Genomic DNA, 135151 nt, shown 5'->3' with positions numbered 1-135151 from the left:
TGGTATAAATGTTGTCTGTAGTGAGGGGAGAGATCTCTCTCTTCTTCCTGGTGCCATATTCCAGCTGCCCTCCTCCACCACACCCTTCCACCATCATGTTCTGCCTCACCTTGGGCCCAGAGCAATGGAGCTGGTTGTCTATGGACCTCTGAAACTGTGAGCCCCCAAATAAACTTTTCCTCTTCTAAAATTATTCTTACCCGATTTTCTGGTCACAGTAGCAACAAAGAGGACTTTTTCAAAAGATGATTAATTTTCAAAATATGTTTTCTGTTATTTCTATGGATTTGGCATGGACATGAAGAAGTGCAGCCTGTGCCTCAGGATCCTTGGGAAACACCCTGAATTCTTGGGAAGATACGAGTTAATCAGCACGCAGCATAACACCTGACAGGCATCGGTGAGAACCATTACTGAATGCTGCTTATACACATGACTCAAAGCTGTTTTTAGCACAGTTTATAGTCTACATGAGCCTATTGCCATCCCTACCTGAAGCAATTCTGGAGTAAAACATGGTCAGTTGTTGTTGTTGTTGTTGTTGTTGTTGAAAGAGGTTTGTATTTCCCAGCCTGGCCCCGAGCTCCAGGGCCACCAGAGCCTCCTGCTTCAGCTACCCAATAGCTGGGACTATGGGCAGATGCCACCACACCCAGCTAAACATGGCCACTTCTGTAACAGGACCAAGCCCCATCTCATCACCTACCATGTCAAGACAAACCGTATTGCTCTCCTTCCACAGCTTGACAGCAAGCAGGGGCTGGGCTGCGAGTCTGAGCTCCCGCCTTCCACCAGTCATGGGCTCCTGTGCTGGCCGCCATGTTGGCTCCATTGCAGTTGCCAAGGCTTAGGAGAGGGGAGCTGCCCACATACTGCTTCTGCAGAGGGTCCTGGAAGCTGGAACTTTCCTGTGGCCCCCTTCAAATCCACACATTTTGTTCTGAAGTGTGCAACGTAAAGTTGGCTCTTCCCTTAAATAAAAATGTTCTGGTTGTTTTACAAAAAGGGAAGAGAAAGATTCAAAATGGTGGAAGGGAAGGAGTGGGGGAGAACAAAAGGAAAGAAGAGAGGGAAGGAGGGAGAGAGGGAGGGAAGGGGCGGCCATTTCTGTCTCCCTTCTCTTTTGAATTCCTCTCCAGACACATTCCTTGGCAGCTCTGCCAGCTGTTAAAAGCATCTGCATTGGCAGCAGCTCCAAAGAGAAGATCAAACCTCTGTTCCTCCCCAGAGAACTCCACTGGCTACAGACTTAAGCAGAGGCTTCACCTGAGAGAGGAGAGACAGCAGCCCACAAGGACACCTCCCATCTCCCTAGGGAGCTCTAAGAAGCAGCTGCGTCCTGTTTCTCGGCCTTGACAACACTTCCTACTCCTTCCGCCTACAGGACTGTTCTGGAGAGAGACATTAGTACAGCAGAGTAACTACCTCCCCTCCCATGCTCCACCTCACACAGCAGAATCCAGATAGATGCATTTGTTAATGCTCTTGGCAGGCGCAAGAAAGCCCTAGGGACAGAAGGGATCAGAGACCCTGCCCTCAAGCAAGATAGTGTAGCTCTCCAAAGCTAAGAATACACAGCCAATTCCTAGGAAGACTGGTAAGTTTGGTGTATTTGTACTCAGAAGTCTAAATTTATACAGTAAATGTAATAAAGAATGGTCAGTCCCACAGCTTATTTCATTTCCATTGTTCCTTCCCTCCCTCCTTCCCTCTCTCCCTCCTTCCCTCCCTCTCTTCCTTCCCTCTCTCCCTCCTTCCCTTCCTCCCTTCCTTCCTTTCCTTCTTCTTTCTTTTGCAGTACTAGGGATCAAACCCAGGTCCTCAAGTACACCAGGCAAGTGCTCTACCACTGAGTTATAACCCTTCCCCAAGTTCCAAATTTTTAGCCAGCAATGGGATACTATTTTGTTTGTGTAGAATTTTGTTTGGGAAACTCAGAATTCATTTTCCCATGAAATAAATGTTATAAATACATAACAAAAACATGGATGTGTTTAAAATTGTTGACCCTGGAATCCACTTCAAGGAATGTGCCCCAGGGGACCAATTCAGTAGGAAAAACAACCAAAGATATCCAATGATGTGTTGTGGTCAAGCCCAAGAACTAAGTATTAATTGTGTCACAAGGAAAATAATTTTTAAATTTTAAGAGAGATGGGCTGGGGATGTGGCTCAAGCGGTAGCGCTCTTGCCTGGCATGCGTGCGGCCTGGGTTCGATCCTCAGCACCACATACAAACAAAGATGTTGTGTGGGCCGAAAACTAAAAAATAAATATTAAAATTCTCTCTCTCTCTCTCTCTCTCTCTCTCTCTCTCTCTCTCTCTCTCTCTCTCTCTCTTTAAAAAAAATTTTAAGACAGATTACTGCATTAAAACACTAGGAGAATATCAAAAATGGTCATTGTTATGATTGAGATCTGGAATGTCCCGCAAAGACTCATGGTGTGTGCAGGCTTAGTCCTCAGTAGCAGTGTCCAGACATGGGGTTTTTAGGAAATGATTGGGCCTCACCCTCATGGGCTCTAACCTTATTAGTGGGTTAATCCCTTAATGGATTAATAATTCAATGGACTACTGGGAGGTGGTGGGAACTGTAGGCAGGTAGGCCATGGTGGGAGGAAGTAGGTCGCTGGGGCAGCCCTGATGGACTATATCTTGTCCCTGCTTGGCATGTGTGAGTGTGTGTGGGTGTCCTTTGGTCTCACTCTCTCTTTTCCCCAGCTGACATGCATTGAGCAGCTTTCCTCCACCACATCCTTCCACCATGCTCTTCTGCCTCACCTCAGACCTGGAGCAATGGAGCCAGCCTCCATGGGTGGACACCTCTGTAACCCTGAGCCAAAGTATATACTTCTTTCTTAAGTTTTTCTTCCTCAGGTATTTGGTACAGTGACAAAAATAAATAAATAAAAATTAAAAAAATTTAAAAAGCTGACTAACACAGTTATGATGCCAATGTATGCCAATAAAGCACAGTATGGAAAGCGTTTGTGATATAATATTGGATGAGGGATTCAGATGATAGATTTGGCAGGTGCTCCACACAACCCCAAGGAAATCCCAAGAGTGTGGGCATGCCAAAGGGCATTGTAGAAAAATGAAATTAATTGTATTAAAAGAGTAGAAATATGAGTAAAAGTGTTTTTTGATGGTGCTGTATTATTTTTAAAATAAAAATGGAAACATAAAACAAGGGAAATGTTAGATCCCTACATTAATGCATACAAGCCCTTTTAGCTCATACGCAGTTGATCTAAGTTCTGATAGTTTTATCCTGAAATTCCAAGGCCTGAAACAAGCTCTGCAGAAGGAGAATTAAAGACAGAGATGGGGCAGGGAAAGAAGAAAGGACGGGGAAGGAGGGAAGGTGTGTGAAGACTAACAAGCACCTCATCTTCCATCTGTGTAAGACATTTTTGTCTAAATCCGGTCTTAACTTTCAGAGCTCCCTGAATCAATTCCTACCCTAAATTACATTTTTTTCTGACATGATATCTACCTGTCTCCAGACTGAACACCGGGGACTCTGCAATTAATATTACCATTAACCATGAGCTACAGGTTTCAATAAATACTCTACCAAATGCAGCTTGGCAAATAGACGAGCAAGAAGCTGGTTTCTTCCCTCCAGAGCTCACTGCCTTTGGCCCTCGGTTTATCAGGACGGAGAGGATCTGGTAGTACTTTATTTCCTACCTAATTGCCTGGCTTCTTCCTAGTTGGTTCCAACCATCCTTTTCCTGAAGTCAGGTACAAGTTGGAGGAGGCAGGTGGATGTTGGGGAAAGATTATGAATATCACAGAAAAATGCGAAGAGAAAAAATGTACTTAACATCCAGCTTTGGACAGATGAGGCAGAATTAGCACCAGGCTGCAGGCTTAGCATGAAGTTTTCAAGCCCCCCTCTCTCTGCTCTGCCATCATTCTTACCACCAAGCCCAGATGACACAGGTTACAGATTACTCCCATCATAAGGGGACAGTGACCCTTTGTTCATGTGGTGTGGTGGAGGCAGGACTATGAGCTGAAGTCCTCTACAGCAGGGGCAGAATAAGCCTGAGGAATTGAATTCTGCCTACTCATCCACATGTTGAAGTGCTGCCCTCTACATGTTCTGAATGCTTCAGAACATGGCCTCATCTGGGGACAGGGTGATTAAGAGATGATTATGTAAAAATGAGACCATTAGGGTGAACCCTCATCCAATACAGCTGGTGTCTGTGTAAGAAAGGGAAATTTAGACACAGCCAGGCCTAAAGAGAACTCGGTGTCAACGGGAAGGGCTGTGACTTGAGGAATTTGTGGTCCTGGTGTAGGTTCTCTGCTGCAGCCCCATCTCTCAGCCACAGCCATTAATTCAGAAAACTGGGGGGAGCCGGGGGAGAGAGGATGAAGAAAAACAGGCAGACACACACAGAAAGAGAAAGCTGGGACCAGGTGGGACACTGTCCTCTGATGGAGGAGCAGTGACCCAGAGCTAGCTCAGCACATTTATTATGTGTGGGAAAGTTTCAGCAAAGCAGGCAGATTGAAGGACACAGCACTGGCGAGACATTAGGATCATTTTGTTTTGCTCAGAATTTCCTATGCCTGAGCTCAAGGTCCTGACTGATACAGCTCTGCACCTTTGCATGGAGCCCCCTTGGGCCGGTGTCACCATATCAGATGGGCCATCTTGACCTGCACCTTTGCACAGGAAGTTCCCAGCACAATGCAGCCATGAGGCAGTCAGAGGGATCATGATTCAAATTGCCACTCTGCACAGTCCTTCCCAACCTCAGAAGGTGCAGCCCTGCCGGCACCTTGAGGGTACACAACCGTCAGTTCTTCTTTCAGGTACAGGGAAGGGAACTGCTGTCCTTCTCCTCCCTTGGGACTCTGGAAGGAAGCCACTGCAACAGCCCTCCCTGAACAAACCTGGATGCCGCCGTGGAAGTCCCCCTGGCCACAGGAGGAGGGCCATGAGCAGGCTATGGTGCATCGCCTCAGCTCGAGTGGGTCTCTGTGTGATGCCTAGTGACCTGGAGGCTGCAGGGAGCTGGCAAACCAGAGGAGGTCACCAGAGCAGGGCTGAGGTGGCTTTGGCAGGCTATAGTGGGTGCCCAGGTCCAGACCAATGGGGAGTCCCAGCTGGGTTTCAGAAGGGATGTGGTACACAGGCTGGCATCCAGGAAGAGAGGCCCACTTCCAAGTTGCACACCTGCAAACTGCAGCTGCAAATACCATCAGTGTGAGCAGGTCCCACACAGACAAGAGAGGTGGACCCCAAAGACCACAGCAAACTCTGCATCCCCCCTCTTCCCCATGGCAGGAGATGCATGCAGAGCAGGTCCAGCCTGCTCCTGAGCCATCTACAGGAGGGAGGGGGCAGGGGTGGGGAGGTGATGGGCTGAGCAACTGAGTCTGAGACCAAGCACTTCTGGTTGAGAGCAGAAAGGCACAACCAAAGTGTCAGATCAGAGCGAACTTTGAACATTCAGTTGACTTTTCTACATCAACAAGTTTTACCATGTGTTTAAATTCTACAGCATCTACCAGACGTACTGCGGGATCCACGGGAGCTCAGGGCCGCAGGGGCAGCAGAAGAGGGAGCATTCACCATGAGGGCCACTATTTCAGTAAATGACTTCAAAACCCCTCAGGGCTCCTCTGTGTTTTCTAGAATTGATTGGACATATCCCCAAATCCCCACAACTGGTGGTGTCACTAGCTTTAGGAAATGCAGCTTCACAGACTGAGGGGTGCTAATGAGTCCCCAGCCCCATGGTCCTCAGAAAACACAGCCATTCTTGGTCTGTCAGCTGCAGCAGCTGCTCATGCAAAGTGACAGAGTTGAGTGAAAAGTCACTGGAGAAATGCTAAAGTGGGCAGAGGAGAGCTGGCAGGGCTGGGGAAGAGTGCTCTGGATGGAGCTGCCCTTTCCACATGGCCTGTGAGGCAGGACTGCTCCATCCTCCTTGGGTTGAGAAAAACACCTCCCATCACCATCAGGGGGGGGGGGAAAGCCACCAGCCAAGGCCCCTAGAGGTGTGGCATTGCAGCTGTGACTTTAAACTGTCACTGTGAACTAGCAGTTCCTTAGATGTGAAATGCATTGACAGATGGCCCGCCATCACTAAGGAGCCCCAGGAATCACAAATTCTCACAAAGACCTTTCCATCAAGGGCTGTCAAAGGACAGAATTCCAACAGCTTCGTTTGAAAATCTTAATTGGCTTTATTTTTCGACTTTAGAACCAGACACCACCTACTCCATGAAGTAGAATAGGTGTTCCTGGAGCCGAGCAGACAGAGGGCTGGACAGGAAATGAAGATCAGCAGTGGACACAGTGAATCCCAGGAGGAGGGTTGACTGCTCCAAAGCCACTTTCCTTGTCATTTGGGGACAGGCAGACAGTACAGAGAAGTAAGCCATTAACATCAGGCCATTTCAGGTTTCTTCTTCCTTGTGTAAGGTTAAGGCAGAGGGACTCTGCCGAAGTGTCAGCTGAAGCTGGACTGTCTGGGCAATGTGACTGCTTTCTCTGATTCCTTCTGGCTTCTTGGGAAGTCCAATAAACAGCTCGGTCCCAGTTGCTGGTGTGGAACGCTGGCATGGGTGACTCCACTTTTATTTTTACTCTCTTCAGTTAAGACCAAACAATGGCTTCCTGTAATGTTCACCTAGCAGGAGCACCAAGACCGTGTCCCTCTCCTCCTTTGGGACTCTGGAAAGAAATCCCATCTCCTATCAAAAGAGAAGCCTTCGACATGATTGCAGGCAGTCTTGGAATGACTCGTAACAGCGTGTTAGAGTGTCTCTCTCAGTGATATAAAAGGACCAAATTGAGGTGAGTGTAGCTTCTCTTTCTAGTTGCTGGAATTTTCCCAAATGTTAGGTCCCGTGGGGGGCACAGGAGTGATACTAAGACAAACACTGAGGAACTGGGCCGCAAACATGTACCCATTCCTGTCACCCATTCACGTGTCCCTTCACAGCATTTATTGAACCCTGATTACGTGTTGGACATCATCTAGCTGTTGAGGACCCAACCATTAAGAAAACAAGTCCTGACCTACTGACTGACTCTCTGCTAGAGGAGACAGACCACAAGTTAACATGTAAGATGAGGCGTGGGTGGTGTGTGTGACTTGGGGGAAGCAAGGAGTTGCAGGTGATCTCTCTCTAAGAGGTGACTTGTAAGGAGAAGCAGCATCGGATTGGGAGGGTGAAGGTAGGATTACTTGTCAACTGGACAGACCTGAGGGGCTCAGACTGAACATCACATCGGGTGTGTCTAGAGGGGTTGGTAGATGGACAGCATTCGAGGTGGTGGCCATGGTAAGGTACATTGGCCTGTCCAGTGTGGGAGGGCTTCCTGCAATCCTCTGAGGGACTAAACAGAAGCGGAAGTGAGTGGAACTCACCCATTCCCTCCCTGCCCGATGGTTTGGGCCAGGATGTCCATGTCTCCTCCCTTCTGTGCTCCTCAGGCCTGTGGACTGAAGTGTGTGTGTGCCCATGTACAGTGAGTGGTCTGGGTCTCCTGGTGGCAGCCAGCAGGCTTTGGGACTCCTGGACCTCCATCATCAAGCGAGAGAGATGCTCATGAGCAATCTCTTCTAGAACATTGGTTCCGTTCCTCTGGAGAACCCCTCCGTGGCGAGGAAGCCACAGACACTATGAGGAGAATATTCCAGCAGAGGGAGCAGCGTACTGTCAGAGAAGCAAAGAGCCAGGCCCAGGAGTCTGGAGCAGAGACAGCAGGTGGGAGCTGGGCACGACCAGGTACCCCCATCACACAGACCACACGCTGCAGCCACGATGGGGTCTTGGACTTTGTCCCAGATGAGAGAAGCCGCCCAAGGGCTCTGGACTGGGGAGCAATAAGACCATTTTAAAAGGTGTGTTGTGAATGCCATGTGGAGAGTAGGCTGTGGGGCAGCAGTGGACACAGTAGGAGGTCATCGCAGTGACAGAAAGACGGGAGGTAGGCAGGACGAGCCGCAGTCAGGTTTCGGATGTATGTGCTGGAAGAGGTAACTGTATCTCCTGATGAATGGAATGTGGGTGAAGAGAAAGAAGGGGGCAAGGACACTCTATGCAGACAGACGGATGTGGGGACCGTGGTGCCTCACAGTGTCACTGAGCCCCGCTCCACACAAGTTCTCCTCCATCATCCACCCCTTCATTCCTTTCCACTTTCCTTCCTGTTCACTTGCTCTTTTCCTGCACATCTCCCTCTCCAGAACTGGAGTGAGCACGGCTGCCCACCTGTCCCCCCACCATGTGGGGGCCTCCTCTGGTCACTTAGAAGATTTTCTCTCTCTGATGAGATCCAAATGTTGTGGTTTGGAAGAACCTCAGTCAACACTGTGCATGGGCGCACACAAACACACACCTCCCCAGAGTGTTCCAGACTTGCTCCCGGGCCCTCTCAGCCTTTAAGGAGGCTCCTCTCCGGTGTCGTGGATACAGTGAGGATAGGGTGGACCAGGAGCCCCAGCACCCCTGCCCCACCCTGTGCCGGACCTTTTGATTTCTTTTCTCACCCCTCCGTTTGCTCCTGTCTCCAGGTCAGCACTAGACAGGAGCAAGAGAGAATCACGTTTCCTTCCATTTCCAAAACAACCCTTGAACTTGGGAATGAAGACAGAAGGATTTTTCCCCCTAAACCAAGGGCATAGCTGAACTGTTTTGTGAAGTGTCACTCCACCTGCTGATCTCAAGGCACTGGATGAGCTTCCTGTCCCTGTCCCAGAGTCTCAGGTCAGCCTGTGGTACTCAGCAAAAGCCAGCCCCTAGCAGGGGGGCCTGTACCAGTGTTATTAACGGTTACCTGACTCTGTCCCTTCACAATGTCTCAGACAGGAAAGTCAGGTTCTCAGGTGTCGGCTATAGCTGGGGGCTGAGTGTGTAATTGGTCATGTGGCTGAAGAGGCCCTGAGTGACTGGGATGGGAACTGACTTATGAGCCTGGGCTTTCCGGCTCTCTGGGCTGGGAGTTTCATACTCTGGGTCTGGAAAATGTCCTCTTGATGCTCTGGTAATGCTGAGCCTCGTTGACAATGACAGCCACTTTCATCACTCTGTGAAGGGCACAATACATGAGAGCTCCATCCACAGAGCCTTGAGCTCACGGAATCCACTCAATTCAGAGACCCTAAGCCAGCAACTGGGATGCATCCTGGCTCTCCCTGGACGTGTCCCGTGATGTCAGGCCCACTAGTGTCAGGGAGCTGTTTGCTGTGGCTCTGCCAGGTCTGAGCCAAAGGGAGTAACCCACACAAACATCTCCCTTTTGGAGTTTGTGGTGAGAGCCACATGACCTGTGGGGAGATTGGAAAGACACCCATCCAAGAGTCTGTCCCCTCCAAGGGAGGAATCTCCACTACAGCTTGCTCCTTCACAGAGGAGAGATTGGCACCTCACTCACTGCTGTGCATGAGGGACCATTCTGTGCCAGACATTGTACCACACCTTGGGGTGCAGCTCTTTGTGCACTGGGAGCTTTCATCTAGCATATTATATTTTAATGATTCTGAATTAGGTTAAAGAGTATCAGTTATCCATAGCTTTCATTAGTTACATATTAATTTATTCTATAAAAATTTATTGACTAGAAGTTAACAGTCTAGTAGGGAGAGAAACCCAGATAAATCATTCTAACAGGACGCCACCAGTTCCCTGAGAGAGCACAGGCCCCTTCCTTGATCCTGCTTAAGGCAACTGGCCAAGGAAATCTTCCAGAGGTATTAAGGCAAAAAACTAAAAGTGCAAGAAGGACCTGGTATTTTCGAAGACCTGGTATTTTCAAGGTATTTTCAAGTCTGTTCAAGGCTAGCCAGGCATGTGACAGCTGATTGACGACAGGGGTCCTTGGACAACACCTGTAATCATTCTTAAGCACTCAGGAGGCATGTCTAATGAGAGGTCTTGCAGTACCCGCTTAATGAGTTGAAACGATTAAAGTGTAATTAGCACATTTATTAGGTTAATACGAGTCAATGCTTCTAATGCCCCTCAAACAAATTTAATCTCTAAGATAAATTCTGCCCTTCCCACAAGCTCCTTCATACTATTAAGGTGCCTTTTTTTTTTTGTATAAACATAAACATCATCTCCCAAATAGTTCTAACAATGGTGGCTAAAAGTAATTCAAGTTTTATTGTAAATTATTCTCTGAGCTTTTCTGGAAATCTCAAGGAAAGGGGAGGAAGAACAGATCTACAGCTGAGATTGAATTCCAATTGATCCCGAATGAGGATGTGTTTCTGGTAAAAACAACAGTTTCCTGGCCACAAGTCCTGCCTGGTGCAGGGCATGGGCGGCCCAGGCTGTACATTCCCCTCATTGTCACTCTCGGGCCTCCATTTATCAGGCGGAGCACAGAATCGATAGTTAGGTGCCTGGCAGGAGTTTTTTGGGTTATCACAATCCTTCACTTGATGGATGCAAAACGTCTATTGAATTGACTGGGAGTTGAAAAGTTGCCTTCTGTTGCAGGTTTGATGAGTTACCATTTTCTGCCAGATAAAGAAGGTTCTACAAAGCAAGAAAAATTACTTTTCTGAGATCTTCTCTTGCTCTATAGAAACAGAAACGTAGCTAAGAGGCTTAAAGTGAAAACAGCAGACAATTCAGGCTTCACCAGGCACTGTGGTGACAGAGAATGCCTGTGTTCTGTGCATGTATTTTTAAATCCACTATTTCTTCTTGTAGAAAAGAGTGTTTAAAAGGCACTCATTGGATCCTATTAAACCAAAACAAAATCTAATAACACATAGGATACTGTCTTAGAATAATGTTAATGAGAACAGACATATTTCCAAAGATTTAACTACCAAGGTTCTGATTTACTTTACAATGAATCCCCATGTTTCTGCATTCTGGGACTTTTTAATTTTTTTCCAGATTAAAAAAAAGAGAAAACAGGGCTGGGGTTGTGGCTCAGCAGTAGAGCACCCGCCTTGCATGTGTGAGACCCTGGATTCGATCCTCAGCACCACATAAAAATAAACAAAATAAAGATATTGTTCCCATGTATAATATATATATATATATATAATAGATATTGTGCTCATGTATAATATATATATATGTGTATATATATATACTTATATATATATATATTATTAAAAAATAGAGAAAACAAAGAACAGTGGCTTTGGCAGTAGTCTCCTCCCTCCATATGTGTAAATACTTCACCAACAGCAAGAAATATAATAATAGCAGTGTTAGAACTGCTAAGCTAAATCACTGCCAAAAGCAATCTCCTAGCTAGGGCCTGATCATAAGGTGACTCCCCCACCCCCTGGTAAACTGTGCACATGGTGTAAATGCAGGGACCTGGGTGTGTCATCCACAAAGGCTGGGTAGATATATACCTCACAGAATCCTCACCCTGCCCTTGTGCCTTCCTTTCACCCCCAGTCCCGTTGGATACCCTGACTCTCATTTCTACACCATGGAATATTGCAGCCTTGGACTTCAGATGAACAGGACCACAGACCTATGTGTTCTTCTGTCTCTGGGCTCAGCAGCTCAGCAAAATATTTCTGATATTTATCCATGCTGTGTGTCCATCCGCAGTTTGTTCTTTTTATTGCTGACCAGTACTCCATAGTCTCAATAGTGCACATTCTGTATGTTCATGTTCTTGTTGATGGACATTGGTTTTATTTTTGTTTTCATTGTGCTAAGAACACATAATGTGAGATCCATATCTATCACACAGTTTTAAGGGTGCAACGCGATATCGTTAATGGTAGGCACAAGTTCTCCAAAACTTAAGCTCACCCTGAAACTTCCTGCCCCTTGAAGAGCCTCTACCTCTACCCTCCCCTCAAACTCTGGCAACAACTGTTCTCCTCTCTGCTTCTATGAGATTGGATTCCATGCCCCAGAGATACTGCAGGTTTGGTTCTAAACCACAGCAAACAGTGGGATAAAGTAAATCACATGAATTATTTTGTTTCCTGGTGCATACAGTAGTCTATCAGGTGTGCAATAACATGATGTCTAACAGTACTTAACTTCATTGAGAAACACCTTATTGCTAAATAATAACGACCAGCTGAGCCTTCAGAGTCCTCTCCTTTCTGCTGCTGGCCAGTCTTCCCTCTGTGCTGATGGCTGCCAAGGGACAAGGAGGTGGCTGCTAAAGAATGGCCATGGCAATTTTTTAAAACAACAGTGAAGGGCACCACATTCATTCTTCCTTTTTCAAAAGATTTCTGTAGCATGCAATGCTGTTGGATAGGGTTTTACTCAGAGTAGAACTTTTTTCACAACTGGAGTCATGCCAGGGACAGTGCCTGTGTCCCAGCTACCTGGGAGACTGAGGCTGAAGGATAGTTTGAACCCAGGAGTTGGGGCTGTAGGGCACCATGCCCATCAAAAATTCACATGAAGCATCAGTGAGACTGTGCCTGGGAACAGCCACTGCTCTCCAGCCTGAGCCACAGTGAGACCCCCATCTCTCCAAAAATGGAGTCAGTCCTCTCAAACCTTGCTGCACCTTTTCAATTAAGTTCACGCAGTGCTCTCAAGTCTTCATTGCCAATTCATCAGCATCTATAGCATCCGCACCTGGAATGGATTCCATCTCAAGAAACCACTTTCTCTGCTCACCTTTAAGAAGCAACTTCCCACTGTTCAGATTTGATCCCGAGACTGCTGCAGTTTGGTGGTGTCTTCCAGTCCCAGTTCTCTTATTATTTCCCCCACACCTGCAGTTGCTTCCCCCGCTCAAATCTTGAACACCTCAAAGTCGTCCATGAGGGTTGCAATCAGCTTCTCTCAAACTCCTGTTCATATTTTTACCTCTTCCCACGAATCATGAATGTGCTTACTGGCATCGAAAATGGTGAATCCTTTCCGGAAGGTTTCCAATTGATTTTGCCCAGACCCACCAGAGGAATCGCTATTTATAGCAGCTGTGGCCTTATGAAGTATATTTCTCAAATGGTTAGACTTGAAAGCTGAAATTACTCCTTGATCCAGGGGCTGCAGAACGGATGTGTTCACAGGCACAAAAACCACATTAACCTCAAGTATTCTCCACCAGAGTTCTCAGGAAATGGGGTGCGCTGTGAATGAGTAGTAATAGCTTGAAAGGAATCTTTTTATCTGAGCAGTACATTTCAACAGTGGGTTTTAAACATTCAGTGAGCTGTGCTGCCAACAGATGTATTGTCACCCAGGTGTGGTTGTTCCTCCATAGTTCACAGGCAGAGTGGAGCAGTGGGATTCTCCAGGGCCTGGGGACTCTCAGGACAGTGAGTGAGCACTGGCTTCCACTTGAAGTTAGTTACCTGCTACATCAGCCCCTAACAGAGGCTCAGCCTGTCTTCTGAGGATGAAGATACAAAAGCAAGGCAATGACTTCTCTCTTGCTATGAAGGTCCAGGTTGGCATCCTGCTCTCATAGTGAGCTTTTCCCCTACACTGAAAACCTGTCCTCGAGTGCAGCACCTTCCTTGGTCACCTCAGCTGCATCTCCCAGGGAACTGGCTGCAGCCTCAACGTCAGCACCTGATGCTCTACCTGCACCTGTATCTTAAGGGCACGGCTTCTTACCTCAAATGAAGGCACCTCTGCTGGCTTCCACCATGTCTTCTGCAGCCTCCTCACCTCTCTGGGTCTTCCTAGACTGACGAGAGACGATTTTGCCCTGGGTAGGCTGGGGGGAAATGTTCTGCCGTGCCTTTCCCACCAAGCTTAACACTCCCACCCTTGGATTTAAAGAGGCATGTGACTCTTCTTCTGTCACTTTCACTCTTAGAAGCTACTGTAGGATTATTAACTGGCCCAACAGCAATATTGTGTCTCAGGGAATAGAGAAGCCAGAGAGGAGAGAGAGAGAGCAGAGAGAGAGAGAGAGAGAGAGAGAGAGAGAGAGAGAGAGAGAGAGAGAGCGCGAGAGAGAAAGAGAGAGAACAGCTGCTTGGCAGAACAGTGGGAACATACAGTTATTGCTGCCTAAAGCACAGTTTGGGCTCTCCAAATCAGTTGTGATAGTATCATCAAAGATCACTGATCACAGATCACACAGGCGACACAGCCACGCAGGGAGAGTCTCAAGTACCGTGAGAATCACCAAGATGCAACACAGAGGCACGAAGAGAGCCATTTGTTGGAAAAGGGTACCAACAGCTCTACTTGATGCATCAAGGTCACAGACTTCAGTGTGTGGAACCACGATTTCTGGGAAGCAAAACAAAGCCAGGTGTGTCTGTGTGCCCTGCTGTGGCTGGCTAACCACTTGGCATAACGTCCCTCTGGCTTGTCCACGTGGCCACACTCGCCAGGATTTCCTTCTTTTGACAAACATTTTTTTCCTCCGGTTTGGTTATTGTGAATATAGTGTGGGGGGATGGATTGGTGCAACCACTGTGGAAAACTATCCAAAAGTTTTTTATATAAGATGCACCTTTTCTGTGTATAAGACGGTGTTCTACTGCTAGGTATTCATCCAGAGGAATACATTCTTATGGAGAAGCTTGTATAAGAAAGTTTTTAGTGGCTTTATTCAAATTTGGGGAAATAGATCAATGAGCCCAGGTAGATTTCAATATCCAGTTCTCAAAGGAACTCTGCAGCTGAGTGTGGTAGCACACACCTGTAATTCCAGCGGCTCAGGAGCCTGAGGCAGGAGGATCAAAAGTTCAAGACCAGCCTGCACAATTTACAAGACCCTCAACAACTTAATGAGATGCTGTCTTCAAATAAAAAACAAAAAAACAGGGGATGTAGCTCAGTGGTAGAGCACCTCTAAGTTAAATTCCTGGTATCCCTGACCCTCAAAAATGGAATCCTCCCAGTGACACATACCTGTAATCCCAGCAACTGGGGAGACTGAGGCAGGAGAATTGAGAGTTCAAACCCAGCCTCAGCAACAGCAAGGTGCTTAGCAACTCAGTGAGACTGTGTTGCTAAATAAAATACAAAATAGGACTGGGGATGTGTCTCAGTGATTGAGTGCTCCTGAGTTCAGTCCCTAGTACCAGTGCCTCCCCCGCCCCCGATAAAGGAATCTTGCTCTTCGCTCTTTGTCATTAACATCCATCTCAGTTAAATCCAACAAGTGTACTGTCATCTGTATGTCTGTGTGTGTTGTCTTTTTCTCCCTTCTTTATCGGCATCTTGATGATTTTGCATCTGTCTGTGGCTTTGGATCAAGTCCTCACATTCCAGAGAAGGACCACCTTATTTTCCAGGAAGCAGATAAAGTGGTAGCTGATCAGGGATTCTACCTACATTGACACTCCCCACACCTGGGGTGTAGCTCTCATAGGAGTCCCAACTGAGATTCTGTAGTGCTAGCCACCATCCTGACACTGTGCACAGGACCTGCTCTGCCCTTGGTCCCTAAATTCACAGAGAAACAAGGATGGGTAACAACAGAAAAGGGTGTTGGAGCAGTGGGAATCGGTGAGTTTGCCCAGGAGCTCTGGGAGATGTTGTCTACTATAGTCTGCCTAGACTTGGGACAAATTGAAAAAGCAAGATGAGTTTGGTGTTTTGGAGAAAGTGAAAGCTGCCAGTGAACTTTATTATCTTTATCAGAAGTAACTAAAATCAATAAAGTTCTTTTAGCATATCCATGACTTGTCAATAAATTTTGTTATGAAGAGGCTGGCTGATCAAGTTGGCACTTCAACTTATGTTGGAGGCTGCAATCAAGTTAACATGGCACCTGGCAGTTTGCCAGGAGGAGTGGTTTGTGAGGCAACGCCACCAAGCCATTAAGATGGTGGAGATTCCTTATTGGCTGATTGCTGTATCTAGATGATGCTAATTGAGTCAAGCTGTGTGTAATCAGTTAGGTATATATACCTCTGCTGTTCCGTAATAAAGTAGTTCCCGCTTCAATCTTTAAGTAGCTTGTCACCTCCCAGTTATTTTGCCCAGCCGGACTGCGGCAAACTTAGTTGAACAAATAAATGCAGAAATACATAAAATCCTTTGAGGGGTGAAGATGGAATCCCTAAATAAACTAGTAAGAAAACAACCTTAAAAACTCAAGAATTCACAAATGTCTGAAGGGAAAAAGAGCAGTCAGGCACCACTGATCTAGGCCTCTCTTGCTCCCAGGGTCTTAACTCCAAGCTCTGAAGACTATCAGCCCTGAACTCCAGTTTCTGTCATTCTGTTATGCAAGATTTCCAAAATTTCAGCTGGTATCCCTACTTATTAACAATAGCTTCCTACCTTGACCTTCTACCTGGAACTTAATTTTCCCCATCCTACCAAGAACTGTCGAACAGTTGGAGGGAAGACGATGACATGATACTGGCTTCCTCCACATGGTGTTCTTCTCTAAGGATCATGGCTCAGTGGGTCCTGTTTGCCTCAGTAATTCTGCCATGCTTTCAATTATTTTTTAAAAATATGACTTTTCTTTAATTTTTTTATTAGTTGCTCAAAATATTACAATGATCTTGACATATCATACATTTGATTCAAATGGGGTACGTAATCTTAATCTTATTTTTCCACGTGTACAGATTGCAGGATCACATTGGTTACACAGCCACGTTTATACATAGGGCCATACTAGTGTCTATTGTATTGTGCTGCCCTTCCTATCTCTTTCTCTGCATTCACGGTGGGCGTCTTGTTGGTGACTCTGGTCAGGTGCTCTTCCTTTGTCCAGTCTGACCATCTCTGCAGCTGAGCTGGGATGTCAGACCATTGACTCGTACTATGATTATGGATGCTGCTGTATTTAAATTTGCCTACCTATTTTCTATGTTTCCTGCCTGTTCTTTGTTCCCTTTACTCTTTTCAGGCCCTCTTTTTGATTAATTGAGGCTTTTTATTATTTAATTCTACCTCTTTGATGGCTTATTAGCTGTACCTCTTTATGGTGTCATTTTGGTGTCTGCTTTTGGGTTTCATCTTCAATGGACACAGTCTTCCCCTGAAAGATGGCACATCCCCTCAGAGACAAGACCAGGATCTTGAAGTACAGCGCTTCAGCTTGTCCCCCTCAGGTTCTGTGCTATCCTTGCCATACATTTTATTTCTATATATTTCATAAAATCCACAATGTCTTATTTTCTCCTTAAATATTCAGTGCTCTTTTAAAGCATGCATTTTCCATGGGGGTTAGTAAAGAATTCTTGAAGGTTAAAAAATGGTTCAGCATTACAGGGGCTCATGGGCCTCCGAAGGGCCACAGAACACAAACAGATGTATGGTGTCTGTGGTATTAAAGTTTTATGTGGGGAGGGTTTGCTTAAGGGGAAAATGCCTAAAAGAGGCTCTTTACCGGGATAAGAATGGAAAACAGATTGAGGATTAAGAAACACTATTTTAAAGAGATTTAAATGAGAAAAAAAACCTGCTTGTATTCAGTAGTGTAGGCCTCATTCCCAACATTCCTCCCTCCTTTGAGGACTCCAGGCCCACCTGGTATGTTTTCTCTGCACAGAGAACTTCTTCTGGCATCTTAGCTGGTCTTCTCCTGGTGAATTCTTTCCGTATTTTCAGTCTGAAAAGTCTCTATGTCATCTTCATTTCTGAAAGACATTTTCACTAGCTGTAGTGGTCTAGGTTGGCAGAATTTTTCTACAATGCCTTCAAAACACTGCTGTCTCCTCTGCATTACTCCTGAAAAGAAATCCGTCCCCATCCTTCCCTGGAAACCATGGTCTCCCACCACCCTCTCTGGTTGCTTTTCTCCTTGCCCATAGTTCAAACAATTTGATTATGAGGTACTTTATGGTAGTATTCTTAACCTTTCTTGTGATTGGGGTTTATTGACATTCTTGAATTTGTGGCTTTATAATTTTCATCTCATTTTAACATTTTTCAGTCCTTCTTTGTTTTTTTTAAATATTTTTTTTAGTTACAATATCTTTATTTACTTATTCATATGTGGTGCTGAGGATCAAACCCAGTGCCTCACATATGCTAGACAAGCGTTCTACCACTGAACCCCAGCTCCAGACCCGATTATGTGAGTTTGTGAAGACAACTTTTTGGAATATGATTCACATATTAAAGGTACAACTTGACAAGATAAAAAAAAAAACCTCTAAAATTGAGACACAATCTCCTTGAATGAGGCATAAGAAATATGGACACTTCAAACTCTACCTTGAAAACCAGAATAGATTTTATCTAGAGGTAAAGGATGGAAGGTGGAATGGAGATTTCAGTTTTCATTTGGTTCATGAAATCTATAAGGCCATAAAACAGGTAATATAAGAAGCTTCCATGATGCAATTTATATGTACATTAGAAGGAACTTCCAGTTGTTACTGTAAATCCTCAATGTATTTTATCAGCAGTATTAATTCAGTGCTGATATATTCTAGATAAAGTTTCACATTGTTAAGCTATTTCTGTTCCCTTGGGAAATGAACTCTTTCCTCTGTAGTTTTGGATTTGACAATATGTTTGAACTTTCATATGCTAACTGACATGTGCCAGGGCAATGATAGATTGGAATCCATCCCAAATCCAGGCATCTTGAGTCAATCTTGCTTATCCTCTCAAAGTCAAATGGTAGGCATCTCCCATGTCCTGTTTTCATTCAACAAGAGTGCCAGATTCCTTTAGCAAACTGATTCCAAAGAGTAGAATTACATTGGGCTCAACTAATTTCAAAATGCTTTTTATTTCTGCATTTGTTGAATACTTTTAACAATTTAAAATGATCAGTTTTGAAGGTAATCTGGAAATTAGAATGGCAACTATGTGAAGAAGACAAATTTATAAATCAAGCATTTGGGAAGTGAAGACTGGAAGCTAGCTTGCATATTAAATTCACAAAAACCTTTATACTTTTTCTGTAAATACTTCTTTTTAAAACTATGGATCAGAGTAGCCACAGTTGGGACACTTTCTGTTATCAGTCAATATTTTTAGGTAGTTAGAACCTGATCCTAAGCCTAAAAGTGGTCTTGATCCTATAAATCTTTTACAACTGCCTTGATACACAGAAAAAAAAAATAGATACTCCCTGAAATCTTTTGTTCACATGGTCACATACTGATGCTTACATGGTCTGGTATCTAATAGGGCCACAGTAATCTTGATAACCCAACTCATTTTTTCTCATCTTTAGAAACCTACTCAGGAACAACCAGATCAAATAGATCTAAAGCTACTGTGTGTGTGAATGAGCACACCCCTTTGCTTCATACCTGAATGCCGTGCATCTATTTGGATTTTATATTGTGTTTGTGTATTTATGCTTTGATTCATAATAACTCTTATTATGGAATTGATTTGCATTGAACACAAACTATAAATAAAAAATAAATAAATGGCTGAAAAAATAAACACTGTAAAAGGCAAGAAAGGACTTCAGAGGGCACAGGGCAGGGGTGAGACATTTCATTGCATGTCTTTTTATGTTGTTTTAGCATTTGAACACTGTGAATGTCTTACAAGTTTTTAAAAGTTTTAAATTAAAAAAAAACTCAGTTTGAAAAAAGAAAAAAGGTACAACTTGATGGTTTTTAATAGCTTCATGGAGTTGAACAACCATCACAACCAGTTTTCATCGCCCCAAAAAGAAGCCAGGCACTCAATGCAGCCATTGCTGGCTATCCTCACACCCTAGGCGACCTCTAACCTGTGTGCTATTTCTACAGGTTTATTTAGTCCAGGTATTTCAAGGACAGTCATGTATCTTCTGTGCCTAGCTTCTCTCCCTAGTACAATATTTTCAAGGCTTGTCTATTGTACATGTATCAGCATTCTATTTTTTTTTTATGGACAAACAATGGCGCTATAAGCGGATATGCCACATTTTCTTTCCCCATTCATCACAGGTCATTTGGATTGTTTCCACTTTGAGCTCCTGTGGATCAGGCTGCAGTGAGCAGAGGTGACCGAGCTGCCTGGTGTGGGCGTCTTTTCCCTTCTCTTGGCTGCAGGCCTGGGAGTGCAGTTGCTGGGCCACAAGGGAGCTCCTTGTCTAACTGGTTTCAACAGCGGCTGCCCCAGGTTCCTTCCCACCAGAAGTGTGTGGGGCTCCTTCTAGTGCTCTTTCTCTACCATATTGGTCCCCTTTCTGGGCTCGTTCTTCTGGTGTCATAGCAAGGTAACCATTGCCTATCCCAGGTCACAAAGACCTACGCCTGTTTTATTCTGACAGTTTTCTAGTTCTCATTTCTACATTTAGGTATTTCATCTATTTTGGCTGAATTTTTAAGTACCTTGTAAGGTAGGGATTCAATGCAATTCAGTTGTCCCAGCACCTGAGTTGAAGAACCTGTTCCTACACCTAATTGAACAGCCGTGGCATCTCTGTAGAAAGTCAACTGACCATAAGTGTGATGGTTTGTTTCTGGCTCTTAATTTTATTCCACTGATCTATACATTCATCTTTATCTGAGAAAGCATTAATTAATTGTAAGACACAAAAGTTATTGTTTTTATGTACCAAGTATCACTTCTCAGCTTTCTTAAATTGAAAACTGTAGAAGATACAAATAGAAAAATGACTGAAAAATAATAAAAATAGGAGAATTAAAAAATCTTCTATCAGCACAAGACCAATCAAGTAGATAAAAATTAATAAATCCAGAGAAAACATAAACAATACAATCAATAAGAGATTCCATAGATGTATAGCAAACTCTGAACCTAGAACAGAGAACACACTTCCATTTCAAGCTCTCATGGAATCCTCAACAAAACTGAGTACAGGTCATAAACAAAAAACCCTTAACTTTTTGGTTCACAGTGGAATAATAAAATGTTGTGAATTTAAAAAACAACAAAAACAAAAGAAGCATATCTCAGAATCTGAGACACCAGTAAAGCAATTATCAGAGAAAAAGTCTTGCATTAAGTATTTAACAGGAAATATTTTATAAAATGAATTAAACTCCAAGTAAAAAAGTTAGAAAAATATCACAAAGGAAAAAACAAAGAAATCAGAAGTACTTGAAACTCTAAACAGAAATTAATGGAAAAACAATAGAACAAACAAATAAAAAACTGAATCTTTTGAAACTCAACAAAGTAAACAAAATACCAGTTACCTTAAGACAAAAAGCAACTGCCGCAGTCTGGCTGGGCACAAATAACCGGGAGGTCACGAGCCACTTGTAGGTTCAAACAGGAACTACTTTATTGCCAGAACCCAACGGGAACTCAACTGGAACTCAACAGAAACTCCGCAAGAACCAACAGGAACTCAACAGGAACTCCGTGAGAACTCAAAAGTAGCGGGCACCCGAGGTAGCAGGAGCCACCTTATTGCCGGACAGCAGAGGTTTATATACACAACTGAATACACAGCTTGTTTCAATTTAGCATCATCCAGTTACAGCAATCAGTCATTATCTTAATAATTATACACAGCTTAACTTAATTATCATCATCTTAATGGCTCGCTGGCGTTACTTCTCAACCACTCCTTCTGGCAAAATGCCAGTCGCCATCTTGACTTGGTTGTGGCTCTCAACAAGCAACAGTATACAATCATATAAATCTATTTCTGACAATAAAAAATAATCAACAAACAGAAAAGTAAGAAAAAAATATAAGCAAACTTTGCCTAACCTTCTACAAGTAATTTGAAAACCTAGATGAAAAGTATCATTTTGAAAGGTACAATTTAAAAAAATTGGTTTCAGTAGATACATAAATTCTTTTTTAAATTTTGATGGACCTTTATTTTATTCACTTATTTATATGTGGTGCTGAGAATTGAATGTATTGAACCCAGTGCCTCACACCTGCTAGGTAAGCGCTCTACCACTGAGCCACAACCCAGCCCAGATATGTGAATTCTTAATAGACTAGTTGCCATAGAAAAATTAAATTGTATAAGAGCTTCCCTCCCTGTCTCTCTATCTATATATATGTAAAAACAACAAAATGGTTATACTGAATGTGTGTGCCCCCACAATATTTACCTTAAAATTCTAATGCCCAACAACATGACAGCATTAGGAAGTAGGGCCATCAGGAGGTGACTAGGTTGTGCCCTTATTAAAGGGACTCCAGGGAGCTCCCTCACCCACTTTTTACCAGCGAGTACACAAAAAGAAGTGGGCAGTGTGCAACCTAGAAGAGGCCCTCACCAGAACCTGACCACACTGGCAGCCTGATTCAGACCCCGAGTCTCCAGACACAGTTAGAAATACATTCAGTTGTTTATAAGTCCCTCTGTCTTTAATACTTTCTTGTATTAATACTTTCTCACATTGAGAATGAATTACATAAACAGATAAAAGAAGAAGTTAAGCATCTTTATCAGGAGATAGAGATTATAAAAAATAAACAATAATTCTAGAAATGAAGGAAACGATAAACCAAATTAAAAACTCAATCGAGAGTATCACCAACAGAGTGGAGCAAGTAGAAGCCAGAACATCAGATAATGAAGACAAAATATATCATCTTGAAAAGAGTCTAGCCAACTCAGAAAGGCTGGTAAAAAATCACGAGAAAAACATCCAAGAGTTATGGGATAACATAAAAAAACCAAACTTACGAGTCATCGGGATAGAAGAAGGTACAGAGATTCAAACCAAGGGAATGAATAACCTGCTGAATGAAATAATTACAGAAAACTTTCCAGAAATAAAAAAGGAAACAGATATACAAATTGAAGATGCATACAGGACACCAAGCACACAAAATCACAGTAGACCAACGCCAAGACACACTGTTATGAAGATATCTAATATACAGAACAAAGAGAAAATATTAAAAGCTACAAGAGAAAGGAGACAGATTACATTCAGGGGTAAACCAATAAGGTTAACAACGGATTTTTCATCACAGACACTGAAAGCAAGAAGGTCATGGAACAATGTATTTCAAACACTGAAAGACAATGGATGCCAACCAAGAATTCTGTATCCAGCAAAATTAAGCTTCAGGTATAAAAATACGAAATAAAAATAACGAAATAAAAATCTTTCATGATAAACAAAAGTTAAAAGAATTTGCAGCCAGAAAACTAGCATTGCAAAACATTTTGAGCAAAACACTACACGAGGAAGAAATGAAAAACAATAACCAAAACCATCAGAGGGAAGTGCCTCGGTAAAGACAGAGGGCAAGGAGAAACATAATCATGGAGAAACAAACTAAATTTTTTAAAGAAAGGATAAATAATCAAACATGGATGGAAGTACAAACCATATATCAATAGTAACTCTGAATGTTAATGGCTTAAACTCCCTAATAAAGCGACATAGGCTGGTATCATGGATTAAGAAAACAAATCCAACAATATGCTGCCTCCAGGAGACACATCTGATTGGAAAAGACATACACAGGCTGAAGGTGAAAGGATGGGGAAAAATATACCACGCACACGGTCCTCGTAAGCAAGCAGGGGTGGCCATCCTCATATCGAATAAAATCGACTTCAAGACTAAGTTAATCAAAAGGGATAAAGAAGGACATTATATACTGTTAAAAGGAACCATTCACCAACAAGACATAACAATTATCAATATTTATGCACCTAATAATGGCGCTGCAACATTCATAAAACAAATTCTCCTCAAGTTCAAGAATCAAATAGACCACAACACAATAATTATGGGTGACTTCAACACACCTCTCTCACCATTGGACAGATCCTCCAAACAAAAGTTGAATAAAGAAACTATAGAACTCAATACCACAATCAATAACCTAGACTTAACTGACATATATAGAATATATCAACCATCATCAAATGGATATACTTTTTTCTCAGCAGCACATGGATCCTTCTCAAAAATAGACCATATATTATGCCATAGGGCAACCCTCAGTAAATATAAAGGGGTGGAGATAATACTATGCATTTTATCTGATCATAATGGAATGAAACTGGAAATCAATGATAAAAGAAGGAAGGAAAAATCCTACATCACATGGAAAATGAACAATATGTTACTGAATGATCAATGGGTTACAGAAGACATAAAGGAGGAAATAAAAAAATTCTTAGAGATAAATGAAAATACAGACACAACATATCAGAATCTATGGGACACAATGAAAGCAGTTTTAAGGGTAAAATTCATCGCCTGGTGGTCATTCCTCAAAAAAAGAAAAAACCAACAAATAAATGAGCTCACACTTCATCTCAAAGCCCTAGAAAAGGAAGAGCAACACAACAGCAAATGTAGCAGAAGGCAAAAAATAATTAAAATCAGAGCAGAAATCAATGAAATTGAAACAAAAGAAACTATTGAAAAAATTAACAAAACTAAAAGATGGTTCTTCGAAAAAATAAATAAGATCGACAGACCTTTAGCCATGCTAACGAAGAGAAGAAGAGAGAGAACTCAAATTACTAACATATGGGATGAAAAAGGTAATATCACAACAGATGCTACAGAAATACAGAAGACAATTAGAAATTATTTTGAAAACCTATATTCCAATAAAATAGAAGACAGTGAAGACATCGATAAATTTCTTAAGTCATATGATTTGCCCAGACTGAGTCAGGAGAATACACACAATTTGAACAGACCAATATCAATGGATGAAATTAAAGAAGCCATCAAAAGACTACCAACCAAGAAAAGCCCAGGACCGGTTGGATATACAGCGGAGTTTTACAAAACCTTTAAAGAAGAATTAATACCAATACTTTTCAAGTTATTTCAGGAAATAGAAAAAGAGGGAGCTCTTCCAAATTCATTCTATGAGGCCAACATCACCCTGATTCCGAAACCAGACAAAGACACCTCAAAGAAAGAAAACTACAGACCAATATCTCTAATGAACCTAGATGCAAAAATCCTCAATAAAATTCTGGCGAATCGAATACAAAAACACATCAAAAAAATTGTGCACCATGATCAAGTAGGATTCATCCCTGGGATGCAAGGATGGTTCAATATACGGAAATCAATAAATGTTATCCACCACATCAATAGACTTAAAGATAAGAACCATATGATCATCTCAATAGACACAGAGAAAGCATTCGACAAAGTACAGCATCCCTTTATGTTCAAAACACTTGAAAAACTAGGGATAACAGGAACATACCTTGACATTGTAAAAGCTATCTATGCTAAGCCTCAGGCTAGCATCATTCTGAATAGACAAAAGTTGAAGGCATTCCCTCTAAAATCTGGAACAAGACAGGGATGCCCTCTATCACCACTTCTATTCAATATAGTTCTCGAAACACTGGCCAGAGCAATTAGACAGACGAAAGAAATTAAAGGCATAAAAATAGGAAAAGAAGAACTTAAATTATCACTATTTGCAGATGACATGATTCTATACTTAGAAGACCCAAAAGGGTCTACAAAGAAACTCCTAGAACTAATAAATGAATTCAGCAAAGTGGCAGGATATAAAATCAACACGCATAAATCAAAGGCATTTCTGTATATCAGCGACAAAACTTCTGAAACGGAAATGAGGAAAAACACTCCATTCACAATATTCTCCAAAAAAATAAAATACTTGGGAATCAACCTAACAAAAGAGGTGAAAGATTTATACAATGAAAACTACAGAACCCTAAAGAGAGAAGTAGAAGAAGATCTTAGAAGATGGAAAAATATACCCTGTTCATGGATAGGCAGAACTAACGTTATCAAAATGGCGATATTACCAAAAGTTCTCTATAGGTTTAATGCAATGCCAATCAAAATCCCAACGGCATTTCTTGTAGAAATAGATAAAGCAATCATGAAATTCATATGGAAAAATAAAAGACCCAAAATAGCAAAAGCAATTCTAAGCAGGAAGTGTGAATCAGGCGGTATAGCGATACCAGATTTCAAACTATATTACAGAGCAATAGTGACAAAAACAGCATGGTACTGGTACCAAAACAGGCGGGTGGACCAATGGTATAGAATAGAGGACACAGAGACTAATCCACAAAGTTACAACTATCTTATATTTGATAAAGGGGCTAAAAGCATGCAATGGAGGAAGGATAGCATCTTCAACAAATGGTGTTGGGAAAACTGGAAATCCATATGCAACAAAATGAAACTGAATCCCTTCCTCTCACCATGCACAAAAGTTGACTCTAAATGGATCAAGGAGCTTGATATCAAATCTGATAGAAGAAAAAGTTGGCTCCGATCTACATATTGTGGGGTCGGGCTCCAAATTCCTTAATAGGACACCCATAGCACAAGAGTTAATAACAAGAATCAACAAATGGGACTTACTTAAACTAAAAAGTTTTTCTCAGCAAGAGAAACAATAAGAGAGGTAAATAGGGAGCCTACATCCCGGGAACAAATTTTTAATCCTCACACTTCAGATAGAGCCCTAATATCCAGAGTATACAAAGAACTCAAAAAATTAGACAATAAGATAACAAATAACCCAATCAACAAATGGGCCAAGGACCTGAACAGACACTTCTCAGAGGAGGATATACAATTAATCAACAAGTACATGAAAAAATGCTCCCCATCTCTAGCAGTCAGAGAAATGCAAATCAAAACCACCCTAAGATACCATCTCACTCCAGTAAGATTGGCAGCCACTATGAAGACAAACAACAACAAGTGCTGGTGAGAATGTGGGGAAAAGGGCACTCTTGTACATTGCTGGTGGGACTGCAAATTGGTGCGGCCAATTTGGAAAGCAGTTTGGAGATTTCTGGGAAAGCTGGGAATGGAACCACCATTTGACCCTGCTATTGCCCTTCTCGGACTATTCCCTGAAGACCTTAAAAGAGCATGCTACAGGGATGCGGCCATATCGATGTTTATAGCAGTACAATTCACAATAGCTAGACTGTGGAACCAACCCAGATGCCCTTCAATAGATGAATGGATAAAAAAAAAGTGGCATCTATACGCAATGGAGTACTATGCAGCAATAAAAAATGACAAAATCATAGAATTTGCAGGGAAATGGATGGCACTAGAGCAGATTATCCTTAGTGAAGCTAGTCAATCCCTAAAAAACAAATACCAAATGTCTTCTTTGATATAATGAGAGCAACTATGAACAGAGCAGGGAGGAAGAGCAGGAAGAAAAGACTAACATTAAACAGAGACATGAGATGGGAGGGAAAGGGAGAGAAAAGGGAAATTGCATGGAAATGAAGGGAGACCCTCATTGCTATACAAAATTACATATAAGAGGTTGTGAAGGGAATGGGAAAATAAACAAGGAGAGTAATGAATTACAGTAGATGGGGTAGAGAGAGAAGATGGGAGGGGAGGGGAGGGGGGATAGTAAGGGATAGGAAAGGTAGCAGAATACAACAATTACTAATTGGGCATTATGTAAAATTGTGGATGTGTAACCGACGTGATTCTGCAATCTGTATTTGGGGTAAAATTGGGAGTTCATAACCCACTTCAATCTAATGTATGAAATATGATATGTCAGGAGCTTTGTAATGTTGTGAACAACCAATAAAAAAAAAAGAAAAAAAAATTCATATGACCCTATTTCAAATAGAGTCCTATTGTGAGGTGCAAAAAAAAAAAATACTTTCTTGTAGCATACCAAACTAAGACACACACACAAAGCCCTCAATGGTTTCTCAAAGAACTTCTACCAAGTCTTCAAATTTCAGAAACTCCCCGTTAGGCTTAAGCTACTGTAAAACAGAAAATTATTCTGTTTCATCAATCAAGTATGATAGTGATACATAATCCCAAAGAAGCCTATGCCAAAAAGGAAAACTATAGAACAGTTTACTTATGCATGTTGAGGAAATGCTCTGAAATAAAACTAGTAAATACAGAAGGGCTTCAGCATCAGGGGAATTCAAGGAAATGCAAATTAAAGCTACAAAGAGGGGCTGGGGATGTGGCTCAAGCGGTAGCGCGCTCGCCTGGCATGCGTGTGGCCTGAGATCGATCCTCAGCACCACAAACAAACAAAGATGTTGTGTCCACCGAAAACTGAAAAATAAATATTGAAATTCTCTCTCTCAAAAAAAAAAAAAAGCTACAATGATGCATCCAAAAACTGCAATTAAAGAAATAAAAAGGAAAAATAGAAGGGAAATCCATAGATTAAAAAAGATGTAAGACACATAGGTCAATTGCAACATATGGACTTTATTTGTATGCTAACTTAACATACAAGAGAGTTCATAAGAGTCAATCAGAAAAATGTAAACACTGGACATTATAGCATTTTAAAATTTGAGATAACAATGATAGTGTGATTGTGTTTTCATTTTTAAAACAATTCCTTTTCTTTTAGTGGTACATACTGAAAAATGTATATATGCACTAATATGTCTGGGAGTTGCTACAGAACAATGTAGAGTCCATGGGAATAAAGATGAAGACAGATTTCACCATGTTCTGACAACTGTTAAAACTAAGTACATTTGTTTGCTCGGGCAGCCAGAGCAAAATACTATAGGCTTAAAGGCTTAACAAGAGAAATTTATTGTCTCACAGTTATGGAGTCAAGTTCTGGCTCATTGTGTTGGCAGTTTGGTTTCTTCTAAGACTGTCCCCCTTGGTTTACAGATGGCCACCATCTCACTGTGTCTCCACATGGTCTTCCTTCTGTGTCTGTGTCCTAATCTCTTTTTTTTAAATATATATATATATTTTTAGTTGTAGATGGACACAATACCTCTATTTTGTTTATTTTTATGAGGTGCTGAGGATCAAACCCAGCACTCCACATGTGCTAGGCAAGTGTTCTACCACTGAGTTACAACTCCAGCCCCCTAATCTCTTTTTATGATACTCATCATATCAGATTAGGGTCCATTCATCTGACCTTGTTTTACTTCAATTACTTCTTTAAAGACAATCTCCAAATATAGCCACATTCTAAGGTACTGGGAGCTAGGACTCAACTTGTGAACGAGGGGGGACACCACACAACCCATCACCCCGGACAGTGAGGACAGTGGGTTTATTATTCTATTCACTCTACTTTTGAGATTTTCCATATAGACAGTATTAACATTTTTTAAATTAGAAAATCAATGGAAGAGAAAAATAAGCCTTAGCTTAGTGTAAACTACTGGAATAGCTCTAGATAGAAACTTAAACACTTACTTTTTATTTTCAATCAATGATATGATAATTCATACCAACTAGCAGACCATCTTTTACCTGACCAAGGCACTTCCATGTTCAATGGCTAAGAAACCAAAGACCACATCTAATGAAACACACAGTCAGACCCTCCCCAGTGTTGGGCGTAGATAGAACTTGACTCTTGCTTAAATACAATATTGCTGGTTGGGTTTAATCCTTCCCAACCCCAACATGGCAGACCTACTTGGCTAGAATAGTGATAAATGTGACTTTGATAACCTATATCATGGCTTGGCTGAAATGTTTGAAGGACACATGGTCTTCATGCTAAGGTCAGCCACACATTTAGGTATCAAAGTTATAACTGTTGGCTTTCAGCTTTTTCAGTTCCCTTATGAACTTTCTTTTTAAGATTCTTCCAAGAGAATAGAATCAGGATAGGCTCATCACCTGCATAAATGCGTAGAGGGACACCCATTGAACCCATCACATCACAGACTGAGAATACCCCATTCATGAAGACAAAATAGGATAAAAGTCTCATCAACTCAACAAAAGAAAAGTGGTTAATCACCACCGTCAGAATTTAGAGGGCAGACTTCCATTTTTGGCAATATGGTAAACTGATTACCTGAAATTTTTTCTATCAAAAGACAAATGGAAATGATGGAAAAAATATAACAAATGTCCTTGTAAGTATATAACCAAGAATGCAAAAAAAAAAAAAAAAACCAAAAACAAGGGGAAGCCTCTAGGGGCAAATCTAGGAATGAAACGGAAGAGCAGAGGTTTCAGCTGCCCTGCTGAAGCTTGAGGGACTTGATAATCAAGGGGCAGTCATTTCCATAATCATGTCAAGGAGGAAGATGAGGCAGGTGTTCTTGTCTGGAGTCAGGCTCTCACAGGCTTACAATCTCAGCAAAGGCTGAACTAAGAATAAAAGCCACCTATTGCCAGAGGTGACAAGAGAGCTTTCTGGTCTCGCCTGGAGTGCCAGTTGTCTTGAATTAACACTACTCTGAGAAGTCTAACCATGTGCCTTTCCTCTCCTGTGTCTGCTGCTGAAATCTGTACTACCTCTGTGGTTCTCAAATCTCCACACTGAAACATTCACATAAAAAGTCACTGCAAGCTGGCAATACTCTGGTATACCTGAGAGAAATATGTACAGGGACACACCTTGAACCCAAGCCTACAAGATTCCACAGATAAAATACCATTGACACCAGCTCATGAGGTACAATCACAGGATACACAAGAAAAGCCAAGAATTGAACCCACTGGGACAAGACCGAACCATCTGAAACCCAAAGATTTCTAATGACTTGCCGAAACCTCACATGGCAGTCAATGCAGGAGCCGCACCAGAGCGCAAGTCCCCTGAGGCACTCGCAAGCTATTTTTTTCTCGCCCAGCAGCCTGCTTTGTTTGCACAAGGGGCTTCTCCTGATAATCTAAGGGGAAAACTGGATCTAACTGTCTTTAAAATCCACATTCTAGCATTGGAAAATGAACCTATTTACCCCCAAATATTCAAGTGGATTCTGCTACTGTGGTTCTTCAAGGCCCCTGCACTCTACCTGCAGTCTCAAGATCCTCTGGCCCTGAGAGAATGTGCCTACACGGGTGCCACCAGACCTCTGGCACCCTCTTGGAAGGTGGTTGGATTCAACAAACCAAAATTTGTAAATGCAATGCTCCTCTGAGAAGTTCATTCTGAGGAAATTCTCAGACACAGGAACAAGGGTCTGGGGTCCAGCTATCCTCATGTTATTACAACCCACCACGGGGAACATGGGAGACGCCCCGTGTTTCATGAGAAGACCTAGTTACATATATCTCAGATTTTGAATAGACTGTCATACTGTGCAGGCATTTAAAAAAACATCTTTGAAGGCTTTTCTATAAAGCTGAGTGAAAACGAGTTAAAAGATGCACAACCACAATGAGATGCCACTTCACATCCACTAGGATGGCTATCACCAAAAAGGCAGAAAATAGGAATCCCTGTGGGGACGGGGGACTCGAACCCTGTGCACTGCTGGGGCGGGGGTGTAAAATGATGCAGCAGTTGTGGGAAAGGGCGTGCATGCTCCTCAAATGCTTGGACAGAAATGCCACACGGCCCAGCCATTCTTCCAGGTGTGCAGCCCAACACTGGGAGAGTGTGGACCCCAGCAAGTCTCTGCCCTCCCATTCCACAGCAGCATGAGAGATGGCAGGGAGCTGCATGTAGGGGTGAGGCGTGTCCACAGGGGAGGATGAGCAAGTTTGGCAGGTGGATATTATAGTTGGTGGTGATAGTTGTAAACGATGTAAAATTCACAACATTGTGAATATCCTTAATATCATAGAACTCTACACTTAAAAATGGTTAAAATGGTTTAAGGTTTGTTGTGTGTATTTTACCACAATAAAATATATATACATAGATATACACATATAGTGCAAAATATCAGTTATCTTTCTCATGGTAGGTTTATAACAAACTGACAGGTCTGTGGTACGTTTACTTCCTGCTAAGTAACAACTTGTCACAAACATGGTTGCTTAAAACAACATGTATGTATGCTCTTAAAGTTCTGGAAAAATGAATCATAGATCAAGGTGTCAGCAGGGCTGCACTCTCTTCAGTGCTCTGGGGAGAATCTGTCCCCATGCTTCTAGAAGTTTCCTGTGCTCCTTGGCTTACAGCACAGCATTTTGCTCCAGATGTGGCAACAAGACCTTCTTCTGCCTCCACTCTCCTCTGAGAACACACTTGTGACTGCACGTTGGCCCCACTGGATGTTCCACATAAGCTCCCTCTTGAAGATTTTCTTTTAGTTAATCACGTCTTTTACCATATAAGATAATGTTCACAGGTTCTGTAGGTCAGAATACCTTTGAGAGTCATTATTTAACCTGCCCATGCATGGGTGGGACAAAAGAAGGAATGAAGGACAATGAAATGAAATATAATAAAACACTGAGTAGCTGTGTGGATTATAGAACTATAGAATTATCCCTCCAAATACTTTTATATATTTTACAACTTTTTGCAATAAGAAAATTTTATAATGGGAAAAGCAACATACTTGAATGGAGATCACTGATGTACATACAGTTTAATGTAGCTGATATGCATTTCCAGGTATGTGATGAGTGCCCCCTAAGCCACAAGCAGTTCTGGTTAATTCCCCTAGGGACCAGTGGGAATTCCCTGGGAAGATGTGAGTTCTACAGCAGGCATGTTGCTTACAGTTGTACAACAAAACCCACAGCCCACTTAAGACTTTGCTCAGGAATGAGCCCAAATTAAAATCTCTATATGGAAGGTTAACATCACAAAAACGCAACACTAGAATCGTGACAGGGTCATGGGCAAAGCCCAACAAGCACCTTGTCTTCGTTGGTGGCACAGACCTGATTCCAGGATTGGTTCACAGGCAGAATTCACAGCTCCCTCTGGAAAATTTCCAGCCTCTTCAAAGTTGATCTCCTGTCCCTAAGCTTTCCTTGTGACACTGGTATTCGTAATCAGATCTATTCACTGACCCAGGGATCCCCTCACCTTCAGGTCAGGCAGTTCCCAATCATCTACGACTCCTCTCCACATACTAATCAAGATTCTGAAACATACAAAGAAGATGGAAAAGATAGTTCCAGCCCTTTTGAATATCCCACAATCTAATCTGAGAGCTAATACATACACCTACACTGTAATGAGAGCCGCAAAACAATAAGTGCCCTCAAAAACTCAACATGGGGACCAAAGAAGGGCCAGAACAACAAACAGAAGGGCCACAAGGACAGCCCGCCGCTGTGGGAGCAGACTGGAGCTGCCTCAGACTACTTGCTGCTGCTATGACATGAATGGCCCTACTGGATAAACTGTAAATGAGAGAACATTGTTTGGCTCGTGGTTCTGGGGACCAGGAAGCCTGAAATCAAGGGCCACATCCGAGGAGGGCCTTTGTGCTGCTTCAAAATGTGGCAGAGCAAGCACACGTGAAACAGAGGGAGGCAATTGACCCCACTTGTCCTTCTAACCAGGAACCTGCTGCCACATCATCAAACCCACTCACTTGGTAACAGCAATCATCCATGGGTGAGGGCAGGGCCACTTCTAAACACTGTCACAGAGGCAATCACAGTCACCATGGGATTTGGGGAGACATGTGGACCACAGCAGGTGGTTAAAGGCCTCTCTTGGGGGGCAGCTGAAGTACAGCACCGTTGCTTAATGTACCAATAAGGTCCTTCTGCAGATTTTATGCATCAAAAACATCCCTTAACGACTGAGAGGAAGGTCATTTTCAAGTGAGTCAGGAGAATTTCTTTTTTACTTATGTTAAAGTGACTTCTTAGAAGTTGCACTTATGCTCAGAGAGCAAATTTTTAGAAAAGGATGAAGGATAAAGAGGAGACTCATGACTTGAAGCAGTGGCAGGAAGGCAAGCTGCATCTACACATCTTTAGAGAGCCGTGTGTTCAATGAGTGGCTTCTCTTGGAAGGCAGATGTTCACCAGGAAATAGTCTTTCAGAAGTGCAGCCTGTTAATCTGCAGGAGATGTCTGGGCACTTGCACTCCCAGAGGTTGTGATGCGCTAAGGGGAAGACACACCACTGCTCTAATTTGTGCTCATGAAACTACAAGGCACCGTACTTATGCTCACCAGTTGGAGATCCAGACTTCACAACATGAGTCTTTGGGGCCATTCTGTACCCAAACTATAACAGGAGGCCAAGAGAGGCCCTCTGCTTTAGAGTCCACAATTGAGGATGAGTTTAGACCCTAGGAACCCAAGGGACTGGAGGGAGTCTAATCATTACAAACTGCAGAGAATGGTACTCTCTGGGAGAGCAGGAAATTTTACTCTCTGGTTGTCTTTATGGACCCAGCCCTAGCACAGGCTCTGACCTGATAAATATCTGATGAACACTTAAATGAGTAGATACAAATGCACACATTCCATATAATAGCAAATATTCCAGTTCCTGGGGATCTCAGCCAAACCAAAGTAGAGGGAATTTGCTCCGCTAGCATTTCCTGTCTCTGATACCATGACCACAGTTCATGTTCACTGGAAAATTAATTTAAAAGGTACACGTAGATGTTTTTTCCTAATGCTGGAAATCTTGGTCCAGCCCTGATAACAAGATACCCATCAAATCTATAAGATAATAGATTTTCTAATTTTTAACTGAAGGTGAAAGAAGATGTGATGCGAGACAAATCACTGGAGAAGTTCCACTTTATTACAAAAGCCTGTGGGCTTATATAAATCTAAGGACAGGTGGCAGGGCTTAGGTAAATGACGGGTCACCTGTTTATTGGTAAGTTCTTCCAGATGTAAGTTCCGGAGCCCACGAAATTAGTTCTTACTAGGACTAAGGTTTCCCTCTGGCAGGAATTTTTGGCGCTGGTGGGAAAGGGAGAGGCAGGAAGAGAAGCTCCTCAGGCGCCATGTTGGGGTTTTTGGGGTGTGGCTGCCGTTATACCTTTTCCCAACAGAAGGAAGTAATAAAAATATGTTCACAATTATCAGAACAACTGGCACCCACACACCTTACCCCCTGGAATAAGCCCATGCATCCTCTGCCTACAGAAGGCACACTTCATCCCTCTAATGTTGGCAGGAAAAAAAAAAAAAAACTTTCCACCCTCTCCCCATATTCAGGGCTGTCATGACTCCACTTCTCTTTCTTTTCTTCTCCCCTCAAAACATGACCATAAATATTTGCTACTCTTATTACCAAACTCTTTACAAATAAAATTCTTGTTTTCCCCATCCAAAAATCTGTTTCCCCACTCTCCAACCCCACATACTTTGAGTAAAAATTTAAAGGTGACAACCAAAACCAAACCTCCCTTCACTTGGTAAAACCCAATAATTACTGTCTTAAATCAGATAGGAGTGCTAATCTGATATAAACCATCCCAAATTAGCACTTTCCTTCCCCCTCAATGCCAACGGCATTAAATGACTCAACCCTGCCATGCACCATCGCTCCAGCTGCCAGAGTCTGTGCTAACATCCTCATCACGACACACACTCCCTCGCTTCGCTTGGAACCCCTCTTCTCTGGTATATTTTCACCCACTCTGACAAGACATCTTCTGTACTTGGGCATCCCTCTCCCTGGGTTAGATAAGGTCAGGCTGGGCTCTTTTGCCACATGGTGGTAAGCAGTTGAAGATACTCTGCAGCCTGGCATAACGGGGAAGAGTTTTAATCTATATGCCACTTCATGGAGAGGGAACATTTGTCAAATTTAAGTGGCCAAACTTCAAATGCAATAATTCACATGGTAAAATGTACTTAATACTGAGGTTGCATTGAATTTTAAGGAGTCTTTGATGATTTGGAAGGTACAACAAGAATATTGCAATACTTGTGTCATTGTGATGAATATTGACCATCAATGAATTGTAGGTTTTAGGTGGACTGAGTTGTTCCCATGCCTTGGCCAGTTCAGATCCCTGAATTGCCTGGAAAAGCTTCAGAGCACTGGTTGGCTTCCTGATCAGCCCTCCAAAATGATTTCACCCACTGAACAAATATTTATGCTCCTACTCTGTTCCTGGCAGGATTGCTAACTTTAGGTTCTGGTACTAACTATTGCATGTGATGCTCCTCCTATGTACTGTAGCAAGTGGAAAGGGACCGCCTCCCTGTTTCTTAGCTTTTGGGTAAAATTTTGTTTTCCCTAATTGATGGTCAATTTTTATCAATGGAAAAGTTCCATAGGGTCTTTCTCTTGGTTAATCTGAGCTGTTGCGTGATAATACAGGGTATAAAGCCTGAGTGGGCTTCTAAATAATATGCAGCTTTTTTTTTTTTTACATTTTTTCCTTATTACAAGAGATCACTTCTGTTAAGCCGAAATGAAATAAATAACATATAATATATATATGCTCCTCCTTCCAGTGTCCAACTCAACAAGAAGAGTGCATGATTGGTAAAAGAGCCACTGACTGCTGTTTTTCCTTTTGACTCCTAAATTTATTCAAGATTTAATTAATCTAAAAGCCTAGTGGAGAGATGAGATCTGCAAACCCCAAACTAGTCCCAGCTCTGCTGGTGACCAAGCCATCACTGAAATTCGCTGCACATACCTCAGCTTTCCCAGAGGTTTTTAAATGGATGTTAGGACTTGCCTAGAGCAACTGAAGGAACACTCATGATGACGGGAGAAAACACTTCATGAAAGATCAGCACTGAAATATGTCTTGGAGCAAATTGCTCTTTTCCTCAATACTGCATTATTTTTAAAATAGCCAAGCATTTTGACATTAAGATGCTTTTCCCTGGAATTCTTCAAATTTTCTTCAACACAATTAAAAAAAAAATGTCAGGCTAAAATATTTTTAACATAACGTTTAGCACTACTTTCATTGAAAACACAGATAAGACAATTTTATGATTGAAGATAGGTGAGTACTGTGATTCTTTCAAATAATCTGAAATGCAATGTTGCTTTTCTTGAGTTGCTCTCTGGGTGAAAGAACAAATGAACTGCAGAAATTCAAAAGTTCCTTGCTCAGCCGCTGCCCATACCTGGCAGGTCACTCCATGGATTTGCATCATGGAAGACATTCTGACAAACATCATTTGCATGTTTGTGTTTTATTTCTTTCATTTCATAGAATATATAATCTCAAATCCAAAATCATTTAACCCAAGATCCTTTCTTCAGCAAAAACTGGTTTGCTTGTTTTTTGAGTGTCTTAACAGGCTAGAGTGTCACCCTTATCCAAGGCTTGGCTTTCTACAGCTTCAGTTACTTTGGCCAACAGTGGTCCAAAACTATTAAATGGAAAATTCTAGAAACAAACAATTCATCAGTTTTGTGCTCTATGTCATTTTAGGTGGCATGATGAAGGCTCACATTGTGCCCACTCTGTCCTCCAGGGACACACATGACCCCTTTGTCCATCATATCCATGCTGTATATGCTACCACCTGTTAGCTGCTTAGTAGCTGTCCTGGTTATCAGATTGTCACTGTATTGCAGTGCTTGTGCTCAACTAGCCCTTATTTTACTTAGTAGTGGCCCCAAAGAGTAAGAGTAGTGATGCTGGCTATACAGATAAATCAAAGAGAAGCTGTAAAGTTCCTTTAGGTGAAAAGGTTAAAGTTCTGAACTTAAGGGAGAGAACAAACCAATAACCAATAAGAACAAATCTTCTGTGAAACTGTCACAGAAGAAAAGGATATTTGTGCTAGCTCTGCTTCTGCACCCAAATGGCAAAAGATACTGTCACAGTGTAAGAGCCTGGCTAAGATGGGAAAGCACTGCATTCATAGATGTATGTACAGGGGAAAAAAACAGTATATTAAGATTTGGTGGGGGTATATCTCCTAAAAAAATCAAAGGGAAATCAGTAGAAGAAAAGGACCAAGAGGTGGGAGGGGGAGGGAGGAAAGCAATGGGAGTGATATTGGCCAAATTACATATATCCCGTCAATATTATAACTGTAATGCACTCAAAAAAAAAAAAAAGATCTTGTACTATGGTGGTGTCAGGCATTCATGGAGTCCTGGAGTGTGTCCCTCAAGGATAAGGAGGCTACTGCATTAACACTTAAAAGTTAAAGTTGAGGAAAATCTTTAAAATTACATGTGAAGATTGGCAAACATAAATAGAATTAGAGAATCTGCCAACCTTCCTTGTGCATCTGAACCAGCACTATTTTAAGACACTATAAACAAAAACATGGATAAGGTTCCAAACCTGACTGCCTCTTCTCCTTTTCACCAAAACCTGATTTCTGGGAGCTATTGGCAGGTGCACAAATGCATCCCTCTCTGATCCAATTACTGTCCATTCTGGCTAAAATACTTTTCTTCAAAAAACATATCTGACATACAAACACACCAGACTTGGGGATCTTGTTTCACTTTGCTTTTATTTTTTACAATATACTTACTGCATGTATTCAATATAGCATATTTCAGATGTACAGAACTGATAGTTATAAAGCGAAACTGTATGTAGCACACACCCAGCCCCTCCCACCCAAGGACTAGAATGTTATTCATTTGACCTTAATCTGCCAGTGTTTCTATCTGAAATGCAATGTTGCTTTCCTTTACTGAGTTGCTCTCTGGGTAAAAGAACAAAGGAACTGCAGAAATTCAAAATTTCCTTGCTCAGCTTCTGCCATACCTGGCAGGTCACTCGATGGATTTGCATCATGGAAGACAGACAGTCCCCATTTATTGATCCTCCTGAGCTAAATTTTGGTTTATCACTATTAACTTTTTTTAACAGTACAGTTTTTGTATGCATGCTCAGACAATATATTCTTTGGTTTTGCTTGTTTTTGAGCTCAATGATAATAGTATCTTACTACAAGTAGTGTCATGGAAATTGTTTTTTCCATTAACATTTTGAGATTCATTCTTATTGCCAGGTATAACTACAGATCATTCACTTTCATTACAGATGGTATCACTTAGAGTAAATATATATAATTTATGAATCTATCCTCTACAGACAGATGTTTCACTTTTTCTAGTTACAAACCATTACACATTACTATGAACATTCTTGCATATTTCTGCATATACATGACTGCAAGATGAAAGCTAGATCACAAGATCTGCAAACATTCATGTCAGCAAGTGTAACTGTTTTCTACAGGAATGGTGACTTGCAAAACGTGTGCGTTTCACACATCTTCTCTAACCCCTCCTATGATCAGGCCCGATTTTTGCAAATCTTAAGGATATACAATGGAATTAAGACTGTGGTCTTAATTTATACTTGCCGAATCAGTAATGCTAGGGACATCTTCCTATTCATTTATAAGCCCCATGAGAAATGCCTTTTTAAGTTTCTTTTATTTTTTCAAAATATAAACTACATAACTAATCTTTTGTCAGTTTTTTATATTGTGAATACGTTCTGGTTTGTTTCTTCACTTTAAATTATTTGCTTAATATAGCCCTTGGTTTGGTTGAATTGATTCAATCATCTTTTAGGGTTAGTGCCTGTTGTTCCTGCTTTATGGAGGTTTTCATGTGAAGTTTAAAACTGCTGCTGTCTGCACTTTGCACATTTGGAATCGGCTGTTGGGCAAGAGGGGAAGCAGCACTAACTCTCCTTCTTTCCCAGATGCACAGCCATACTCTAGCATTGTACTTCTCGAGCTGGCCCTCCTCTCCTTATTCGTTGGCCACACCATTCCTACTGGGCCACCAAGGCCAACACAACATATCCATGGACTGGTTTCTAGGCTCTCATTCCACTGCTCAGAAAGTCACCTCTGCACCACATGACACTCTATGATAAAACTTGATGTACTGTAAAACAAATACCCTAACCCTCTTCATCTTCAGAAGCATCTGGCCCTCTTACCCCTTTGCTATTCTACATAAGTTTAAATATTTGCTTATGTTTAACATAACCTTTGTTTGAATTTCTGTTGGAAACAGTATTAAATCTATAGCTTAATTTGGGAAGCTCTAGTATCTTTATAGTCTTTAATTGTCCCATTCTCTGTGAACAAACAGTTCTTCATTTGTTCTTTTTAAATATTTTTTAGTTATACGTGGACACAGTATCTTTATTTATTTTAATGTGGTGCTAAGGCTCAAACCCAGTGCCTCACAGATGCAAGACAATTGCTCCACCACTGAGCTACAACCCCAGCCCTCATTTGTTCTTTTGATGCTTCTTTAGCCTTTAAATTGTTTGTTTTATTTATTTATTATCTATTTATTGTACCAGGGATTGGACTCAGGAGTACTTAACCACTGAGCCACATCATCCCTAGTCTCTTTTTATTAAGACAGGGTCTTACTAGCTTTGAACTTGTGATCCTCAGCAGCCTCCTGAGCTGCTGGGATTACAGGAGTGCACCACTGTGCCCAACTCTTTATTCTTCAAATGTTAAACCAGGATTCAATCACTGTGTTCCTGAATAAATCTACCACCATCCATCTCAAGTAGGATAAGTGCATCTTTAAGTGCAAAGTTCTAAAAAAAGATTATGGGTAAGCCTGAGACTTGTGGCTTGGGCAGAAGCATCTCTCCCCGTCAGTGAATGTGCTGGGGTTAAAATGAGGCGTCAAAGACAGGGTTTGGGACATAGGGTGAGACCCAAGTATGTCCTCGGGAAGGAGCTGAGCATCACCATGTCCATCAGCAGAGGGAAGTCTAGATGGAGAGAACTGCAGCTATCGACTGGACAGCCTCCCCTCTCAGACAGCACTGCCTGAGAGGCCACTGCTGACCAACTGCTGGGGACATGAGAGTTTCAGTGGGCAGAGAGAGTTACGAAAAGGGTTGATACATTATCATAAATATAGAAGGTTAATCAGAGAAGGAATGTCAAGGGGGAACCAGTGTAGAGAAATTTTTGAAAAACTGGTCAATATTGTCTAAAACCAAAGAAAAGAAAACCTTGTTGCAAAGGCCCCTGGGACTAATAATCACGAGGTCCCTAGTGGCAGGAGTAATGAGAAAGCACAGGGCAGGGGTTTGTGTATGTGTGTGCATTACAGAGAATGTGAGGAGAAGATGGCTGGCAGGGGCGAGGTACCCTATGTCTGCTGACGGCATGCCTGACTGTTCTCCATGAGTTCACTGTATGAAAGGTGGCGGCTAGCAGAATGGGTCAAAGGAGAAATAGTATTTAAGACCTGAGCTCAACCACCAGCCTCCTGCAAACCAGCCTCCTCAGTAACAGCAGAACCAGCAGCAAAATGGGGACAATTCTTTAGAGGGAAAAGTTTACATGGAGCCTTGGTGAATGCGGAGGTGCTAAGCACACAGTTCACGTCAGTCCCAGATGCTGACAATGGAAGAGGTTGTGGATTGAGTTAGCCACACAGGGAAGACCTGAGTCTAGAATGTCACTAAACTCCCTGCCTTTGAAGTCCTGCTTCTCTGGCACCTGAGATAAACCCAGGAGGGTGCCTTCAGGTTGTATTTTATTCTTAATCATCACATAGATACTTGAACTTACAAAATTTTTGTCTTTAGAAACAGATCTTTCATGGGATTAGCCTGACATCACATTCAAGAAAGCCACTCTATCTCAAACCAGCTGAGAGAAGATATGGCAAGTATTTAACAATCAGGACACTTTTAGTAACTATTCAAATAAAATATATTAAGATATTTGAAGGAGGTTTCTTTTTCCTGTAGAAGAATGTCCCAAAGCCTAAATAATATACCTGCTATGGAACAGGAAGTAAGTTCTCCAACTAAGTGGCTCAGGACACCAAGTGCTATTCTCAATCTGAAACAAGTTAAGTGTACCTAAAGAAAGTACACAATCACCTTCACTTTGGGGATAAGCGATACTGGAAATGCATGCTGCTCTCCAATAAACACATACATGCTATGGCTGCTACGCAGAATTATTTCCCAAGTCTTCTTATTTTCTCCCTTTCACCTCCAACAAACCTCAACATACCACTGCTTTAGGGGCATGGCCAGCTGATATGCAGTGAGATAAGTGAGGATGTTTGGCTCACAGTGAGTGAGTCCCAATGGAGCACATAACATAGGAGGCAGATTCTCTTTCCCAGTCAAATGAGGTCTGAACCCCTGATCTAGCAATTCAGTCCAGTCATTACGATGCAAAATTTCCCCATTCTTTTGCCCTCTGTTAACCTCTTGTTCTCTTTTCAGGAGCACCTGCTACATGATGAGTCTGGGGGCTACCTACAGAACTCCACAGAAGCTACCATTTATTAAGAACTTGCTGTGTGCCAGATGCCATGTGAATTGTCCCACATGCATCATGTCCTTTAGTCTGCATCTCATATCAATGAGACAAAAACCACTCTTTATTCTCACTTTACAGATGAGAAAGCATATTGGAAAGTCTAAGTAATTTACTTATATCACACAGCTATTAAGTAGCCAAAGCTGAAATCTGAGTCCATGTATATCTGACTTCGAAGTCCATGAGCTTACCATTTCCCCTAAAATGGCCCAGAACAAGTCAATATGCTATTTCTAAACTGTATGAGTTTCGAGTTAGATCAGTATAGAAAAAGAAGAATTGAATGACATCAGACTGTCCACAGTCCAACTCTGCAAAGGTCACTGCAGCTGAGCTAAGAATCTGCTCAATTCTGAAGACATTTAAAAGACATGAACCACCCTTAACTGCCACTCCTTCTCCACTTCCTTTTATTCCCCCCTCAGGGAAGGGATTAGGAAATTATGGGAGCACACACACAAAAAAAACTTCGAGAGCGTGACTGCACTCAGAACACCAGGGCAAACAGCTCAATATTTCTGACATGCGAGCAGTGAGATGCCTTAGCCAAAAGGAGTTCTGCAGCCATTTAGCTGAGCCTTAGAAAATGAAGTCTTTCCAAGAGAACAGAGATACTCTCTTTCCTGTCAGAGTCTGCTGTTGGGACCATTTAGATTAAACACCCCATTTCTCACAGTGGCACTCTGCCCCAGGGTTACATTTCTCTATTTCTCTATTCCAACCAGGTTGCAGGCTTATTTTCTAGGAGGAGTAAGTTCCCTCCTAGATCCAAGGTAAAATGGAGAAGAAGCAGGCTGACTTGCTTTGAAATGCAAAAGATCTGTTTCCAGCTTGTCCAGTCCCCAGGTACCAGGGACACCATGAGAGTTACGGAACCTCACTGCTACTCATTCAAGGTACCTAAAAACAGCGATGTCTTCCAGAAGTCCCCAGAAGCCCTGTTCCTCCATAGCAGCTCCAGGATAGTTTCCAAAGCTAGAAGCAGGGCTGTGCTGACCAGATGCACTCAGGCCTTTTTGTTGTTTTTAAGGCACTTTGGATTATCTCTCTTTGAGGTGAGCAAGCACACAGAAGGTTAAGAGGAGGAGGGCGGGGAGGAGGAAAAGTTAGTCTGTATCATATCCCAAGATGGGTCCAAGCCATTTCTCTACGTCAGCCACAGTCATGTTCTTCCTCAGAGCATAATCTTCAACCTGTAAAAGATAGAAGCACCCAAGTAAATCCAAGTGCTAAGACTTTCTGAACTAAAGTTTCCTCAGGTTTTGTCAAGAAACATTAAGTACCTTCCATTTCTTATCTTAGTAGCAATCAACTGAGTTAAATGCAGATAGATATTTATCTGTCTACCTAGCTGCCTTCATCTCTGGGCAGAAAACAGTACTTAATAAATACCCACTGTATAGAAGCAGGTGTGTATGCTCCTGGTAGAGGGAGGGCTGGAATAAGGTAATTGGCTAAGATCAAATTCAGACATTAATGGGGAAAATATCATCATTCCCTTCCCTTCCTTTATTCTCATTCACAGGTAAAATAAAATAGATTCTAGAGTTCCATTTAAAACACAACAGGCATCCAAGGAAACCACACACTTACCTGATCCTTGGAAATTTTCCCCACAGCAAAATATTTGGACTGCAGATTGGAGAAGTAGAGGCCTGATACTGCAGAAGCGGGTGCCATTGCCAAAGACTCTGTCAACCTGATGCCTAGAGAGGGCAATACAGAAAACGCTCATTCACTGGGGGCCTCGTGCGGGGCACTCAGCAGACTCGCTGAACACATAAATGAAAGTAAATTTTATACCTTCTAGGTAGACACATGGCCCAGCAAGAAAGCTGTGACCAGAAGGGTCTAGCAAATTCCTACCGGACAGAAAAACAAAGTCAGAACATGCAAGAGACTGGAAAGCGATTCTCTGTATTCTTCCCCTGTTACCAAAGATCAGTGCAGAGGCCGCAACCTGCTGCTAAGCCTGGGGAAGACAGAGCCATCTGACAGCTCCACATAGCTCCAGGGGCCAGCAACAAGAGCAATGACTGATAGCTGGTGCCACTGAGGAATGAGCTAACAATAGCACAAGAAAGAAGCGATACTTTCTCCTGGGGTCTGGGAACCCAAAAGGACCCCCAAGGCTATCTATTCTAAGCTACTCATGTTATGGACATGAAAAGAGAACAACGCAAAGGTCAAGTGCCTTGCCACAGATCCCCAGCTGGCTTGTGGAAAACAGGACCCAAATCCAGATCCCAGGACTGCTTGCATTGTGCAGTTTCTCACTTCAACCTGGATTCTTTTAGCTCTGCCAGCTTGACAGCATGCCTTTCATTATTCCCACTGAAAACTGTGAACTCTGCTTCAGTCTTGTCAACATGTGATCTGTGGTAAGGGCTAGAACCTGCATAAGGATGGGACAATGCACAGCCACGGAACCATGGCAGATTCTGCCCTGGGCCAGGAATGCTGACACTGGGCGCCCTGGTCTCTATCTCAAGAGTACATGTGCAAACTTTCCATTTTAACTATGAGAATCAAAACACAGATAAAACATGAGTAAATTATGAATACAGAAGAGCATAAATGTTCATACCAGCATGATAGGAAAGAGGAGGGAGCTGGAAACTCTGAAAGGCTGGTGTCCAGAGATACCACCAGCAAACAACATGGGCCTGAAGCAGATAATACCACCAATAGGACATCATCTGTGGGTTGCTAAGGAGGGATGAAAGATACTATCACACCAGCAAGAGAGAACTGGGGCAAGAGGGCAATGGGCCGGCAAGGAGTGGGAGAAGATATCTCATTCATGGTAGGTCAAGAGAAAATAATTTAAATTGATCAATCTATAAAGGTGATATAAAAAGACAATATAGTAGTTTGAAAGTAAAATACAATGCATAGCTAAAAGTGAGAAAGGGAGGGATAAGAGTTGATTTCATCGTAACTCTTCTATTTTTAAAAAATCTCTAACCATAGGTGCCATTACCCTGGTAAAAAGCGTAACTGAGTGAGGAAAGACAGGCGCTCACCCTTCCACACACACCTGTGCACTGCTCGATGTCAGCTAGTCTCCACATGGTGAGCTTCTCAGTGTGGTCAGGCTGGCTGGGATAGCCGGGAGCTGGCCGGATCCCCTCATACCGGAGCTTGCGCAGGTCCGGGACGCTCAGCTGCTCACTGCTGCAGTAGGCCCAGAATTCTCTGCGAACCCTCTCATGCAGCTCCTCTGCAAAGGCCTGGGAACCAGAGCAGAGGGTCAGGCAGCAGCAGGAGCGTGTGGCATGCCAGCAGCCTCCCTCCCGGTCAAAGTCACACGGAACAGCCTCCCTCGGCAGGCCCACAACCAGGGTGAAGTTGCAAGAGGGGACAGGCTGCGTTCTTGAGAGTTTATCCTTTCATTAGCCACTCTGCCGCTCTACAGCAACCTGAACCTGGACTCTAGGTGTCATGTTTAATGATCTGAGAATTCCAAGATTTTTAATATTAATGTTCTCTGAAGGTCAGTCTACGGCACCACTCCCAGAAAGAGCAGCAGAGACCACATAGCTGTGTTCCTCCATGGCTCACCACAGGGAAAGGGGGCAGGCTCTCCCCACAGCCTTGGCTGCCCTATTCCATATAGCAAGATGAAGAATCTATAGAAGATACAACATCAGAATGAGGGGTTCTAAAACAAACATGTTTTGTTTTGCAGTGGCGGGGGATATCAAGGATCAAACTCAGAGGCATTCAACCGCAGAGCCCCATCCCCAGCCCTATTTTGTATTTTATTTAGAGACAGGGTCTCACTGAGTTGCTTAGCGCCTCATTGTTGCTGAGGCTGGCTTTGCACATGCAATCCTCCTGCCTCAGCTTCCTCAGCCACTGGGATTACAGGTGTGCGCCACCACACCCAACCTGGTTTTTAATTCTGGGGGTGGTTCTCAGAAAAACATTACACCACAGCAAGCAAAGGAGGCATCAGACATAAGGCAAGAGGTAAAGGTTCTAAGGCAATGGCTAACTACAGCACCACTGAAGGTTTTCCTTTGCCTGAAGGATGATACATGAAAACTACTTAGGGATTTGTGATTTCTAAAACATGGGTAATGTTAAAGCCAACACAGCATATGAATCAAGGAAAAAAAGACTGGTTTTAATAGTGGTATCTTTCTGATACTATTGTGGTTATCTCACCCAGCTGGACTCCACTTCAGTGCCCAGTACACCACCACTGACTTACCTCTGCCAGCCGATCCCCCAGCGCCTTGACCATGATGCTGCTGTAGTCATCGCCCTGGTCCTCATAGGCCTTGCTCAGCTCTTCCACCCCAAAACATGCAACAGCAAACAGGCCCAGGTAGTCCCGGATCCCAGAATGCAGAGGAGCGATGAAGTCCGAGAGGCACTGGTATGAGTCTGTGCTGGCAGAGTCCTTCTCAGCCTTAAAACCCAAGCAGCAGGCACAGAAGCTATTAGCATGAATCTGGCTACCAGGACTGGCACAGAGGAAAGCAACTGGGGATCTTCAAATAATTCAGGCTTCGTGGAACAGGGATGTTACCTATTTTGCTAACTATTAAACCTGTAGCACTTAGAACAGTGCCTGACATAGTGATTATTCAATGAATATTTGTTGAATAAACAAATTGCTGTGGTTCATGTGTGTAATTCCTTAAATGGCAATGTAGGGAGGTGGGGCCTGGTGGGAAGTATCTGAATTCTTACAAATGTACTACTGTGTTTCTTGCAGGAATGGTAAACTATGACTGGAGTTCAACCGTCTTTTCTTTTTGTGTGTGTGTGTGTGTGTGTGTGTGTGTGCCCTCTCCCAATTTCTGCCACTTTATGAAGCAGTACATGACCTTTACCAGAAGTGGCTACATAGCTTGAACTTCCCAGCCTCCAAAATATAAACAGAAATAATTTTTTTCTTAATAAATTATCAGTCTCATGTATTTTGTCTAGAAACGGAAAATGAAATAGGACACAAAATAAGATTTTAAAAACCCACTTATTTGTTCACTCACACACTGCCTGCACTGTGCTAGGAACCAGAACCTTAAACAAGTATACCAAAAAAAGTCCCCCCCCCCCCCCGCAAAGTTTTCTTCCCTGACCCCCCCCCTTTTTGTTTTGTTTTATTGCTAGACTGGACTGGGGATTGAACCCAGGGGCCCTCTACCACTGAGCTACATCCCCAACCTTATTTATGTTAATGCAGGGTCTTACCAAATTGCCGAGGCTAGCCTCAAACTTCCAATCTTCCTACCTCAGCTCCCTGAATAATGGAGATTATGGGCACATGCCACTGCACCCAGTTTGTCCTCAATGTATTTTTAATCCAGATCAACATTAAGTACTGGTGCTATGTTTGCATGGGGACCACTAGATGTATAAGCTCCACAAACATCATAAGATGTGGTTCAACAAACTGTTAGGGTCAACATGATATTGGCCATGTGCTGTCTGCCACAGACAACAGTACAGAAGACAGCTGGGACACCCCAGGACAGTCTGAAACCAAAGAGCTAAATTGGGTTTGCTTGTGACTCTCCTCATAGCCCAGGTGCCTATCCTTGCCCATTTTCCACTCTCACCTGAAGACTGACTCTCCCAGGTATTAAGGTGACAACTAAGATCTTATGAACATTACACAGTCAATAAATAACTGAGGAGACAAACAGGTTGCAATGAATATTAACTAACATTAACCACATGCTTGCTAGATGCCATTCTTTATATGAACTGCTAATTTAACTCTCCAAACAGCCTAGGGAAGTGACACTACTGGCTCCACTTCACAGGTAAGACATCTGAGGCTCAGAGAACTTGGTCAACCAGCCCAGGCTCAGAAGAGGCAGGGCCAGGGGCCGGGTACCAACGCTCCCTTGGTACAAACCACAGATGCTCCTGTATATGTGGTATTGCTTGTGACTATCAATTAATCCATGAGTAGCCACTCAGAAGCTTCACAAGCCATCTGCCAGCCATAAAAACAAATACAGCCTGACACTGGGCAGAAAATCAGCCAGTGCTGCAGGCAAGATGGTGTTAAAACCCCTCAGCAGGGGCTGGGGTTGTGGCTGAGGAAGCCGTGCTTCCTGTCCACCTGCACACGATCCTGCTGGTGCCTAAGAGGCCTTGCCAGGTCTACCCGTGCTGCGCCTTCTCCTGCCATCCTCACAAGTGCTGTGGGCCTGGGCCCATGGAGGATGAGGGGGAGCAGATGCTATCATTTACACAAAGCTCGGACTTAATTCACATTAATGTTGTAGTTTAGTGACTGAACCCAAAAGTAAAAGCAGTGTGTTCACTGTCCCTACGCCCTTCGTACCTGCTGCCTCAACCCATGAAAGGTGGCTATGGGCTCCGCAGCCTGAGGCACCACACCCTCTGCATACAGGTGGATGTCATCCTGGACACTCTGCGCTGGCCAGAACCCAACCACACCCCTGGCCTGGAGCTTCCTTTGACCAATCAGTGCACTCAGCATACTCTGGGCATCATCATACACCTTTCTGGCCTCTTCACCTATTAGGAAAATACAGAAAGAATTCAAGATGCCAACAGTAACCAGTAAGGAATGCTTGTTTTAAAAACCACCACCCCTGAGCCGGTTTCCCCTTCACCCCTCCCCACTCTCCTCAAAGCCTTCTGGTGTTGGCCACCAGCACAGCTGAAAGGAAGCAGCCAAGGCTGATGGTTCCTGTGAACACAGCTCTCAGTCTGCCTCCCCCAGCTCAAGACACTTGCATTTTTCCATTTCACAAAAAGCTGAGAGCCAAAGCTATGGCAGCCCAAAGCAGTCTATCAGAGGGTAAGAAAAGCAGGCCAAATCCCAGGCTCCCTGATATTTCTGTGCATCCATGACTCCCCTGGTTCCACAGTGATCTTAAGGCATGGGAAAGGGTAAGGAGAAAGGAATGGCTCCAAATGCTCCTATGTGGCCTCACTGCTATGCCTGCACAGGGGAGCCAGGCCCCAGAATACCCTCCCTTGGTTTCTGCATCTATAACCATGAGGTCCCAGGCCCATGCTGGGCCAGTCTTACAGCCCCATAACTGCTTTCCTGTGAAGCTAAGGGGCAGCGCAGTGAGAAGCCCCTGCCGACCACCACCCTCCTGGCTACCTGGGAGCTGCTGAGTCTCAGCATCTTAACACATGTGCCCAGGACCTCTCCAACAAACTGGCAAAGGCTGGCTTCTCGGCTCTTCCCAAAACTCACCTCATATTTCTGAGTCCACCCTCCATCTCATTCTGATCTGGCCATTTCCTGACTTTGATTGGCTCTGCACTGTGAGCCCTTGTGTCAAGGGTAGGTTTGGGGGTGAGGCTGGTTGTGAGAACTGGGGCTGAATTTATCAACTCACCCATTCTCTAGTTTATCACCCCCAATCCCTCTCTGCTCCCTCCCTAATGCTCTGGGCACAGTGGGCTCCTGGCAGTTCCCCACACAGGACACCTATCTGAACTTTCTCAGATCTGCCTCCTCTGCCTGGAATGCCCTTTACTTCAGTGCTACCTCACATCCCCAGGCCCAGCCTCAATAAATCCCACTTCTAAAAAGCAGTTCGAATACTGCCTCATCCAGGAAGCCTGGTCTGAGCTCCCCATCTGAGCTCTAGTTCTTCCTGGGTCTGCAGGATCCGCAGGAGGAGTATAGCATTTCCAGTACTCTCAACTGTCCCAGTGAGTCAGATACTGGATGGCAGGATTACACTGTCTCCTTCTGTTTATCTCTAGTGCCCAGCAAGTAAAAGATGTCAATAAACATTTATTGAAAGAATGAATAAATGAAACACCAAATTTAGTCTCTGTAATAGGACTGACCACGCAATTTAAAAACCATCTGAAAGTTAAGCAGGTTAACAAAATGAAAGCAGCTACACTCTGCACAATTCAAATACATGGCTTATCAAATACTCCTGCTTTCAAAGTCATAATATTACATTTTAAGTATCAGGCAGTAACACAGGACCTACTGAACTAACCTACTGTTTTGTCGTTAAATATCTTGGGAAAGCCTCGATTCGGGTACTTGCCACGGAGCTGCCAGACATCAAAGAAAGGCTTCCAGTCAATGTAGTCCACCAGCTTCTGCAGGTCATAGTCTTCAAAGACCCGGGTCCCGATAAACATGGGCTTCACTACAGGAGGGAAGCACAGCGGGCAACTCTGGCGCAGGCTGAGCCCCTTGCGCGGGTGCATAGCCTGAGAGGCCTGTTTCCCTGAGCCGCACTCTGTGGGCTCCCAAGCTCTGCCTCCTGCCTGCCACCCCCGTAGGAGTTGTTGTACAAAGAGGGGAACTTTAAATTACCCTGGGGAAGGAGTCATTCTGCACTGAACCTTAAATAAAACCATTCTTCCCGTGCAGCTAACTGATTACACAACCCTGGAAACACTGCCCTCAGCCCTCCATTCCCACCCCAGGTAAAAGGAGGATTTGGGTCAATTTCCCCTTATATAAATGAAAACAATACAAAATAAAGACCACTAGGGGTGGGGTACAGCCCTCTGGTAGAGGGCTTGTCTATCTAGTATGTGCAAGGCCCTAGGTTTCATTCCCAGGTCCATAAAGTAAATAATAAACAAAGGCCACAGAAAAACAAAGACAGTAAGCTACTTGTATATAAAGTCTGCAACAATGAAACAAGTCGGTATTTCCTGCTAACACATATGCACAAAGTATAAGGACATGCACAGAAATGAAATCCCAAATTCAGCATTGTGGTTATTTCCACAGGGGAAGAAGGGACACAGGGCACTGTGTCCTACTTATACAGGACAATCTCTTCTTATAAACACCCATTATGTCAGTTTGTTTGGTAACAAGTCATATAGTCCCCTTAGGGGTTGCATGACTACTACCCCCATTCTCCTGATTATAGTGGCCTATTTCTAGGGAGGCAGGGAAGAACTTCTGCTGCAGAGTCAGAGGACAGGCTTATTCTCTATCAACCTGGTCACCCAGAGATCAAGAGTTGCCCCAAACACTACCACCCAGGCCCTTGAGAGGAAACCTTCCTTTCTTCCTGCAGCTCCTGAAACGCTATGCTGTCCTTACAACATTTCTGAAGTCCATATCTTAGGGCCCCACATCTTGGACAGCAGGTCAGAGCCTTGTAAAATGGCCACTTGGAGAGTGTCCCTACTGCTGTCAGGAACAGTGGGACCTCTCAGGACTATTTCTATCAAAGCATGTTTTGGATGCTTGACTTGGTCAAGACAGACCTGCCCTAGGGCTATTAGCCCCACTTAGCAGTGAAATAAAAGGCAAAATGTCACAGCAGGGACTATACAGAGATGGATCTGTTTGCTCCAAGGTTCTTACATGTCTCACATAAGCCTCACAGGACTTCCTTTCTACACCCTGGAAACTGTCAGATATGGAAGACAGACACTCAAGGTCACTCACAGAAACAGCCAGGAGCGAGCTGGCACTGAGAACCCCCCTCCTCCCAATCTGGCATTCTTTCCACCAAACTATACTCAGCGGGAATGAAATTAGAATCAAGCACACCTACATTTCCAATTTAATCCTCTCAACTCTGCTGAGCATGTGTAGAACACAGATGTCGTGAGCACTGAAAGCTGATCTGAAATACTACTTGGAACTATGACTTCAACTAACACAACCCCTGCTCACCCTGCCTGGGTTTGCATTTGTAGCTCAAGCCTCTCTGAGCCTGTCAAACACCTCACACATTCTATTCTCTTGGGATCACCTATGTGAGCAAGAAGGTATTTTTGAAAAATAAAAATAAAAAGGAAGAAACCAAATGAAACAGAAAGAAAGGGAAGCATCCAGATAAATACAAGGTGAGTAAGAAATAGGGGCAGAAGCTTTGCTTCACTGTTTCAAGACCTGAGAGTATAAAGGAGTTTTCTATTTCAGACCTTCCCCGCCTGCCCTTGGGCCTGCTCAAGACACACACAGGTCAGGCTGAGGGAGGACCACTCAAGCACAGCTCAGAGAAGGCACAGTCCTGCAGCTCCCTGAACACTTAAGAGACAAATCCAAACTGGAATTCTAGGAACCTTTCAATTATTCCCTGAAACTCAGTTTCTTCTGTCAAAATGGAACCCACACCCATGCTCACTACAGAGCTGTCTGAATTTCACCTAAGGACAGTGTCTAGCAGATGACAGGTTTTCCTTAAATGCTGCCTGTTTACTTTCTTGTCAGTCATCAGGGCCACTTGTTATTATGCACAACTGAGAGTCACTAGCTGCTGGTTTCATTCTATAGCCATAAAATTGCAAATATCTCCTCAGCATATTATCAGTTATCACACCCAGCTATCTCCACACAGACCTGGGTGAGGTTCTGTCAACCAGTCAATATGGAAACCATTTTTTCTTGCTTGATTTAAGGGTAGGTATTTCCTCTCCTGTTGGGGGGAAAAAAAGTTATTTAGGCTGAGACTCTTACTTCTTCCACATCTATTATAAACACATGACCAAGAAAGTCAGTACAAAATCTTTGCATGAAAATAAATGACATTTAGTGAAAATCCTTATCCTGAAAAGGTCCTCCTCTTCCATCCAACATGGCTTCAGACACTGGAACAGGAGCAGGAAAGACTAATAACTTTCTATTAGCTGTGGATAGTTATTAGTTGGGGCTACCCTGCAGCCCCAACAGTCTAGCATGCCAGTGCCTTCAGAACACCTGAGGCTTATCATCAACCACCCAGGGAACCAGAAGGTAAAACCAAGGAATTGTCACTGTGGACAAACCTAAGGGGAAAGAAAAAGCCACTCACAGTGAGCCAGGCTTGCTGGCAACTCAGAAACCAATCTACGTCCTTTCTTCATGTAGTCTGTTAATAGACAACTCCCAAATGCCACTCCCCCAACCAAAATCCCAGAAGCAAATAACCAGGAGGAAATACCCCAAAGATGTCAAAAGAGTAATTATAGATTCCTGAAGCCGACAGAGGGCAGGACAGTTATTGACACAGTCCTGCACAGTCAGGGTGAGTTCATCAGGGAAAGAGGCTCAGGAAGGTCCTGGCTAACGCCTCCATTTTTCTTCACTATTCCCGCAACAGCAGAGCTCTATGGGTAGTGTGCAGCTCCTATTTGCCGGCAGGTATGAGCTCATATTAATTCATTCTCATAACTCTGGCATCTAGCACAGCACCGACCACCTGTGGGGGACCCAGCACATGTTTGCCTCAATAGATTAAGGTTCATTTTAATATACCCCAAAGTGCTTGGGAACTTAAGACAACAGAGTACTCTGATTTGAATTACAAAGTAGGACTTCTCTGAAAGGACCCTAACTAAGCCTTTAACTTCCTTAAAACAGTAAATAAAGTCACAAAACCACAGGATCACCTTATTGCCCAAATAAAATCCTGTTTCTGTCATTTACCTTGAGATTCTCATAATGGTCCTGTCTAATATCTTCATATTCTTCCATGATTTCTTCAAAGAATTCATCTTTTAGATTTTCATCTAATAGTTGAGAACACTGAAATGCAAAATAAAGTCAGTAACCAGAGAAAAGCAAACAATAAAAACTCTGAAGACACCTCCCTAAGAAAGGCTTCCCTAACAATGTTCTCTCACACTTGGACAACTGTGCTCACTCCTGCCCAGGTGTGCAGTACCAGGTGAACTCAGTGAGCTTTGGGTTCAAAATCCTGTACATGTCAAAGAAAGTCCTAATCTTGGACTCCTTCCCTGGAGATAATCTCTAAGCCCTTGGGATATCCTGCCTGATAAGAGTGTCATTGTATACCTGGGCTTTGGGCCTTGCCAGAGTTGATACCAACAATATCATTTATGGTGAGGGTTGTGGTTCAGGCTGTATCTGTTTGACCTTGGAAGGGTTGAAGACTAAGCTCCTAAGACCAGACACGTGGGCATCCCAGGCTTATGTGACAAGTCAGCAAGGTCTGAGTAAGCATCCTCGTTGGCAATGCTCCTTGAAAGCATTCTTCCACATCACTAGTGGAAGAGTTAAGTGCTGTCTGCATGACTCCCTGGGAGACAAACTGAAACTTGAGCCTTTCACCTGCAGCACACCCTCTATGATTTCTGCCTTTGCACATTTTAAGCTATCTCTTTCTATGGCAACCACTGTGATCATGAGTATACAGTGTTTCTGAGACCTCCAAGTCCTTTTGGTGAATCACTGAATTTGAAGGTGATCTCAGGGATCGGAAGACAAATACACCCAGATCACCCACAGTCTTTTAGTATCTGGTCACATCTACTTCCCTTATAGAAGTAGATTCCTTGAGAACCAAGAACATGTCAACCACCTCTGCACCCCTGATGCCTCACTTACACCTCGAGCATACAAGGTATGCCTTTATGATGTGTTTAACAAAAGAATGAGGCTAACCTTCATGCTCAACTGGGAGCTTTTACTAAGATATGAAAGAAAAATGATAATCTAAGAAAATGTGAAATTACTCATTAAATTATAAAAACAAGATAAGCTAAAAATTGTGATTATGACTATCAAGCTGGTAGAAGACTAGCTTTCACCATAGCTCAAAATAACATCACAAAGAAAGAAGAACTGCTAGTGATTATATCAGTAGAAAACCACAGCACTATCCCTCCCTCATTCTCTAGCAGGATTTTCTAACACACAAAAAGACAAGGAAGTTCAGCATCTTCATCTAAAATTAAACAACTTAGACTGGATAATGGCTGATGTGCCTCTTAGTTTTAAAAGTCTATAACTATGGGATTCCCTATTTATCTCTATTAACAATCCCATCACCTTGGGATAGTTAAAAACAAATCACTTCCTTAAGAAATATAATCAGAAAAGATCATTGTGGCAGGCCTAAAAAATAGTTTCCCAAATGAAGTATCTCACTGCCTTACACAAACTCACCCCCCCAGAGTCCTCACTTAGGAAACCCAATGAGGCAAATGAAAACAAGAGAGTGATGCACAGCTCAGCTCCTCAAATACAAGGAACCAATGTCTTAACAGTGCTGCACTCTGCTAGATCATGTACCCTGAAACCCATCTCTGGACTTCCCTAACATGCAGAGCATTTATAATCCCCTGGCACAGGTACTAGTGGGTAGCCAGAACCTACTACTATAGTTTGCTGTGCCCCTTCCTGCCCAGTATCACTTGTTGACTAAAGAAACAAGCTTAGCCAGGCATAGTGGCACACCCCTAAAATAATCTTAGTGACTCAGAAATGTGGGACAAGAGGAACCGAAGTTCAAGGCCAGTCTGGGCAACTTAGTAAGACCCTGTCTCAAACAAAAAAGAGTTAGGGATGTAAGCTCAGTAGTAGAGTACCCTTGGATTCAATCCCTACTTGAAAGAAAAGGAAGGAAGGAAGGAAGGAAGGAAGGGAGGGAGGGAGGGAGGGAGGGAGGGAGGGAGGGAGGGAGGGAGGGAGGGAGGAAGGGAGGAAGGGAGGAAGGAAGGAAGGGAGCAGTGATGGGGGAAGGGGGAAGCACATAAGGGAAGAAAAAAGTTCATGGCCAATGTGCTGCTAATCTAGCAATCCTTCCACCAATACTGAGGTCTATCAGATGTTTCATGCTAACCACTGAGACATATCACAACTTTTATTTACCTCCATTTTTTTTTTACTTTTTATGGTAATACTTGTACAATGAAAGAAAATAAGTTGAAATTTTAAAATATAATTTTAAAAGAACTACTTTACCCTTCTTAAAGAAAGGAAAGAAAGCAAAGGGAATCCTCAGGCCTGATTATAATATTTGCTGCATCTTTAAATCTTTCAAATATACAAGATAGCTACTAAAGCATGGTGCTGTCCAATGTTCATTCCATTTAGAGCAAAAGAACTTGAGCCAAAAACCATCCAAAACAAAACCTATCACTGGCTCCTACAAAGAGTCACTAGCAGTTATTCAAATGACCTACTATACGACATGTGTTGAGTCACCTGGAAGAGTGGTCAATTCGTTGTACAAGAGGAGAGCTAAGCATAGCTGGAAACCCCAGCCCAGGGAGTGCACTGCCATGAATACAAGGCCCGCCCACTCCTTACCTCCCCTGCCTGGCTCCCAGCAAGGCCTTGTTTGAAGGAGTCTGTCCTCCAGACCTAGACTCAAGGACCAACATGCCCCAACACAACCCACCTGTAGGGTAAGCACTGAGCACTCAAGCAGGTCCAACAGTCTTATCCCCAGATGGAAAATATTCAGCACTATTGAAAGCACTTGAAAATAGCCAACAGAGCTTAAAAAGGTGACCACTGGTCATTAAACTAGATTTAATATAAGCTCTGAAGAAACATGATCCGAAATTAAGACACAAACATTGTTTTTAAAATTGAGTTGTAAAACTATAGATTATTTACACATTTTTCTATGTCAATGAAAAACTTTAAAAGGGCAATTTTATGATTTCAGCCTTTTAAATAAAAAGTTGTTGAATATTTAATGGAAACAGGTTTAATTTAGGTCAGAATAAGGAGGATTGCATTCAGTCAGTCCCACACCTATCATCTGATGGGTATGTGGCCTCAAGAATTACTAATCCCTTCCTTCCCATTTTCTCTTCTCTAAAATGGATAATAAAAGTATCTCCTTTCTGAGCCCACTCTGGAGATTAAATAACCTCTGTGAAACAGTTACTTCAACACCTGGTAGTCCACAAACTTTCAATAATAGCAATTATTGTATAATTTCCATGTAAAAAAGTTCACAGATATGAATTTTTTCAGATTCAAAGAAATTTCTTCAGAAGATGGCTCAGGAAACATGGGCACTCTGGTCCGGGTTGCATGATACCACTGGAAGTCCCCCAAAACCACCAGGCCTCCTTGGTGGCATTTCTCCTCTGCCAAGTGTGAAGACTGGCCAACAATGGCAATTGTCAAACCCTGCTCTCTTGATGAGAAAGAGGAGTGGGGTGAAGGTCGGAGGGTTACTTGGCTCTTTTCTGTACCACACTGAGTTTCTAGGTCAAACATCATTTATGGGCAAGAGTTCTACGGCTCAGAATGGACTTGGAAACTAGTTGGCCACATGGTCTCAGATGCCCTCCAACTGTTGTTTCCTATTATTCAGCAAACATAATGAAACAGGTAATAAGATGAGAACTCTTATTCACTGAAGGAGAAAAGCAGGGAAAGACACTTGCACAAGCTATTTATTATATTCGCTAAGAAAGAGAATCTATTATTCTGTGATTTTAATACCTAGGCAATATTTTTCTGTCCTTGCTTAGGTCAACTGACCCATTCTTGAGTGTTGTTCTATCTGGAAAAAAGGTCATCCTTAAAATCCTACATTCTGCGTTTTAACTCTAGCAGTGGTCAAGGCATGTATTCATGTGTGTAAACTGGAAAATTCTGTCTGTTTTTGCAGCTGTCTAGGTCATAGGAGTCTTGGTACCAGCCCTCTCATTGGCTGCTCAGCTGTCTTCGAGAATACAGGACATGCTCACCAGGACCTCCTTCCAAAGCAGCAGATGCTCTAGGGGCACACTGTAAACCCTAGACTGTTTCTTTAGCAGAACTGGGCAAAAATAAAAGGTCCTGGGCACTCCCCTGGCTCTTACTGCTTCCTTTGTCCTCTCTTTGAAACATATGTGAAATGAAAAGGAAGGCCCCACACATACCACCACCACACTCTTGGATGCATCCAGGACGTGGATCACAGGCGCGCTGTATCTTGGAGCTATTTTAACTGCTGTGTGGGTTCTGAAAAGAAGGGTCAGGAAGAAAAGCACATCCATCAGTACTGACAGTTCCTACACAACTCCTGTTCAGAACTATTAGAGATAATGTCTTTCAACAGTGTTTCTAGAGAAAGATTTCAAGGTACTTACTTACATATATTGAATTTCAAATTTTCCTTGTGAAACAAGAATGATTTTTTCCTATCCTAAGATGAGGAGAAATGACATGAATGAATAGGCCCAGGTTACAAAGAAGTCTGTGACCAAATGAAAAAGACCTTGTCCTCAGGTTCTGTCAACAAGGGCCGAGCCCCTGGCCTGGCTCTTTGTCAGCCTGTGTGAACCAAGAAGTAGCAGTCCCAGGCCACTGCATTTTAATGTCATCAAGGTCAAGCTACCTCCCTTCCTTCAAACAAGCCAGGCAACCAGCCAGGGTACCTACAGAACCAGGAACCAGGCAAAGGACACAAGACACACTGCCTAGCTGCTGCCACCTCTGTGTGGCCAGCATCAATACCCCGTGGTCCCAGTCCCACCTCTAGTTGTAGTAAGGAACCCCAGTCTCAAAATTCAACACAAAATAAACAAAGGTCCAAGAAACAAATTTTGTACTAAGATTGGCTCAGCTTCAAATCCCTGCTGTCAAACCTGAAAATGTTGGTACTGGGAAACAACAATTAATCCTTAAAATTACCTAATTAACTAAACTAAATTTGCAAAACAAATTGCCCTCTGATTGCTTGATGTTTAGCACAGGCTGCATATCTGCTGTTTCGTTCTAAAACACACTAAATTCATATGAGAATTAGAAACACACGTAGCCTCCCTAGCCTCCCTACAGAATTTGCAGAGGCTCGGAACCCATCAGATGGTGGCAACCGCACCCTGGATCTTCCTGTTCTTCCCTGGTACCCTGAAGCAGCACACTCACCCAATTCAGGAGGTTTCACATTCTTTTCCTCAACTAAAGTGCATTTTTGTTTGGAATGTTGTCCAGAATATGCTATTATATGAGAAAGAAACAAACTAATAGAAGACAAAGTTTATGCAATTCCATTTTTAAAAAAACATACATATCACAGTCAATCTGCCTCAACCAACCAACCGGATAGCTAAGATTCTGAGTATTGAGAAAACCACAAAGGGGCACACATCAAATGTCCATACAAGGAAAAGGTGGGAATGAAGGGGCAGGAAGAGACTGGATTTTACTTCACAGCCTCTTAATTGATGACATGTTCCCATGAGGGGATTAATGAAGCAATTTTTAAAGACCTGGAGAGTATTATTATATTAAAAGTGTAATAAGTATACATATTTTTTTTAGGCTTCTCTGGGAAGGCACTCAGCATCCATGCACAGTGAGACGGGACCAACAATCCCACACCTGTTCTTGCTTTCTAAGAACAACTCCATTTGTAAATGAGAAGCAAAAAACTAAAGCCTTAGGCCACAAGAATTGAACTATATGGGGGTCCCTTCCAGCACAAGCTGGCTGTTGCAACATAGCTTTGGTGCTAGGAGGCAGGGCACAGGGCAGCGGAGGCAGCCAGACCCTGGAATGAACTCCACAGCCTCCTGTGTCTTAGACTTGTACCTAAGGGTGCACTCAAGCAACAAAGCTTTGAAGACATCTTGAGTATTCTGCCAAGGGGAGGATTTTCAAACAGTAGAAAAAGTTATTTTTAAAAAGTTGTCCCAGTTTCAAAACAGAGTACAACTGAGACTAACCTTGCTTCCTCCCCTTCAGTTGGCAAGCTCCCTGAATGCATGGAGATACTTCTCTACATTCTGCTTGACATACGTATCCTGCAAGAAGGTGTTACTTTAAGCCTGGTAACACTCAGGCAGCCTTTCCCTTAGAGAAAACAAGTATGACTTTAAGTTTTAAGAATTCAAAGGTCCTCAGTCAATTTGAGCCCACTCTCTCTTTGATGAGCTTCTGACTGAAAAGAAACACTGAATTCTACTATCAAAAAATAAATAAAAGCAAAGTGCTGCTTTCCAACATAAAAATGGCAAGGCTATATGATCGAAGGCATGACATTTGAACTTGCTTAGCCACTAAGAGTGCTTCCTGTTTCCTTATAAAATAATTTGACATCAATTCCACTTTTTTTTTCCACAAGCTTCTCTACTTAGAAGAAACTATCCTTCTAAAGCCCGACAAGATGCAAAACACCAGAATCTCCCAGCCCCTTCTGCCCCTTCCTGCACACCAAGAACACAGTACTAGATGCTAAGGTTGACTCTCAAATTCTGTCTCTGCCAAATCATTCAAGACTCCCAGGGATCCAACAGGTCTTCTCCCATGTTTGCAAATGTTTAAAATTCAATGACAAAAATGAGAAAGAGAAAATAAAGACGAGGAGATTAAGATGGAATCAGGAGTGATATTAGCATATAAATCTATTCCATAAAATCCTATATACACGTCTAAATTCTAAGCTTCTATATGGTCAGTGCACAGAGAAAAATAAAAGCACTTATGTGTGATTTAGCACATGACTTTCTAGCAATTAAACACACACACACACACACACACACACACACACACACACACACAGAAAATTATCTCTACCTTGGAGCAATGTGATTTCCTCTTGAATTCTCCAAGCTACGCAAACAATAATTGAAAAAGACATTTTGCAGTAGTTAGCTAAAATTTTGTTAAAATGTGAAAGCTAAATGACACAATATATACCCTTTGGAAGTCCTGCTTTTTAAGAGGACTAGATTTGCAATAAGTTTTCTATTCTTTTATAGCAACAGGTTAAAAAGACTACTTCAAGTATATTCCCACCCATCTTTGACCCCAACTCAGTAACCGCCTTTCAACCTCTGGACAGCCTTAACCCCCAGTCAAGTGTCTAGTTCTAGTTCTGTTCATGCTACCATAAGCCACTGGGGCTTAGAAAAGCTGAGAACTTATATCTCTTCAGAGATCTATCCTAGTAAAAATCTGCAAGTCCTGGGGCTGGGATTGTGGCTCAGCGGTAGATTGCCTGTCTAGCACATGCGAGGCCCTGGGTTTGATCCTCAGCACCACATAAAAATAAAATACAATAAAGATATTGTGTCCAGTTACAGCTAAAAATAAATATTAAAAAAATCTGTAAGTCCTGAGCTATTGTCTATACAACTGCAGCTAGCAAAAGCAAGAACTGACCCTGCTAAGCCCTCAACAGGTCTGAGGAAGAAATACCCAGGGGTCTGAGAGAGGATTCTGAGACATTCAGGCTCCTGAATGCTCTGTAGGCTAAGCAGCCTAAGAGAAAATGGTTCTATTCAGGCATAAATGCCATTAACTGTAAATGAAAATAATGGAAAAATCAGATCTCATAAACATTAAAAACTTTTTTGATCCAAAGACTCCACTAAAACAGCAAAAGGCAAGCAAGACTGAAAGAATCTACTTGCTATTTTTCTGATAAATGGCTTAAAGTCTAAAACAGTATGAATAAGGCAGAATATCCAACTTAAAAAAAAACTTAAAAAGTATATGTTCAATATACACAGAAAGGGTGTGTTAGCATCACTAATCAGCAAAGAAATGTAAATGAAAAACATATCAAGAATTACTGCCTGGAAATAGTCAATGAAGATGGTTATACACTGTCCTGGGATCTAGTACTTTTCTGGGCAGAAGCACACACAGATATACTAAAACTCAGTTGCAAAAATGTTACAGCAGCATTGTTTGTGAGAACTCCAAACTGGAAAAACCCAAACGTCTACTAACAGAGGCATGGATGTCTGAATCATAGTACATTATACAATGAAATGGGGGCAAAAAACCTCTAAAACTGGGTTGGGGTTGTGGCTCAGTGGCAGAGCACTTGCCTCACACAGATGATACACTGGGTTCAATCCTCAGCACCACATAAAAATAAATGAACAAAATAAAGATACTGTATCCATATATAACTAAAAAAAAACTCTAAAATTATTTTAACAACAATGTTGGGCCTTCATATACAGTACTGTTCCATTTTATATAAAGTCAAAATGCAGGCAAAACCAACCTACAGGGATAGAAGGCAGCAGAGTTGCAAAAAATGCCAGGATATGTGACCCAGTGAGGCTGTTAGGTACCAATGATATTCTACTTCTTGATTTGGAGGTGGTTACATAGATGGATTCACTTTTGCAAACACTCATCAAGTCACACACCTATATGACTTGCATACATTCTGTGTGATTGTTACACTTCAGTAGAAGTGCTTATTCAAACAGGAGAGAACAGTGAAGCCAGACTCCAGGTCTGTGACCTGATCCATAGTCACTATTCAGAAGGGAAGATGAACTGGGAATTTTCCATGGAAGCTCAAGGATGCTACATGAGAACCTTCTTTTCAAAGGTTGCTCCAGGCCCACAATGGAGAAAAGGAATGTTTCCCAGACTTTTATTTTCCAAATAAAATTCCAGACTGAAAAGAACATGGAAGAGAAGAAAACCAGAAAAGAGAGTTCATGGAGAAACAAGGCACTGGAAAGTTGGAAGAAACTTTGTGAGGTCATGATATCCAGCTTTCTACCTTCAAATATTGGCAGACAATTAGAATAGATAGTGAATGATTTCCCATGTCACCATTTGTGCATCAGGATATAACTGTTAAGAGCCACCAATGATTCTAATTTTGCCATCAATGATGAATCCCAAGAGGCCAGTCCTGTTATTCTGAAGGTTTTTTCTTTAATCTGTTGACTTTCATAATAAAACAGACTATTGATCAAGTTCTAATCCGTATAAGTAGCAAATTCCTGATATTAAGCTTCTAAGAATTTTTTATAAAGAGATTTTAATTTTGAAGTCATTGTCATATCAATATAAGTGCAAGTCCTTTAATACATCTGCCCATTTAAGTATTTATCCCATTTTATAACCATGGTTTTTAAAGGTCTTTCATCCTCATCACAGTCCAGAGATCCCCTCACTGTTCTTGTGCTCAGCTTTCATTCATTACACAGGATCATGCTCATCAAAACCCCAGTTAGTGATGGCTGGTCATATTCTTTGACAATAATTCTGCCACTTAGTCTAGCAGATACATCATCTGTGGCAAAACAAACCCAGTTTTCTAATGTGAACAATGATTGTCAAACTATAGAACCTTTCAAAAACAAAGAGTCCTTAATTGAACAAAAGACACTGTGGCTACCCATAAAAATGATCCACTCATATTATACATGGTATGATGGTTAATTTTATGTGTAAACTTGGAAGGCCATAGTATCCAGTCTCCACTCAGACCACAGTCTAAATGTTGCTATGGACGTATTTTTTAGATATGATTAACATTTTACTCAGTAGATCCTAAGTTAAGCAAGTTACCATTCATAACATGCATGGGTCTTATTGATTCAGTAGAAGGCTTTCATAGAAAGAACTAAGGACCCTCTCTACTTTCTGCTCCTTCTCCACAAAGAAGAAATTCTGCCTTGTCTGTCTTCAGACTCAAACCTGCAACATCAACTCTTGCCTGGGTCTTCAGCCTGCAGACTTCAGACCTATCAACTTCTACAGTCACATGGGCCAATTCCTTGAAATACATTTCTTGCTCTTTCTAAGGATCTCTTGAATACTTATGACAGACCACAATCGTATTTTTGTACCAGAAAAACAAAGTGCATACGTCAAGTTTAATGCTACAGTTTGATGTAAACAGTTGTGCAACATAATAAATGTTGCAAAGAAGTCTCATATCGAAAATTAACACATCTCTGAATAAATCACACAATCAAGAGCCCCCCAAAATAAAGACCATGCAACCAAATGTAAATTTTTCCTCTTTACATCTTTTATCCTAAAAGTTCTCCTTTCATAGATAACTCCCCAAAGTGTCCCTTTGGTTCTTTCTAGCTAGAAGGATTTTCTGACTCTAAACCACTAGAAGATTAGAGTTTCTTCAATATTTGTAAAAACTGTCTCTCTTTAAGAGTTCAACTTTATGCCAAAAAAACACAGCTTGGGCATCCAATTTGATTTCAAGGAAAAGATAATTGTAAGCCAGAGGAACCCCCCAAAAAACAAGGCGTAGGAAATCACAAAGTTTCCTATGCATAATGTGTTCTGAAATTGTTCAGGCTCTCAACAAAGTAAAGACCAGAAAGTTTATGTAATAAAGAGTCGATGTACATGCTTCTGGGGGAAAAAACAGGTTTTAACACTGTTTATGAACACATATTTAACAAAACTCAAGGCATAAAGCTCATTATTAAGACTTACCTAGAAGTGGTTGCTCCTCCAATCAACAATGGAATCTTTATAGCTAACCTCTCCATTTCCTTGGCAACAAAAATCATTTCATCTAGGGAAGGAGTGATGAGTCCTGACAGGCCAATTATGTCTATGATTTTTAAAAAGAAAGGGAAAAAAGGACAATGAGGAGGATAAGAGAAAAAAAGGAAAAGTATTAAGACCCATTTTTAAAACTTTATAATACAGACCACAAGACCTACCATGAACTGCCAGTTTCTAATTCTAAGACACCTTTTCTGTCTGGCGGATTTTAATGTATTATCTGCTTTTGGTAGCAAATAAGATTTATAACTTGAAGTATTTGCCACAGTTTTAGGAAACCATGCAACAGAAGATTTTATTTACTTTGTGATTTTTCAGACTCAAACAACACAGTATTTTATAAACACAACTATATCCAGAAAAAAAAAAATCTAATCCAAGTGTTCGCTTTTAAGAAGCTGGTCTCCAATTCATCTCCAGAGATCAGAAGCAGCTGCCTGGTTGCTCTCACACCTCTATCAACTCCCAGTGCAGATGGGCATCCCAGCAGCCCTTTGCAGAAGCTGGACTTGACAGTTTGCATGTCCCTTAGACCCCCACATGGAGTGAGCTTTACTACACTGACATACAGACTCTGGGGGAAGTGACACTGAGAGTAATCCCCAAAGGACAGTTGCACAGTACCTGCTTTGTGGTCAAGAGCAGCTTTCAGTATCTTATCGCAGGGAGTCATGACTCCTAAATCAATCACTCTGAGGCACAGAAGTGAAATGGGGGTGGGGGGGACAGTAACAACCCATTAGAGACAAAGCTGCATGAGCATTTTCATTTTAGACATTAACACTGTTCTAATATAAAATGGAATCACACTGAAATGTTCACTAAGCACTGACAATTCACCACCACAACTATGCTAAGGCACTATGCTAAGCCTTTTTCACACAAGCTTTCCTGAAATATAATTCCCATTTCATGGAATTTGTCCATTAAAGCATACAATTCAGCTGGGCAAGGTAGTGCATGCCTCTAGACCCAGCTGCTTAGGAGGCTTGGGCAGGAGGATCAGATGAGATCACAAGTTTGAGACCAGCCTAGGTAACATACAAGACCCTAGCTTAACCACAAATAAATAAAAATAAAAATTAACAAATTCAACAGTTTCTGGCATATTATTTTTTTAACCCTGATAAGACATATGTAACTTTCCACGGGAATTGGTAAGTGCATAATTCAGGAGGATTAATTACAGTTACAGTGTTGTTCAACTATTACCACTATTTTTCCAAAAGCATTTCATCAGCCTACATAAAAACACTGTAACCATTAAGCAATGACTCCCTCTTCCTCTCCTTACCCTCCCTGGCAGCCTCTACTCTGCTTCCTGTCTCTACAAATTTATCTAATCTGGGTATTTACTATAAGTGGAACCACACACTATTTGTCCCACTGTGTTTGGCTTATTTTACTCAGCACTATGTCTTCAAGGTTCATCCACATTTCATGTGTATCACAATTTCATTCGCTTTTAGGCTGAATACTATTCCATTGTATAGACATGCCACAGGCTTTGGTTTGGGTCCAGGATGTTCCCCAAAGGCCCATATGTTAAAGGTCCATGCTATGGGGAAGTGGTAGAAACTTCAGGAGGTGGGGATTAATGAGAGGTCTTCTGGTCATTCAGAGCACACCTTAAAGGGGTAGTTGGATGCTAGCCCCTTTCTCTTTTTCTTTTTTAATTTTTTTGCCATCTGTCCATGAGATGAATGGCTTTGGTCCAACATCCACTTCCTATCATGATGGTCTGCTTCAGTACAGGCCCAAAAGCAACCATATCAACCAATCATGGACTGACACCTCTAAACCTATGAGCCAAAATTTGTTATAGGAGCAGAAAGCTGACTCATGCACATTTTGTTTACCCACTCATCTGCTGACAGACATCTGGGTTGTTTCCACTATGCTAAGACCTTTGCAAAGTAATTTAATTTAACCCTCACAGAACCTCTATGATGAAACCCCTACTATGGAAAAGGATCTGGTAAGTTAAGCAAGTTGTCCAGTCAGTCACACAACTAATTAGCAGGAGAGCTGGAAGAGTTAGGATCTAAATTAGCAAAACTCATTATCTAATTCATTTAAGCCAATAAAAAATGCTGGGAAGTTCCTCAGCAAACAGCTGTTGAACAGGAGAGCCAGTGGGGAGGGGGATAGAGAAGAGGCCAGTCCCTGCACACAGAGCTGTCATAGGAAAAGCTAGAGACTTAAGACAAAGAAGAGAGGTAGATTCAGAAAGCAGGCCTCCTTCTTCTCAGGGTGGCCGAGAAGGTGTGCAAAACTCAAAGGGTGGGCACACCTGAGTGGGAGACAGGCACTGGACAGAGAATGCTGGAAGTATGCTGAGGGGACAGAACAGGGCCAGAAGGTTTGATTTCCACAGGAGTGCCTCCTAGAATCCAGTAGGAGGAGCGTCTGCCCTAGGAAATGCCGCAGTTACTAACATCCTATTTTACATGAGAAAATCTACAATGTTAGTCTTTTTTATCATTTAATTTTATTATATTGTTAAAAACATTTAAAAATTACATTATTTTCACTTATTTAATTATATCAACAATTCTTAAAATTCAATAGTAAAAGGCTCACATTTTTAAAAGTGTAAGTATGAACTTTTACATGATACGTCACCAGCTGGCAACATGGGTGTTGGACACTGGGTAGGAAGGAGGCCTGATTCTCACTGTGTGCCCTCTTGTACTGTTGGATTTTCAGCTGGTTCTCATAGTATTTTTTTTTAATCCTTTTTTTCTTTTCTTTAAATAAGTTAGCACACATGGAACCCTCAGTAGAAACTTTGACAGTTTCAAATCAAGAATTAACTATATTCAGCTTTGATAGTTCTAACCTGGTAGCAAATACCAGGGGCATGAATAATGGACAACCTGGAGGCCGCAGATAGCCAGCAGCAGCACATTTCTTTTTTAATATAGTGAAGAAAGTCTCATAACCAGATATATTGTTATACAATGAGAAGCGCAGAATCCCACATGTAAAACTAGGCAAAAGAGTATACTGCCTCTAACTCGACAAAAAGGCCTGCACTTCAAAGCTGAGTTTTTCAACATTGCATGTGTTTTTAAAATCCAATTAAAACCTACCAGCATGATGCCAGTGCTACCTTGCTGTCACTGCTCGCTCTTCTGTCAGGAGCATCTCACCAATCACCGTTCATTCCCTTGCCTCTACCACAACCTCCCACTCCCACCCCAACACCTTGTCTTTCTTGACTCTCCCAGGGTTCTCCTCTGGCTCAGAGCCGCACCCCAGTCTGTAGCTCATCCTATGCACATTATTGCATTCTGCCACTTGGGAGACTGAAGAGAATAAAAATGAAAGAAGTCATGAAAAATGTTGATTTTATAATCTAACCTTCTTTGTGAGTGCTCATAACATAGCTGTAAGCATTTAATTTGAGCTTCTAATTCAAAAAATATTTAAGCTATTCTAAATGCTTTAGCAATGTCATCCATAACTACTTAAGAACATACAAAATTTAGAAAATAAATGTTATCGGACAAAAAAAATCACAAAAATAAACCTACATAGCAAGATACAACAGGTGCCCACTGATGGATGAATATATGTATAATAGAATACTATTTATATAACTTATGTAATATATATTTATAAAATAATATTTATATAATGAAATATATAAGGGAATATTATTCAGTCATAAAAAATAAACGAAATCCTGTCATTTGTGGCAAAATAGATGAAATTGGAGGACATTATATTAAGGGAAATAAGCCAATATACAAAGATGTTCTCTCTCATATGTGTAGCTTAAAAATTTGATGTCACAAGTATAAGAGAGCAGAATAGCTATTGGTAGAGACTAAGAAGAGCAGGGGAGGAAGGAGAGGAGGAAGCTGGATAACAGGTACCAAAACACAGCTGGGAGGAATAATTCCCTGCTCTACAGCACAGGAGAGCGACTATAGTTTACAGTAACCTACTATATATTTTACAAAGAACAAGAAAAAGAGCTGAGAGGTTCTAAGCATACAGAAATGATTAGGAGACAGAAATACTAATCACCCTGATTTGATCACTGCCCACCGTACACAGGTAGCACACCCCATACATGCAGCAAACTGCTTACATGAATTGAAACAGCACATCGTATTTCATATTTATGTACAATTATTATGTGTTTATTAAAAATAAAAAAGTAAAAAAAATCTTCATTTGCCCTCTTCAAAGGCACCTGACACTTGCTGTCACTTCCCCCTGCAATTCACACATTCCACCAACAGAAGGAAGTACCTGCACCAGTCTTCACCTTCCCCACTGTTTCCCACCTGCCCTTAGCAGAATCTGTGACCATTTCTCGTTCGTTAAAAAAACAAAACAAATTCTTGCAAATCTCCCTTTCAAAATATAACAAATTAAAAGCATCTAAATAATTGATGATGAGCATTTGTACAGACAAAACCACCCTATAAAACTCCATTCAATCAAGTCTCATACAATCTCTGCTCTCAGCTTATTGAGAGGAAAAAGGGAAAATGCTGACTGCCATGGGGAGCCCCATGTTCTGGCCCTCAGGGTCTATGTTATGATGCCCATTCACAAGAAGCCTCTTGGCTACGTCCACCTGCCCAAATAGCTTTTCCTATTCTTTTTGTCCTCACTGAATGCATAATAGATAATTACTAACTTATTGCATTTGAAAAACTGTGTTCACCGTGGACAATTTGAAAACAGAGTAGACAAAAAATAAATAAATGAAAAAATAACCTCTAACATCTGCTACTACTCGTTACCTTCCTCCCTCAATAATTAACCTGTTGAAACATTTCCCTTCTTGAATAGCAAAGGGATGAAAAGGTGAGGTCTAAGCTTACCTGAAATTATTGCAGCCAAGGACCACTCCAACTATGTTCTTTCCTATGTCGTGCACATCACCTTTCACAGTGGCTAGCACAATGGTGCCTTGATAAGGGTCCTGAAAGCAAGCAACACAGTGAGCATGATTGGAGTTCCTCAGAGCAGACCACGTAGTTCTGGAGAGCTAGGTAGGTGCCAACCCAGAAAGGGATTAATACAATTACCTCAAAGACGAGCCTGAGACCCAAATACTGCACTAGGCAAGCAGAGCGCTGTAAGCTCGAGCAGTTCAAATGAGCCCATCTGCAGAGTAACCACAAGGGCTTCAACCAAGATTGTGCACTGCAACCTCTCAAGAACAGCTCAAGTTCAAACAGAACAATCCCACAGCTAAAGACCACATCCTTCACCCCAAAACTGTCTGATAAATGTTTACTGTCAACATTTAGAGGAGGGGGTAGAAAAGAGGAGATGGTCACTGCAATGCCCCCTGCCAGAATCTGAAAATAACCACACTAGCCCAGTGCAGAGGGTATTAGGGGTAAATTTTTGCTTCTTCCACATGGTCGTTATGTATGCTGCCAGCACATTGCCTACCCTCCAAGGGAAAAAACAAGGAACAGTGAGCAAGGCAATGGCGTTTTTATAAACACCATGTCTGTCTGGGCTGGATCAATTGAAGAATTAAGAATCCCAAGAGCCAAAGCTGCCTGAGCTTCACTGGGAACCAAGCAAATTTAAAAGGCTTAATGATTTATTCTGGTGGTACAATCAGCAAAAATTAAACTGAATTCAGTAGTGGTATCAAGGCACTATTAGTAGAGAGAGAATATTTGTTTGTTCAAAAAAAAAATCATCCAAAACCAACCATTAGCCCGTTACCTAAAAAACAAGAGCAGGTCTTTGTAGCTGCAGTATCAGCACAAAACTTGGTACAAAGTAAATATCAGTTAACGAAGGATTGTCTTGATTGAAAAATTACATCTGTATTAAAAAATTCATAAAGCTACATTCAAAGGAAACCCCTAAGTTATCCTGAAGCTTGGTAAAAGGAGGGACAGATGTTGGATCATTTCTCTACTTTATCTTCAGTGATAAACAGCAAGCCAGCCTGACTGCCTAGTCCCCTACCCCACCCCAACAGCAGTCTCCCAGGCCCACTCCTTAAAGGGCCCACAGGCCTGAAAAAAAAAAAAACAAAAACTTGCCTCTTCTTCTACTGTGCAATTAAGCACTCTGTTTTCTTCTCTTTCTTTTTCCATAAAGGGGATAAGGTGGCCAACAGCCTTCTTCATGACCCGAGCTGACTTTATAACCTGGGAAAAAGCAGAGCTGGTTATCTGACTGACTACTGCAACCACAGCCATTGACAACCACATGGCTTCTGATGGCACCTGTGAAACCCCAGCACAAGCTCAGAACACACATTTTACCTTCGGGCTAGCTATACTGGACTCTGCTTCTGACAGTGAGCAGAGTGAAAAATAAGCTCCCTGAGGGAAAGGCCAGTGAAGGAGGCAGAGCAGAAGAAAAACAAGGCTAGAAACCAAACATTGAAACTTCCATCTTCTTGAACTTCTGCCTGTTAGTTTTTCTCTGGCTAGAAGGCCTCTGTCGCTTATCTTTCAGGGTTAAAGTCCCCCCACCATGTGTTCATTCTCAGCCTTCTCTTCTCCACACTCCCTTAAAATTGAGCCTCAGACTAGACAAGTCCCCTTCCATCCTTCATCGCCTCAGGCCCCTAACCTAGATGCTTAGCAAGTGTTTGTTAATTCATGGGCTAGCAGCTGCTGCAATTCAAAATAAAGAGTGGTGTTCTTACTTGAAATCTATCATTTAATGTAACTATTTAAAACAGTAATATTTTTTCAAAGTATGTTATTATTTAAGATGAACACTTGCTGGTCAAATCAAATCTATCTTGAGTCTTACTTTACTTCTGAGAGTAAAAGGTGGTACAGAAAATCAGAACAAAGATTATGAAGCTAGCAATTTCCAGATGATTTCTAGCTTCCACACCACTCTAAACACGGGTTTCCCCACACAACTCCAAAACACATCTGGGCAAGGACTGGTCCAAATCAAAACTTGAACAGAGTAACCAAACTCACTACTAAGACAAGGAAGAGATTCAACTGTGAACATGTCTCCCTATTTTTGCCAACCTGAGGTAGAAACATTTTTCCAGCTCCAAAAAGATCACCAACAACTTTCATGCCATTCATCAGGGGTCCTTCGATTATATTCAGAGGTCGGGGATATTTTTCCTGATTTAACCTGGCTTCCTCAGTATCCTGGATAATATATTTTTCAACGCCCTTCAAAAAAAAAAAAAAAAAAAAAGGTTGTGGGAAGAATAAAGGGAAAAAAATGGCTTAAGTCCAAACAACCAACAGAAAATGATTCAAAGATATGCTTAAGAATGAGAGTCCTGAAATCAGACTGTGTAAGTTCAGATCCTGGCTCCTAGCACCCACTCAAGCCATTTATTAAGCTTTAGTTTCCTAAGAGTGCCACAATATCTTGTTCATACGTTTTGAGATTTATTAAATTAAATAACCCGTGTTAAGTGCTTAGCTGGCTTTCTTGATATAAAGTAATACTCACAAAAGTGTGCTATTAATGAGAAGGTGGACTAATAAGTAGATTTCTAACTCAGATGTTTGTATTCTTGTATTTTAACAGGTTATACTTTAATAATATCTCTGCCAAATCAGTGTTTTCTCACTACTTGGCTGGAAGATGAATGAGGGTGAGTGGGGTTCTCAGGTGAAGTTCAAAAAGAGGAGGCTCCCCAATCTAGGCTTGAACAAGCCTTCCTACAGGGTCCCCAACTCACAGATCTTGGATGTGGCTGAAGTAGTTCCACAAACTGAAATATATGAATCACAAAAGGCAAGAGTTGAATTTTAGATGCCACTCCCTCCAAAAAAGAACTCTGAAATTCTCCAGACTCACAAATGGGAAAACTGAAGCCAAGAGATTATTTATCTCACCAAAATCCCAAACATCCAGAGATGAACCAGTACTGACTTGCTGACAGACTAAAAGCAACCTGGTCAGGGTAGGGTTCTCAACCTCAGTACTACTGACCTTGGGCTGGAATAGTCTTTGTTGTGGAGGGCTGTGGTGTGTACCACAGGACGTTGAGCAACATCCCTGGTCACTGGGATTCCAGTGACATCTCCCATCCCCACCTTGACAACCACATATACCTTTAGACAGTGCCAAATGTGCTATCATATAATGCAGGGCAGGAGGGCCACCCAGGTTGAGAATCAGCAACCAGGAGTCCATGGCCTCTCTTACTCCAGCTGCTGTCACAACCAACCCTCCCACAATGGCATCAGACAGCAGTGACAAGCTATCAGCTGGCCAGTGCAGGTTCCTGAACTCACCTTCACAAGAGCATACTCTAGCCTTTGTTCAATGGGACTGTTCCTCCACTCATCAGTCTGAATGACCTTCTTCCCTCCTTTGCCATGAGTCTGAAATGAATTGAAATTTGAATGAAGAAATAGATGCAGGAAGTCACTTATTTGAACCATTTGGCAACAACTAATAAACTGTCTTACTCTTTTACATTCCCAGCTCCCAGCAGAGTGCCCAGCATGAATTATGACACTGACCAATCACAGTACCAGGTCTGGTGAGATGCACAAGCAGCTCTTCCTCCTTTTTCAATTTTCACCTGAACTCTCATTCCTGTGGCAAGCTTTCTTAACCACCTCCACCTTTGGGGTCGATGCCACCTCAACATCCTCATAGCACCCTGTGCCTTCCCTACCACAGCACCTACCACACTGGATTAAGATCACCTCTATACGTTTTCTGCAGGTCTCAGTGAACATCAGCTGAATGCATTAATGCTGAACAAAAACTGATGTTGCTAGAGCAATGCTTGTGCAGGATAGTAGAGGCAAATCACAGAGGGCCAGAAATTCATGCTGTGGAGTTGGACTTAACCTCCAGGGCAACTGTGTGGTGGGACAGGAGATACTCGTCACAGTTCTGGAGCTGCAGGGTCATATTAAAAGTAGTGTTTTTAAGGGGCCTAGCCTGAGTGCTAATAACAGGAAAGGCCAATAAAAACAAACATGAAGACATCAAGTTATCAGTACAAATAAAAGAAGGAAAGATCTGGGGAGAAAACCAAGATATAGGACCAGAGTGGTAACTGGAATAACAACAATAGGAGTCTTTCATGTAGAAAAATCTAAAGAATAATTAAAAAAAGAAAAAGTCCTTCTAAAGCTCATATTACCTTCACTGGTACATGTTCTACCAGCCACACAACCAGACAATTCCTGCCTAAGGGATGGAATTGCTGGGTTAAGACAAAGCAGTCTATTCCAAATACTTTGGGTGGTGGGAATATGAGTGATTTTATTCTCTCATTTTGCTTACCTGTATTTTGTAAATTTTCTAGAAGTAATATATGTCACTTGCTACAAGAAAAATATATTTCATACTTCAAAACAAATACATAGAAATTTAAGTTCCAGTGCACACCTGTAATCCTAGCATCACGGGAGGCTGAGGTAGGAGGATCAAGAGTTCAAAGCCAGCCTCAGCAGTTTAACAAAGCCCTACACAACTTAGCCAGACCCTGTCTCAAAATAAAAAATATTAATATGGGGATGTGGCTCAGTAGTTGAGTCCCCAGTACCAAAAAAAGAAATTTAGGTTCAGAATGCTGAAGCAGAGTAGGAATGGTCCATTTCTCTTTCCTTACCCTAACCACAGTATGTTCTCTAGAATGTTCGTTGATCCGAAAACTTGATTAGGTATGTGCTTCTATTCTACAATGAAGGTTCAATAATTGTGAGCAATAAATTCAAAGAAAGGAAAAAGCCATGTTAGACACTTTTCTCTCTACCTGGGCATAATGTAAGAGCTTCTCAGTGGCTTCAGGGTCTTTATTCCAGATGAGGTCTTCACAGAGCTGAAGAAGTTCCTTGTGGATATCATCATATACTGGGAGGTTTCCTGCATTCACTATCCCCATATCCATACCAAACTAAGGGCAATAAAAAGAAAAGTGAGGATTTCCAGTGATGCCCTAAATTAGGAACCAGAAAGAAAACATTTTAGGCCATAGTCTCAGTCACAACTAATTGACTCTTCACTGGTGCCCCAAAGCAGCCTTAGATAAAATACAGGTGAATGCTGCATTTAGGGGGTACCCTAAACAAACCTCCTTTACAGAAACTGATCACAGGCCAGTTAGTCTGAGGGCCACAGTGGACAAACCTTGCCCTAAGTGAAAGCTGGTTTCAAGGGCAAGCAGGCCTTCAATCATACCTTGATTGCGTGGTAAAGGAAAACCCCATGCATTGCTTCTCGGATGGCGTCCATTCCTCGGAAAGAGAAGGACAAATTGGAAAGACCTCCACTTATTCTGACTCCTGGTAAAGTTTCCTGGCAAAAATTTTAAAATGTGAAAACAGTGTCCATTTTGCCCAAAACACCAATCACAGTTCTTAAGCTTTATATACGAGTGGAAAATAAACAAGTCCAAAGTAACCCAGAACTTTCTGTAATCAGACACAGACCCAAGTTTGCAGTATGATGGTGCTGCAAAAGCACAGATTCATCAGTGTCCCTCACTAAACTTTAGTCTCCCTAAGGGAAAATATAAAATTCTACTTTATCTCTGTGTACTTCAGTAATGACCCTGATAGGGTATAATATATAATGAGTATTCCATAAAATCCTTGCTGGATAAATGATAGAGAAGAAAGTGGTAGAGGGAGAGCATGTTAGTGTGCAAGCAAACACACACACACACACACACACACACACACACACACTTCCCCATTCATTGAAAGCACAAACTACCTGAAGGTATCTGTAACTAAATGAACAAACACAGTTGTTCATTATAAACTTGACCAATTATAAAAGGACAAAAGGCAACTGAGGTTCCTGCTGCACCTATGATAATATCAAGCATCATCAGGCATGTGCAACAACAGGATCTCTGATTTACTGTTGGCTCAAGGACAAACTGGCTTAAGCACTGAGGAAGACAGCTTGCTATTATCTAGTACTATGACCCAACCACTGGGCTTCTGGAGTATATGCTAAAGAAACTTGGGCATATGTGCCCAAGATATGTATAGAAGAATTTTCACAGCATCATTGCTCATGAGGCCCAGAAGCTGGAAACAAACCAGTTTTCCCTCTATGGTAGAATGGTTAATTATGGCGTAATGATACAATGGAATATTATACATTCAAAGAATGAACAAATGACAGTTACAGCAATGCAGATGAAACTTTTTCTTTTTTTTTTTTTTAGTTGTAGATGGATACAATAATTTTATTTTATTGATTTATTTTTATGTGATGCTGAGGATCGAATCCAATGCTAGGCAAGCACTCTACCACTGAACCAAAACCCCAGCCCCTCCATGAATCTTTAAAATGAGTATGAATAAAGAAAAAAGTCATAAATATCTTATGATTTCCTTCAAGCTAAAAAAACAGGCAAAATTAAACTATATTGTTTAGATATTCAGTTGGTTCTCATAGTTCTGTCCTATAAAGTCACTATAAACTCTGAAATAGGGAATATTGACGCCCTGCTCCAAGAGAAATACCTGGTCACAACCTTTTCATCAGCCCATCAATGCTGGGCACATCATAGCCTTCCTGCATTCATGAATGCTAGCCAAGCCAACATAAGCTTTAGGGCCATCTTAAAAAGCAAAACCACCATGCGAACACAGTGGCACACACCTATGATCCCAGCAAAACAAGAGGCCAAGGCAAAGGATCACTGGTTGGAAGCTAGTCTCAGTAACTTAGCAATACCCTGTATCAAAATGAAAGAATAAAAGGGGCTGAAAATGTAGGTCAGTAGTAGAATACTCTGGATTCACTCCCCAGTGCCATCAAAACAAAGTTTAGGAAAAAAAAACCCTAAATAATATAGTTAAATCAGGATGATGACTATGACATGAAATTCAGAATGAGGTATACCCAGAAAAGGAGAGACATACAAGCTTAAGTGTGTTACGCTGTGACACTATGAAGTGTGTTCCACTTCATAATTTAAACAGCATCACAAAAAATTTTAAAGTCTCTAACTTGAAAATTTACTACACAATGAGAATGTCAACATCCCCATCCAAAAATATGTGATAACGCTAACCATTCACTAGACCCCTGTGATAAATTTGAGATGTCTTGGATAGACAAGAGAAAATGATCCTTACTTACTTTAATGACTCTAGTTGCATGGATAAAATTTATAGCATACAAGTTATGTTCTTCCATTCCAGTACCAATGGTGAGGATGTTGGGGTCAAAGATGATGTCATTTGGATTAAAGCCCAGTTTTTTCACAAGTAAATGGTAGGCTCGAGTGCATATACTGATTTTGACATCTGTTTCTGTCGCCTGGGGAAAGGAGAATATATGAAATATAAAAAATAAAAACAAAGTGTTATATGAAAACAGTACATTTCACTTGTTGAAAGCACTCAAGTGTCAACACATGGATTTCACAGAAATACAAATGCCAAGCAGCCTCTAAATATTTACCAAATTATTTTATATTTCAGAGGAGGAATCTGTTTGGAAAAAAAATACACACACACACACACACAAATATATTTTTTTTAATTTGAAATGGGTCATTTTCAATATGATTGATGTATGTACATTCCATGTATGTATTATATATCAAAATGCATTCTACTGTCATGTATGACTAAAAAAAATAAATAAAAATTAAAAAAAAAAAAAAGAAATGGGTCTTTTTAAGTTGTCCTAGCTGAACTTGAACTTAGTGTTCTCTTCCCTCAATCTCCAGGGTGGCTCAGAATGAAGGAATGCACCACTGTGCCTGGCTCCCTTTGTATTTTTATCAACATTACAGGTAAGATTTTTTTCTGCAAAAATCAAATTTTATATGCATATAAATGGCATATTTAATAAAGAGGCTTCTTAAAAATACACATGATAAAAATGCAAACACTACTAAAAGACAGATTAAAAATAAGTGTCCCTCCTTCTCCTGATCTTCCTGCAAGTCCTTTCACCCCAGAAGCACTGCCATCACTTTCCTGAATTTTCCACCCTAACAATATACGCTGATCTGAGGACTCATGTTTATTCCCCATCCTCCAGTACAGCACTGACTTGTTAGCATGTGCCTCGGCTTACAGATATGAATCACAGAAGTCCCTAGGACTCCAGCAAGGCTCACTCCCCACGGCTTCCCTTCCCCTTACCAACTTCCCTTCCCCTTACCATCAGGCTCTGCCTCCAGCCAAGGCTCATCATGCCCCTCCTCCACTCCACTCACTCACCCTGCTCCTCCCATGGGCCTAACCCCTCCAACCCTATGCTCCTGAGCCCTGGCATGAACTGCTGCCACTGCTCCAGACACCCCAGACATGGTTTTGTGCCTCAACATCTCTCAGGAATCTGGCCAAAGGCCCCTTTCAGAAGTTGCTTTAATCACCCTCCATAAAGTAGCCCCACCATTCTTCCCTCCTCCTCCTTCTTCAGAGCAGGTCTTTTCAGAATCTGTACTAATTTGGCAACTTCTTTGTTATTTTTGGTTAATACTTATTATTAAATTCCCAACCTGTCTCCTGACAGCTAGAATGTCAGTCTTACTGTATCCCCAGTACCCAGAGCAGTGCCTGTCAGAGGATGCGCTCAATATCATTTGTTGAATGAATATATGAGGGAAATATATGTCTGAACTTTTGTCATAGAAACTGTCTTTGGGTCAAACTTGCAACTTCAACACTCAGCACACTCACCAATTTACATCTTGAATTTCTGGCTACATGAAAAATGAAACATGCTCTGGGGAAAAAAAAAATATATATATATAGGAATCTACCTTACTCGCAGTTTCACTCTCCACTATTTCAGTTAACTGTGGTCCACTATGGTCCAAAATATTAAATGGAAAACTCCAGAAACAAACAATTCTTTTTTTCTTTTAAACAGATGGACAGAATGCCTTTATTTTAGTTTTATGTGGTGCTGAGGATCGAACCCAGTGTCTCACGCATGCTAGGCAAGCGTTCTACCACTGAGCCACAGCCATAGCCCAGATCTTTTTTTTTTTAATTCTTTTTAACCATACAATTTATTTTTATTTTTTTAAGTCATACATGACAGCAGAATGTATTTTTTACATATAATACATACATGGAATGTATATACATCAATCATATTATCTATTCTATTCTGCTGCCCTTCCTATCCTCCCTACTCCTCCTCTCCTCTCCCATCCTTTCTCTTTATCCAATCTAATGTGACACACTTTTTTCTTTTTCTCATTACAACATCATATATGTATTCTGTATAACAATGAGGTTCTCCTTCCATCTTCCATGCAATTCCCCTTCTCCCTCTTTTTCTCTCCCATCTCTCTTCCCTATTTAGTGGTAGACTTCTTCTCATGCTCTTCTCCCTATCCCATTTTGAGTCACCCCCTTATATCAGAAAAGACATTGGGCATTTGTTTATTAGGGATTGGCTAACTCCACTTAGCATAATCTGCTCTAATGCCATCCATTTCCCTGCAAATGCCATGATCTTGTTATTTTTCAGTGCTGAGTAATATTCCATTGTGTATAATTGCCACATTTTTTTAATCCATTCATCTATTGAAGGGCATCTAGGTTGGTTCTACAGTCTAGCTATTGTGAATCGTGCTGCTATAAACATTGATGTGGCTGTGTCTCTGTAGTATGCTCTTTTTAGGTCTTTTGGGTATAGTCCGAGAAGGGGAATAGCTGGGTCAAATGGTGGTTCCATTCCCAGCTTTCCAAGGAATCTCCATACTGCTTTCCAAATTGGCTGCACCAATTTGCAGTCCCACTAGCAATATATGAGTGTACCTTTTTCCCTCCCGCATCCTCGCCAGCACTTATTGTTACTTGACCTCATAATGGCTCTCATTCTTATTGGAGTGAGATGGTATCTTAAAGTAGTTTTAATTTGCATTTCTCTGATTGCTAGAGATGGTGAGTATTTTTTCATGTATTTGTTGATTGACTGTATATCCTCTTCTGAGAAGTTTCTGTTCAAGTCCTTGGCCCATTTGTTGATAGAGTTATTTGCTTTTTTGTTGTTTAACTTTTTGAGTTCTTTGTATACTCAGGAGATTACAGCTCTCTGATGTTTGAGGGGTAAAAATTTGTTCCCAGGATGTAGGCTCCCTATTCACCTCACATATTATTTCTCTTGCTGAGAAAAAACTTTTTAGTTTGAATTCATCCCATTTGTTGATTCTTGGTTTTAACTCTTGTGCTATAGGTGTCTTATTAAGAAATTTGGGGCCTGCCCCCACGTAATGAAGATTAGGACCAACTTTATCTTCTATTAGATGCAGAGTCTCTAGTCTGATTCCTAGCTCCTTGATCCATTTTGAGTTGACTTTGTGCATGGTGAGAGAAAGGGATTCAATTTCATTTTGTTGCATACAGATTTCTAGTTCTCCCAGCACCATTTGTTGAAGATGCATAGCCCAGATCTTAAGTTTTAAAATCGAATTCCACCCTGAGTAGGTTGATGAAATCTTGAACCAACCTATAACTGTCCTGCTCCACTCACCCTAGGACATGAATCTTATCTGTCAGCATATACTTGCAGTACACATTACCTGTTCCTTGGCCCTATGTAGCTAGGTGAATTACAAGACCTACTACAGCAGGATCATAGTGCTTATGTTCAAGTAACTCTTATTTTACTTGCTAATGGTCACAAAGCACGAGGGAACAAATTGCTGACAATTTGGAAATGCCAAAGGGAAACCTTAAAATGCTTCCTTAGAATAAAACTTTACCAAATGCACTTCCAATAAAGCATCCTCCCAGAAAGCATTAATCTCTTGGATAAAGAACTCAAAAAACTTAACATCAAAAAAATCCAATCAATATAGTCCTTACCTGAACAGACACTTCACAGAAGAAGAAATACAATCAATCAACAAATATATGAAAAAGTGTTCAACATCTCTAGCAATTAGAGAGATGCAAATCAAAACTACTCTAAGATTTCATCTCACTCCTGTCAGAATGGCAATCATCAAGAATACAGGCATCAGTAAATGTTGGCGAGGATATGGAGAAAAAGGTACACTCATACATTGCTGGTGGGACTGCAAATTGGTGCAACCACTATGGATACAATTTTTCAGACAAACAATCTAATGAAGTGCACTCAAAATGTTAAATGTATACACACCCTTTGGCTCACTTCTATGAACTGATCCCAAGAAAATCATTCTCTACAAGTTAAAGTGCTGCATAAATTAGGATATTCACTGGCCATTGTTCACACTACTAAAAAATTAGTTCAATAGACTAATTAAGGCATATACTGAAATATAATGCAACCATGGAATTATAATCCATATTTACTAAAATGGGAAGATGTCCACATTTTGTCAAGTTGGGGAATGAGATGCCGAATGGCAGAGGCAATCTTGTTTATATCTACTTTTCCATTTACCAGAACCTCTTCTATTCATTCCCCCATGGCCTCCTGGACTTCTCCCTCATTTTATTTGGGTTTTCAAACATTTCCTCCACAGAGGGGCCTTAGGAGACCACCAGCTTCAGCAACTTCAAGAGGCACTAAGCAACTCAGTGAGACCCTGTCTCTAAATAAAATACAAAATAGGGCTGGGGATGTTGCTCAGTGGTTGAGTGCCCACTGCCTCCCCAGTACCAAAAAAAAAAAAAAAAAATTCCATCTTTTGTATAAGAGTTAACAACACTTCTGTTAAAAATGATTTTATTACAAAAATTTTTTAAAAGCAGAAATAAAAAACTACACCATTTATTAACTGCTAATGTATTCCCATATGAGACTATGCCTGCCTCTAAGCTATCACCAGGTTGCTTATTTTCTGTTCACACTATTTATTAAATAAAATTGGGATCATCTCCCTCTCCCCACCCCTGCCCATGGTTCCATCAACTCATTCTTTTTAAATGCTGCAAAATTTAAGAATTTGCCTAGTAATGGCTATTTAGAGTTTTCTCAATTTTTGGCTATCATAATCTTAAAATGATGTGAACACATAGCCTTACATACTGAACCTACTACAAGATTTCCAAGACAGGATTAATCAAAAGGGATGGATTTTTCAATTTCTTTAGTTACTGAACAGATACCAAGATATCTTGCTTATGAAAATTATGTGAGGTATAAAACATAACAATGTAATGATCATCCAGTGAAACCATAGTTGTATTTGAAGCTTCCCATATGCCCCACCCTGATTCCATGGCAGGGATATTTTATGAGAGCTATCATTTATCAATCCTTTTGTTTCTGTTTGTTGAAGAAAATGAACATGATTGCTTTTTAAAAAACAGTATCTTCTCACAGGCTATTTGTATCAGTATCTTACTGGCTATCTGTACTCCTTTTTCTATAAATTGCTTATTTTTTTTGTCCAGTCTATGAACTTCCAAGTCAACCTAATTTTGGTGTCTGATCTATAGAAATTCTTTGCACATTAGTGACATCAGCCCATACTATTACTCATGTCACAAATAGTACCATGTCTTTGCCATATAATAAAGTTTTATATTTTTATGTAAATATTTTTCCTTTCTGGCCTTTTGAGTTAATATTTTCTGCAACACTAGTTAGAATTTCCTATAAATTCTTTAGAACTTTTTACATTTAAATATTTTATCAGTGTAGACTTTAGTGTATGGTGGGGATGGGGCTAATGCTGAGGTGGTAGGACCTTCATCAGTGGTGAAATCATAAGAATTCTTCAAAAATGGATTAATGTTGTCTTTATACGAATGGGTTCCTTACAGTGAGAGTGGGTCTGTTATAAAGATAAATTAAACTCTCTTGCTCTCCCTCACCCTCTCTGACCTTCTGCTAGGGGATGACACAGGAAGAAGACTCTTACCAGATGTAGTCCCCAAAACTTAGACTTCTTGCATCCAGAACTATAAGCCAAATAAACTTCCATTGTTAATAAATTATCAAATCTGTGTTAATCTGTTAGAGCAGCACAAAATGTATTAAAAGAGGACTCTGACTTTATTTTCTTCCAAATGCATAACCAGTTGTCCCAGTAGTGTTTACTGAATAATTCAACCTTTCTCCACTGATGTAATGACTTTGTTCTATACCAAACCTTCACATTTATATGTGTATGCATGCGTCTGTGTGTGGATACAGACATATGTATTGTGTACCATGTACATAAAGCTACTTCAGAATTAATTTTCTCCCACTGCTATCTAACCTGGATGACACAGTACAACTACGTAGACAGAAATCACTCACCTGTCCTTCTTCATCAAAAGCCATAATCACCACAGCAGCTCCAAACTTCTTAATCTTCCTGGCCTTCTCCAAGAAGTCCTCCTCTCCCTCCTTCAAACTAATGCTGTTGACGATGCACTTCCCCTGGCAGCACTTTAAACCAGCTTCAATCACAGCAAAATTGGAAGAGTCAATGCACAAGGGCACCTAAGGGAAAGGCAAGAAAATAATCATGATGTGTGGAAAAGACAGACAGGATTTTAGTACATTTGTTCTTAAAGCCCAGCATTCTTGGAGTAATTTCAACATACAAGAGACTACATGCATGAGCCAGGATCTTACAATTCAAAGACCAGAATGGAATCAGTAAGATCATTTTCCTGGTTTCAGCCCTAGTTCACACTTTCAAGTGCCTTAACCTTGAGGCAAATACCTCAAGTGAGATTCAGACATCCCTGGTTGAACTGAGGGATTAAGGTTTAGCCTCATGTCCTTTGGAAATAGCCCTCTAGCCAAGTTATTCGATTTCAGTTTTCCCTTTAGATAATCAAGTTCCTCAGTGAGGAGAAAATGAGTTTTAATATTAGAAAGTAAAAGTAGATCCAATACTCAACAAATGTATTTAACTAAAATAAAGGATAATAGTGAAATGTGCAGAGAACAGGTTTCTTTCTCATTAGTGCCTCTGTATCAAAGAAAGTGAAAAGAAGGATTTAAAGGAAGGATTCAATGGGTATAAAGAAATGAAACATGGAGGCTGATCTAGGCCCCAGTGTTAAATTAAGGCATTCAATAAATAATTTAAGTGACCACTATGTCAGATCCCACACAATGTTAAGACACACAGGTCCCTGGCTTCACCAAGGCTATAAAGATAAATGATTAAACAGTAATTTCTTAAGAGCAGTAAATGCTACAACAAAAGAGAAGCACAAAGTACTTTGAAAGGGTATTTCAAGGGAACCAATCTGTCTGAGGCAGTAGGAACTAAGAAGGAGAATTCAAGGAACATGTTTCAACAGAGTTGTAAGAAATTCCCTAAATCACACCTCCAAAGACAACAGGAAAAAAACAAGCACTCTGCCAATTTTCTCTTTCTTAGCATGCAAGTAATGTGGGGTTTCCTAGGAAAAGGGTCAAATGCAATGAAATACCAGACCAATGTTTTAAGGAATTCAGTGACAGCATTGTGTCCCGATCCTACTGGTGAAAACACGCTACTAGAGCATTTGTATGCTGTACTATAACTGACCAAAACTTGGTCTCCAATAAATTTTAGTAGTAGGTCAAAAACAAGAAAAGAGAAAATTACCATAATGATTGGGGCACTAAGTAACCGTCTCTTAAGTCATGAGAATCCTTCACAGCTAACAAGACACTGTCATCATTATAATTCACAGACCAGACAGAGCAGGTGAGACAGCCCCCTTATGGAAACCAGGGCCAATCACAGCTCATGGGGTGCCTGGACCCTGAGGGCATCCAGCTTTCCTGCCACTAGCAAGCAGATAAGCCACTGGCTCCACCTCTGAGTCTGACTGACTTTCAACAGGCCCCTGAGTTTCTTTGCTCCTTAAATTCTCAAAAGGTCTATTAAACCCAGAAAAGTGGCGAAACTTTTTAGTAAGGGTTTTTTTTTTGGTTTGTTTGTTTTGGGTACTGGGGATTGATCTCAGGGCCCCTCAACCTCTCAGCCACATCCTCAGCCCTATTTTGTATTTTATTTAGAGACAAGGTCTCACTGAGTAGTTAAGGGCCTTATTAAGTTGTTGAAGCTAGCTCTGAACTTGTGATCCTCCTGTCTCAGCCTCCCAAACCGCTGGGATTACAGGTGTGTGCCACCCCACTCAACCTAGTAAGGAGTTTTTGTTTCTTTTTTTTTTTTTTTTTTTTTTTTTTGGTGGTACTGCGGGTTGAACCTTAGGGGTACTCTACCACTGAATTATATCCCAACATTTTTATTATTTGAGATAGGGTCTCATTAAATTGCCAAGGCTGGACTCAAAACTTGACATTCCTGCCTCAGCCAGAGTTACTGGATTATAAACAGGTGCCATGGCACCCAGCTCATTTTTTAGGTTTTATTTTTATTTACTTTTGGTATTGGGGAATGAACCCAGGGGCACCAAGCTACAACCCCAGCCTTTTTTTATATTAAGAGAGCCTCACTAAGTTGCTGAGGCTAGCCTTAAACTTGTAATCCTTCTGCCTCAGGCTCCTGAGCTGCTGGGATTATAGGTGTGCACCACTGTGCCCAGTATATCATCCAGTTCTTTAGTAGGAGTTTTAATATACAAATTAAAGATTGTAATTCAATGCTTGCCACAAGACTTATAACCTAAGCATTTGCTGAAGTAAAAAAAAAAAAAAAATTACAGCAGTCCAACCTGAAATTTTTTTTCCTTTTCTTTTTTTGGTACTGGGAATTAACCCCAAGGATTCTTCACCAATGAACCACATCCCCCAATACTTTTTATTTTGACACAGGATCTTACAAGTTGCTGAGGATGACCTTGAACTTAGGATCCTCCTGCCCCAGCCTCCCAAGTCAATGGGATTACAGGCACCCCCAAAACACACAACTCTAAAAGCACCAGGAAGTGAATAGGGGTATAGCTCTGTGGTTGAGTTCTGGGCTAAATTCCCAGCACCAAAAAACAAATCAAAACAAAATAAAAGCACAGAAGATTTCTTTTACAAAATAACTTCAAAAATCACTTCTCATCACAGACTTACTAGCAGAGAAATTAGGTAATATTTTTAGTTTTTAGAACCCCTCTAAAGTTTTTAAAAAGACTGATGCTAAAATTAACACTCACTTTTTTTTTTGGAAGGCGGGGTGCAGGTACTGGAAGTTTAACCCAGAGGAGCTTTACCAGTGAGTATCCCCAGCTCTTTTTATTTCTGATTTTGCAACAGGGTCTCACTAAGTTGTTTAGGGCCTTGCCAATTTGCTAAAGCTGGCCTTGAAGCTACAACCCTCCTGTCTCAGCCTCATGCGTTGGATTAAAGGTGTGAATCATCATGAAGATCTTAATTTTAACCTTTTAAAGAACACATGTAAAGGCTGATATAATCCCTTGATTAACTACTTTTATACTTTTGTTTTAATCTGATAGGCCTAACAAGGTCTCTTCCTGATAAGGAGCACTTATTGAACTCAAATGGCAAGCAGGGAACAAATGATGTAGCAGGAATGGGTGGGAACATCCTTCCAAGATTCAGAAAGTGGGTCCTAGGTTCGCCCAGAAATCTAATACTCATCAGTTCTCAAGACCAATCCCAGAAGCCTAGGAAATAGCCAAGCTAAAATCATATCTCTCTCCAAAATCTGGCTTATGCTGGACATGGTGGTGCAAGCTTACAATTCTAGCAGTTCAAGTGGCTGAGGCAGGAATATCACAAGTTCAAGGCCAGCTGAAGCAACTGAGCAAAGCCTTAAGCAACTTAGTGAGACTTTGTCTCAAAATAAAAAAATAAAAAGGGCTGGAGATGTGGCTCAATGATAAAGCACCCCTGGGTTCAATCCCAGGTACAGTAAAGAAAAAAAAATCTGGTTTGTGTCAAAAAGGTTACTGTTAGTCAAGAAAGCTGACAATCAATCGGGATGCTCAGGCAGGAGGATTATGAGTTCAAAGCCAGCTTTAGCAACTTAGCAAGGCACCAAGCAACTCACTGAGACACTGTCTCTAAATAAAATACAAAAAGGGCCGGGGATGTGGCTCAATGATTAAGTGCCCTGAGTTCAATCACTGATACCAAAAAAAAAAAAAAAAGAAAGGAAGCTGACAATCGTGCTTTAAATGTGGGAAAATAGAAAAACAGATCATGAGTAGACAGATCAAGGGGACAACTGGCAAAGCTAAGTGAAAAATGACACAGTGAGTCAACCAAAACCTCTCAAATACAAACTCTGCACAACCTTGGCAATGTCGGGCTCAGAAGCGATCAAGTTGCAAAATCTAGTCATTGCACTCGGACCATCTAGCATGCCATCATCCATGTTGATATCCAGCACCTGGGCTCCCATTTCCACTTGCAATTTGGCAATACTCAGGGCTTCCTGAGGAGGAATGCAAAAGGAAGCATTATTACAAGAGAGTGACTCAGAGAATGCTAACAAAAGTGATCCCCCACCATCCCCCAAGTATCGTTTCCAACCACTCTAGATTAACCAGCCTGGTTCCCTGTCCTCCTCTCTAGCTCTCTCCACAGATGAACCTTTCTCGCAGGCCTCTTCCTTCATATTACCTCACTAAGAATCCACCAAAGCTGTTTTCCCACTATAAAAAATATAAAATCCTCAGCTTGTGGTTAAGGCCCTCTAAGCTAGCCCTGCCTTTTTACTCTGCCAACAAAATCCCCTTTTCTTCTACATTTGCTTAGAACCAGCTTAAGCTCCATTTCCTTTAAGAAAGATACTAGGAGAAATCATCCAAAACTCACATCACTCTTCAGTATTTGCCAAAACATGCAAAGTATTAATAGGAGGCTGTTATTTGGAGTTGCATGAAAAAAACTATAAGTGTATTTCAGCATGTTTTTATACTGAAATGCTTATCAAATACTTTCACATATGAGTAAACATTACACCCTCCAATAAAAGAATATGATATGCAGAATTTCCCACTAATGATCATTTAAGGAGTATCTTGCAGGATCAATGTTCCAAAGAACACACTTTGGAAAACACTGCTCACTCCACAATGACCTGCGGTCTCTCAATATCATCATCATGTGGTTTATTACATTATCATTTCCTCCTGCCTTCACAAGTACTAGTTTAAGTTTTCATATAATCTAAAGCCTCTGGAAACCAAGAAAGGCCTTATATATCTCCTCCTGAAATGCTGGAAAAAAAATACACATTTGGTAATACTGAGACTTTTTTGTTGTTATTTAAATCTTCATTGTAAACGTCACAGTGTGATAAAATAAGGAGAAAAATTAATAGTAGATACTGATATTGTCCTGATTTTCCTAAGTCCAAGAAAATAAAATAGGAATTTTAACCAGTCTCTGTGCAGAATAGGCATGATACCCTCTGGCACACGCCACAATGAAATGCCATTCACAGCAAAGCAACGAAGCACAGAGAAAAAGGATCACCAATCCATTTGGCAAATCATAAAATATTTTTCAGTATCAGTAATGATTTAAATAGTATAAAGAATAAGAAGTATAGTTGACAATCCCCATTCTAGAAGGAGTTACATCTAGAAGGAGTTAGTTGAGAGTATGTGACACAGTCACATAAAAACCTACCAGGCACTGCCATACAGTGTAAGAAAGTACAAGTTCCCTATGGACTGAACCGAGGAAACCATCTGAGAGGAGAAGTCCTCCACTGGCCACTGGGGGATGGATTGGAGGAGACAGAAGGTAAGTGACAGAGGTCAAAAGACCTGGAAAACAGAGATGCCAATACCTCACCTGTCTACTTCATCGATCACAGAATAACCACCTGAAGGTCCAACACTCCCATGCGAGCTCAGAGAGAAAAAGTGGTTTGTTTATAAATAAGCCTAAGTTGATCAAGCCAGGACTGATACTCCTCTTCGGTCAGTGCTTTCTCCACTAAGCCAAAGAGCCTTGAGGGATCACTGAGTCCTGGAAAACTAATAGGCAATCATGCCACTCATCATCTCCTGCTTTTACTGCATCCCTCTCCTCTTTCCACTATGCAGAGTGGTGAAGGGACTGGGCTCAATGGACTGGGTTCACCACTTACTTGCTGCGAAACAACAGGCAAGTAATTTAATCTCTCTCAAAGTCTCTGTTTCCATATCTAAAAGATAGGAATAACAGCAGTGCTCATTCATGGAGCTATGAAGAGTAAACACGTAATGATAGAAAACATTTAGCACACAGACTGGCACAAAGAAAAACTTTATTTAAAAATGTATTATTAAGCCAAACACAGTGGCGCACGCCTGTAATCCCAGCGGCTTGGGAGGCTAAGGCAGAAGGATCACAAATTCAAAGCCAGCCTCAGCAATGGTGAGGTGATAAGCAATTCAGTGAGACCCTGTCTCTAAATAAATAATACAAAATAGGGCTGGAGATGGGGCTCAGTGGTCAAGTGCCCCTGAGTAGCTTCTTCTAAAGTGCTCCCTGCAATTAGTGACAAATTCATCAAATGCAAGAGTTGAAGGGAACACCATAGAAAGGGCAGAAGAATCAAAACGTAAGTCAAAATACTACCAAATGCAGCATACTACATGATTAGGAGGAGACATCAGCACTTCAGAAGGAGCAAACAAGAGCTAAGATCCGGCAGCAGAAGCAAGCAGAACATGAGGAAGGGAAGCACCACGCACAAGTATAGGATAGGAGGCTGGCCTCCAGAGTGTGAACTTCAACATATGCAGAAAGTTGCCACACAGAACTCTGAACTGGGGAGGACAACCATGAGAGAAGCATATGGCAGCAGTAAGCAGGGACAAGAATGAAGGGAAGGGGACCAATCAGTTAGGAACCAGGTAACCAAGCCCCTCCCTGAGGAGGAAGACACAGCTCTGGGGAATGGTGTGAAGTGGTATTTGGCAAGTCCATAAAAGAAGTTAATGGACCATTTCCATGTGATGTAAACTAAATCTGCTCTGATACTTATTTCTGAAAGATCTCTTTCTAAAGGTTGCAAAATCTGGAAATGAGAAAAGCTGAATAATAAAATTAACCAATATTAATGTTCAGACCAAATTCCTCTATTTTTAACTTCATATTTGTAAAAAAAAAGAAAACCTATTCATATGACTCAGGCAGGCTCCATGAGGATTAAATTTTGCTCAACCACAATATGACTGAGCTTAACATGGTTAAAATGATCACATAAACTTTCTAAGGCAAGAACCTATGTCTTTATCTGTTTTAATCTACATCTAAAAGGATCAATAATACCCTCACTTATCAGCATTTTATGTGATCAGGAGAAATTGAATAGAAACTTTCTTGGCTTTCCTTTTTCCTAGAAGAATTTGTGAGAAAGAGGCTAGAGTTGTGGCTCAGTGATAGAACATTTGCCTAGCATATGTGAGGCTCTGAGTTCGATTCTCAACACTGCATTAAATAAATGAATAAAACAAAGATCCATCAACATCTAAAAAAATATTTTTAAAAATTTGCAAGTCAACAAAATGAAAGAACATTCCCAAACATATGAACTTACTTCATGATTAACAGAAATAGCTAGAACCTGAATTGCTCCCATCTCGTCCCTCTTTATGACCAAATGCATACTTTTTGACAAATACTGTAACAGTAGCTTTGATTTTTCCTCTCCTACTCCCACTTGCTACAAACACCCATTACCGTCTTCTCACACTTCCTAGCAGTTCTGCTAAAAGCACTACAAGGGCAGAAAGATGTTCACTGACATGCTGACTAGCCAGAGGCAGGGCAGTTGCCTCCAGGTCTCATGAGGATGCTCACTTCATAGTTTCCTGCCATGATGAGTTTAGCAAACTTCCTGGATCCTGCCACGTTACAGCGCTCTCCAATGTTAACAAAGTTGGTGTATGGTCCAATCCTGAAGGGCTCTAGACCTTAAAAGGAGAAGCATTTTGAAAAACTCCTGAAATTACATACAGTTGACATGAGACAGACAGACATAATTATTTTCAGTGAGAAAGAAGTCACTGTGCCAAAACCATTTGAGCAGTTCCAATGTGGAAACAGGACCACAATCTTCTTAAAGGAGAGTCAAACGCAACAAAGGTTATTTGTTGCATGTGTACCTACAACTGAACTCTCAAAAGAAGTGTTTCAGGGTTATATGCCATAAATATTCCCCAATGAGCTGAATGAACCATACTGTTTCTGAGAAAGAAGAAAAAGTTTTATCATCATATCCTATTTAATCAAGAGTATGAGGCAAAAGCCAAGCAAAAAAAGTTAGAATCAAGAATTATTTCAGGATTTGTGAGAGGTCAAAATGAAGCACATTCTCAAACATTTAAACTTACTTCATGATTAACAGAAATAGCTAGAACCTACACTGCTACCATCTCATACCTCTTGATGGCCCAAAAGCAGTAGCTTCAATTTTTTGAAGACTCATCCTCTCACTATTCCTGACTGCTGCAAACATGTTACCAATTACCCATCTTCTTACACTTCCTATCAGTTCTAATAGCACTACCAACAGCTATCGTCTCAGCTACTTAGAAGGCAAAGGTAGAAAGATCACAAATTCAAATCCAGCCTGGGCAATTTGCAAGACCCTATCTCAAAACAAAATTTAAAAAGGGACAGGGATGTAGCTCAGAAGTGCTCCTGGGTTTAATCTCCAGTAACACACACACACATACACACATGCTATGCCACAGCGGTATAGTCAGACAGACTGAAGGTAGAGAGAACAAGCTCTCCTAATTCCAACATTGTATGTATGCTTGTAACCAGAAAGGCTAAATCTAGCTGTGCAGAAGGACCCAGGTGGCAACCTGGAAGACAAACACCACTGTGGTGGGTCCACCAGTAATGAGCTGACCCAATGCAGACCAGCTGGGCTTTAACACCTATTTCCTTATCTCCTAACAAGTGATAACATTTCCCTTGACTCAGGCTAACTGAGGGACACATACCTGACAATGCACATAGACACATTACACTGAGGTAAAGTGTCCCTACAGAAAAGACTGAGAACTCTTTTGTTCTGCTCATCACTTTTAAAATACTAAGCAATGCAGTCTCATTGGAGGGATGTAGGCAAGCTCTGGGGACAAAGAGCCCTGAGTTCAATCCACTGACCTGATTGAACACCTCAGGCAACTTCCCACACAGTCTCTGAGCTCATAAAATAAGCAGTGAAGTATCTGCCTTACACAATTGAAACTGGGTAACAGTGATATAGCACCTGCAATAAGAGCTATCATTAAGAAAATGGTTTTCAAGTTCTGTTCAAAGCATCAATTGAGGAAAAAACAGATATGAAGGAGAGTAAAATAATGAACTAGATGATTACAAAGGAGCTGGGTAATTATAAAACCATTCCAGGTTGTTTATGTTCTTAGAAGGAAATCGCTTTCCACAATTTCGGCTTATGATTTCCCATCCTGTTTGTAATGATCCCCAGTCTAGGCTCAGGGGTCCCTGATCCTTATGTTGACCAGAAGTTTGGAGGACAGGCAAACAGGGCTGCCAACTTTCATATGCTGAAGAGTTCTCATGTGACCTCCCTAACAGCATTTCACATAAAACCTTTGCTTCTGCATGAATGTGAAGGATCTAATACAAAAACAGACCTCTCAATTTTGTAATTTAGAAAAGACTTAAGTTAAAAAGCACATTGATGTCATTCTTGAAGTCTATCTGAAGATGACTATTAAAAAAATTTAGAAACAGTGCATAAAATTCAAATGGGGAAAAAGGATTATAATTTTTACACATAAATTCTAAAAATAACCACATGTAAATGGCTGTCTCATTCTGACTCTGGAAGAGCTTGGATTCTGTTATGAGAGCTTAGCTGAAGTGATGCAGTCTTCAGTTAAGGTGAAACAAACTTTCCTGCCACACCTCCTTCTGTCAAAGCCACCATCAGAAATCATAAACTCTACTTCTGCCCTCATTCTCTGTCATTTGAAGCACACAGAGAAAAAAAGGGCTAAACTGTAGAGGTATGCTTATTGACAAAACTTCATGCTCACTCACTGGGGCTACTTCTGTGCATATGGTCTCACTGAGAAAAAAAGCCAATATTACTCTTATTGTTACCTGTATTTTTATATCATGTTTTTCAGGACAAAAAAGCAACAAAAATATTTCAATAAAGAGATACTAAATTATAAAATACTATGAAGTATAATTCTTCTTTGTGTTATGCATAGTTTCTCTTAAAAAAAACAACAATAACAACACTTTTTTTGGCTAAACTTACCATCTAATACTCCAAGAAAGGATTGAGTCATAAATATGAAATTCAAAGTTATTTTAATAGTTCAGAGGAGGATTCTTTTTACTAATATTCCTCGTTTGAATATGAAAATACATGCTGAAAAAGAAGTTGTCTAACTCACAGGATTTCTTGAAAACAAATAATATGAACACATGACTCTTCCCAAATGCTGATCACATGGCAAATAAAAATTACAACAATAAAATTTTCCAGGAAGATGTTGCTGCTGTTACCAAACGTCAGTCTTGGCAGTTTGGAATTTTGAGTCAACTAGTACCATTGTAAGGCTGTGGCAAGCAGTATGTTTTAGAACAGTGTACAGTAGAGACAGGACCACAGAGTTCTCAGGGTAACCAAGGGCACTCCTGGGCCTTTATTCACTTTTACCCTGAAGGAATGTTCAGTCTCCATACTGGACAGCATTCCTCACTAGAATTCATTTAAGCACCAAGAAAAACAGGCACTCTTCCTTGACCTAATAAACAAATTGCTTGGTGAAACAATTCTGTTATTCTACCACTCAGAATAAACATACTAAATACAGCCTACAAATGGTTACTAAAATCATAATCACCACACCTTCATTACTTACCAGATAGTAACATATGTCCTTCAAAAACAGTGGCAGGTGGAACTCTAGGCTTGCAATTTTTCACAGCTTCAGCAATTTCCCTAAGTTAAAAGAGAAAACACTATATTCATTAATTCAGAATAAAATAAACTAATTTCCAACTATGAAATCAAGACTATTAACACAACTATGCACATAATGATATACCTACTTCCAATGTGTAGCAGCAATTATGTCCTTTAGTTCTCTCAGTCCACAGAAAATTAATCTGTGACCCTTCACTTCTATGTGCCTATCCAGCTGGCTATGAACTGGCTGTGCTGTTTCTATTCTCAGAGGCATGAACCTGGAGCTGCATGAGGGTTTGTAAGAAACAAATTATAAACTTCTTCTCCCATCTCCAAACTCACAGATGTCCTTTACTCCAGCAAACCTACACACAAAATATATCCTTGCTGCCTATTCAACAGTTTAACAACAACAAAAGGAAGTCTTCAATTTTGATGAGAAGGTGTACACAGGAGTGGAAAGAATGAGGTCCTGTGGTTCCATTTTTACAATAACACACACATAGTAGGGAGTGTACACATTATTAACACTACAAATAATTACTCCTCAAAATTTGTTTTAGCTGGCCGGGTGCAGTGGTGCATACCTGTAATCCCAGCAGCTCTGCAGGCTGAGGCAGGATGATCACAAGTTCAAAGCCAGCCTCACCAATGGCCAGATGCTAAGCAACTCAGTGAGAGCCTGTCTCTAAATACAAAAATGGGACTGTAGATGTGGCCCAATGGTTGAGTGCCCCTGAGTTCAATCCCTGGTACCCAGGAGGGGAAAATTTATTTTAGCTATTTGCATTCTTTAACCTTATTTGCTTCTAATGAATCATGTCTTTTTTGGGGGGGGAGGGGTATTGGGATTGAACCAAAGGGGTGCTTTACCACTAAGCTACATCCGTGTCCTTTTTATTTTTTGTTTTGAGACAGGGTCTCACTAAGTTCCTTAGGGCCTTGCTAAGAAGTCCTCACTTTACTGCCCCCTAAATTAATATGTAGACATCTAAGTTATACATCAAATATATAGAGACAGATATTAATATACAGATGTAAATATACACACATTCAGAGAGACATTTAAAACAACTCTATTTAAAGAGGAACTGAAAAACAGAAAGAAATTATCTGTGATCCAATGATAACCTATATCAAACTACTACTAGGTTAAAAAAATTGGGGCTATTGGTGTAGCTCAGCAGAAAAGCACATGGTTAGCATGCAGGAGGCCCTGGTTTTAATCACACACACAAACATACACACACACACAAATCATATGTATTACGAGCTTATCATAGAAGTCAAACAAAGCACATTACTACAAGGCACAGTACATTATATGCATGAAAACAGACTTGAAACAGTGAGATGACTGGCTCAACATATGATCATTCACCACTCCAAAGGAAAACAAACAGTACAAACTATGTTCTATTTCACTGAAATCCAATGTGCTATATGGCATAAAATGGTAAGTAAGTAAACATACATGTGGCCTTGCTCCCATATCACTCCCTTCCTTAACACACTCACTGCATGGAGTCAGGTGGAGGTACTTCTCTTGAACAAGACATTTGTTGCCTTACTGCATTTTCCTTCCATGAAGGAATCTAAAGGAGGTGTGTACTTTCCACAAGAAATACAAGCTGCCTCTCTTTGAGCATTCAAAGACTGTTTAAGGGTATGTTTTGACATCTGGGATTGGTTCTATGATATTCCTGGGGAACATATGGGGGATAGGTAAAATAAGAATAACAAAATTTTGAAAAATCTGGCAACTATTATATAGGCACATGGAAGCTAATTTTTTTTATTTCTTTACTTTTATTTTAGAATTTTTTCACAATAGTAAGGTCTAATACTTTGCTAAAGCTGCCTTAACAATGTACCACAGACAAGGTGACTTAAACAACACTTATCTTCCCACAATTTGAAGGATAGGAGGCTCTGATCAGGGTTGGTTTATCCTGAGGCCTCTTCCCATAGCTTGAAGATGAATGTGTTTTACTTATGTCTCCACACGGTCTTCTCTTTGCATGTGCATCTGTGTCCTCTTACTTGTAAGGTCACCAACCAAACTGGATCATGGACAGACCCACTCCTTTCACCTTAATGACTATCAAAAAGCCCTTTCTTCAAATACAATCACATTCTGAGCTACTGAAGATAGGACTTCAATACACAAATTTGGAGTATATAAATTTAATTGAAAAAACTTAAAATATTTAAAGGTGATTATTACCTGATATGATCTGGTGTTGAACCACAGCATCCGCCAACAATATTGACCAAGCCATCCACTGCAAAGTCCTGCATTCAGGAAAAGTTTCTAAATCCTAAATTCACCAAGACCAATTAAGCATGAAAGCCTTTACTTTCTTCATTTCCTGAATCACTAAGATTGTACCAAAGCAACAGCTAAACATATTTAACTTTAGATACAAAATTTTCACAATCCCTAGATGTAAAAATAAAGTGGAAAATAATTCAGGCATGATGAAATCCCTTATGCCATTTAAAGTACAATGGGAAATTTATTTGCCTTTCTATTGAAATTAAAGATTTTCTTTATACATATGCTGAGTTGAATGAGTGCAAGCTAGATTATGCATTTTCAAATAATACATAAAAAGAGTATCAGCTTTTAAATTTAATTTTTAAATAAAAAATTCAGTTGCTCTGTCATACTGGCCACATTTCAACCATTCCAATAAGCACATGTGATTGTGCCTCCATACTGGACAGCATGGGTCTGGAGTTAGATCAGAAGCTGGTGCATAAGAGCCCAGCAAGTAACATAGGAAGTTAAGAACCTGAGAAGTCAAGAGTGCTAGAAAGAGCACCCACACACTGAAATCATAAGAATTAAGTCAGAAATAGTTTAATAGAAAATGTCAGTGAGCCAGGAGCTAAACACTCAAAGAATGATAGAAAAGAGGCATGGGGGTTAGTAGATGAGTACACTAAGGTGCAATAGTTTATAGTACAGTCTCATGATTCAAAGATGTCAAGAGAGACAAGAATGATGCTGGAGGGGCTGTGGTTGTAGCTCAGTGGTATAGCACTTGCCTGGCATGTGTGGGGCATCGGGTTCAATCCTCAGCACACATTAATTTTTTTAAAAAAAAGGTATTATGTCCATGTACAACTATATATATATATATATATATATAAAAGGATAGTAGAGATGAGAATGGGGAGCCAGGAGGACACCTACTCCACCCAGAAGTTTTAGGGACATAGGGGGAAAATTCATTACTTGGGAAGGTTGTAGAGGAAGCAACATCTCAGAGAAGAATCAAGCCTCTATCAGTTTGGAGTGGCCTGCACTGGGACTTTTCAAAGAGTCACCAGTGCCAATCAACAATAAGGATGTTAGTCCTTCCCTATATCTCCACCACCTTAATTAAGAGTAGCTATGCTTTCATTATTAATGCCCTGGGATTTCTCTAGAGGGAAAATCTGCTTCTAAATATTCTAAAACCAAAAATTCTATCTCTTTTTTTAAAAAAACAAGTGAAAGAGGATCCCTGACCTTGAGGTGCATGGCCATCATGGAAGGTGTTTCATCATAGTCACCAAAAGTGTTGGGAAGACCTGAGAAAGGATATTTCAACCATTATTGAAAACTACCTTAACAAAAGTTACAAAATTTTATATTGATAATTAAATTTTGCTTACCTGTAAAAAGCAAGGAACATAATATTTACATAGTAAACATAGATACCACACAAAGAAAAAAAGGTCTAATAATGTAGCTCAGTGGTAGAGCATTTGACTAGCTCTGAGTTCAATCTAGTACAACCAAAAGAAAAAGAAAAAAAAAGTCTAAAAACCAAAAACAACTAGTCTCCTTTCAAATAAATTTTCCCAAGTTAAGACTTTACCCTCTGCTATCCAATTTCCTGTTTTATTTATTATCCTCTTCCATTTATCTTATTCCTGGTGGGAAATACAATTTATTATGCATTTTAAGATGTACATATTTGGAGACGGGAGGCTGCAAAATTATTTTTAGCCCTAAGTAGTTGAGCAGCTCTCAAAAATATTCACAGGGAAATCTGGCTAACCCAGAACAGATCACCAATATTTAACTGGATGTGGTTTGAGAATTATCTACAAATGTCATTGGAATTTTTACACTCAAGAAACTCTAAGAACATCTTTTAGAGAGAAAAGAGGAAACAACAAAGACTCTTCTGCTGCTCATCCACTAAGAGTGAAGAAGAGAAGGGCTCCCTGTCCTCATCTCTGGCAATCTAGTTGGCCATGTCCACATGCAAGCACTGTCACCAAAGGCAAGGTGCTCGTAGCTTATATGACCAGGCTCACTCCCCAAAGTTCTGTCCTACTGTGAGGTTTCAGGCTAGGCCAAACTCTTCCCTTAGGTTGTGAGGGAAACACTGGTCTAGACCCAAATACTATTCATTTGGAAAATAAATCCCTATTGAGCAGCAACTATATACCAAGACCTATGAAACAAACTCTTCTAATAATATCTACTATGCCTTATGTACATGGATCTCCCTCTTGAAAAACACACCTGCATTGGGATAACAGAGAACATATGCTGTCGTACATTTTCCAATGGTTTCAATAAAAGGTCTCATTTCAGCTGCACCCAGAGCACAATTTAATCCAATGCTGAAAAACAATAAGAAGATATTAAAAGCATCATCTTTCATTCAATGTATTTATACATATAAAAGTTATGATAAAGAAGATTAAGCCAAGTGGATAATAAATCTCCAAATTCAAAGCACTTTATTCAGCTACAAAGCCATCTCACTGAGGTTCCATGCAGCATGGAATACTTTTGCCCATAACTCCACCTTCAGATATTTACAGTTAAAGTACCCTGTCTATGGATATGACTCCTTAAATTAGTTTACAGAATGTCTAATGGCATACTATGGGACAGAAATGCCAGAAAAGTACCATTACTAATAAAAATGCAACCTCAAAATAATACTGAAGGAAGGATAAAATGTAAATCTTACAGGTAGGAGAAACATGAAATGGGAGGAAAAAACTACCCCATCCTAGAACTCCAGAAAAGCAGAACTTAGTCCCAGCTTCACAAATAGAATCCCTGCTATCCTAGAATCAGGCCCCTGAGGGCCTCCTGGAATTCAGAAAACAACCATGAAGCTATTGGACCATGTGATGTTTTGTTTTCATATTTTGCCTTTTTTCTTTATTATGATTTCTAAGTACAATGTGGTGTACTTGGTTGGATCCTAGAATAGAAAAAGGATATTAGTAAAAAAAAAAAAAAAAAATCTTTAAATCCAAATAAAGTTTGGAGTTTGGTTAATAAATAGTAAGAAACTCTTATTAGTTTTCACAAAGTACCTTAGTTATGTAAGATGCTAATATTAGGGAAAAACAGATGAAGACTATACTAGAATTATCTTTTCTATAAGTCTGAAATTATTTCAATTAAAAAAAAAAGCTTATTTAACAATAAGTACTCAGGGGAAAGAAAAAAAAAAAACCATCGGCTAACTAACAATATAAGGGAACTTCCTCAACTTAATATAGAATATCTATTTTAAAAACTCCAAATAACATCTGGTTAATAATGAGAATACAGAAGATGCTGCCCTCTAAGATCAAGAACAATGCTATGGGCTGGGATTGTAGCTCAGTGGAAAAGCACTTGCCTAGCATGTGTGAGGCACTCTCAGCACCACATAAAAATAAATAAATATCCGCTCACAGCTAAAAAAAAATTTTTTTTGAAAAAATAACAATGTTATAATGTCCACTTTCATCTCCTAGTCATCTTTGTACTGGAAACCCTAATACAATAAAAGAGGCAAAATAGAAGGTATACAGAATGACAGATTGGAAAAGAAGAAGTAAAATTGTCTTTGTTCACAGATTGTGTAACTGTTTTTGTAGAATTTCCCAATCACTAAAAATTCCTATAACTGATAAGCAAATACACCAATGCTGCAAAATAGAAAGTAGATATACCAAAATCAATTGTTTACCTATATACCAACAATGAGCAACTATAATTTGAAATAGAAAACAAAACCATCACATCAGCACCAAAATAAATTAAATACTTAGGTATATATCTAATAAAATACATATAACATCTCAAAGAGGAAAACTGTAAAATTTTAGTGAAGGAAATAAAGCAGATTAAAATCAATGGAAAGATACATTTATGGAGCTGGGATATATAGCTCAGTGGTAGAGCACTTGCCTAGGATGCCTCAGGCCCAGGGTTCAATCCCCAGCAGTGAAAAAAAAAAAAAAAAAAAAAAGGTACTACATATATAAATAGGAAGATTCAACATTGTGAAGATGTCAATTCTCTCAACTTGATCTATATTTACACTATCCCAATCAAAATCCCAGCAGTTATTTTATGGATATCAACCAATTGATTCTAATATTTATACACAGAGGCAAAAGACCCAGCCCCAAAACTGAAGGATAACAGCAAGAACTTACACCACCTGTCTTCAAAACTGACTAAAAAGCCTAAGTAATCAGGACAGGGTGATGTTGGTGAAAGAAAAGACAAAGAGGTAAATGGAACAGACTAGAACACCTAGAAAAATCTCATACAAAAAGTATCAACTGATCTTTTTAAAAAATTTTTTTTAGTTGTTGATGGACCTCTATTTTATTCATTTATTATTTATATGTGGTGCTGAGATTTGAACCCAGTGCCTCAACATGCTAGACAAGTACTCTGTTACTGAGCTACAACCCCAGCCCTCAATCGATCTTTGACAAAGGAGCAAAGACAATACAAAAAAGAAATCAGTATTTCAAGAAGTGGAGCTGGAACAACTGAACATCCATTTTTTAAAAAATTTGGGCTGGGGCTGGGGCTCAACAGCAGCACACTTGCCTGGCATGTGTGAAGCACTGGGTTCATTTCACAGCACTGCATATAAATAAATAAAATAAAGGTCTATCAACAATTAAAAAAATAAAAAATAAAAAATACTAAATCTTGCCAGGCACCATGGCACACATCTGAATTCTGACAACTCAGGATGCTGAGGCAGGAGTATCACAAATTTGAACCCAGACTGGCTTAACAAGACCCTCAGCAACATAGTGAGACCCTGTTTCAAAACTGAAAGAAGAAAAAAGGGGACACTAGGGACATTGCTCAGTGGTTAAGTACCCTAGGTTCAATCCCTGGTACAAAAAAAAAAAAAAAAAATTAGAATTCTGGATAATACCAGAGAAAATCTAGGTGACCATGGGTTTGGCAAAAAGTTTTCAGATAAAACATCAAAAGCAGAATCCATAACAGAAAAAAAAAAACTTTTAGCTGAACTTCCCTAAAATTAAAAACTGCTCAGTAGTTAGAAGACACTATGTTAAGAGCATGAAAAGATGGCCATGTGTGGTGGTACATACCTATAATGCCAGCAACTCGGGAGGCTAAGGCAGAAGGAACTGCAAGTTCAAGACCAGTTTCAGCAACTTAGCAAGACCTTGTCTCAAATCAAAAGTAAAAAGAACTGGAATGTAACTCAGTGGTACAGTACCCCTGGATTCAATTCCCAGTACCACAAAAGAAAAAAAAAAGGTGGGGGGTTGTGGCTCAGTGGTAGAGCACTTGCCTAGCACAAGTGAGGCACTAGGTTTGATCCTCAGCACCTCATAAAAATAAAGGCATTGTGTCCACCTACAACTACAAAAAAAAAAAAAAAAAGGTATCTAAAAACTTTTTTAAAAAAAGAAACACAAACAAGAAATAAAGACAAACCACAGACTAGGAAAAAAATATTTGCAAAACATACCTGATTAAGAACTGGTACGCAAAATAGATAAAGAACTTTTGAAACATTAAAAAAAAATCTGAATCCAAAACTGCACACACACAAAAAAAATCAAACCAACAACTCACCAAGGAAAACAAAGATGGAAAATAAGCACATAATGTTGCTCCACATCCTTTGTAATTAGGGATTGAAAATTAAAATGAAATACCACTATACACCTATCAGAATGACTAAAATCCAGAAGAGTAACAACAAATGCTGGTAAGGATGTGGAGCATCAGTAACTCTCACTCAGTGCTGGTGGGGATTCACAAAGGTACAGCCATGCTGGGCCTGATGGCACCCACCTGGAATCCCCGCTACTCAAGAAGCTGAGGCAAGAAAATCACAAGTTTAAGGTCAGCCTTTTCAACTTAGTGAGAGCCTATCTTAAAAAAAAAAAAAAAGTTGTGGATGTAGCTCAGTGGTATAGTACCACTGGGTTCAATTCCCAGTACTACCAAAAAACAAACAAAAAATGGTTTCAGTTTCTTACAAAACTAAACATGACCCAGCAATCATGTTCCTTGTTACTTATCCAAATGAACTGAAAACTTAATATCTACCCAAAAACCTGCAAATTAACGTTCACAGCAGCTTTATTCACTTTTAACTGAAACTTGGAAGCAACCAAGATGCCCTTCACTGCAAATAAAACCACACATTTAGGTAACAGAATATTACTCAGCACTAAAAAGCAATGAAAATACATGGGGGAAGCTCAAATACACATTGCTGAGTGAAAAGAGCCAATTCAAAGAGTTTATATACTATATGATCACAACTATATTCCATTCCAAAAAAGACAAAACTATAAGACAATCAGAAGACTAGCTATCAACAGACAAGAAAAAGGGATAAATTACACAAAGCTCGGGACATTTTTAGGGAAGTGAAACTAGTCTGTATGATACTATAATGGTAAACATACATTTCAAGATTCATGGCATGGGGCTGTTTGTGGCTCAGTGGTAGAATGCTCGCCTACCATGCATGAGGCACTGGGTTCAATCCTCAGCACCACATAAAAATGAAAAAATAAAAATATTGCATCCACCTAAAAAACTAAAAAAATAAATATTTTTTTTTCATTTTAAAAAGGTTCATAGCATGTAGGGAGATCCAAGATGGCAGACTGGAGAGAGGGTGCGTGAAGAGAGATTCAAGCAGAGGAAATACAACTTCTTTGCAAGGCAGCCTTCACTGTCCACTGATCCCCTGCTGTTTACCCCACATTCGTCTGCGGCAATCACCCACCAACTACCAGCATATCGCCACCCTTCTGAGCACAGATCTCTTGCTGACTGCTGCCTATCATCCACCATTTGCCCATTTGCCCACCTCTTGCCTGCCCATTGTCCAATCTCCAACAATCCACCCACAGATCACCTGCCTTTAGCCTGCAGACTGCCCATTTTCCACTGCAGCCTGGAAATGCACTGTCAGAGTACCTACAGGTTTGCTTTGGCATGGCCACCACCATCTTGAGATGCCACCATTGCCATCTCAGAGCATGGCCACTTCAGTCTGTAGACACCAGCCAGGGTCTGGGGATATACTGTCGGGGTAGCTGCAGGTCTGGTTGCACCTGAGGTCTTTTTGATGGGTGTGCTAGTGGCCACCATCTGGCTGCCTCTTTGCAGGGTCACTCCTTTGTGTGAGCACATCCCTGTTGGTCTCTCTGCAAGTTGAACCGTCATTAAGATCTTGAGACTGCAGCAAGGCAGAGCCTGGGGAAGCTGAAGCCCAGGTCCATCAGATTGCAGCTGGGTTTAGGTGGGCCAGTCTGGGTCTAGCAAGCCTGTGGAACACCATAGACTATGGAAAGTTCCCCAGAGGAAACTCAGAGTGAAGAAACTGGAGAAAACGGAGCTCTCTCCAGCTCAGTGAGTCCTGAAGTGCACAGGGATGGAAGAGGCCTGCTACAATGGGTGGGAAGACTGGAAGAGGGCGTGAAGGCATCTTGCCATCAGCTCATCCCACTCAACCTACCACCCAACCAGTCCAGCACCTACTGGACTGGATTTACCATCAAACTTCAGACTTATCAGCAGAGAAGGGAAGCTGAGAAAATTTGTGAAAACCAAGGGAAGCTATCATTTAATTTCCCACTGAGACTTTTTTTTTTTTTTAATCTTTTGCCCTCTCCCTCTCATTTCTACCATTTTTAATTCTAATATTTTTCATGCATCAATTTACTGAGGAATGGGATGTCTGAATCGTACATTACGATTTTGTTGTACATACTTAAATTTTTCCTTCTTTTTTTAAAATCTGTATATAATTTTTCTCTCACCTGTCTGTCTCCCCTGGATTCTCTTTCTCACTTCTCTCTTACTGACAGCCAACCTCTATGAAATCCTCTCTCACTTTTTCTATGAAATTGTCCCTCTATCTTCTCTCCTTCTCCCTCATAAACATCACATCTTGTGTTCCCTCACTGTCCATCATTAGAAATGTAAAGCCTTTTAGCAACTGTTTATATTGTAGACAATAACTGAACACATCATTTCTGTTTATTGCAACAAAATTGTAGATGTCTTAATAAGAGCTAATTTGGTTTAAAGGTATATATTGTTTGCATTTGGTGCTGTTAATATTGGCTCCCCTTTAAAGGTGGGGTACTATAAGACTCAGGGACACTATAAGACTACAGGGTAGAAACTATACTGACTCAGATTCATCTGCTAAATGGGAAGACACACAAACAACATGAAAAAACAAGGGAACAAAGCACCTCAAATAAACCAACATGTTCCAACCATAGAATCCATAAACAAAACAGTAGAAAAAATGTCAGAGAAGAAGTTTAGAGGATACATAGTTAGGCTGATCTTCAAAATAAAGAATGGTATCAGAGACAAAATACAGGAAGTGAAAGATCACTTCAATAAACAGGCATGAGATGATAAAAAGAAATCAAGCAGAAATCCTCAAAATGAAGGAAACAAAAAACTAAATTAAAACTCAATGGAAAGTATCACCAACAGACTAGACCACTTAGAAGACAGAACTTCAACCAATGAAGACAAAATATATGCTCTTGAAGATAAAGTCAACCACACAGAGAAGATGGTAAGAAACCATGAACAGAACTTCCAAGAAATATGGGATAACATGAAAAGACCAAATTTAAGATTTATTGGAATAGATGAAGGCATGGAGATACAAACCAAAGGAATGCACAATCTTTTTAAAGACACAATATCAGAAAATTTCCAAATCTAAAGAATGAAATTTGCAGCAGACCTACACCATGGCACATTACTTAAGAGTGACTAACATACAGAATAAGGATAGAATTGTAAAGGCTGCAATAGAAAAAAATCAAATTACAAGTAGAGGGAAACCAATTCAAATTTCAGCTGATTTCTCAACCCAGACCCTCAATACCAGGAGGTCCTGGATAACATATATCAAGCTCTAAAAGAAAATGGATGCCAACTAGGAATTTTATATCTAGAAAAAATAAGATTCAGATTTGTAGATGAAATAAAAACCTTCCATGATAAACAAAAGTTAAAACAATACACAACTAGAAAACTTGCACTACAGAACATTCTCAGCAAAATATTCCATGAGGAAGAAATGAAAACCAGCAAAGGGAAGAGCTACATTAAATGAAAGGTTGTTAAACGAGAAACTTAGTCAAGCTAAAAACCAAAAATAAACCAAAATGAATAGGAATACAAATCATATCTCAATAATAACCCTGAATTTTAATGGCTTAAAATCGAAAAACCAAAAGACATAGACTAGCAGATTGGATTAAAAAACAAGACCCAAACATATGCTGTCTTTAAGAAACTCACCTCCTAGGAAAAGAAATCCACAGACTGAAGGTGAAAGGACAGGAAAAAAACTTATCACTCACATGGACTATATAAACAAGTACAGGTTTCCATCCGCATATCAGAGTGGATTTCAAAACAAAGTTAGTCAGAATGGATAAAGAAGGACATTTCATACTGCTTAAGAGAATCACACATCAACAAGATATAACAATTGTAAATATTTATGCCCCAAACAATGGAACATCTATGTACAGCAAACAAACCCTTCTCAATTTCAAGAATCAAACAGACCACAACACGATAATACTGGGTGACTTTGACACACCTCTCCACTGGATAGATCTTCCAAACAAAAACTAAACAAAGAAACTATACAGCTAAATAATACAATGATTTAGACTTAATGGACATATATAGTGTCTTTCATCCATCACTGAGTGAATACACCTTCTCAGCAGTGCACAGATCCTTCTCTAAAATAGACCATACGTTGTGCCACAAAGCAACTCTCAGAAAATACAGAAAAACAGAGGTACTACCCTGCATTCTATCAGATAATGGAATAAAATTAGAAATCAATGATAAAATAAAAAAATAGAAGCCACTCCAACACCTGAAGACTAAATAATATGCTACTGAATAACATGGATAACAGAAGACATCAGGGAGAAGATAAAAAAAGTTCTTAGAGATAGATGTGAACAACAATACAACATTATCAAAATCTCTGGGACACTATGAAGGCAGTGCTAAAAGGAAAGTTCATTGCATTGAGCTCATTCACTAAAAGAATAAAAAGCCTACAAATAAATGACCTAATGTTACATCTCAAAGCCCCAGAGAAAGAAGAACAAAACAACACCAAAAGTAGAAGACAGGACATAATTAGCTGAAATCAATGAAAATGAAACAAAAGACAACTGAAAAAAATTGACAAAACAAAAAGTTCTTTGAAAAAAACAAATAAAATTGATAAACCCTTAGCCATGCTAACAGAGGAGAGAGAAAAACTCAAATTACTAAATTTCATAATGAAAAAGGAAATATCACAATGGGCACTATTAAAATACAGAAGATAATTAGAAACTATTTTGAAAATTTATACTCCAGGAAAACAGAAAACTTAAAAACACTGACAAATTTCTGGAGACATATGATCTACCCAAACTCAATCAGGAAGACATACACAATTTAAACAGATCAATTTCAAACAGTTAAATAAAAGATGCCATCAAAAGCTTACCAACAAAGAAAAGCCCAGAAACAGATTCTTAACTGAGTTCTACAAGACCATCAAAGAAGAACTAATACCAATACTCTTCAAATTAGTGTCTGAAATAGAAAAGGAGGGAAACCTTCTAAACTCATTCTATTAGGCTAGTATCACCCTGATACCAAAACCAGACAAAGACACATCAAGGAAAGAAAACTTCAGACCAATATCCATGATAAACATAGAAGCAAAAATTCTCAATAAAATTCTGGAAAATCACATACAAAAATATATTAAAAAGATAGTGCAGGATGGGGTTGCAACTCAGTAGAAAAGCGCTTGCCTAGCATGTATGAGGCAAAGGGTTCGATTCTCAGCATCATGTATAAATAAATAAAGGTCCATTGACAATTAAAAAAATATTTTTTAAAAATGTGCATCATAATCAAGTGGGGTTCATCCCAGAGATGCAAGGTTGGTTTAACATACAGAAATCAATAAACATAATACATCACATCAAAAGACTTAAAGACAAGAATCATATGATTATCTCAATAGATGCAGAGAAAGAATTTCACAAAATACAGCACCTCTTCATGTGCAAACACTAGAAAAACTAGGGATAGTAGGAACACACCTCAACATTGAAAAAGGTATCTATGCTAAACCTAAGGCCAATACCATTCTAAATGGAAAAAAACTGAAAGCATTCCCTCTAAAAACTGGAAAAAGATAGGGATGCCCTCTTTTACCACTTCCATTCAACACAGTCCTTGAAACTCTAGCCAAAGCAATCAGGCACACAAAAGAAATTAAAGGGATACAAATAGGAAAAAAAGAACTCAAACTATCACTATTTGCTAACAACATGACTCCATATTTAGAAGATCCCAAAAATTCTACCAGAACACTCTAGGACTAATAAATAAACTCAGCAAAGTAGCAGGAATAAAAATCAATACCCATAAAATCAAATGCATTTCTATACATAAATGATAATCCACCACAAAAGAAATTGAAAAAACTATCCCATTCACAATAGCCTCAAAAAAAATAAAATAAAATAAAATAAAATACTTGGGAGTCAATCTAAGAAGAGAGGTGAAAGACCTCTACAGCGAACTACAGAACACTAAAGAAAGAAATTGAAGAAGACCTTAGAAGATTGAAAGATCTCCCATGGGGCTGGGGTTGTGGCTCAGCAGTAGAGTGCTCACCAAGCAGGTGTAAGGCACTGAGTTCAATCCTCAACACCACATAAAAATAAATAAAATAAAGGTATTGTGTCCAACTACAACTAAAATTTTTTTTAAAAATCTCCTATGCTCTTGAATAGGCAGAATTAACATTGTCAAAATGGCCATACTACCAAAACTGATATACAGAATTAATGCAATTCCTATTAAAATCCCAATGACATTCTTCATAGAACTAGAAAAAGCAATCATGAAATTCATTCAGAAAAATAAGAGACCCAGAATAGCCAAAGCAATCCTCAGTAAAAACAGTGAAGTAGGAGGCATCACAATGCCAGACCTTAAACTGTACTACATAGCCACAGTAACAAAAACAGCATGGTATTGACACCAAAGTAGACACGTAGACCAATGGTACAAAATAAAAGACACAGAGACCTATAAATACAATTATCTCATACCAGACAAAGGTGCCAAAAGCATACATTGGAGAAAAGACAGTCTATTCAACAATGGTGCTGGGAAAATGGAAATCCACATGTAGCAAAATGAAATTAATCCTCTATCTCTCACCCTGCACAAAAATCAACTCAAAGTGAATCAAAAACACTAGAACAGAGAACTTATGCTTAACAGAAGAAAAAGTAGGCCAAAGTCTTCATCATGTTGGCTTCATACCTGACTTCCTTAACAGGACTCTTACAGCACAAAAAGTAAAATTAAGAATCAATAAATAGGATTGATTCCAGCTAAAAAGTTTCTTCTCAGGAAAGGAAACAATCAACAACATGAAAACAGAGTCTAAAGAATGAGAAAAAAAATCTTTACCACACGCACCTCAGATAGAGCACTAATCTCCTGGAAATATAAGGGACCCAGAACTCATTTAACACCAAACACCCCCCAAATAGCCCAATCAATAAATGGACAAAAGAACTAACTGAACAGACACTTCACAGAAGAAGAAATATGATAGGTCTACAAATACATGGAAAAATGTTCATCATCTCTAGCAATTAGAAAAATACAAATCAAAACTACTCTAAGATTTCATCTCACTCCAGTCAGAATGGCAATTATCAAGAATACAAGCAATAATAAGTGTTGGTGAGGATATGAGGAAAAAGGTACACTCATACACTGCTGGTGAGACTACAAATTGGTGCAAATACTGTAGAAAGCAGTGTGGAGATTCCTCAGAAAACTTGGAATGGAACCACCATTTGACCTAGCTGTCCCACTCCTCGGTTTATACCCAAAGGACTTAAAAATCAGCATACTACAGTGACACAGCCACATCAATGTTTATAGCAGCCTAATTCACAACAGCTAAACTATGGAAACAACCTAGATGCCCTTCAACATATGAATAGATAAAGAAAATGTGATACATATATACAATGGAATATTACTCAGCCTTAAAGAATAAAATTATGGCATTTGCAGGTACATGAATGGAACTAGAGAACATCATGCCAAGTGAAATAAGCCAATCTAAAAAAAAAAAACAAAGACCAAATATTTTGTCTGATAAGAGGATGCTTATCCATAGTGGGGAAGAATGAAGGAGCTTTAAACTGTGAAGAGGGGAAGGAGGAGAGGAGTGGGGCCTTTTCCCATCCAACAGGGATAGGAAAAACAGTATAATGAGACAGACATTATTACTCTATAAACATGTATGATTACACTACTGGAGTGACTCTGCACCATGTACAGCCATAGGAATGAGAAGTTGTGCTCCATTTGGGTACAATGTGTCAAAATACATTCTACTGTCATATATAAGTAATTAGAACAAATTTTAAAAAAATAGAAGGGAGATCAGTAGAATAGAAGGGGATAAGGGGGAGGGAGGGGAGGCAAAGGAGAGATCCTGGGGAGTGAAACTGATCCAATTATAATGTTTTGTTGTTTATATGTATGAATATAACAAATCCCACTGTTATGTATAATTATAATCCACCAATAAAAAGGGGGAAAAATGAATATTCCCAGAAAAAAAAAATGCAAAGTCAAAATGAAAAAAAAAAATTCATAGCATGTAAACACCAAGAATGAACTCTAATATAGACTATGGCCTTCAGTTAATATTGGTTCATATCTTAATATACTATACTGTACCAAGTAAGATGTTAATAACAGAACACTGGGGGTTTTCAAGAGCCAGGGAGGGAGTATATGAGGGCTTTCTGTACTTTTCTGCTAAAATTTTCAATTGCTAGGTTCAGCCAGGTATGAGGGTACACACCTATAATCCCAGTGACTCAGAAGGTTGAAGCAAAAGGATCACAAGTTGGAGGCCAGCATCAGCAACTGAGTGAGACCATGTCTCAAAAAATTAAAAAAAAAAAAAGGACTGGGGGTTAAGCTTAATGGTAGAACATCCCTGAATTCAATCCCAGTCCAAAAATAAAAAATAAAAAAAAAAATTGCTAAGTTTCATGCATGACTAACAACCCTTGAACAGACCTATTCAGTTTAGCTATTTTACCAGTTCCATTTGGTAATTTAACTTTTCCTTTCATCTTACATCACTATCACCTGGATTCAACACCAGGTAAAAAGCAAAATATGTGTGTGTGTGTGTGTGTACACATATATATTTAAGCACTGTTATCATTAGAATGTATGTTTGACTTTTTCCCAAACTTAATTCCAAACCTAACTTTTTTTTTTTTTTTGGTACCAGGAATTGAACCCAAGGCCTTATGCATGCTAGACAAATGCTCTACAACTGAACTAAATCCCCAGCCCTTTTTGTATTTTATTTTGAGATAGGATCTTGCTAAATTTCCCAAGCTGGGCTTGAACTTGTGATCTTCTTACTCTGACCTTCCAAGTAGCTAGAATTACAGGCAGATACCACTGCACCCAGCTCAAGTTTGTCTATTCAACAGTCAGTTCTTCATCTGTTGAATGATAGGAATAATTCCATCAACTAAGAATAAGAAACTCAAGTTTTCAGAGTTACGTTGAAATTCAAATGAAACATCATATATAGAAACATTTTGTAGACTATACATCTACAAAACTGACATGAACTTATTCTGATGATCTATCTTGCCCCTCTGTGCTTAGCAAACTCTTATTTTTTTTTCCAACATAGCTCAAATAACACCTTCTCTACAGAGCCATCTCTCTATATATAGCAAGATTTTTTTCACATTTTTGTACAGTGCTTTGTATTTTATCTTTCAACTTACAAAATTTATTTCTCCAAGTGTGGACTACTTCACATATGCCAACACTCAAGGCACACAGAAGGATTTCAATAAGTGCTGTATTAGTAATACAAGGTTCTGTCTGCTTATTCTTTGTTAATAGTCTGTGATAACCATGAGTCAGTGAGTAATAGTTCCTTACATATGAACTTTTTCACACTGAAGGCTGCCTTCTAAATACCCCTTCAGTCTATAAGATTGATAAAAGATAAAAACCTGAGCTTTCCACCTTACTTCAAGTTAGGATTCTTCTGATTGCCCCATAAATAGGGAAAGAATATTACCCTTAAATTTGCAAAGCATTGCCTCAAAAATGTAACTGACCGATAAAAGTGTTACCTAGCCAAGCACAGTCTTAACTACAAGGGGGTACCTACAGACAAAAGGCATTTGGCTGCCTAGAGGTAGGACAGCTTTCCCAGTCCCTCAAGTGACTCATTTTGGCAGTTCTGAAGCCCTTGAGAAACAGTCTGAAAGTATCTAAGGACAGTCAACACATCTCAGAAGTAGTACAAGGGAATTATGGGGAAGTAATCCCCACTCAGGTCATATGTGTAACTATTAGAAAAGATCTGCCAAAGAAGAAAGGAGTCAAGGAAGGGAGTCACTCACCAGAGTGGGTCTGCATGAGACACACTGATGACAAATGCCTCTCCGGTCTGTCCAGAAAGAGTCCGTCCACTTTTATCAACAATTGTCCCTGAAATCTGAATTAACAAAGGAAACAAAGTCAACAGTATAGATTCAGGTAAAGAATATAATTCCAAAAACAAAATAAAATGAATAGACCGGTATTCCTTATTCTTTTACTAGGAAGAGAAATGTGAAATTCAAATTCAGCACTTTCCAGAAGGATCAGAACGGATATATACCAAGTGGCCAGGGGAGGAGGCAGAAAGCCACAGAAACAGAAAAGGGAAAGTCAATGAGGCAAAACTCAATGCCCCAACAGTAGAAGTCATCACATATCCACCTGGGAGTGTTAATTCCAGTTGCTTGGGAGGTTGAGGCAGGATTAAAAGTTCAAGACCAGTCTGGGCAAGTCAGTGAGACCCTGTCTCAAAAATTTTTAAAAAAGGGTGGGGCGTTGGTTTGGGGATTTACTTCAGCAGCAGAATGAACTAAAAAATGGCCTGAGAAAAAAAAGCAGGACTGGGAGTACAGTTCAGTGGCAAAGTATTTGCTTAGCACTTATGGGGCTCTCAGTTTAATCCCAGTATTAGGAAAAAAAAGAAAAAAAATATATCACACATCCATGTCAGATTCGTTGGAGGAGTTATCAGGTTATCCCAGCCTTCTGCTGTTAAATACCTGATTTATCTAACACCCTTGCTTTGATTCTGTCATATGCTCACCGAGCAGGTCTCTCAGAGGCCTGCCTTGAGTTAACGCCTTGGGGTCTAACATCGTCAGTGCTGGGTACTTGGCATTCAGCATGCAAGCCCATCCCTCCTTGGCCCTAATGAGACTGGGTCTTTAAGCCTTTGGCTTTAAGGGGGCTTCTTGTGAGCCACCCACCTGCAATGAGTTGGTAGTGTAGAAGGGAGGTGAACAGAAGAAGTTAAACTAAATGGTTTCCAAAAGATAACGTCAATCATTCTATTTTGGGGAGGGAAGGGGGCTAGAGGTTATATTCAAAATGACAATTATTAACAAAAGACAAGAATATGTCATGCAAAATATTTTGGAACTTACAAAGATAGGCCGGGGAGCATAATTCTCTTCAAAAAGTTTCTGGAGTGCAAACAAGGCTGCCTGTCAGGGGTAAAAGAAAAAACATGTCTCAAAAAATTAAAAAGAAAAAACATCTTTACTGCCAGGAGAATAATGTACCCAAGGTCAGTCTGACTGCCTGATAAGATGACACCCTATCCCAAGGCCTCTTCAGATGTGACACATTCAGAACTCTCTGGGGAAACGAAAAGTACCTACCTTATAATGCCCAACCACAGGGCCCCTTTCTGGACCCAGTGTGCTTCAGTGAAAAAAAAACATGTTTTTTTTGTGATGAGCTTGGACTGGGTTATAAAGCTATGAATCCAATGTTACCCTGTGCTTGTCAGTCTATATTTCTTTCTATAATTCCTGAATCAAAGATGTACACATTTTCACAATTAATTTCTGAAATTAGAATGTAACCTGTAGTTAATGTGCACCCTCCCTATGATAGTAGGTGTTTTTTTTTTCATGGAAAGTTATTAAATCACAATATTTAAGTTTCCTCTTTACAATTAGAAAAATCAATTTAAAAAATCTTATGGAAAACAAGCATGAGAAGAGTTCTGTAAAAAAGGTGGGGTTAATGAAAAGAAACTAAGCCCACTGAGACATATTCTGATGCTATGTTAAACAGCGTGGTACTGTCACATCAGCAGACGGATTTCTGAAAAAGACTAAACCCAAATTAACTTGGGAATTTGGGGTAAGAGTGACATTCCACATCATTCCTATTACTGGGAAACAATAAGATGTTTAATAAATAGTGTTACGAAAAACAGGTAACCTTAGTTAAAAAAAAAAAAAAAGATCTCAATCCTATTTCTTACTCCAAAATAAATTCCAGAGGCATCATAAGAAAAACCTCTATAATCAAAAGTATGCCACAAATCAAAATGACACTGAGATTTCATCTCACACTAGTCAGAATGGCAGTCATAGAGAATACAAATATTAATAAATGCTGGAGAGGATATGAAGAAAAAGGAGCACTTTTATACTGTTGGTGGGACTGTAAATTAGTACAACACTATGAAAATCAGTATGGAGCCTCCTCAATAGACTAGGCATGGGAACACCATATGACCCAGCTATACCACTTCTTGATATTTATCCTGAAAAATTAAAGTCACCTTACTACAGTGATACAAGCATCCCATGCTTATAGCAACACAATTCACAATAAACAAACTATGGAAGCTGCCAAGGTATCCATCAATGTATGAATGGATAAAGAAAATGTGGAGTTTTACTCAGCCATAAAGAATAAAATTATGTCATTTGCAGAAAAATGGATGGAACTAGAGACTATCATGTTAAGCAAAATATGTCAAACTTAAAAGGTTAACAGTAGAATGTATTCTCTCACACAGAAGATACAGAAGAAAAAGGAAAAGAAAGGCAGGGATGAATCTCCTAAAAATCAAAGAAACATCAATAGAGGAAGGGATCAAAGGGTAGAAAGTGGGACGGGGTAATGCTGGGGAGTGATATTAGCTGATATGAGTGATTATTACCTAGTGTGAATGTACAGATACGTAACAACAAAGCTCATCAATATGTACTATAATACACCAATAAAATAATGTGAGTGAGGGGCTGGGGTTGTGGCTCAGCAGTAGAGCGCTCGCCTAGCATGTGCAAGGCCCGGGTTCGATCCTCAGCACTACATAAGAATAAATAAAATAAAGGTATCGTGTTCAACAACTTCTTAATAAAATAATTAAATAATAAATTTTTTAAAATGTGGGGGGAAAATGTGATATGGTGCCAGACACAGTGGCACATACCTGTAATCCCAGCAACTTTGGAGGCTGAGACAAGTTCAAGACCAGCCTTAGCAACTTAGTGAGACCCTGTCTCAAAAATAAAAAACAGAAAGGGCTGGGGATACAGCTCAGTGGTTGAGCACACCTAGGTTTAATCCCGGGTACCAAAAAAAATTAAAATAAAGCATTTAAGTATCTCTACTTAACAATTAGATAGTGGAGCATTTCCTCTGTATCTATGATCATTTATAAATCAACATCCATAAATCAAATGCACTTCTGTATATCAGTGACAAATCCTCAAAAAGGGAAATGAGGAAAACTACTCCATTTACAATAGCCTTAAAAAATAAAATAAAATACTTGGGAATCAACTTAATGAAAGATGTGAAAGATCTACATAATAAAAATTACAGAAGCCTAAAGAAAGAAATCAAAGAAGACCTTAGAACATGAAAAGAGCTACCTTGCTCTTGAATAGGCAGAATTAATATTATCAAAATGACCATACTACCAAAAGCACTACACAGATTTAATGCAATTCTGATCAAAATCCCAATGACATTCCTCACAGAAATAGAAAAAGCAACATGAAATTCATCTGGAAAAATAAAAGCCCTAGAATAGCTAAAGCTATCCTTAGCAGGAAGAGTGAAGCAGGTGGCATCACTATACCAGATCTATAAACTATACTACAGAGCAATAGTAATGAAAACAGCATGGTATTGGCACCAAAACAATGGTACACATTAGACGACTCAGAGACTAACCCACAAAATTATAATTATCTTATTTAGACAAAGGTGCCAAAAATATGCATTGGAGAAAAGATAAGACTCTTCAACAAATGGTGCTGGGAAAACTGGAAATCCATATGCAACAAAATGAAATTAAACCCCTATCTCTTCCCATGCACAAAACTCAACTCAAAATGGATCAAGGACCTAGGAATAAAACCAGAGAACCTGCGTCTAACAGAAGAAAAAGTAGGCCCTAATCTCCATCATGTGGAATTAGGCCCCAACTTCCTTAATAAGACTCCTTTGGTGCAAGAATTAAAATCAAGAATCAATAAATTGGGGGGCTGGGGATGTGGCTCAAGCGGTAACGCGCTAGCCTGGCATGCGCGGGGCGCTGGGTTCAATCCTCAGCACCACATAAAAATAAAATAAAGCTGTTGTGTCCACCGAAAACTGAAAAATAAATACTAAAAACCCCTCTCTCTCTCTTTTCTCTCTCTTTAAAAAAAAAAAAAAATCAATAAATGGGACGGATTCAAACTAAAAAGTTTCTTCTCAGCAAAAGAAACATCTGTGAGGTGAATAGAGAACCTACATCTGGAGAGCAAATCTTACCCCTTACACATCAGATAGAGCACTAATCTCTAGAGTATTTAAAGAATTCAAAAAGCTAAGCACCAAAAAAACAAATAACCCAATCAATAAATGGGCTAAGGACCTGAACAGAAACTTCTCAGAAGATGGTACACAATCCATCAACAAATATGTGAAAAATGTTCATCACTGCCAGCAATTACAGAAATGCAAAAAAAAACCACTCTAAGATCTCATCTCACTCCAGTCAGAATGACAGCTATTAAGAATACAAACAACAATAAGTGTCCGTGAGGATGTGGGGAAAAAGATACACTCATATATTGCACTGCAAACTAGTGCAGCCAATTTGGAAAGCAGTAAGGAGATTCCTTGGAAAATTGGAAATGGAACCACCATTTGACCCATCTATCCCTTTCCTCAGTCTATACCCAAAGGACTTAAATAAAACAGCATACTACAGGGACACAGCCACATCAATGTTTATAGCAGCACAATTCACAATAGCTAAACTGTGGAACCAACCTAGATGCTCTTCAATAGATGAATGGATAAAAAAAAAAAAAAAAAAACGTGGCATATATACACAATGGAATATTACTCAGCAATAAAAGAGAATAAAATCATGGCATTTGCAGGTAAATGGATGGAGTTAGAGAAGATAATGCTAAAAAGTCAGCCAATCCCAAAAAAATAAATGCCAAATGTTTTCTCTGATATAAGGAGGCTGATTCATAGTGGGATAGGAAAGGGGAACATGGGAGGATTAGATGAATTCTAGATAGGGCAGAGAGATGGGAGGAGAAGGGAGGGAGCATGGGAATGTGGTGGAATGTGATGGACATTATTATCCAAAGTACATGTATGAAGACACAATTTGTTGTGAATATACTTTGTATACTTTGGTGCCAAGGATTGAACCAGAGCCGGGGATTGAACCAGAGATATGAAAAATTGTGCTCTATATGTGTAATATGAATTGTAATGCATTCTGCTGTCATATATAAATTTTAAAAATTAATTTAAAAAAAGAGAAAACTGATTGGAATTCTCAAGCTAAAATTATGGTTCTACTACGGGCTGGTTCACTGCTGAGGCAAAACAGTACTGATGATATAAGCCCATTTGCATACATAATTGCTATGTGTGCAAACACATACATATAAGGACATTTACTTTGCACTCTATACAATTATGTGTTATACATATGTAAGAAACAAAATATAAATGCACACACACATACATGCATGCTTATATCTGTATAGAAATTCTGTCAAGACCCCTAAACTGGTAATAGCAGCTATTTCGGGCTGGGGATGTGGCTCAAGCGGTAGCGCGCTCGCCTGGCATGTGTGCGACCCGGGTTCGATCCTCAGCACCACGTACAAACAAAGATGTTGTGTCCGCCGAGAACTAAAAAATAAATATTAAAAATTCTCTCTCTCTCCCTCTCTCTCTCTCCCCCGCCCTCACTCTATCTTTAAAAAAAAAAAAAAAAAATAGCAGCTATTTCCAGGAGGAAATCTAGATACCCAGGACTAGAAGGGAGAATATCTACTTTTCATCCCATGTATTTATATACCTTTTGAATTCACAATCATGAGCATGCAAACATCACATATGCATATATGCACACATAGCAATTATGTATGCAAATATTTTCATAATGAGGGCTGGGATTGTGGCTCAGTAGTAGAGTGCTCAAGTAGCATATGTGAAGCCACATAAAAAATAAATAAATAAATAAATAAATAAAAGGTATTAAAAAAATAAAATATATTAAAAAATTTTCATAATGAGAAAAACATTTTAAATGCTAAAAACTGTTCTTTTGAAATTGTAATGGCCATTATCTTCTTACTACATTAAGAGATTCATCATGGGGCTGGGGTTGTGGCTCAGTGGTAGCGAGCTTGCCTAGCACGCACAAGGCACTGGGTTCGATCCTCAGCACCACATAAATGTAAAATAAAGATAGTGTGTCCACCTAAAAAAAAAAAAGAGAGAGAGAGAGAGATTCATCATACCCTCTACCCACACCTTGTCTCTTTTTCTACCTTAACTCACCTTGGCATTAGCAGTATCAAAAATAGTTTCAATGAGTAAGATATCAACTCCACCATCCAGAAGTCCTCTGGCCTGCTCTTGGTATGCTTCAACAAGCTCATCAAACGCTGCAAAAAAATAAGTCACACCCATCATATCAGTCACCAACATCCTCTGAACTGCACTCAGGTAAGGTGACTTCAGGGCTAGCACACTGAACCCACTGCTGGCTTATAATGCATCCACTGAAAACAACAAACTTTTTTTCCCTCAGTACTTGGTATTGAACCCAGGGATGCTTGACCACTGACCTACATCCCATTCGTTTTTTGTTTGTTTGTTTGTTTGTTTTTGAGACAGGATCTCAATAAGTTACCAAGGATAGCCTCAAACTTGTGATCCTCCTGCCTCAGCCTCTGGAGTTGATGGAATCATAGATGAGTGCCATCATGGCCGGCTAAAACACAATGTCTATAAGAAACCAAATACAGAAATAACACAGTGATAGAAAAAAGAAAATTTAAAAAGAAATATGGCAGTGACAGAAGGAAAACAAACAAACTGAACACACACACCTGTTTCTGAATACTTTCCACATGACCTCCTTCCCATGGATAAGTTAGGAGTGACTAGGAAGGTGTGTCAATTTCCTAAACTATGTACTTTATTCTCAACTCTTTAAAATACATTTTTCTCAAAGACTTTTTTTTTGGGGGGGGGGGTCTCAGGTATTGAACCCAGGGGCACTTAACCAATGAACCACATCCCTAGCCCTTCTCATTTTTTATTTTGAGACAGGGCCTCACTAAGTTGCTGAGGCTGCCTTCTAACTTTAGATCCTCCTTCCTCAGCCTCTGGAACCACCAGGATTACAGACATGCACCACCATGTCCAACCCTAAAAAATCATTCTAATCAATCAATTAAGAGAGATCTCTGGAGGGTAAGAAACATAATCTGGATACAACACAAGTTGTCTTTAAGTCTCACACTCTGGGGTAAAAGGCTACACTCCTGTGATTTTCACTCAATCCTTTTAGATCAACTCTTTCAGAGAGGCAACCTCTCTGATGGGCAATCTTGATCTCAAACAAAATTTTACTCCCAGGTAAAATATTTGCTAGAAATGTACTGTACTGTCTATATTCACCTGAGAGGTAGTTATCCCTCTCCCCATTTTATCTCCCAACCAAAACTGAAAAAAGTACTTAGGTGTTCTATGAGAGAAGCTTAAGTAGCAAAGTTATGCTCACTTTAAGTATACCTGACCTTATACAGCACAGGAGGAGAGGTTAGTTCCCCACTGTCCTATCTAGACAAGAGAGACCATCAATCACATATACATAGTGCAGTATCACGACATGCAAAGTGCTGTAACAAAAACCAACAAACTGTAATTATGTGAAATTGTCATCTATACAAAATGCATTACCATATATGGTATTGTTAGTATTCAGCCTGAAAAGTTTAATTCTTTTTGTTTTTTGTAGTCTTGATGCTTAGACACTGACTTAGATTCCTGAGTTTCGGGTCAAATCAGAATAAAGTACATTTACATATACTAGTTTTTAATTTTTTAATACTAGTACATTTAGATACTTTGTATTACTAAATTAAATGGCAATATACTGGGTCTTTTATAATATACTAAGAGCTGGTATTCAGATGTGCTCAACTTTTCACTTTGAAACTTTCTTACAATTGGTTTTGTTTCAATAGATGATAAAGAACAACTAACAAATCACCATATACATCTGAGAGCAAGCTCAAATAATAAGAGCAATTAACTTTTTATTTAGATATCCACCATATTTCAAAACACTATACTGTAAGCCCTTTTCATAGATGAAATCACAATATCCCTGAAGTAAATCCTGTTACTGTCCCCACTTTACAGATTACTAAAGCACAAGGGTACTTTCCCAAGGTCCCTGATTATGTGTCATAAATACTCACTGATGTTCCTAAAATCTGGTCTTTCCACAGATGGAGACACAGAGAGTGTCTTATTAGTTGGGCCCAGAGCTCCTGCAACAAACCTCTTGATTCCTTTGGGAAAAGAAAAACAAGAATAAATCCTCTAACAACTCAAATCTTTTTGTTGTAAACTAATAGGCTATAAGACTTCTCGTTGAACTCAGGGCTTTGCCCACAACTCAAAATCTAAAAAGCTCTCAAAGCCCAAATTTTTTTTTCTTAATTGAACTGACAACAAACCTGCCTTCTACTGAAATAATAAACAGCTGTTTAGAGTCTTTTTGCCTTTTAGTGCACTTGTTCACAGATTCTGCTAATACATGTTTGGTTATGGGGGTTGCCCCAGACTCCCTGGGAAAATCATGGACTACAGGGGATATTTAAATATTCTCACCAAGCCAATCAAAACAACTAAATCCTCACACATGCAACCTCCAAGTCTTTCTATAAGTAATCCTTTCCTACCATCTCGCTATGTTTGGACAAATTGTCTCCCCATTCTTAAGAAACCTTGAAGAGAGGCTGAAGTTGCAACTCAGTGGTAGAACACTTGCTTAGCATGTGTGAAGCACTGGGTTTGATTCTCAGCACTGCATATAAGTAAATAAAGATCCATCAACAACTAAAAAAATAAATAAATATAATAAAAAAGAAATCTTGAAAATCCTGATCTTAACCTGAAATGTTTAAGTAAAAATTAATAATTATAAAACTTGAAATTCAGGTATGAAGGATATTTAATATTGCTTTAACAATTCTTTAATAACCCTGCCTCTGGGCCACATGGAGATGTTGTTCTCATCTGCATATCACACCACTCACTGCCTCTGGTGACTGTAGCCACTCAATGACCTGGGCTGTGCTGTAGGACTAAACTGGAAAAGACTACAACTAGTTAATAACCCAGCTTGTGAGCAGGCTACAGGCCCAAATATTATCTTCTGCAAAGCTTAGCAATAATACAGTATAAGAAAAATGTCCTTATCTCTCCCTGCTTCAGCTGGTTCAGTATCCTCTGACCTGTCCATACGTTACTGTGGATTTAAACTTTATCTCTCAGAAACAGAGTTCCCATTAAGCTGATTTGGTTTTCATTAATATGCTTGCCTAACTTCCTAACAATTCTGCATTATATATTTTCTATTGGCAATAACTTCACATTTCCAACTCCTAAAGGGCTCGATTTATTTCCTCTATTCCATCTCTCTCTCAAAATTCTCCCACCAATGTTCTGAGGGCAACCTATAGGAGGTTAGTTATTTCAGAACACTTTTCAAGTCTCAGTAAGACTAAATCTAAGCCCTCTTCTGTGTGCTGCAGTGCCTTCAAGGTCCATTAGTAGGATAAAGTGGAAAATGCTCCAAAGGCATCCCCTTTGCTTAAATAAGCCAGCCTGGGAGCAGGGTGGCTTTACAGTGATGACATCAAATGTCCTAATGATAACAAAAATAATCAAATAAGCCAGCTAAACCTTTAAGAACCTGATGAGGGGATTCCACAGGGAGAAACAGGATTATAGCTCTTTCACAGGAAAATAATGGGCCTAGCTACAAAGTCAGACTATAAACAATGGCAGGGTTTAAAAAAAAAAAAAAAAAAAAAAAAAAACGAGTCCAAGGCCCACAGAAATAGCATGACAGCAGAGATGATGAATACTTCATTATGAAACTGCAGAGAAGCAACCTACAAACAAATTAAAATACAGTATCTACAATTGCTCATAGGCCAAAGGTCATGTAAGGAAAACTGCAGTAAGAACAACACATTATAGCCAAGAACACTGAAGCAATCATTGTGCAAGAAAGAAAGGAGAGCATCCTTTACCTGTCTGTCGAGTTATCTCTTCAGCAGCTTTTCTGGCCACACCTGCAGAGCACTTGTTCATCCGGTAAGCCTAATATATCAACCACTAATGTTAGTTTGTCCTGCTTTTCCTCCATGCAATAAATAAAGCATCTATATAGCCATCTAATACCTAGTTGTATTCAGAAAAGAAACATAAAGTGAATTAATGTGAGAACAAAGTGAAAACTTAACCAAGAAGATCTATCAGTTACCCTAGCCTCAAAAGATAGTAGGGAATGGCAAGTCCTTGGGAACTTCTTCTAAAAGGATCTTCTCCTAAACCAGCTGGTAAAAAAAAAAAAAAAAAAAAAACACTGGACACCTGGCATGCCACAGAATAACTGGTATAGTTATATATTCTGCAAATTACGAAAAACAGTAATGGGGAAAACACAGGCTTAGACCTAGGTTCTAGGTCTAGCTCTGTCACTGCCTGGCCAGACAATCCCATAGCAACTTTCCCTGGTCCTGATTTCCTTCACTGTAAAATGGCTGAATGAGTAGTTCTAAACTTTCTGCAGATTATTAGCCTCTTAAGAATTTGATAAAGGGGTCTGGGGTTGTGGCTCAATGGTAGAGTGCTTGCCTAGCATGTGTGAGGCACTGGGTTCAATTCTTAGCACCACATATAAATACATTTAAAAAAAAAACAAAGGTCCATTGACAACTAAAAAATATTTTTTAAAAATAGAATTTGATAAAGAACCATGAACCAGGAGCTGGGGATGTGGCTCAAGCGGTAGCGCGCTCGCCTAGCATGCGTGCGGCCCGGGTTCGATCCTCAGCAGCACCACATACCAACAAAGATGTTGTGTCCGCCGAGAACTAAGAAAAAATAAATAAATGTTAAAAAAAAAAAAAAAAAAAAAGAACCATGAACCATCTTTGGGGAAATAAGCACATACACAGTGTGGCCTGGAAGTTAAGGAGGTCTGGGTCTCTTCAAGAGCCCTTCCACATGCCAGGTTTGTGAACTTCATGATCTCTTTCAACTCTTAAGATCCATGTGCCTTGGATCCTCATATCAGATAATTAAGAAACCATAATATCTTATGTGTGGTTGGCAAAGTATGGCTCATGGGCAATCCAGGCCCTATTTTTATAAATAAAGTTTTTCTGGAATGCAGTCATAACCATTTATCTACATATTATCTACAGGTGCACACAATGATTATGACTTTACCAAAGGCAACTGCAAAACAAGCATCATTTGTATTTGATTATTACTTGTTCATAAAAGAAACCATTTGGAAAATGAATGAGTTGCTTTGCTCATAAGCAGAAAAGTTTCAAACTATTTTGCATGTATCACCACAAACAACAGAAACAAGCCATTAGCTTCATCCTGTAGCTTCAAATGGTTTTCTTACTAGCAACTACCAACACAGCAAAAGCTCATAAGCTTCTCAAATGGGAGAAAAAGTGAAGTTCTTACCAAGTGTTCAAGGCCATAGTCAGCCTGGGCAATACTAGTGCTACTAAAAGTATTTGTTTCGATGATATCTGCTCCAGCCACCAAGTATTCCTGCAACAACACAATCATATCAATTCTCAGTTCAGTGTCCCTGTCCCCCAAAAATAAACACATCCTTTCATCACCATCACTGCCAACCACCTTTTGACTACTTACTAAGGGTAAAACAGTGTATCAGAAACTAGAGACACAGGAAGGTATAAGGATTTCACAAAAAGGCATGTGTTTCAAGAAATAAGCACAGAACTTTCAGTCAGATGAAGTTAACACACTAAGGTTATATAAATTCTGTCAAGTTCCTTCAAGTCTCAGTCCCAGTCTCCTCATCTGAAAGTACTACAACCCTCTTCTTCAGTCAGTGCAGCTGTATAATACAAGGTAACACTTCACATGTCTGGCACATCTTGGGCACTCAACAAACATCAATTCTGACCCCTTACCTTCTCCCTGCTTCAGCACCCCGATTCCCAATGAAAACTGCACCAACTGAACTCAAATTCAGACCCTCTTTTTAATCCACATCTCCTATTCTCTCTGGCCCAAACCTGCACCCTTACTGGAACCTTAAGGACTCTAATACCATACAGTTTGTTCTCCCTGTTTGAAACCCATCTTCCTGATTTCACTCTTTGGATACGAATTCAATCTCAATCTAATGCCCTAGAATCTCTCAATCCCCCTGATTTTCCAACAATAAGTAAATTCAATCCTTCAAAGGTGATGAACAATGTTTGCAAAAAAGCTAGGCAATGAAAAACAACATAAACACAAATGTAACAACTGTAAGTCACAAACACCCTAAATACTGTCAACAGGAAGACAGCTAAATAAATTATATATTCATTTTATTACCAGCCATGTGACAGCTAAAAAAATAAAGCTTTTTAAAAATCTCCATATCCTACATATGAAGATCTTTCAAAGTATTGTTCAATAGAAAAACAAAATAAAGCTAGGCGTGGTGGCACACACATTTAATTCTAGCAACTTGGGAAGCTAAGGCAAGAAGATCACAGATTTGAGGTCAGCCTAAGCAACTTAGGGAGAATCTGTCTCAAAATAAAAAGGGCTGGGGATGTAGTTCAGTAGTAGACAGAGTTCCCTTGGGTTCAATCCCCACTATCAAAAAAAAGAAAACCAAAAAAGAATAATATGTAAAGATGATACTACTAAAACACATGTGTACTAACAGTTCCTACACATACATAAATAAATGTATAAACATATAACACAAGGATCTGAAAAGACAGAGAGAAACTAAGAGTGGTTAGTTATCTCTGGGGGAAAAAAATAGCAATGTGGAGTAATTGATGGGAATTTATTCTTATCACTGGGTTTTGTTGTATAAGAATGAATTTTAAAATTTAATTTTTTAACAAAGAAAAAGAAAAATGAAAAACTTTAATGCCTATGAATAACAGATTAATTAAGCAAACAGGTTATTATGAAATTATAAAGCCATGTTTTAGAACATTTAATGCTAATGGTATATAAGAAAAAACTACAAATTATAAAATAGTATGAAGCAATAAAATTCAACTTAATTTTTAAAAATCCAAGTGCAGAAAAGTAGAAAAAATGTTATTAGGGATTTTGTTTATTTTGTTTGGTATCATGGTTCAAACCATAGAGTACTATACCACCAAGCTACTACCCCAGCCCATTTGAGACATGGTCTTACTTTACTAAGGGCTTCAAGTTGCTAAAGCTAGCCTTGACCTTGTAATCCTCCTGCCTTAGCCTCCCAAGTCACTGGGACTACAAGCCTGCATTATCATGCCTCACTAGAAAATTAGATGAAAAATCAACTAGAATACATGAATGGTAGTTATGCCTTGAGATTTTGTAATGGGTGAGGACCTGCTTCCTGGTTCACAGAGGATATCTTCCTACTGTGCCTTCACATGGAAGAGTTGAATGAGCTCCCTCTATTAACAGGGCGCCTCTTACCACCATCACATTGGGCATTAGGATTTAACAGGTGACTCTTAGGGGTACACCAATATTTACAACATAGCTGCTCTTATAAGACACAGACTTTGCTTTCTCTTTCTGCTGTCCACCATGTGAGGACACAATGAGAAGATGGTTATCTGTGAATAGGAAGAGGGCCCATAGCAGGCACCAAATCTGCTGGCACTTCAATCCCAAGAACTGTGAAAAAAAAAAAAGAATACAGTTGTTTAAGTCTTCCAGTCTAACTTATCACAGCAGCCCAAATCAACTAAGATACCATCTTTTGAGATTTCTTCTTAAGAGCTGTGTCAGTAACTTAAACAAGGTAGTGAACCATTAATTTGCCAGAATTTTAGGGTTCTTCACTGGAGTTTGCCTCAAAAGCATAAAACCAACTACTTCTTATCTGTTTATCCCAAATACTAAACACTAAAACACTTTATTTTCTATCCCACACCAGCTTTCTTAATAAATCATCTTTCTTCTGTATTCTCCAGAGCACACAGGAGTGTTCTGACTCGGTACATGAAACAGTTTGAGAGAACGTTAAGAAGCTAGAAAAATTACCTTATGGATTTGGTAAATGATATCAGGTTGAGTTATACTTAAAATATCATTGTTGCCTTTCAGTGGTTTGGCATGGTCTTTAAATTCTTGACCTTGGAACTTTTCTTCACTTAGCTTGTACCGCTGGATCATGGTCCCCATTCCGCCATCAAGCACCATAATCCTCTTCCTCAGAATGGCTTCAATCTCATCCTGAAGTGTTTTCTTCATACCTCCTTTAAAGAAAGTAAAATCTAACTTTGAAAAATGAAAGATAACCCAGGCACAGTGGCACATCTATAATCCCAGCAGCTGAGGAGGGTGAGGCAGGAGGATCCTCAGTTCAAAGCCAGCCTCAACAATAGCAAGGCAGTAAGCAACTCAATGAGACCATGTCTCTAAATAAAATACCAAAAAGAAAAGGGCTGGGGATATGGCTCAGTGGTTAAGTGCCCCTAAGTTCAATCCCCAGTACCCACCCTACCACCCCCAAAAAAGAATGAAAGATAAACCAGGTGTGGTGGTGAATGCCTGTAATCCCAGGAGGCTGAGGCAGGAGGATCCCAAGTTCAAGCCCAGGAATTTAGCAAGATCCTGTCTCAAAATTAAAAAAAAAAAAAAAAAAAAAAAAAAACAACACCTTTTTAGATTTTTTTGTGTTGGTAGTGGTAGATGAAAACAATACCTTTGGGGCTGGGGATGTGGCTCAAGCGGTAGCATGCTCGCCTGGCATGCGTGCGGCCCAGATTCGATCCTCAGCACCACATACAAACTAAGATGTTGTGTCCGCTGATAAATAAAATATTAAAAAATTCAAAAAAGAAAACAATATCTTTATTTTATTTATTGTTATGTGGTGCTGAGGATCGAACCCAGTGCCTCACACATGTTAGGCAAGTGCTCTACCACTGAGCTACAATAAGTAAAAATAAAGAGTAAAAGAAAAAAAAGATTTGGAGGAAGAGTTCAGGATAGTTTATAATTCACAATAAGGAGGAATATGTGAAGCTCATAAAAGATGCACTATAACTCTACAGCTTAGGTGAAGCACCAAACCAAGAAGAAAGCAGGCTGGTCCTATTTCAGATGTGAAACAATCTCCACTTAAACTCACAGGGTCTCATTTCAGGGTGAATTCAAAAAAGGAATTTTAAAAAAGGAATTTCAGTTGGATATATTATAGGTTAAAGTGTTATTGCCATTTAATTGTCTGCACTGAGGTTTGGCTTCTTTCTGCCAGATTAATGTTCATTTCCAAACCTGAAAATATGCCATTCCTGTCTCAACAGCAACAGGCTTCTACATTAATCACATACTTATTTTTCCTTTAAAGATGTAAGATTTCCCACTGAGAGAAAATCAGACTTCCTCCTAAGAGTTGTTGGTCTAGGTGTCCACTGTCCTTGTTCTTCAGTATTCCAAGCTTAGCTTTTCCAGTGGAAGGTTATCTTTCACTGGTATCTAATTAGCATTCTAACTCTCCAATTTCTAACCTTCTTTTAAGTTCTTAAGTCCCCTGAACAACTTTCCCTTGGCAGAGTGACCATTCATTGGAATGCTGCTCTTCCATGAAGAACTACCACCAACAGAAAGTAATAATTTATCTGCAATTAGGTCTAGAACACTCTGTACATTTCAGGACTAGCCAGGTCCTAAACAGAACAGATTCTTCCAAATTCCTTTCACAGTAAATATAGGAATATAGTATTGCAGTTCCCCCACTTAACTGGTTCTAGCACTATCTCAGAAATATTTTTATGCTTAATGTATGTATGTGATTTATATTACTAATGCAGAGCAGAGAGTCCTAAGAAATGTCCTTGGGGGTTGGGTTGTAGCATAGTAGTGGAACGCTTGCCTTAAATACGTGAGGCACTGGGTTCGATCCTGGCATCATATAAAAATAAATAAATCAATAAAGATATTGTCTCCATCTACAAGCAAAAAAAAAAAAAAGAAAGAAAGAAAGAAATGTCAGCCCAAGAGATCACACAGTATTTTATGATCTAGCCAATGCATTTTATTGGGTTTTTTTTTCTGTCATTAACATTTTATTTTTTAGCTAATATTTTGAGTTACAGCAAGTGTTCCAAAGAGCAAACATGGAATTAACTGGTTACAGGACCAATCAGATGTTGAGGTGGATAAGTCAGATAACACCACCTTTAAGAACTATCCTAAAGAATGACAAGATGAAATCATTAGCTAATAAACCCCTAATAATGTTAGTAATAAATTGCAGTATCAGGAATACATCTCTGGAGATACAATGACCTCACATAGGCTTGATTTTCTTAGGACTTCCCTTTCCACTGTGATAAACAGGAAGGAAAAAACATTCTTATTTTCTGCACCATAAGTAAGTAATCCCAATGCTTCCTCGCCTTTATTCTATTAAAGATCATCTTACTTCTGCCCTACAAATCCCTCTCAAGATACTTTTATTTTTGGATTCTTAATTTCCTTGGTTTGCACTTACTTGCTACCAAGGCATCTCTTTGCTTGTGCAGTATTCTATTTTTTAAATACTTTATTTCCCCATTTGATTTTAATAATCCAGAAAAGGATTAAGCTGATACCCTCACACTGAATCACTCATTCATTCTTTCATTAATCATTCATCAACTGAATTCCAAATAACATGTACAGTACCAGGCAAGGATGAAACTAAGAATTCTTTAGAAGGCTGTAGTTGAAATCTTCACACAGGAAGTATCTGCTAGTCTATCAGACTCCTCCCCCAGGGGATACAACCATGGTCTGAAGTCACAGACAGTTAGCCTTAAGACCCAATCTTGAGATTCAGGAATTCCCAGTTTTTCAATTAAACAGCTTCATTAAGATTCAACATTATGGGCTGTGTTTGTAGCTCAGTGGTAGAGCACTTGCCCAGCATGTGTGAGGCACTAGGTTCAATTATCAGCACCACATAAGAATAAATAAATAAAGGTACTGTGTCCATCTACAACTGTGTATGTGTGTGTGTGTGTGTGAAGAAAAATAAAGCAGGGGAAAAAAAGAAAAGACTGGACACAAGTAAGTGGCTAAGGGTTTTAGGAAGTTAAAATCTAATTGGAATCCTAACATACAGAGAAGCAGGAATACCTGAAAGGTGTTTTCTAGCCCACAGTCCTGACTCAGAGCTCTTTAAGGGCCCTATGCTTGGTTAAACTTGAGGGTGCTCAATAGCAGAAGGCAATAAAGTGAGGGGACTGGGCTAGATCCACCCAACAATTTTCCTGTCATTTTCTGTATTAAAAAAAAAAAAAACTCACTCACTATTCAAAGTATTCTAAATATTCAGAGACATACTGCTGCTACTATTACCTACATTCAGCTTAAGGAGTAATACTACTTCCTTTTTTAAAATAAATGAGGAAGAAGCCCAAAGCCATGAGTATGAGATTATTAAAATAACTATGATACCCCTTTCAGAAAGATCTTTCTGTTTTGTTTTTGGTATCAGGGACTGAACCCAGGCGCATTTTACCACTGTACTACATTCCCAATCTTAATTATTTTTTATTTGAGACAGTGCTGCTTAGTTGCTGAATGTCTCACTAAGTTGCTGAGACTGGTCTTGAACTTGCAATCCTCCTGCCAAGTTGCTGGGATTACAAGAGTGCCAGCTGGAGACAGGTCTAATTTTAAAGCATCAGTGCTGTGTTTCTCAGTCACAGTCCCCTTCGTTTCAACGACATTTCTACTAGGTCCATTTATCAGGACCTTAGTCCTGCCGAAGTCACCATCTACCCGAAGTCATTAGCTACCCTCGGATAAACTTCCTTCTGGATTATTCATTCAGTACTCATCCTGGAGCTGAACATCCTCGCGTCATAAAACAGACTTCTCTGTCCTTCTTACTAATTCTCTTGTTTCTACGTCTCCTACCACACATTTCTATAATGTTTTTGCCCACAAATTATGAGACCCAGAGTTCCTTACAAGACTGAAACTGTGGTCTGTTCTTGTGCGTATCTAGCATTTTCTCATTGTTGACCCCAGAGCCAGCAACATCACGATACTTGAGAGTGCCACTCCCCGCCCTGAGTCCCAGAGTGGGCCCAAAGGGGCTATTTAAAACCCTGGGAGCCCCTCGTCTCAGATCTGCAACACCAGCCAAAACTTAAATGTTTAAAACTGACGAAGTGGCTCGTGCCTACGTTCCCAGTGACTCGGAGGCTGAGGCAGGAGGATCGCAAATTCATAAACCAGCCTCAGCAGGAGGGCCCGGAGTCCAGTACCCAGCCCCGCAAAAAAAAAAAAAAAAAAAAGAAGAGAGAGACAGACAGAAGAGCCGAGACAGACAGCAGGTCTGGCCCTGGGGGCCTGGAGACCTGGGGTTCCCGCAGCGGCTCTGGCCTCCCTGGAGCCCGCGAGGTCCGCGCACACGCGAGAGCCAAGTTGGCGGCGCTCCTGGGGACGGCAAGCGGCCTACGCCACGGCGTAAAGTCCTGGCCGGGGCCGGCGTGGGCGCAGAGGCACGCGGCTAGAGGCCGCCGGGGCGGGGCGCCGCGCCTTACCGGGTTGCAGCGGGTCCTGCAGCGCGGGACTCATGTCGCCAAGCCCCCTCCGCTGGCCCGCGGACCCGCAGGGCAGCCGCGCCCTCCACAGGTGGCAGCCGCGGGCGACGCCGGCCAGCGGGCGAGCCAGGCCCGGTACCCTCGCGCGGCCGCAGACGGGTGTGGCACACGTGCCGCCTCCGCGTCACCGGCCGCCCTCGGTGCCAGCGCGGTCGCAATGGGGTCGCGGGAGGGCGCGGAAGCGGGTCGGCCGGCCACAGCTTCCAGAGAGCTTCCTCCGAGCCGCTACTCAGCTCGCGCCATCCTGAGCGCGGGAGGACCCGCCCCCTCCGGCCTGTGATTGGCCCGCACGCGCCCCTAGCAGGGCTATTGGCTGCCGGCCTCAACCAATCATCGAGGCTTTGCCCCGCTGCCGTCTGGGACGCAATCCCGGCCCGGTTCAGGCCCCGCGAGGCCTGTAGCATGCCTGCACCTGGACCAGATTCAAGTCGTGGCGTCAAGTCGCGCTGGCCTGCAGGAGCTAAGAGGTGGCTAAAGCCAAGAACTTGTAGTCCGAAGACCAACTCCAGTTCCTTTTCGGCGGCGTGGGGCAACACACTAAGCCTGTGTCTCCACACTCAGAAGAAGTGCTAGGGCGGTGTAATTACTGTTTTATGGAACTAGGATTAAGTTAAATTAAATCCTGTGGATGCACTGTGAAAACTCTGAAACACATATATGCATAATGATTGTCACTTATTGACCGTAAACATATATATATATATATATATATATATATATATATATATAGAGAGAGAGAGAGAGAGAGAGAGAGAGAGAGAGAGAGAGAGAGAGAGGCGGGGGGAGCGCTTTGGGATACACACTTGGATTGCAGAAACACAAGGTACACCACACCCCAACTCTTGCAGAAGGAATGCATATGTACTAAAAAATAACTGAACATGAAAAAGAACCATATAAAATGTCTCAAAAGAGAGGTTGAGGTTGTGGCTCAGTGGTAAAGTGCTTGCCTAGCATGCATAAGGCACCAGGTTCGATCCTCAGCATCACATAAAAATGATTAAAATAAAGGTATCGTGTCCAACTGCAACTAAAAAATAAATATATATTTTTAAACGTTTCAAAAGAGCTGCATTCTCTAAGAGTGTTGAGGGGAAACTTCAAAGAAGTAGCTGGGTCTTGAAAGAGACTCTTTATGCCAGCTAAATCCATTCCAGCCCAGGAAAAATTACCTTGAAATACACAGCACTTTAGAGAATGTGAATGAGGGACAGCTCTGTAAAGCTTATGTTGGTAGATGAGAGGAAAAGCAAATTAATCTAGAAAAATAAAATGGAGACCAAATTACGAAGTCTTGTGTTTTAAAAAAGGCATAAAGTCACATGCCGTTGTTTTATTGTATGTAATTATGCCTCAGTTTTTAAAAATCTCAAAAATTATGTGTGTAGTATCCTTACCAAAGGTGGTCATAGGAGAAGGAAGGAAATGGAGTGGAGGGGATAAATAGGATAGAGATAAGATAGTCCTGAAAAGCCAAAAGACTTTTTTTAAGATTATAAAGGCCAATTTTCAAATTATCATCTATAAGCTAAAGTTCATTAATAAGCATTATTGTTTGGATATGAGATGTCCCCAAAGCTCCTGCATTAATGCAAGAATATTCAGAAGCTAAATGGTTGGATTATGAGAGTTTTAACCTAATTCATCCTTCTTAGGTTTTGGTTTTTATGGGGTATTTTTGTTTGTTTTAGGTGCCAGGGATTGAACCCAGGCACACTTAAACACTGAGCCAGGTCCCCAGCCCTTTTTAAAATTTATTTTTAGACCGGGTCTTGCTAAGTTGTTGAGGCTGGCTTTGAACTCCCAGTACTTCTGCCTTGGCCTCTCAAGAGGCTGTCACCACACTCTGCCATCCTTCATAGTTTGAGTAGACTGAGTGCTCACTGTAGACAGGTGGGATATGGCTGGAGAAGGTATATTGGAGGGGTGTATCCTGGAAGGATTCCTCTTTCTTGCTGCCCCTTCCCTCTCTCTGTTTCCTGGCCTTCTTGAAGGACATAGCCAGCTCTCCACCACCTTGCCTTGCCACCTTGATGTTCTGCCTCACCTTGGCCCAGAGCATTAGAGCAGCCAACATGAACTACAACTCTGAAAACATCAGCCAAAATAAAATTTTTCTCCTCTAAGTTGGTCTTCTTGGGTATTTTGGTCACAGAGACTCAAAGCTGATTAAAAATCTCCTAGTAGATACTCCAGAACTGTGTATCAGTCTCTGCTTCTAACAAGTTAGCAAAAATTACTGTCTCAGCTAAAAATAAGTCTAGTATTTTCTTGACATCATCAAAGAATAAGACCAATGAATACATAATGCTTGGTGACTTCCTAGTACAAAAACTCACACAGCTCAAAGAAAAGTTCAAAAAATACTTTTATAGATCACATTGTGTGGCCCCCAAAGATATACTGAAGTCCTAACCCCACTGCTTGAGAATGTGACCTTATTTGGAAATGGGGTTGCTGCAGATGTAATCAGTTCAGTACAGTAAGGTCATCCTAGAGTAGGGTACACCCTTAAACCAATAGGACCAGTGTCCTTACAAGAAGAAGTGAGAGACACACAATAAGAAAACAGCCATGTGCTCACAGAAATAGGAGTGATACATCCACAAACCAAAGCACATAAGGACTGCCGTCAACCTCGAAGCTAGGAAGGACAAGGAAGGACACTCCCCTGTAGGTTTCAAAGTGCAATCCTGTGTATACCTTGCCCTTCAGACTTCTGGCTTGCAGAACTGTGAGATAATAAATTTCAATTGTTTTAAGCCACTTGTTTTGTGGTACTTCGCTAAGTTGCCTTAGGAAACCAATAGAAGTACATCTGTAGATGGGATGGGATTACTGAAGCAAAGCCTGGGGTCTCTGTCTCTGTAGATGATAACCTACTATCTTTGGTGACAAGGTGGCTAGTCCACCCTGTCTCCACCTCTCCCTCATTAATAACTTCAACTCAATCCCACGGTTTAGAGGTTAGGCACAAACAACTCCTGGATGAGTTGAATGTCCTTGCCTAGTGCATGACTCTTTTTTTTTTTTTTTTAAGAGAGAGTGAGAGAGGGGAGAGAGAGAGAGAGAGAGAGAGAGAGAGAGAGAGAGAGAGAGAGAGAGAGAGAATTTTTTTAATATTTATTTTTTAGTTCTCGGCGGACACAACATCTTTGTTGGTATGTGGTGCTGAGGATCGAACCCGGGCCGCACACATGCCAGGTGAGCGCGCTACCGCTTGAGCCACATCCCCAGCCCGTGCATGACTCTTAATAGAAAGAAGTATGGTTACCGCCCCTGAATGCCCAGTTCTTATGGTATCCAGTAACAAATTGGCCTTCCAGCTCCATACACTATCCCAAGGGTTTGGTCTGTGGATCAACTCATTAGGTCACCCCTTGTGTTCTGTTAATCAAGGTCCTGAGAATGTGAACCGAGATCTAGAACAAAGCGTTGCTATCCAGGGGTCTGTCCACGTGGCCATTAGCTTTTCAGAAAAGATCTCTGACTTTGCCATGAAGGTGAGCCCTGCTACCTCCATCCCTCAAATTCTTTCATCAGCTAAAAATAGATGAAAACAAAGTTCATCTATTCCCCACCCCCAGAATCACACAGACCAGCAACCATTATTAACCACACAGATTGTACAAGATAAGCTGAATTTTCAGTGTGTGGGATATGGTCCTTGCACCAGTTGCTGGGCGGTGAGAAAGGATGGAAAGGGAATTTGTACCTATTTTATTATAACCTAGAGCCCTGGGGGGACCCCTCTTGCTTTCCTGCTGTATTGAGACTACTACCATTTCCCTTTCAAATATCTGACACCTGGAGGCATAGAGGGCTCAGTTTGGGCCTCTATTCCTCAGACTCCAACAGCATGCTTTATTTTCAAAACACAGTTCATCTTTCACTCAGCTAATTATGGCAGCACCTGGAGAAAATTAAATGCAAAATAGATTTTAGCTAATTACGTGGTAATGGTAACTACGAATTAACTGTTTAACTGTTATGTGCCATCTCTTACTTAATCTTATTTAACCCTTCTTGTAACATAGAGTTCATCTATTTTCCTCATCTTTTTCAGGGATAAAAACTGGTACTTAAATGTTAGCAGGAAGAGAAGGGGGAAAGATTTGTGGAGGGATGAGGCCAGATGCCAGTACCCAGTGCAGCAGGTTAACAGTTAAGGAAGCAAAAATATATTTCCAAGTACAGAAAATATCGATATTCAAGATGGAAGTAGAGCATTGTGCAAGGGTTCAGTGCAAGAATTCTTTTTTTTTTTAACTTTTTCAGAAAATCCAAGCAAGGTGTGGAGGGTTTTACATTCTTTCCCACAACCCCCATGGTTTTGTTTTGTTTTGTTTTCATCAAAACACACTGCAAATTTTTGGCATTCTTTGCATATAGAATGACCCACATTAACTCAAATTTTAACTCTCAATAGTCTTATATTTACTACCCAGGAGGAAAACCATCTTGAACTGTTTCTATACATCAATGACTTCCAAAAACACATTTAATAGATGTAAACATGTTTCTATAGAACTTGAGATTCTCATTTGAAAGTTTCAAGTAAGCCTTGAGTTGAGCTGTTCTACCTGCAATAGCTCAGTCTCCAAGGGCATTTTTAAATCTCTTCAGTTTTCTCTTCAGTCTCAGGCAAGTTTGAGAATTGGCCCTCAGATAACCAGTTTTTGAGAAAAGATATATGAAGAGACCAATGGACAGACCAAAACCTCAATTCAGACAAAACAAGATAGAACAAACTTATATTAGAGAAAAAATGAGGGCAAAAAGGCAAGAAAAATGATTGTCAAAAATTGTCACCATTATTTCTGAGAATGGGGGGATCCTTTTTTTTTGGTCAGGTTTTATGGATTGTTTTACCTAAGTAAAATATTTTTATTTAATGGACAAAAACATGGCATTTAATTAGCTTAAAATGGGAAGTGAACAATAACACTTCAAAATCTTTTTTTTTTTTTTTTTGGTTCTGTGGATTCAACTCAGGGGTGTCTTACCCCTGAGCTATAGCCCCAGTCCTTTTAATTTTTTTATTTTGAGACAGGGCCTCACTAAATTGCTTAAGGCCTCAGTACATTGCTAAGGCTGTCCTCCTGCCTCAGCCTCTTGAGTCTCTGGGACTACAGACAAGCACAGGGAGCCAGGGGCTATTGTTTGCCTTTCAAGAATAAGTTTTAAAATAGAAGTGATTTATAAGAATTAAGTGACCTAGGCTCAGACTATGTCTGGACAGCCACAGGGAAGGACCTCCTTGAGATGGGAGGGAAAAGCTGGAGGAGGGAAAAGCTGGAGGAGGAAAATGGGGAGGAGGGAAAGAAAGGTGAGGGAAGGAGGCAGGGTTATGAGAAAAAATAATAATAATAAAGTGAACTAACCAGTGTTTTCCAGCCCTTCCTGGCAGAAGGGCTCTAATTAATATGATCAAGTTGAAATCTGGAATTTCTGTTGTAGTTGGCACATAATTCAGTCATGAAAAGAAACGTTCTTGGTATATGTGTAAAGATCCAATTGTTTAGCCAGGTGCAGTGGTGCATGCCTGTAATCCCAGGAGCTCGGGAGGCTGCAGCAGGAGGACCACAAGTTCAAGGCAAGAATCAGCAAGTTAGTGAGGCCCTAAGCAACTTAGCAAGACCGTGCCTCAAAATTTAAAAATTAAATAAAATAAAAAAGGCTAGGGATGCGTCTCAGTGGTAAAGCATCCCTGGGTTTAATCCCCAGTAACAAAACAAACATCTATTTGTTGTAATTCTATGAATTATTCTGGTTATGGATATATTCATTTAATAAACATTTATTGGCTCCATTAAAATGTGCCATAATAGTGCACAGAGGCTAACATGCGGGAAAAGAAAGTCTACTGCTTCTTCTCCCAAAGTGGGTGAGTCAGACAACATTCAAATATTGTTGTTTGTGTTATTACAGAGCTGAGTTAGCAGGAAGGAGGATCACTGTCAGCTAATTGCTGTAATTCTTGTTTTATAGATAAGGTGGCAAAGGGAAGTTCAACAATGGCTCCAGGTCACACTTCTAACACTATTACAGCTGGGACTGAAACTAGGGAGGTGGCTTCAACACTCAGAAGCCTCCTGGGAGAAACAGTTTGAAGATCTTCCTCTCAGAAAATCAGGCACACCCAGGGGCTTCTCACTGCAGTTGTTGCTCAGACTCACAGGCCTCAGTTTACAAAGCGAATTGATAACATGTTGCTGCACCCTTATATTTAAGCAAATGCTTTTCAGGAATGTTCTCTATGGACAAAACCCTGCGACTTTACACTACATTTTTAATTGGAGATATGCCTCATTGGCTTATATATGGAATATCACCAACAGCAACCTGCAAGTCAGCACAAGGCCTCCCTGCACTTCATGAGTCAGAGACTTTGGTGCGACAGGTGGTCTCTTGCCTTGCAGACTGCAGTTTCTCTAAAGAGACCATTTTTGTGTTTAAGAACTTCC

At 40.4% G+C, this 135151-nt stretch overlaps 1 protein-coding gene across 8 annotated transcripts; it reads right to left on the bottom strand.

The window, feature by feature from the left end:
* Positions 1 to 37799: 37799 nt before the first annotated feature.
* On the bottom strand, positions 37800 to 128957 carry Mtr (5-methyltetrahydrofolate-homocysteine methyltransferase). Of its 8 annotated transcripts, XM_040278705.2 has the most exons (36): positions 128625 to 128957; positions 124123 to 124337; positions 121561 to 121650; positions 120105 to 120174; positions 118260 to 118352; positions 116326 to 116432; positions 111135 to 111194; positions 110052 to 110146; positions 96754 to 96854; positions 95746 to 95807; positions 94453 to 94520; positions 92369 to 92509; positions 92179 to 92258; positions 89120 to 89232; positions 85611 to 85751; positions 81710 to 81895; positions 75638 to 75817; positions 73715 to 73831; positions 73290 to 73430; positions 71809 to 71898; positions 70576 to 70728; positions 69619 to 69726; positions 68428 to 68528; positions 64205 to 64272; positions 63506 to 63626; positions 59858 to 59893; positions 57217 to 57298; positions 53012 to 53110; positions 51947 to 52022; positions 49623 to 49778; positions 47966 to 48162; positions 45872 to 46072; positions 44679 to 44885; positions 43456 to 43514; positions 43246 to 43358; positions 37800 to 42845 (listed from the first exon to the last, which is right to left on the bottom strand). In XM_040278705.2, the coding sequence occupies exons 1-36, from the start codon at positions 128656 to 128658 to the stop codon at positions 42841 to 42843; spliced, it is 3966 nt and encodes a 1321-aa protein (XP_040134639.2). In that variant the 5' UTR covers positions 128659 to 128957; the 3' UTR covers positions 37800 to 42840. The 8 variants fall into 8 exon arrangements, 7 of the variants coding, with proteins under 7 accessions (XP_040134639.2, XP_040134638.2, XP_040134640.2 ...); XR_005731009.2 differs by lacking the exon at positions 43456 to 43514; XM_040278704.2 differs by lacking the exon at positions 43456 to 43514 and having other exon boundaries at positions 44693 to 44885.
* Between the last annotated feature and the right edge of the window lie 6194 nt (positions 128958 to 135151).

Source organism: Ictidomys tridecemlineatus, chromosome 10, assembly GCF_052094955.1.
Source record: "Ictidomys tridecemlineatus isolate mIctTri1 chromosome 10, mIctTri1.hap1, whole genome shotgun sequence".
NCBI lineage: Eukaryota > Metazoa > Chordata > Mammalia > Rodentia > Sciuridae > Ictidomys > Ictidomys tridecemlineatus.
Note: the sequence above shows the minus strand (reverse complement) of the source record. Positions and strands in the feature narration are given on the sequence as shown.

Excerpts from the sequence above, each read along its gene's own strand:
- Mtr (XM_040278704.2), bottom strand. The coding sequence starts at position 128,658 with ATGAGTCCCGCGCTGCAGGACCCGCTGCAACCCG. Across the intron at positions 69,727-70,575 it reads GAAAAATGTTTCTACCTCAG|GTTATAAAGTCAGCTCGGGT; the intron begins GTTGGCAAAAAT and ends GCTTTTTCCCAG. Across the intron at positions 52,023-53,011 it reads ACCATTATGAGAATCTCAAG|GAGAGGAAATACCTACCCTT; the intron begins GTAAATGACAGA and ends TCCCCCCAACAG.